The sequence below is a fragment of the Sminthopsis crassicaudata genome, chromosome 3, assembly GCF_048593235.1.
Source record: "Sminthopsis crassicaudata isolate SCR6 chromosome 3, ASM4859323v1, whole genome shotgun sequence".
Classification (NCBI taxonomy): domain Eukaryota; kingdom Metazoa; phylum Chordata; class Mammalia; order Dasyuromorphia; family Dasyuridae; genus Sminthopsis; species Sminthopsis crassicaudata.
This window is the reverse complement of record NC_133619.1, coordinates 254,538,342-254,682,520: the sequence shown is the minus strand read 5'-3', so window position 1 is coordinate 254,682,520 and position 144,179 is coordinate 254,538,342. Positions and strand designations below refer to the sequence as shown.

General features: G+C 34.7%; 2 protein-coding genes across 2 annotated transcripts in view; one reads left to right on the top strand and one right to left on the bottom strand.

Annotated features, from left to right (window-relative positions):
* The window catches only part of TMPRSS2 (transmembrane serine protease 2), a 98,107-nt gene extending 73,911 nt beyond the window's left edge, over nucleotides 1–24,196 (bottom strand). The window contains exons 1-2 of the mRNA XM_074300487.1: nucleotides 24,077–24,196; nucleotides 23,324–23,424 (exon numbers count right to left, since the gene is read on the bottom strand). The gene's annotated coding sequence lies outside the window, so the exon portion shown is untranslated. The remainder of the gene's footprint in view (nucleotides 1–23,323; nucleotides 23,425–24,076) is intronic.
* Nucleotides 24,197–73,141: 48,945 nt separating this feature from the next.
* RIPK4 (receptor interacting serine/threonine kinase 4) lies at nucleotides 73,142–138,026 on the top strand. The gene is made up of 8 exons (XM_074300484.1): nucleotides 73,142–73,437; nucleotides 89,505–89,796; nucleotides 114,071–114,219; nucleotides 115,571–115,620; nucleotides 118,820–118,978; nucleotides 126,597–126,700; nucleotides 131,370–131,634; nucleotides 135,286–138,026. Exons 1-8 carry the CDS (start codon nucleotides 73,256–73,258, stop codon nucleotides 136,467–136,469), a joined length of 2,385 nt encoding a protein of 794 aa, XP_074156585.1. The 5' UTR covers nucleotides 73,142–73,255; the 3' UTR covers nucleotides 136,470–138,026.
* The last annotated feature ends 6,153 nt before the right edge of the window (nucleotides 138,027–144,179 follow it).

Genomic DNA, 144,179 nt, shown 5'->3' with positions numbered 1-144,179 from the left:
TGCTGTCTCAGGTATAGCTGGCATTCATTAGCATCTCTATTGTACACAGTTCTGAGTCACAATTCCAGGGTGGAAAAGAGAGCAGGTAGTGAGTCAAAAGAATGCAGGACCCCTGATCACAGTTCTAAAACAAACAGGAATGCTACCACTGTGGCTGAGGTGGACAAGGGCCCTTCCTGGGTAAAAGACCACCATTAGGACCACATTTTTCCTAGGATCATACCATTTGGAAGATAAACTTGCAGAATCCCTTAAGTACTCCAAAAACAGCAGCATGGAAAAGCCTGAAGCTTAAAAGACAGTATCTCTCCAACCACAGGAGAGCAAAGTCCAATTTGAGTATAAAATGTGAAGTCAAATATCTTGGGAAAAGAAGAAGAAAACTATTTAAATTGTCTTGGAAACAGCTTCTGTGGTGTCAGAAAAGATCAAGACAAACTCATAAGACAACAACAACAACAACAACAACAACAACAACGACAACGACAAAAGCTGTCAAAAAAAGACTCAAAGAAAAATGCTAATTGGACATAAAATTGACAAAAAGTCCTGGAATAGGAAAAGAAAGAGATGAGAAGTAGAGGAAAAATTAAAAATGTTAATGGGATGAGGCCACCCTAAACTGTAAACAGCACATTAAAAAACCAGAATCCGCCACTATGTTGTTTACAACATACACACTTAAAACCAAACCAAACACACACACACACACACACACACACACACACACACACTTATACAGAGTTAATACAAAGGTCTGATGCAGAATCTACTAGGCTTTGGCTGTAGTTAAAAAAAATATCAAGGGTATGATCTCAGACAAAGTAAAAATAAGCCTAATTAAAGGATTCATTATGCTAAAATATAACATAGAAAATTCTGTAGTATCAAAAAAAATTTACAGCAAGTTTGTCTGATGAAGGTTTCATTTCTCAAATATTTACTAAATATAAAGCTGAGTCAATTTTTAAAAATATAAGCAATTCTCCAGTTGATGAGTAGTAAAAAGATATAAATGTGCAATTTTCAGAAGAAATTAAAGCTATATATTATATTAAATATATATTTAAATAAATATAATATCATATATTATATATGTATATATAATATATATAAAAAATGTTCTAGAGGCAGGGAAGTAGTTCAGTGGATAGGACACTAATTCTGGAGTCAGGAGGACCTAAGCTCAAATATAGTCTCAGACATTTATTAGTTGTGTGACCAAGTCACTTAGCCCCATTTGCCTCAAGAAAAAGAAAATGCTCTGAATAACTACTGATTTGAGAACTACTAATTAAAATAATTCAGAATTATTTTAAGATGCAAGGTAATCACCTTACATCTATCAGAAATGACAAATGCTAGAGAAAAATGAGGGGGGCAGGGAATAGGCTAATTGCAGGTGAAGTGATGAATTGATCCAACCATTATGAAAAACAATTTGGAACTTTGTTCAAAGGGTTATATAAACTGCACACGCCCTTTGTGCAATACCAATACTAGTTCTCTCCCCTAAAGAGTACAAAGAAAAAAGGAAAAGGCCTTATATGTACAAAAATATTTAAAACAGCTCCTTTTTGTTATGGCAAAGAACTGGAAATTAAAGGGAATCTCATCAACTGCAAAAGGGCTGAAGAAGCATATGATTGTGATGGAGTACTACTCTGTTATAAGAAATTATGCGGCAGGGGACAGGTTTCAAAAAACATTGCATGAGCTATATGAAATAATACAAAGTCACATTAGAACTGAGTGATCATTGTACAAAGTAACAGTAATGCAATGGTGATCAAGTCTGAAAATACAATAATTTCAGATATAAGACAACTCCAAAGTACTCATAATGAAAAAATGTTATTCATCTCCAGAAAGAGAACTAATAAATTCTGAGTGAAAAATTGGAATATACTTTTTAAATTTTTCTTGCCTTTTTTTTTTGCATAAAGCTAATATGGAAATGTCTTGTATGATTTCATTTACATAATTGATATATCGCTGTGGAAAGGGGTAAAATAGAGGTAAAGAGTTTGGAATTCAAAAATTTAAAAGACAGGGATGTAAAAAGATAATAAACTAAAATGTTAAAAAATATACATAACTGAGGAAATATGAATAAATAGAAAGCTGTATTTCTGTAAAAGCAAAGGGTCCTTTTCAAGTCCTTTAGGATTGAGAATCGTTTGTCCCAAGGATTTGAGATAAAAGTCTAATACAAAGATGGAGAGTCATATTCAGGCAGCAAGTAGGGGAAAGGTAGAGGGAAAATATAGTTCTCTGTAACTTATAGAGCTAAAGAAAGGCAGCTATATGTGAAGGAGCAGGTCACCTAAATTAGCCTAGCTTCAGTTTCTTTCTCTATGAAATGGGGGTAATAGTATTTACCATACAGGGTTATTACAAGACTTTAATGAGATATATACAAAATATGCTACACAACTCCAATCAATGTAAATTGTTATCATTTTAATGAACATGTGGGGTTCACTATGATAAAAATTCATGTACATAACCAATCAATCCAGCTTTAAAGCCATAAGAAATAAGCAATTAAGCATATAGGAGCCAGTCATTTTATTTACTATAGAACAAATTTATCTATGATAAAGACATTCTTTAAATTATATAGCTTTTAAAAAATTTTTTTAAATTATCTTGAAAAGCATGAAAAAATTATAGAAAATTTTATATATAAAGAACAGAGACTGGTATATGAAACTGTCTCATGTGCAGATTTTAAAAAACTATATATTAAATTGTGCATCAATTGATTATCAATAGGGTCCTGCTTCATCTTCTTCTGAAATTCTTTAGCTTTTTCAGTATTTTTGTTTAATATTTTATTAATATTTTTCATCATTTACTTCATTTCTTTCATCAGTATCTCTAATCATTGCCTGCCCTCCTCCCTCAAAAAAAAAAAATCATTTTCCTTTTCAAGAAAATAAAAAGTCATCCTTTGAAACAAACAAACATTTTAGACCTGACCTGTTATTTCACTGATATAGACACCTCCTGGCAATATAATTGTTGTTGTTGTTCATTCAGTCACTTTTAACTCTTTATCACTTAGTAGATCATAGCATGAGAATACTGTCCAGATTTTCTTGGCAAAGATACTGGAGTAGTTTCTTTCTCCAGTCAATTAAGGCAAAGAGAGAGAACCTGCTCAGGACCACACAGCTGTGTGTGTCACAGTTGTGAGGCTATGTTTCAACTGAGGACATTCTGACTCCAGGCCCAGCACTCTATATGTTGAGCCACCTGGTTGCTTCAATGAAATCATTATCTCAACTAAAAGCAGACCATCACTTACTCTGAAAATGATCATTTTGGAAAATTGTCTGAGATACTAAAATCAGAGTCCCAATAGCCTATGACCAGGGTCACGGAGCCTATGTATGACAGGCAAGCTCAAATCCACCTGACTTCACTTCTCTAGCTCAAGTAGATAACACCATGGCTCCCTTGGACAGATAAATATAATAAAGAGAAACAGTACATGCACTGGTTTCAGAATATATGTCTTTTTTTATAATATAGTCCACCAAATCCCCTTTTTTTTCTTTTTGAGGTAATTGGGGTCACACCATCAACTCTCTACCAAGAGCATGCTTCATTGTGAATCTTCTGGATTTATGACAGAGCCTCCTGACTCCAGTGTTGGTGCTCTATCCACTGGGCCATCTAGCTGTCCTAATCCATTAATTCTTTCCCAAAAGCATGCTTCATTGTTAATCTTCTGGATTTATGAGTGGTCACTATATAAATCAGAATTGTCTTTGAAAGTGGTTTTCCTTTACAATACTGTAATCATTACATAAATTTTTCTCCTGGTTCTACACATTTCATCTTATATCAGTTAATACAATTTTCCAATGTTTCTCTGATTCTACCTACTTTATCTTTTTTATGAAACAGTAAGTAGTATTCCATTACATCCATAACTTAGTTCTATCATTCCCCAAATACCCTAGCCCCAAATTCATTTTGTTTCTAGCTCATTTTTACATCAAAAAGAATTGTCCTTGTTTTAGTGTATATAGGTCCTGTAATTCTTTTATCTCAGATATATAACTATATAATATATAACTATTGCTGAGATAAAGAACATGCAATTTTAGTGGCATGTTCCAAAACATTTTCTCATTCCATTTCAATATCAAACCTAAAATAAAGAGATTACTGGCCTGAATCAGATCCACTCATCACAAATGGCTTAGTAAATTAATGGGGAGTCTGCATTTTAGCTTACAGCATGGCTGCAATGGAGGAAGAATGATGTAAATATAGAGGATGGGGGTCAAATATGAGATCATGGGATCCTATATCAAAGATTTTTTTTCCTATCAGTAGATAGTCTTTTTAATGGGAAAATGAGAAGATTATCACTGACACAGAGAAGGTTATCACTGACAGTTATCACTTCAACACTGAGTGTTGAAGGAGATAAAGAAAGGGCCAGGTCCAGCATTCCCTCACTGTTGTTGGCTATCCTAAAGAAGTTGGATTAATTCACATTGTAGCCAGAAGCACAATGGGGAATTCCAAGGAAAGAAGTAGTTTCTAAAGAAAATAAGCTTAGGGGTAACTAGTTGATATAATGGATAGAGCACCAGCCTTGAAGTCAGGAGAACCTGAGTTCAAATTTGACCTCAGACACTTAACACTTCCTGGCTGTGTGATCCTGGGCAAGTCACTTAACCCCATTGCCTCAGAAAAACAAAAAGAAAGAAAGGAAATGAGTTTGATAGGACTAGAACATGCAAACCTTCTCTATCCCATGCTATCACAAGATTGTCAAACACTGCCTAGAGATAAATTATATTTTGCATTCGGGGTATAATCGTACCTGTATGGCTTTAGGATTTGGCTATGTCACTCTTTGCAGACAACTGTATTAACTAATGAAATTTAACTGATATCAAGAATCAGGTAACATGAAAAAGTAGTATCTGTGAGAATAGATGCTTTAGAAATAAAAGGATGTTTTATTGGTATGCAGTTAGTTCAGTTTCAATACTAAGATAAAATGAAGTACAGAGATGTTGAACAGTTAAACAGAAGTTACTTAGATCTAATATAGAAAGGATACATTAAAGATAAAGTAGTATTTAATCCCTGAGAAAGTTAGTGGTCCTTAGTGGTCCTTGCCACTAAGACTTGGTAGGTAATAAAATAGCAATTTCCTGATTTGGTTCCCCTTACCCTGACAGCTTCCTCCCCACATAACTTCCTTCATTTCCAGTTACCCTGATGGCTGCTCTGTTAAAGCTGTCTCCCCTAGGAACCCTGACAAAGCTTCCCTATCTAGGGCCAATAAAAAGTGCAACACATTTGGGCTCTGTGCCTCTCAGACTTGGTGGATAAATCACTATGCCTTGATGACTGCATGATAAACTGACTGATCAAACATGTTTCCAAGATAGAGAAGGGAAGGACTAAGTGCCACATTACTCTTGTAGCATATTTTTGCTATGTTAGAGCAAAGTAAAATTCCTTTATTAAATATTCAGTGACTCATGGACAACGCTAAATCTGAAACCTGACTTAAGAGTTTGATAGCTTTAAAGCCAAGCCTACAAGGCCAAAGAAGCAAGCAACTAGTTCTCATTAATGTAATATCTCTTGTCAGGATCCAAAACTACCTCTTTTTTCTTAGACATCCTGTTTTCAGGATGCTTAAGTGCTAAGCTCCAGCAAGCAATCTATGCTGTTAGCTTGACCTAACAACAATCCTTTGCACTTTGGTGGTCTCCAAACTCAGGCAAGCACCAACAGACATGAATCCCTAATACTTTCTTTGTCTCCCTAGACAACCTTGCTTCATTGTTGCTTTTCCCTTATTGTTATAGTTTCACTACACTTTGATTCATTATCTAGCAACAAAGATATAACTCAAGATTCAGCCCCACTTTTCATGTCTCCCACTAGAGAAGGCCCTGACATGTGTCTAATTTCTTTCCCCCAATGAATAAAGACAGTTTTTTGCTTTTAACCTGGGTAAGTTCTGGTATTTTTGGAGTTAATAGTGGTTGCAAAACCTCTGTAACTCTTTAATCATTTGTTACTAGAACTGACCCGCCCTATTCAATGAAAATGTACTTCCTGTAGCTCTAAGGTTTCTCACCAAGTCTCTGTTTGGGTGAAATTTCAGGAAATAAAAATTTGATCTCATTGGCAGTTTTCCAGGATTAGTGGACTCTTAAAAGGTATGAGTTAATATTCAAAGTCTCCTCTTGCTATTTAGTCAATCTTCTTAATAGAAAAAAGTAACTAAAAGAAGCAAAGCCTAATACTGGGAAAGGAAGGTCAGAGGATGTTTGTTTGTTCAAATTCCACAACTGAGCCTCAGTTTCTTAGTCCATAACATAAGTGGGATAATATGGCCTCTGAGGTCCTTTCCATTTCTAAATTTATGAGGGAAGAAAAAAAAAAAACAGAAAGAAATTGATACTACAAATTGTCAAAAGAGGAGAAAACAGATTTCAAAATACAAAACACAATTTCCAGAATAATTGATCTTAATGCAAATACCCTCAAGACATGATAAATATGATCCCAGGAATTTTCTGGAATAAGAATGTGGAAAAAAACTCAACTGATATATTAAAAGCCTTATCTAAATTATACCCCAAATCTACAGAATAAGTAAAGCAAAAGAAAATCAAATCACTAAGGGAAAGCTGAACTCTGAATAATCAGAAATCCAATTAAGCTTCAATATTATTTAGAACTAATTTTGCATGTTCGTGGCTGGTTTCAGATCAGGACTATTGTTTTTATTTCTAGTATCTAGCACAGTGTCAGTTACAGAGCAGGTATTTAACAAATACTTGTTCAATTGAATTTGAATGAAGGACTTTTAGGTAGGCGTATCTGAATAACACTCAGTACCTTTCCAAATACCGGAAACCATAGAATATTCCCACAAATATGAATATAAGAGTATATAATCCCAAATAAAATTTAAAACTCCTAAGGCTAATTATATATCTTTTTTTTCCCATCTTAGGCTTAGTGCCATATATATGTATGTATAGTAGACATGTAGTCAGTGTTTGCTAAATTCTGTTAAATCCAAATGCAATATAAAACCCTCTAATCAGCTCAAGTTTGAAAGAGAGAGAAAGGGATGGAGGGAGGAAGGGAGGGACGGAGGGACGGAGGGAGGAAGGAAGGAAAGAAGGGAGGAAAGGAGGGAAAAGGGTAGAGGAAGAGGGGGAAAGAGAGGAAAGGAGAAGGAGAGATGAGGGAGGAAAAGAAGGAGGGAAGGAAGGAGGGGAAAAGATAGGGAGGGACAGCGGGAGGAAGGAATGGAGAGAGGAATGGAAGGAAGAAGGGAAGAGAAATATAAAATTTGGTTTACCAACATTTCATGTGAAAAGAACCTAGAGATATGATAGTCACATAACAACCATACCTAGAGCATTCTTTTCAATCATGAGCACATTTTTTGAAAAACAATAACATAAGCTTAAGAGTGCAATGAGGAAGAGGATCAACTACTTTATGGATAGACTTGAAGGAGAAAAGAAGAAAGGGTATGGAATGAAATGTGATAGGTGATATTTGAAACATGGTCCTTTGTGAAGATTTAAGATTTACCCTTCTTGGCTCCAGAAGATAGGCCAAAGGACAATACAACTTTCTACAAGACTTTCCCAGCCCCTCTTAATTCTAGTAGTTCTTTTTTTCTGATTATTTCCTATTGTACATAATTATTTACATATTTTTGAGTAGATAGGTGGCATAGTAGATAAAGCACCTGATTTGGAGTTAGGAAGACTCAAACTGAATTCAAATCCAGCCTCTAATGATTACTAGCTATGTGATCCTAGACAAGTCACTTAACCCTCTTTGCCTCAGTTTCCTCATCTGTAAAATGAGATGAAGAAAAATGTAAATTACTTTAGGATCTTTGCCAAGAAAACACCAAAAGGGTCAAAAAGAGTAGGACACAACTGAAACAAAAACAATAAAAATGTTTATGTTTTCCCCATTAGATTGTAAGCTCCTTGAGGGTACAAACTATCTTTTGCCTTTCCTTCTATTTCCATTGCTTAGCATAGTTAGTGCCTAATACATAGTACATTAATATTTCCATGATTCAAACACTGTTGGAAGAAGTTTGAGAGAGAGAGAGAGAGAGAGAGAGAGAGAGAGAGAGAGAGAGAGAGAGAGAGAGAGAGAGAGAGAATCTTTCTATGACCAGAAAATTGCATAAATTGCTTTTTTTAATCCCACATTATACAACATATGTAATTATACCTGAATCCATAAGATGATAAAATGAATTCTCTCATAACCACATCTCTATGACCTGCTGATTCTCTGTACCCAGCTTCAATCCCATTCACAAACTCAAAATTTACAATCCAGCTGAAGAGATTCCATAAGCCAGTGTTTCTGCCTGAAGTCTATCAATATTGAAAGAAATAACTAACACCAATTCTTCCTAGCTACTCAAAGGAAAAACAGGAGAAATGAATAAAGATCTTGGAGAAGGGTGGATATGCCCAGTGTGGCTCTCAGAGGTGTAAGTTATAATGGAACAAAGACTTAGTTCTGAAGAAAAGGAAACCAAGCCAAGGGGGCAATCATCTTCTTGTAATGCTAACTCTACATAAGCTGACCTATCAAATCCTATATCTTTCATATCTCCCCAAATAAGTAAGGTCTTATTAATAGTCCAGTCATATAAGGGGAATGAGATAGAAGAAAGGAAAGGATTTCTAAAGGCAAAAAAAAGTACTTTCAAAGGACACAAGGGGATAAAAATACACAGGGAACTAAAAAAAAATTTTTTTTAATATAGGAAACTTAAAAGAATCAGAAGGGAAAGTGGAACAACACAGTGAGTGGGAAAAGGGGAAGTTGAAACAGAAGGGAAAGTAGAACAACACAATGAGTGGGTAAAAGGGAAGTTGAAGCAGATGAAAATCACCTAGTTCTCACCTTCTTAAAGTGTGGGGGCTTAAAAAAACAAGTAATTCAAAGATATTTATGATTAATAGTATATTGGTATGTTCTGGAGAGCAATTTGAAATTATGTCCAAAGGGCTTTGAAACTGTGAATACCCTTTGATTCCCCCCCCCAAAAAAAACCCATTAATCTAAGTCTCTATCCCAAAGAGATCATAAAAAAGGATAAGAATCCACATATAGAAAAATATTTATTAACAGCTCTTTTTGTGGTAGCAAAGAATAGGAAATTGAGATGCCCATCAATTGGGGAATGGCTGAACAAGTTGTGGTATATGAATGTAATGGAATACTATTGTGCTATAAAAAATGATGAACAGGTAGATTTCAGAAAAATCTGGAAAGACTTAGATGGCATTGAATGTGTTATGATCAATTATGATAGATTTAGCTTTTCTCAACAATACAATGATCCAAAACAATTCCAAAACACTTGTGATGGAAAATGCTATCCATATCCAGAGAAATATGGAGTCTAAATGCAAATTGAAACATATCATTTTCACTTTTTTATAGTTTTTTGTTGTTTTCCTTTCTCAGTTATTTCCTGTTCTGATACTTCTTTCACAAAATGACTGATAGAGAAATATATGTGAGCGAATATAATAAAGATGACAATACTAAAGTAATCTATTTACTTAGTGCTATACCAATCAGACTGCCAAGAAACTATTTTAATGGCCTAGAAAAAATAACAACAAAATTCATCTGGAAGAACAAAAGGTCAAGAATTTCAAAAGAACTAAGATATATATGTAACATGATTGTACATGTATTAGGGAGGGGGAAGGAGATGAAGAGAGAGAAGAAAATTTAGAACTCAAAATCTTATAAAAATGAAAGGAAATTCTTTTTTTATTTTAATTCTGTTTAGTATTTTATTTTTCCTCAGTGATATGAAAAACAATTTTTAACATTCATTTTTCTGAATTTTTTTTTATTTATGTAGCTTTTTATTTACAAGATATATGCATGGGTAATTTTTTTCATCATTGACAATTGCCAAACCTTTTGTTCCAATTTTTCCCCCCCTCCCCACCCCCTCCCCCAGGTGGCAGGTAGACTAATATATGTTAAATATAACATTCATTTTTAAAACTGAGTTCCAGATTCTCTTTTCCTTGTCTTAACTCATTGTATTCTGAGAAAAGTTATGTCATTAACTGTCCAGGTTTCACAGTCATAAAACATTGAGGTCAACACAATGGTTCTGTAGACCATCAGTTTGGTAGTCACTCTAACATTAATTTCTCTTCTCCTACACTTTCCTTTGGAGCTTCCCAAACACTGACCTAGCTCTGGTAACGAGTGTGTGAATCTCCTTATCAATGTGGACATCCCTGGAAAGCATACTGTCAAAGTGAACTTATCTACAGTATGCAAAACTTCACCATTTATTGTAACTGATGGTTCCACATATAGATGGTGTAGTGCAAGATGAAGGAGGACCTGTATTTTCTTGGCCTATGTGGAACCATTAGTTAGGTCAAAATTAGCACAAGCAGCAGAAAATTGAACTTCATTACATCTCCGCTTCGTAGACTGTATTGAGTGCACAATCACCTACAAACAAAAAAATTATGCACTAATACTCCCTCTACTTTAGTTTTGGCTTGTAGCCTTTTCAAGTTGAAGAATTTACCATCATTGCAATAGGTGACTGATTCCATGTTTGTCGTCATTGAAGGAATTTGACAACATAACTGAAAACGTTATATTAAAAAGCATGGGATCAAGCACATTTGAATTGTCTTAAGAAGATTCTGAAGATCACCTGGCAGGATAAGATATCAGGCACCAAGGTTCTTTTTCGAACTACATTACCAAGCATTCCAATTCCATGGCAGAAAGCACAACTCAGTTGGGTTGGCCACATTGCTTGAATGCCAAATATATGCTTTCCCAAAAAATTATTTTATGAAGAACTCACACAGGGCAAGCAGTGGTCAGAAAAAGCAATATAAGGACACTCTCAAAGTATCACTCAAGAACTTTAGAATTGATTGCATGAACAAAGCAAAATTGAATTACTACAAAGGAAACACAAAATGTGCAAAACTGGAGAAGCTACTTTAGGTGTTCATATGGACTATTTTTGTCCAATTTGTGGGAAAGCATTCCAAGCTCATATTTGGTCTGATCAGCCACAGTCTGACACATTGTAATTCAATTCTAACAAAGTGATGTCATCTTGGTCCTTTTCAAAAATGAAGACAACAATCAATCAATATGTCATTCACAGTTGATAATCTTACAATACTGCCACTACTTTGTACATGGCACATTTTGCTTCACATAAGTTTATGAAAATATTCCCATGGTATTCTGAGAGCATCTTGCTGATCATTTCTTATAGCACAATAATATTCCATTATAATCACATACCACAATTTATTCAGCCAGTCCTCAAACGATGGGTATCCCTTCAATTTCCAATTCTTTACCCCAGAAAAGAATTGCTATAAATATTTTTGTACATATAAGTAAGTCCTTTTCTTTTTTATTTTTTTATCTCTTCAGGGACACAGACCTGGTAGTAGTATTTCTGGATCAAATGGTATGAATGATTTCAAAGCTATTTGGGCATAGTTCTAACTTACTCTACAAAATAGTTAGATCAGTTCACACTTCCACCAACAATGCATTAATGTCTCATTTTCCCCACATCCCTCTGATATGTCATTTAATAGATATGTGATTGTACTTCAGAATAGTTTTGATTTACATTTCTCCAATTAATAATGAATTAGAACATGTGAAAAGGAGTTTGCAGAAGTGAAGAATCATGGGCATGAAAATTTTCATATATCCTCAAACTCATTATTCTACCTATTAAAGATATTGAGCTTTCTTTTCTCCTTTTTTTTAATTTTTGCTTTCAAGACATAGCTCTTTGAACAGCAAAGAATAGAAGTCAAAACAAACTTGACCTAAATAAAAGATATAAATTTTTAAAAATTTTAATGAGACTTTCATTCAGAAAGAAACACAAGTCATTTAAAATTTCATAATCTAGTTTTCTCTATTATTGTTCAAATCTGGGCATAACTCATCCTTCAATATTGATTCAAGACAAATATCCTAATCTTTATGAGATGATAATAAAACAGTATATGAGAGTTTAAATAAGATATCTTTATTTGCTTGTTTTTTATATGAATTCTTTTAGGAGATAATAGCTCTTATTCAGGAAACTTAAGTACTTAATAAAATCAGCATTGAATGTTATAGAATATTATTGCTCTAAAAGAAATGAGCAGCAGGACGATTTCAGAAAGGTCTGGAGAGACTTACATGAATTTATGCTAAGTGAAGTGAGTAAAACCAGGGGAACATTGTACACAGCAACAAGATTATGTGATAACCAACTCTAATGGACATGACTCTTTTAAACAGTGAGATAATTCATGCCAAATCCAATAGATTTGTGATGGAGAGTCATCAAAAAGAAAGCTATCAAATGAAATAAATTATATTTCAGGAAGAGGTGTATAAAACAGTACAGAAGAGGGAAATAAGGAAGATTGATGAATATTGTTCAAACTTTCATCAGGTTTGGCTTAAAGAAGAAATAATTTACACAGCCAGTTGGTTATAGAAATCTATCTTACCCTATAGGAAGTAAGAGAAAAAAGGAAAAAATAAGGGTGGAGGGACTAATAGAAGGAAAGCAGTTTGAGAGAATTTGTAGCACAAAAACAGAAGTTGGTTGTGAGGAGGGACAGGGTAAAAGGAGGGGGGGGAGAGAGAGAGGTATTAACAAAAGAGAAAATAGGATGGCGAGAAATACACAGTAATAGCAACTATAAATATGAATGAGATGAATTATCCCATAAAACAGAAATCCATAGCAGAATAGATAAAAAACCAGAATCCTACAATATGTTCTTTACTGAAAACCCCACACATTTGAAGCAGAGAAACAGACAGAATAAAAACTGGAAAAATAATATATTATGCTTTGGGAAAAGTTAAAAAAAAAGAATCTCAGACAAAGCAAAAGCAAAAATAGATCTAATTAAAAGAGACAAGGAAAAAATACATCTTGCTAAAAGACAGCATAAAGAAATAATATCATACTAAACAAATATACACCAAATGATATAACATCCAAATTTCTAAAAAAAAAAAAATTAAATGAATTACAAGAAAAAATAGACAGTAAAAATATATTAGTAGGGGGATTTAATTCTCAGAACAGATATACTTAAACACAAAATAAACAAGAAAAAAGTTAAGGAAGTGAACAGAATTAAAAAAAAACATATAAAGAACTAAGTCAAATTTCTAAGAATACAAGTCATTCCTCAATTGATAAATGTAAAAGGATATGAACAGGCAATTTTCAGAAGAAGAAATCAAAGCTATCTATAGGCATAATGAAAAAATTCTCTACATCACTTTTGGTTCAGAGAAATACAAATTAAAACAACTCTGAGGGACCAACCTACACCTATCAGATTGGTCAATGATGGGAAGATAAAGGGATGTAAAAAAATTGGGGGGGGGGGAGGACAGCTAGATGCTGCAGTGTATAGAGCACCAGCCCTGAAGTTAGGAGGACTTGAGGTCAAATCTGACCTCAGACACTTAACACTTCCCAGCTGTGTGACACTGGGCAAGTCACTTAACAAAAACAAAAAAAAAAAATTTGAGACACTAATTCATTGTTGATGGAGTTGTGAACTAAATCAACCATTCAGGAAAGTAAATTGAAACTATACCCAAGTGGCAATGAAAATGTGTATATCCTTTGATCTAGCAATAGGTTGGTCTGTATCCCAAAGAGATCATAAAAGAGAGAAAAGGACCCACAAAAACATTTTTAACTCTTTGTGTGGTGGCAAAGAATTGGAAATTCATGGGATACTCATCAATTAGGGAACAGCTGAACAAGTTGTGATATGTGAATGTAATGAAATGCTATTGTGTTATAAGATGATAAGCAGGAAGATTTCAGAAAAATCTGGAAAGATTTACATGAATTGATGCATGATGCAAAGTGAAAGAAACAGGAGGATATTGTACACAGTAAAGCAATCTTGTACAACAATCAATTATGGATGATTTAATTATTCCTAGCAATACAACGATTCAAGACAATCCCAAAGATTCATTGTTATGGGCCAGAACTCTGAATTTGAAACAAAGGATTCTTACAAGGTACTAAATCGGTGGAATTGATAAGAGACAGTAGTCATCTAATGTACCATGGTTCAGTAGGATTGATTTAGTCCTACAAGAGATGTTATGGCCCAGAACTTGATACTAAGTGGAATTGAGACAATGGTTAAATCTAGTTTAGCACTGATTTAATCCTACAACAAATAATGGTTTCCTAGTGATGTAATGATTGGTGTATACTCAGTGTACAGCATATAAGCAAGAAACTCTCAGGGCCAAAAACGAACAAGTGCCAAAAAAGGACAAGCACACTAGAAGCTCTTAGAGGCTGAGACAGATTCATTCTATCGTCCACCTTTGTGGTGACTGCAGACTGAAGCACAAACCCTTGGTTTTGGAGAGATTCAGAGGGCAGAGAAGGAGGCAGGAGCTCAAGCTCTAGGAAACAAAGAGAGAGGTAGGCCTAAGAAAACTAGCTGAGCCTCAAGTGAAGGAATAGGACTTTGAAAGAGATAATAAAGAATTTGGACTTTAACCCCTGGCTATACCTGTGGTGATTACTGAACTGAAAGGAAGACTGGTCCCAGAGACCTTAAGGAAACCTCAACAGGGAACATTACATTTTACAGAGAACACTACAACTCATAAGGGAAAATGCTATTAACATTCAGAGAAAGAACTATGTAATCTGAATACAGATCACAGTATACTTTTTTCACCTTATTTTTTCAGGTTTTTTCTTCTTTTGATCTCTTTCATCTTCCACAACATAACTAATATGAAAATACATTTTACATGATTGTACATATATAACCTATATTAAATTGTTTACTATCTCAGGGAAGAAATAGGCTGGGGAGGGTGGAAGAAAATCTCCTACTTCATTCCTGTTTCATATGATGAAGTGACCTTATTCATATTCAAAGAACATGAATTGAAAAGACTACCCATGATCCATTCTGTTTAATATGGGCACCTTAGCATATACTTAATCTGGTATCAGAAGACCTAGGCCTCAGTCTTCACTACCCTTCCCTTCCTCCTCTCAACAATCTATATGGCCTTGGGCAACTTAATTCATTAACTTCTCAGAACCTGTTTCCTACCAACTCACCAAGTTGTTATGAAGGGCAAATAAAAGCCATAAAAATAAAAATTGTTTTAAAGAGATCCTGTCACTTCTTCTTTCCCACAAATTTAGTTTCTAGTAGAAACATTCTAATTTGTGTGTAGTTGTTAGGTGTCAGATGAAAAGGGAATGAAACAAGTACAAGGTCCAAGAACTTGGGGGATGGGGGGAAATACATTTTTATTTTCATGAACCAATAAATTTTTGCATTTCCTTCAATTATGAATGTAGGCAACAAACATTCTAAAGTCCATAAAGCTTCACTAGAAGATATACAAAAAGATTAAGAACTCCTCACATAATGAAAACCTTTTCTTCAGCTTATTTCTATTACACGTGTATCTAATCATCAAGAGCAACTTTAAATGTTATTAAAAACCAAGCCAATACTATTATTCTTTCCACTTAAATAAACTCTGTATTCTGTATTCCTAGTCATTTAAACCCTATCTTAATCTTGCCAAGTTTTAGCATTTTGTATATAATATTAGAACTAGAAGGAATCTCAAAAGAATCTAGAACAACTTCATGTTCTGAGTTGTTCGTTGATGTTATACATATCTTAGTGCCATTTCTTCACTTTTTTGGTTCAGGCAACTAATGTGCCCAACATGTAAGGAATACAAAAGTGCCTATTTAGTTCTTTTTTTTGGTGGCAAAGAACTGGAAATCCCCCTGTCAATTGGGGAATGGCTGAATAAGCACTGAGGTATGATTATAATGGAATGCTATTCTATGTGAGATGGCTAGCAGGATGCTCTCAGAAAAAAACCTGGAAAGATTTTTGTGAATTGATGCAAAGTGAAATCAACAGAACCAGCAGGATGTAGTAACAGAAATATTTTATGATAATGAGCTATAAATGACATCTATTTACAATACAGTGACCCAAGACAGTTCCAAAGAATTCAAAATAGAAAAATACTATCCAAATCCAGATAAGGAGGCGATAGATTTTGAATGCAGATTGAAGCATACTTTTGTTTCACTTTATTTTTCTTGGAGGGCTTTTTTTTAATTTGTTCTCTTTCACAACATGATTAATATGGAAATATATTTTGTATGATTTGTATAACCTATATCAAATTGCTTGCAGTCTCATGAAGGGGAGAAAAAAAGGAATCTAGCAAGAGAATTTTAAAGTCTTTTTTTCAAATAAATGTTAAAAATTGTCTTTACATAAAATTGATGGAAATATTATTTAAATTATCTGTTAAGTCACTCTTTGCAGATGACATGATGGTATACTTAGAGAACCCCAAAGATTCTGCTAAAAAGCTATTAGAAATAATTCAGAATTTTAGCAAAGTTGCAGGATACAAAATAAATCCACATAAATCCTCAGCCTTTTTATACATTACCAACACAATCCAACAGCAAGAGATACAAAGAGAAATTCCATTCAAAATAACTGTCGATAGTATAAAATATTTGGGAATATATCTACCAAAGGAGAGTCAGGAATTATATGAGCAAAATTACAAAACACTTGCCCCAAAAATAAAGTCAGATTTAAATAATTGGAAAGACATTCAGTGCTCTTGGATAGGCTGAGCGAATATAATTAAGATGACAATACTCCCCAAACTAATCTATTTATTTAGTGCTATACCAATCAGACTCCCAAGAAACTATTTTAATAACCTAGAAAAAATAACAACAGAATTCATATAGAACAACAAAAGGTGGAGAATTTCAAAGGAAGTAATAAAAAAAAAAATTAAATGAAGGTAGTCTAGCTGTACCTGATCTAGAACTATATTATAAAGCAACAGTCACCAAAACCATTCGGTATTAGCTAAGAAATAGACTAGTTGATCAGTGGAATAGGTTAGGTTCACAGGGCAAGATAGTGAATAAAAACTGCAATCTAGTGTTTGACAAACCCAAACATCCCAACTTTTGGGATAAGAATTCATTATTTGACAAAAACTGCTGGGAAAACTGGAAATTAGTATGGCAGAAACTAGGCATGGACCCACATTTAACACCACATACTAAGATAAGATAAAAATGGGTCCAAGATTTAGGCATAAAGAACGAATTCATAAATAAATTGGAGGAACATGGGATGGTTTACCTCTCAGACTTGTGGAGGAGGAAGGAGTTTGTGTCCAAGGGAGAACTAGAGACCATTATTGATCACAAAATAGAACATTTTGATTACACCAAATTAAAAACTTTCTGCACAAACAAAACTAATACAAACAAGATTAGAAGGGAAGTAACAAATTGGGAAAACATTTTTACAGTTAAAGGTTCTGATAAAGGCCTCATCTCCAAAATATACAGAGAATTTACTTTAATTTATAAGAAATTAAGCCATTCTCCAATGGATAAATGGTCAAAGGATATGAACAGACAATTTTCAGATGATGAAATTGAAACTATTTCCACTCGTATGAAAGAGTGTTCCAAATCACTACTGATCAGAGAAATGCAAATTAAGACAACTCTGAGATATCATTACACACCTGTCAGATTGGCTAAGATGACAGGAACAAATAATGATGAATGTTGAAGGGGATGTGGGAAAACTGAGACACTAATACATTGTTGGTGGAGTTGTGAAAGAATCCAACCATTCTGGAGAGCAATCTGGAATTATGCCCAAAAAGTTATCAAAATGTGCATACCCTTTGACTCAGCAGTGCTACTCCTGGACTTATATCCCAAGGAAATACTAAAGAAGGGAAAGGGACCTGTATGTGCCAAAATGTTTGTGGCAGCCCTTTTCATAGTGGCTAAAAACTGGAAAATAAATGGATGTCCATCAATTGGAGAATGGTTGGGTAAATTATGGTATATGAATGTTATGGAATATTATTGTTCTGTAAGAAATTACCAACAGGAGGAATACAGAGAGGCTTGGAGAGACTTACATCAACTGATACTAAGTGAAACGAGCAGAACCAGAAGATCATTATATACTTCAACAATGATACTGTATAAGGATGTATTCTGATGGAAATGGATATCTTCAATATAAAGAAGAGCTAATCCAATTCCAATTGATCAATGATGGACAGAATCAGCTACAGCCAGAAAAGGAACACTGGGAAATGAGTATAAACTGTGAGCATTGTTTAAAAAAAAAAAAATTATCTGTTAAGTCCTTGCTGATTATCATTACTAATAAAATTGGAGGTTGAGACTAAAAAAATAATTTTACTATCAAATAGACAAGGTGCAGAGGCCCTGGAATCAGGAGGACCTGAGTTCAAACCTCAGACATTTAACATTTACTAGCTGTGTGACCCAGGGAAAATCACTTGCCTCTCCAAAAAAAAAAAAAGGGGAAAAAAAAATACATAAGCTGCCCCAGCAATACCAGCAGCAAAAGAGACAGCAGAGTGGTCACTGAATTCCTTATACAAGTATTTGCAATTATGGGTGTGCCACAAGCAATATAAACAGACAATGGACCTACATATACTTTTTTTTTTTTTCCTGAGGCTGGAGTTAAGTGACTTGCCCAGGGTTACACAGCTAAGAAGTGTTAAGTGTTTGAGATCAGATTTGAACTCGGGTCCTCCACCTGCATATACTTCTAAACATTTTGCACTTTTGTGCACAGTATAAGATTTTACATACCACTGGCATACTTTTAATCCTCAAAGGCAGGCAATAGTAGAGAGAAAAAAACAGACATATTAAGACACTCCTCCAAAAACAAAAGAAAGGGGGAGCCACGGGGTAACCCTAGAGAACTTCTAAATTTAGTTCTCTATACCATTAATTTTTAAATTTTTGACAAAGATGCACTGGCTCCGGCAGACAGGTTTTATAACCCACAGGAAGGACAGTGTCCAGTGCGAGCAGCTCCACTGTCTTTAGATAATCACCAGGTGATGTGGACAGACCCAGAAAGTGGTGAATGGAAGGGACCAGATAGGTTAGCTGCCTGGGGGAGAGGGTTTGCTTGTATCTCCACAGATGGAGAAGGAATTAGAAGGGTGCCAACGAGCCATATTCGCCTTGTCCATCGGAGAGAGGTGGAGCAGACCCTTGAAACAAGGGAGAAGACCCAAGAAACATCGGGTGGTTCCATTTCTGAGTGTGCCCACCACTAAAAGAACCTGACAGTTATGGCGTTTGATTCATGGACATCAAAAATTGTAGGACTTGAAAACCCTCAGGAATCATTGGATTCTCTGAGACATGATAAGACTATTGTAGGACTTAAAAGTCTTCAGGAATTATTGGATTCTCTGAGACATCATAAAACTTGAAAGTCCTCAGGAATCATTGGATTCTCTGAGGCATCATAAGACTGTTGTAAGACTTCAAAACCTGTAAGGGAATCATTGGATTCCCTAACATGTGAAGCAATGGACAATAGATTGGTTTTGGACTATCTCTTGGTTGCTGAAGAAGGCATATGTGTGACTGATGTTTACATACCCTCCTTCTAGGACTTCTGGAAATCTCTTACAATACCATGTTGATTCATATTGTTTGTTATGTCACTACTTGCATGTACAATTCATGTTTGTTACACCTCATCGAGCCTGCACTGACTGTGGGGAGAGTTATCACTAATAGCCTGTGTGTTATTGCTATGTGCTTGTGTAATACCTCCCATGCTGATGGGTTTGTGCATACTTGTCTCTAATAAGACCCTTCAACCCAGAAACCCGCTAGCAATCTCCACTTCCCTTTATGGCTTTTCATTTCCCTTCCTCAGATGTCAGAGAGGGCATGATTATCTCCTTTTTAGTGCTTTCATCTCCCCTCCTGAGAAGTCATGATGGGAGTGATCACCTCCCTAAGAAGTCAGGGATGGCATGACCACCTGTATGCTAAAACAAAAGGAAGTGGGAGATATAAGGGCTAGAACTGAGTAAATGCACTTGGATAATGGAGCCCGTGAGACGAATTGCCAATTGGACAATTCTCTATTAACATGTTTGAAGGATGACCAACTATTCGGTGCTGGCTAGATCTGTGGGTATGGACAAAGGAGGGGAAGTGACATGAGTGGGTAGAGTAGGAGGAGGAAATTGAGGCAATCTCCAGGCAGTGGATAGAGAGGAAGGAGGTGTGGAGATTGCTAGATCTAATCCCCTGACCTTGACTGCAAAACACCAAGAATAAAGACTTTTGATTATCCTGACTCCAACTGATTCTGGGAAGACAAGGTTCCACAGTTACTGTATATTTACATAGAAGTGTTTACTATTTTCTCAACCTGAATTCAGCCAGGGTGGGGGAACTGAAGAGAAATAAGACTAAGAAAAAGAGACAGCTTTGGTACTTTCAATCAGTACTTCCCACATTTTTTCCAGCTAAATTGGGATTTCCTTCATTTAAAACACTCTAAAGCACTTTTAGCTAGGCAGCTAAATGGTCCAGCAGATAAAATGAAAAACCTGGTGTTAGAAAGATGTAACTGAGTTAAAATCCAACTTCAGACATTAGCTATATAATGCTAGGCAAGTCACTGAACCTGATTTTCCTCATCTGTAAAATGAGCTAGAGAAGGAAATGAAAACCACTACTGTATCTTTGCCAAGAAATCCTAATTAGAGTCATGAAGAGGTACATATGACTGAATAACAACAAATAATACAATTTCTTATCAATTAATAGACAGAGCTATTAATCAAACAAAGCATGATGTACCTGAATATACAATAAATGCCTATACACAATGATAAAGCAATAGAAGATGAAAATTAAATATGCCAAAAGCAAGAAAGTTAATGGAGGTTGACATGGTAAAAAGTATCCAAGCACTGCATGACTAGAAATTATTTTAATTATATTTAAATTGATTTATCATCCTACAATCACTTTGCATCTTTATTAGCAGAAGCAGGGAATCAAGAAAATTCTTGAGTTTCATATACAATTAAATCCATAAACCATAGATCAAAACATTACTTTAATTCAAACATTCAAAATGTTATGAAGTTGAAGGATCTAAATTCTAATGCACTTCCTCTGATGTTTACTATCCTTGTGATCTTAGGCAATTCAATCTCCTTAGCCTCAGTTCCCTTTTATATTAAATGAGGAAGGTTGGAGCAGATAGATTCTGTGGTCTCTTCCAATTCTACAGTCTTAATCTTCTATAGACAGTATTTACTTACTAAGCATAGAGTGCTTTTAAACATCTATTAGAAGCTCCCAACCTTTTGCCAATCCCATACACACACAGGTTAGTACTTTTATCAATACCCCTCCTTCTTAATTATTAATTTTAAATTGATTTTACTTATTTAAAAAGCAAACCTCATAAATTGCAATGGGAAGTGTCTTTGGAAAGGAAATATTAAAGAAAAATTCAGGGCAATTTTTAAAAGGAAAGAAGAAAAACTCAGGAAAATGTGTTCAGTCTCATACAGGGGTCTTACTTCTCAAATTTATAGAGAACTTTGTCAAAGTCATCAATTGATGAATGATCAAAGCATATGCATAGGCAATTTTTTTGATGAAGGAATCAAGACTATTGATAATTATTATGAAAAAAAAAGTTTTAATTCATTATTGAAGGGCAGCTAGGTGGATAGAGCACCATCCCTGAAGTCCGGAGAACCTGAGTTCAAGTCTGATCTCAGACACTTAACACTTCCTAGCTGTGTGACCCTGGGCCAATCACTTAACCCCAATTGCCTCAGGAAAAAAAAAATGAAGAAAAACAACCAATTCATGACAGTAAGGGTTCAAATTTTGGATAAAACATAACCTCCTGGTAGCCATAGGCAACTCTTTTAAGATTACAGGTTAAAGAAATTACAGCTCTGCACAGAGGAAAATTCCTTATATACAGGTCTCAATATCATTAAAATCACAGGTCCATATTAAATAAGTATATGAAAATGAGCCATTTCATAATTTTTGTTCAAAACAATTCACTTGGATCCTGTTAAACCTAAAAGTAGCCTATGGAGCTAAGTAGAAAGATCTGAATTCAAATATAACCTACAAGATTAACTAATTGTGATCTGAACAAGTCACAACTTCTGTCTCCCTCAAGCTCTTCAACTATAAAATGGGGAGCATAATATGCTGAACTCCCTGGGTTGTTAAGGATGAAATGATATAGTAGCATTTGTATATTCCTTAGCACACACTATCTAGCATATAGTAAATGATTAAATACTTGTTTCCTTAAATCCTTCATTTCTCTACTACTGATACTGTGAAACCATTGCAGGAACTTGGTTTTCTAGATCCCAGAGGTCTAGAAAATCAAGAAATAGTTCCAGGCAAAGTTACAAAGTGGGGGAGGGAGGGGGTCCTTTGTTTTGAGTAGAGGCAAAAGGGACAAAATGAATATACTCATGCATACACATACCCTGGCTTCCCAAAAGCTTTGTCTATATCCCAGTACAAAAGTTAATTACTGTTCTCCATGGAAACAAACACTACCAAAAGCACTTTACCAATAGAATTTGCAAAGTCCCTGACAGATTTATATAATTTCAAAACTTTGAAACTTAAAAAAATAATCTTTGGATGTAGTTTTTGAGTAAGGTGTCCTTATCATGTGTTCAATGATAGATCCAGTATTACTACATTTTTCTTGCGGAAAATCAAATTTAAGAGTCTGCAGTTCCTTTTCAAAGGAGGAAGGTTTACAATTCACAAATTCTGCAATACCAACAGTATTTTCCCCCATTAGAGAGACAACCTGACCCTCTTTTTTAGAGACTAAGTTTCAAAAGTTTAAAAAAAAAAATTCAGACAAAACACATATTGAAATAAACAGCATTCCTCTAAGCAGAGATTAGTTTATTGGCAGTCTATCCTTTTCTCTGATTTGATCAAGTAACTAAAAACCTCTAAAAGGTTCCCTCAGAATTTAAAATGAACCAAGAGGCTCAAACTGTTCTGTTAAACCAAGAGCATATTCTTTGAGTTATTTCCACCACCACCCCGCAATAATCTTCATACCTAATCCCAAAAGATATCCTACAAAGGACAATAGCATAGAATTAGAGAGCCCAAAGTGGTCCATTCAAACTCTTAAAAATCCCTCCCCCCCCCCCCCATTCTCAAAACCATGGCTCGGATAGCATCAAACAAGTTGCTAAATGCCCTATAAACTTTGTATCAAACTAAAATGCAGAAGTTACTCACGCAATATCCACGGCATCTTTGTCTACTGAGATTTTCCACAAAGAAACAACCAGCTCAGCCAGAAAATCTAGTTCTCACTCTCGATGCTAATCCAGGGGTAGCTAGGGGAAAAAAAGGAGTAAATGAACCCACCACAATCCACAACCACCAGGAAGTTTCTTTCTCTTGTAAATTGACTAAGCAGCAAAAGCCGAAGTCTTTCTAGAGCCAAAAGACATCACCCGAAGAGAAAGATTTTTATAGGGGCTTCCTCCACCTACCAATTTAACATTTAAAAAGGCAAGTTTCCTTTATCCCCACCTCCGAAGAATTGTAGGTGGTAGAAATTGTAGAATTGTAGAAAAGTTTCCCTTGAGGCGCGGAGAACCCGGAGGGCCAGAGCCTAAAGAGTTAGGACTAATTGGATAAGTTTAATTAGTAATTGCCGAGTTTGATCAGAAGCGATTCACCCGCACCTTCCCTTTCTCACCCATTTGTCCAAAATCCATAATTATTTCGGGTCTTTAAATAATTCCTATTTTCTTTCTATGTATACACAGAGATACGGGCTTGGGAAAGAAAATTGGGTTTGTTGTTCAAGAAACAGAAGCCCCAGATCCAGCTCCACTTGCCTCAAAGTAATAGCCTCCAACACAATCCCACAAGACATCCAAATAAACTGACAATCCAGCTCTCAGATTGTGCCCTCGATTCCCATTGCCAAGACAGATAGATTTCTCTTTATTTTTCATTTCTCCCCCAGGTATCACTTACCTGCTGTGAAGACCGAACTCTACGCCCGACTCCTCCCCAGCGAAGCACAGGTGAACTCACTCAGCTACCGCAGCTCCCAGAGCCCTCAGGCTACTTCCTCCTCCGCCTCCTCCCCAGCCTTTCTTCCTCCTTCCTAGGCTCGCAGCCCACTGGTTCTTTTACCTGGTAGGTGGCGCCCAGGCTATAGGAACCTTCATACACCCAGGTATGACCTGAGAAGATCCCTGGACTCGGGGACTAGACCTTGGGGCAGCTGTTTCACAACTCTTGCGACAGGCCAGTGAATTGCAAAGGAGCATAGGAAGAAGGGAGGTGGCAGAGCCCTTTCCCGAATGAAAGTCTAGTGAGTTTGTTGGGTTTCCCAACCTGAGAGTAGACATTGCTCCTGTGATAGATTTCCTTACCTGAGGGCCTAGGTCCCATAGGTGGACAAACAACAATACCTCAGGGCACACACAACTCCTCTCTCTGTGGTCAAAGAAAACCACTCACCACCTACGTCAGTTCCCCTAGCTGCATTTTTGGAAGTCCTGATGAGCAGACTGTTAATTTTGCCTTAATGATTTTAATGAGGGAAAGAAAAGGGGGAACCCCATTTGTCTGCGCATAGATAATTCCATGAGGCACAGTGTCCCCTGTAACATGAATTTACAGGCCCGGAAACCTAGATTGATAAATAAAAGGTTTATTGTAGGAATTTGGAAGTAAAGTTCAGTTAGAAAGACGCCAGGGCCAAAGGTGGCCGTTGGTGGGCAGGGACCCTTACATGGTTGGAAGGATAGCATGTGTTGGCTGGGAGGGCTCCTGCAATGAGGGCGTTCCAGCTTGTTTCTTTTATACCTAGAAGATGATGGGCGGTACCCAGTTCTGCCGGGCTTTTCAGTAAGCCCAGATCAGGTGAGGGCTGGGGGAAGCTGAGCTGAGAGAGGGGGGTTGGCCCCGGATATTCAAAGGGTGCCTTTGACCAGGATTTGTGAATCAAGGTCAGTCATGGGTTGGGCAATTAGGAATCTTAAAGGGACCCCAACCCTCATCAATTTGAACGAAGATTGTATGTCATATAGCCATTTTAGGTCCTAGTGCCTTCAAATTAGCTTAGATTCCAGACTTGTAAACCTTGTAGCCTACTTTACCTCCTTACTTTACAAAACAGAAAACAGGTATTGTAAATTTAACTGAAGTCATATAAGGTTTTCTTGTATAACTGAAAGAAGGCAGGAGCAGAGATGCCCTTCCTGGTGGATAATTACATTTACGATCAAAGATAGCATGCATGTTTTAGGGAAGAGAATGTCCAAGAATTCTTTTCTCTGGGCTATATGTAAGCTCTGATGATAGGGGATACCTCCTTATTGGCAGCTCATCTCAAGAAAAGCCCTGATTCAATAGATACTTGAAAGGAGAGTGAGTGACCTGCTTTAAAGTATTTCTTTTTTTCCAGAAGCAGATACTGTCAGTTCTTTGGTGTTCTATCTCTGTTGATCACTTCAATCTGTCCCAGCAATGTGCCTATGTCTTCCATGTAGCAGCAAGAGCAGGGAGATTCAACTAAATTGGATGAGCCTAAGCTTCTGACCACTTCTATTGCTGTGGGTTTTTTTTTTTTTTTTTTACCAAATCACTGATGCCCAAATCGAAATCCTGAAATGGATGTGTCTAGTCTTGGAGGCAAATTGCTGATTTCCAAAGGTTGGGAATCTAAAGTCCAAGAGTTAAGAACTGACTGGTATGTTTCTGAACCGGGAAAGACAAGATGATTAATCCAAGCCATGACCTGGCTTGCTGGAAAACATTTACTTTAAGGGAAACAGTGCAGTGCTGAATATACCTCTATTAATCAGTTCTATAACTACATGGCCTGATGTTTAACTTTCAGCTTCCTGGGAGAATAGAGCAATAGTTATGAATAAGTGATTATTTAGGGTTTATCGATTTGTCCTTGTACAAGCTTTTGTAAAGGAAAGAAATAGGTGTGCCAAACCAGATTTATTTTGTCCATTGAGTGCTTTTTTACTCTGTCCTTTGGGGAGACCCCAGACAGCATGAGTCGAGGTCCCTTAGAGGAGAAGAAAAGAGCATAACACTTTCTTTGCCCTCAACATCATGGCATCTATTTCCCTTAAAGAAAAAAATACTCTTTTAGATGGTTTCCCAGTATCTTAGAACAGCCACGAGTCAGTGAATTGAATTTTGTGGATTGTTTCTCAAGTACCTCTCATTTTCAAACAGTATGTATTCTTTTTGAATTTAACCAATTTTTTTGTTCTTCTGGTACATAGAAGTAACCAAAGTCAAATACATCAGGATCCATTCTGAATTTGAAAAATCTGACTTGATGTGATCTACTTCCCAATTCTTTTATTCTTTACTTGATACTAATTTAGGAAACCTTAGCTTCTAGGACTAAAGCTAAATTTTTAATATTAATACATCCAACATGTATATAGCCACCTAATATACAATTTTAGTAGAAGCTGGAGCTGTTTCTCTAATGTGAACCAAATGTGAACCTATGTAAGGACTCTGTGACTTCCATTCCCTTAGTCTCTTATCTTCCTGAGAAATATAATAAATAAATAAATAAGTAAATAAATAATGATTATATATTATTCTTATTGCTCATTTGATCCTCCAGGCTTTCTGACTTTGAATCTCCAGTGTGGCAATCTGGTTTCGCTTCCAGCATCCATACTTGAAAAAAAGTTTTTGGACCAGCAAAGGTAGATCTCTTCTTTGCAAATATACATTTAAATGCCACTTTTTCCACCCCTTTTTAATCTTATCTACTTTCTCTATTGTTAATTCACCTCTAGGTGTCTCTGTAATCTAGTATCTGTTTTGACTAGACAGTCACGTGGCTTTATTCTCCTCAGCTCCTCACGTAGAATTGATTGATATGTATTGTTTGTTATTCAATCACACCTAACTCTTTGTGACCAGATGGACCAAATCAAGCCAATGTTGACCATGGTGTTTTCTTGGCAAATACTGAAGTAGTTTTTCATTTCTTTCTCCACTGGATTAAGGCAATCAGAGATTAAGTGACTTGCTCAGAATTACATGTCTGAGGCCCAATTTTAACTTTGGTCTTCCTGATTCCAAGCCAAGCACTCTATTCACTGAACCACCAAGCTGTCTCAATTTGTATTGTCTAACTGATTGATGTAAGATTTTCTGTGGAATCTCTGCATCACCATATTGCATTTCTACATTTTATTGATATGCTTGTTATGTTGATGGGATATGAGCCTTAGCAAGAGAGGCAGAGCACTCGATTTCTTCTGAAAGAATTCACTCTATAATAAAGAATAGGAAAGTTTATTTCTGAATGTTACTAAGAAAGAGACTCCCTTAATGGACAAAAGCCCCTAATACAATCAGGAGATTTTGTAAAGAGGTTTTTTAAAGGTACTTAGTTTTATGGACAGATCCCAGAGCTTGGAACTATTGAAAAAATGGGGAATTTTGGAATTGAATAGGTATCTATTTAATTGTATAGAAAGCTTAATTAGTAGTGAGTCTTATCAATGGGGGTGGTCTCTCTGGATAACAGAGTGAGGCTGGTCATCCTGTTTGCCTGGGTGGGGTATGGAAGTTCAAGGTAGCTTTCTCCTTGAAAGAGTTTTCTTCAGGCTTCCCATTTCATGCCCCCCTCTAGCAATTACCCCAAATGCATTTGGGTAAAGGGGCAATGGTCTCTTCAGTAGCTTTTTTGAGCTGGGAAGGATCATAGAGAAGTCCCCAGTTCATTTGGGGGGTTCATGCCAGGAGGAGAAATAGGAGACCTGAAGACAGCAGCAGCAGTATCCAAGGGTGTATGTCCCCATCAGTTGTCCCAGTGTCTCCAGGCTGCAGGAGCAATTGGGAGTTGGAAGCCTAGAAGAAACAAATCTCACAAGCAGTCTGAAAATGCAAGGGCCAAAGATTGATGTGGGTTGTTCTCCCTTTAAGAAACTAATCCTTTCAGATTGATTTATTCCTTTCTGATTCCCAGCCCCTACTAGCTGATGCATTATCAATTCCAGAAGCTAGGACCTTTGATTCACAAATCCTGTCAAAAGCACCCCTTTGAATCCCAATAGGAGATCTGGGCCTGTCCCAACCCCCAATGGATCTGAGCCAACTTGGGACATCACCCACAAGCCCCTTTAGCTATAAAAGAGCCAAACTGGAGCTCTTTTTGCAGAGGTTCCTAACATGGCAGCCTTATTCCTGGCATGCCAAGGGTCTCTGCCCACTGGAATCCTATTTCTGGTGCCCTTTTATCTTTACCTTCATCTTTTACTAACTAGACTTTAACTTTACTTCCAAACCCCATAATAAACTTCCTTTATCAATCTAGGTTTTCGGATCTGTAAATTCCTTTACAGGGGACTTTGCACTGCCACTAGACCTCATTTAATTGTATCCTTGTGCCAAATCCAAAGGGGATTTGGATAAAGCAGGGGAGCTCTATTTGACTCCCTGTACCCTGAACCTGCCACTAGACCTCAATTAAACCTAATTTCATTCTAAACCTCATCAATATGAGTAAAAGAATAATTATTAGAAGTGGAGTTAGTATGGGGGCTAGGAGAGAGAGCCCCACCCAGAGGAAGATTGGGGAGGGGGTAAGGACTTTCTCAAGAATGTCCTTCATCCAGCCAGCTTTCTCTAAGATCTTCTCAGTGCTAAGCTTGACTTCCCTAGAATTATTAATATACATATAGCAACAGGTATTGACCAGAGCACAGACACCTCCACTAGAAGCTGGGAGATAATCTAAGGCCAGATGATTATCCAGAACCATATTGGCAAGAGAGTCCAGGGATTCTTGAATCTCCCAGAGAGAATGTGCAGTCTCATTTGCCAGCTGGTTAATAGTGACCATAATAGGGTGCAGGACCTGTAGTGTTTAAAAGGGGTTAAGCAGCCAGTGGAGAGAATCACAGGTGGGGGAGGGTCCCAATCAGAGATGGTTCTCCTAACAGGCCCCTTAGAAACATTGAGTTGGAATGGAGGACTTACTTTACAGAGAAAAGCATATCCCATAGCTGCACAGAGGGTAAGTGAGGTCAGGTTCTGGAGCAATCTCCTGGTTGCTTGTCCCCATGGATGATTGTAGTCACATAATATTCTATTATTTTATATATAATAATATTATAATATTCTATTAATTGGAATGTTAGTTTTTCAAGAGGTTGTAAAGGAGCTTCAAAGAAGGTGATGTAGAAGCATTGTGAGTGAGCTTGCCAGGGGAATGGGTTCCCTTCAGTTAACCTTTGGGGAGGTACATAATCATTAGTGCACCTGGCCTGTGACCCACCTATGCAGCTTGTGCAAGTTGCTGAAGTGAAATTGCGGCAGGCTTGAGAGGAGTCACACTCGCTTGCACCCACAGTATTGGTGGAACAGGTCAATATTCCCACATCAGGGATTTGAACATGGCCATTAGGGGCCATGGTGACAACCATGTGATGTGGTGATGTGTAGATATGAGCTCTTTCCCAGCCAGAAAGCAGGAGACAGTCCGGTCAGAGTAGTTCCCCTGGGGGTTGGCCAGTACAAAAAGGGTGGTGTCCACGGAAGAGATGGTAGCCTCTGGGAATTGGACCTTTGCAAAGAATGCATTAGGCTGCATCTGTGGGCCACTCTGGGAGTGGTGATGACATACCCAGCAATCCTGGACACCTCCAGTCCCCGAAGAGTTTCCTAGTCTGACCAGGAAGTTGTCACCCCACTGGCAAGGGCCCACAAAGTAAGACCAGGAAACCTGGAGAAAAAGTATCAGGAGTAGAGTCCGCATAATGAGGAAGGAAGAAGATTAGTGTGAGAGCCTTCTTTCTCCAGGGTTTTTCCAGGAGTCTTGTGGAAGAGAAACTTCAGGTCCTCTAAGGGCTCACAGGAATACACTGGGATATCTGAAGAAAAGGTAACAGAAGCAGCATTTTTAATTCTAGAAATATGAGTACAGCTGGAAGACCTTTCCACTTTAACTGCCTTTGGAGTGGTCAGAATGACCTTGTATGGGCCTTTTCACTTTACACCTAGGGGTCAATCCCCTGGGGCTTTCAAGTTTTTAAATACACCATGTCCCCAGGATTTACAGGGGAGTCAACCTGAGCATGAACATCTGTAGGTTTAGGGAAATGCTCTTTTACATATTCAGAAAGGGCCTTCTGAACTGCACCAAGCAAGCTATGTAGCAAACTGAGTGACCAGATTTTGTTCTGGGTCAACGAGAATATCAGTAGTTAGGAAAGGCCTTCCATACAAGAGTTCAAAAGGGCTTAGCTTGATGGTCTCCGAGGGGCAATTCTAACCCTAAAAACCGGGGTTTTTATCTAGTCCTCAGGAGTCTCTAAGCACAATTTAGGGAGAACTTGCTTGAGGGTGTGGTTCATTTTTTCCAACTTCCCTGAGGCCTGAGGATGCCAGGCAGAGTGGAGTGGTAAATGATTTTAAGGGCTTTGGCTATAGCTTGAGTTACCTGAGAAATAAAGGCTGGCTGGTTATCACTCTGTAAAGAATTGGGCAAGCCAAAAGGAGGCATGATTTCCTTCAGCAAGCACTTAGATACCTCATGAGTCTTTTCAGTCCTGGAAGGAAAGGCTTCTACCCAGTTAGTGAATGTGTCAACAAACACTTCTAGAAGCAGCTTAAAACTCCTACAGGGGGGCATATGCTTGAAATCTAGTTGTCAGTCCTCACCAGGGTATGGGCCTGTCCTCTGGACTGACTTCAGGAGAGGTGGGGGCTTAACAGCTCCCTCAGAATTCACCTGGGCACAGATTGAGCAGGCCTGACAGACTTGTCTGATTGTGTCTTCTAGCTTGTGACCAGTGAAAATGTGTTTTACCAAGGATTGGAGAGCATTTCTCTCCAGGTGTGTTGCCTGGTGCAGACCAGAGATCAGTTTCCACTGACTTGCCTCTGGGATTAAGAGGTGGTCTGAGGGAGTCTGAAACCAACTAGAGGGAGAAAGGCTGTACCCCATTCCACCGCAAGAGCTTTTTCCTGTGAACTATAGGAAGGGATAAAAGAATCAGGGAGCTGGGGAATTAAAGGTGCTACCAATGGAGAAAGGGCAGCAGCTGTAGCAGCTGAATCTGCCAGCCTATTTCCCTTAACCTGAAGTGAATCTCCCTTCTGGTGCCCTTTAGAAAATATGACCGAGACTTCTCTAGGTTCATGGACAGCTTGCAATAGATGCAGAATTTCTCCCGCATGTTTAATGGGAGAATTTTTTGCTGTCAACAGGTCCCTTTCTTTCCAAATGGCTCCATGAGCATGCAATATATGAAAAAGCATATTTGGAGTCAGTATAGATGTTGACCCTCATCCCCTTCCCCAATTCTAAAGCTCTAGTTAGGGCTCAGCCTTCTGAGCAGAAGTCCCGGGAGGTAATGGCTTAGCCTCCAGAGTGCTATGAAGAGACACCACTGAATAGCCTGCTTTTTCTCTCCCCATTCTCAAGAAGGCTAGATCCATCTGTGAACCACTCCTCTTCTGGGCTCTCAAAGGGGTGTCCTTTAAGTCAGATCTCCTGGAGTAGACAGAATGTATAGCTTCCTCGAAATTATGGACAATCTCTCCCAGCTTACAGATGTCAAGGAGAAGAGTAGCAGGATTTAAAGTATGATAGACTCGAAGATTTAGGTCAGGCATATCTAGCAAGAGAGCAAGTAAGCCTCCCACTCGAGAGCCACTGATGCCCTTTGGCTTCTAGAATGCTTTGGACTCTGTGGAGGGTTAGAACCTCTAATGCAGGGGTTCTCAAACTACAGCCCTCGGCCAGATGTGGCCGGCTAAGGATGTTTATGTGGTCAGCCGGGTTATGGCAAATGGGCTGAAGGGTGGAGACAGAGTGTGAGTTTTTGTTTTTACTTTAGTCCAGCCCTCCAATAGTCTGAGGGACAGTGAACTGGCCCCCTATTTTAAAAGTTTGAGGACCACTGCTCTAATGGCTGACCCAGGGTCAATTTGGAGTCTTCCTCAATTAAAAGAGCTGTGGCAGCCACTGCTCTGAGACAGGAAGGCCATCCTAGGGAAACTGAGTCCCGCTTCTTTGAAAAATAAGCCATAGGCCTGGGATCAGGTCCTAGAGGCTGGGTAAGGACTCCCAAAGCCTGCCCATGCCTCTCATCTACATCCAGAGTGAAAGGTTTCTGTAAGTCAAGGAGGGCAATGGGAGGGGCAGAGGTCAGTTTGGCTTTCAGGGTTTTAAAAGCATTGGCCTGCTCAGGTCCCCATTCAAGAGGAAAGTTGTTATAACCTTGAATAGAATCATGGAGGGATTTGGCAATAATCCCAAAACTGGGAATCCAGATCCTACAGAAGCCAGCCATTCCTAGAAAGATTCTCAGCTGTTTCTTAGAAGCAGAGTCTGGGAGGCTTAATCTAGCCTGTTTCCTCTCCTCAGAAAGGGAGAGGTGGGGAAGAGATTGTGGCCCAAATATTTGACAGATTGGCAAGCAATGTGGGCCTTTTGGTAGGGAGACCTTGTAACCTCTGGAGGCTAGAAAATTTAGGGCTCTGAGGCTGCTTTTAGAGACTCCTCTCTGGTGGAGCTGCAGAGCAAAATATCATCCACATATTGCATAAGGCTGCTGCTGGGCAGCTTAAGATCTCTCAAATCGTTAGCTAATGCTTGCCCAAACAGATCTGGACTATACTGAAAGCCTTGAGGTAGAACAATCCAGGTTTGCTGGGGGAGTTCTCCTGGCTTGGCCCATTCAAAAGCAAAGAGAAACTGGGAGTCTTTATGTAAAGGAATGCAGAAAAAGGCATCTTTAAAATCCTAGGTGGGAAACCATTGTGTATTTCCTGGAATCTGCATGAGGATCTTATATGAATTAGGCACTATGGGATGGATTTGGATGACTGCTTCATTAATCACCCTAAGATCCTGTACCATGTGGTATTCTCCATTCGCTTTCTTAACAAGAAGAATCAGAATATGGCAGGGAGATTGGTAGAGGATCAGGAGTTTAAATTTAAGAAACTTTTCAATCAAAGGTTGGAACCCAATCCTGCCTTCCTTCTTAATTGGATATTGGCATCTATGAGGAAATACACTAGGATCCGGCAGCTTAATGAGGGCTGGGAATGGCATGTGTTGCCCTTCCGGGAATGCCCTGGTCCCAAACAGAGGAGTCTATGTGCTCCGAGATTTCATAGGGAATGTGGGGGGGTGTCTTGAAAAGAGCACAAAAGGATCATTTGGAGGTTTGAGTAGAGAGAATTGGGCCCCAGCTTCACCACCAAATCTCACCCCAACAATGGAGTGGGACAGAAAGGAATAATTAAAAAAGAATGTGGAAACAATAAGTCCCCAAACCGGCGAGGCAGGGGGAGAGTTTCCAAGCAGCTCTGGAGGTTCCCCTCAATCCCCATTACCTGGGGGGGGAGGGGGGGAGGACTGGAGTGCTATAGCAGCACTGAAAAAGAAGTCTCCATGTCAAAAAGAAACGAGATAAGCTTACCTGCTATGTCCAAAGTGATCTTAGGCTTGATGGCTCTGATGGAGAAAGTGGGGACCTCACCAAACCCAGGCCCCATCACTCCTGATCCTGAGGAGACCAGGCTTGATGAGGCAACTCTATCCCTCTCTGGACAGTCCCTCCTCCTGTGCCCTTCCTTGTGGCATTCAGGGCAAGGGCTGGGGGGTTTTCCCTGAGAGCATGTTCGGGCCCAGTGACCCTGCCCTTTGCACCTAAAACACAAACCCCTGTGCTCTCTGGAAATAGCGGCAGCTAAAAGTTGGGCCTGCTCTTTGTTTCTCACTCTGGCCCTGCGATCCTCCTCCACTGCTGTTGCTTGTTCTCTATTATTGAACACACCAAAAGCAACTTCCAGTAATTGAGTCATGGGAGTCTGGGGTCCCAGAGCTAATTTCTGTAACTTCCATCTTATGTCCAGGGCAGGCTGGCTGATAAAATGCATGCCGAGGACAGTGGTCCCCTCTGGAGAAGTGGGGTCCAGATTAGTGTATTTCCTCAGAGCCTCTACCAGGCGGCCCTGAAAGAAGGCAGGATTCTCCTCAGCTGCTTGAGTAATCTCCCTCAGTTTGTTGTAATTAACCTGCTTTTTAACTCCCTTCTTCATGCCCTTGATGAGGCAGGTTAGTAGGTGATCTCTCCTCTCCCTGTCCCTGCTTCCCTCCTGGTAATTCCATGAGGGGTCTGAGATAAGCACGGCTATGGCCCCTGGTTAGTATCTAGCAGGGCAGGAGGCAGCCATGTCATCCCCAAACTTCTGGGCCAGGTCCTAGATCCTCCTTTTCTCCTCTATGGTACAAGAGGAGATAATGATATTAATATCTCCCCAGAAAAGATCATATTGGAGAGTAATAGCTTTAAACCCCTCAATATGCTTAGTGGGGTCCTCAGAGTATCTGCCCAGTTTCATCTTAATTTGGGAGAGATCTGACATGGAAAAGGGCACCTGTACTCTAAGCATCCCCCCTCCACTCCCCTGAGGGTCAGCAACTTCCCTCAAGGGGAAGAGTTTAGAAATACCCAAACCACGGTCTTTATTAGCAGCTGTGGCCGAAGCAGGCTCCTGTGGAGGAGAAAGAGGAGCTCCAGCTTTAGCACGACAAGGGCAAAGGCCTTGAGGCTGGCCAGCCTCAGAGGGAGGCTGGAGAGATTGGGTTGAGGAAAAAGGGAACCCACTTCGTGTATGAGAAGGACTAAGAAGTGGGAGTTGGGCAATCCTAGAACTCGACTCCGGAGGTAGGGGAGTCATATATCTAGGGACCCAAGGTCCTGTTTTTGATAAGGGGGCAGTTCTGGAGTGCAAGCATTCTGCTGAGAGCCGCAGGGCAGATGCTTCTCGCGCCCCTAAAGAAGTGGAAAAGAGGGGATCATCTAAAAGGTCAGTTTTTACCTCCAGTTTCTCTCCATTAAACTTGACAAGCAACATTCTGCAATTTAGTATTAATTTAGCATCTTGTGCTAGAGCCATGAAGGCCTGAATGTAAGGAACTTCAGTCATTTCCCTTGTCTCTTGCAAAATGAGTTCAATTCCTTAATAGTACTATAATTTATTAAGCCATGAATTAGCTATTTTTCCTGGTTTTCTAAGAGATATTTAGGCCAAAATATTGCAAAAATAAATGAGCTTTTTGGTCTTGAGATCTCCTAAGCCAAATTTGTCCCTGTTTTTAAAGAGACACCCTAAAAGTGAATCTTTAGGTATAGGGGAACTAAGCTGTCCCATTCTTGCCACAGGCCCCAAGCCCCAGCTTCCCCGATTCTATAGCTTTTTCTTTCTCTACAGGCATCCTTAAGAGAGAGACAATCAAATCACAGGAGTCTTCTGCCATGAACATCTCCATGCAAAAAACTCTGCCTGATTGTGGAGCCCCAGCAGGCCAAATTAATCTGGATTTTTGGCTGCCTAGAGCTATAGAAGGAGTCAGAGGAGGGGGCTTACCTATTTGTTGACAGGGCTCTGTTGGAAGTCCCTCTGTACAGGCCACCAAATGATGGGATATGAGCCTTGGCAAGAAAGGCAGAGCACTCAAGTTCTTGTGGGAAAAAAAATTCACTCTATGACAAAGAACAGGAAAGTTTATGTCTGAGACTCCCTTAGTGGACAAAAGCCCTAATACAATCAGGAGATTTTGTAAAGAGGTTTGTTGAAGGTACTTAGTTTTATGGGCAGATCCCAGACTATTGAAACAATGGGGGAATTTTGGAATTGAATAGGTATCTGTTTATTTATTTTTTTATTTAATTAATTTTTACAAAAATTTTATGCATAGGTAAGTTTCCAGCATTGACAATTGCAAAACCTTTTGTTTCAACTTTTTCCCTCCTTCCGCCATCTCTTCCCCCAGATGGCAGGTTGACCAATACATATTAAATATGTTAAAGTATAAGTTAAATACAATATATGTATACATGTCCAAACAGTTATTTTGCTGTACAAAAAGAATTGGACTTTGAAACAGTGTACAATTAGTCTGTGAAGGAAATGAAAAATGTAGGCAGATAAAAATAGAGGGATTGGGAATTCTATGTAGTGGTTCATAGTCAAGTCCCAGAGTTCTTTACCTGGGTGTAGCTGGTTCCATTCATTACTGCTCTATTGGAATTGATTTGCTTCATCTCCTTGTTGAAAATGGCCACATGCATCAGAATTGATCAGCATATATTATTGTTGTTGAAGTATACTATTTCCTGGTCCTGGCTCATTTCACTCAGCATCAGTTCATGTAAGTCTCTCCAGACCTTTCTGAAATCATCCTGTTGGTCATTTCTAACAGAACAATAATATTCCATAACATTCATATACCACAATGTATTCAGCCATTCTCCAATTGATGGGCATCCATTTAGTTTCCACTTTCTGGCCACTACAAAGAGGGCTGCCACAAGCATTCTTGCACATACAAGTCCCTTTCCCTTCTTTAAAATCTCTTTGGGATATAAGCCCAGGAGTAACACTGCTGGGTAAAAGGGTATACACAGTTTGATAACTCTTTGAGCATAGTTCCAAATTGCTCTCCAGAATGGCTGGATGTATTCACAATTCCACCAACAATGTATCAGTGTCCCTGTTTTCCCACAGCCCCTCCAACATTCATCGTTATTTGTTCCTGTCATCTTAGCCAATCTGACAGGTATGTAGTGGTATCTCAGAGTTGTCTTAATTTGCATTTTTCTAATTAATAATGACTTGGAACATCTTTTCATATGACTAGAAATAGTTTCAATTTCTTCATCTGAGAATTGTCTGTTCATATCCTTTGACGATTTATCAATTGGAGAATGTCTTGATTTCTTATAAATTAGAGTCAATTCTCTATATATTTTGGAAATGAGACCTTTATCAGAACCTTTGACTGCTAAAATGTTTTTCCAGTTTATTGTTTCCCTTCTAATCTTGTCTGAATTAGTTTTGTTTGTACAAAAACTTTTCAATTTGATATCAAATTTTTCTATTTTGTGATCAATAATGACCTCTAGTTCTTCTTTGGTCATAAATTCCTTCCTTTCCCACAGGTCTGAGAGGTAAACTATCCTATGTTCCTCTAATTTATTTATAATCTCATTCTTTATGCCTAGGTCATGAACCCATTTTGACCTGATCTTGGTGTGTGGTGTTATGTCTGGGTCAATGCCTAGTTTCTGCCATACTAATTTCCAATTTTCCCAGCAATTTTTGTCAAATAGTGAGTTCTTATCCCAAAAGCTGAGGTCTTTGGGTTTGTCAAACACTAAGTTATTGAAGTTATTGGGTGTTTTTTCCTTTGAACCTAACCTATTCCACTGATCAACTAGTCTATTTCTTAGCCAATACCAAATGGTTTTGGTAACTGCTGCTTTATAATATAATTTTAGATCTGGTACAGCTAGGCCACCTTCATTTGATTTTTTTTTTTTTTTTCATTAATTCCCTCGAAATTCTTGACCTTTTGTTTTTCTATATGAACTTTGTTGTTATTTTTTCTAGGTCATTAAAATAGTTTTTTGGGAGTCTGATTGGTATAGCAGTACAAAACACTTTCCACACAAATAAAGTCAGATCTGACCAATTGGAAAAATATTAAATACTCTTGGATTGGGCGAGCAAATATAATAAAGATGACAATACTACCTAAACTAATAGATATCTGTTTAACTCTATAGAAAGCTTAATTAGTAGTGAGTGTTATCAATGGGAGTGGTCTCTCAAGATAACAGAGTGAGGCTGATTATCCTGTTTGCCTAGAGTTCAAGGTAGCTTTCTCCTTGAAAGAGTTTTCTTCAGGCTTCCCATTTCAATGTCTTTGCATGCAAGTATTTGCACAAAACAAGCTTTTAATTTAAAAAGTATACTGTATCTATCCATCTGTCTGTCTATATGTCTATCTTTTGGCTTAGGGATCAGAGCCAAATCTCCCTTTCTTTTCTAACAGCGGTGCCTAAAAATGCAGTGAAATGTTTGGCAGATGGTTAATCTATTCTTGTGCTCTTTGGAGATATAGTTTTGAGATGTTCTCTTACTTGAAACTTTTAAATTTTTTTCTGACATAAGGACGTTTGCCTCATCTTTATATAAAAAAGGAAAGTGTCTTTTTTTGTTTTGTTTTGTTTTGTTTTGTTTTGTTTTGTTCTTAATCAAATCATGGTTCCAAATATCTCTGTGGGCACACCTTCTTTTCTCATAAAAGTTTCTATTTTTTTTAAAATCAGTTTCTCCTCCCTAGAGGATAACTTGAAGATTAATCAATGTTTGAAGCAGGATGATTTAGTGGATAGGACACTGGATTTAGACAGAGAAAAGACAAGAGTTCAAATTCTGCCTCAGATACTTACAAACTGTGTGACCATGAACAAATCATACTCTCTGAGTCTCGGTTTTCTGGTAAAAAGAGGGGTTGTATTTAGTGAATTCTAAGGACCTTTTTAGCTTTATAAATTTGTTTTTGGGAGTACATGTAGATTTGGAATCAGGAAGATCCAGGTTCAGATTTCACTTCAAATACTTATTAGCTGCATGAGCCTGGGCAAATCTCTGAACCCCTTTGAGCCTCAGCTTCCTCATCTGTAAAATAAAGTGGTTGGACTGCATGGTCTCTGAGGTCATCTCCAGCTCTAAATATATGATTCACAGAACACTGAGTTACCACAACTCCAAGATTTTAATAAACATTACTTGGCAACTCCTTAAACTTTTTAAATTTTCTTTTCAATATTTCATAATTTTGTTAAATTTATAATCTTCATTTCTTCCTAATATCATGAAACCTTTATATATATATTTACCTTATTGTTGTTTAGTCATTTGGGTTATGTCCAACTCTTTGTGACACAATTTGGAGTTTTAGCAAAAATACTGAAGTGGTTTGCAGTTTTCTTCCATTTTATACTACAATAATCTTCAACTAATTAAGCACCCATCTTTCTAGGACATTGCTTGATGATATGAAATGAAATTAGAAATATTAAAATAAGTTTGGAAAGGATTGTGGGAAGATGGGAGAGTAAGTCAGAAAATTCCAAGCTCTCCAGATTTCTCCCACAAACAAAACAAAATTGAACCTCAGAGCTAACATAGATGGGTGAAAAACAAATAAAACTTGGGCCAGGATAATAGAACAATCAGAGAAGCCCAAGAACCTCATTCCTCATTCCTCTATAACTGCAAGTGAGGAACCCTGGGACTACCTGGGTTCAGAGGTAGCCTCAACCTCAACCACAAGAACTTTCGCTTCCCAGACAGTGTGGGGAATTAGGGGTCTGAGTCCAGGAAAGTTAAGGAAACCTCTGCTGAAAAGGAATATCAGGCACAGGCACAGCTGTGCTGCTAAGATGGATCCTGGGCAAGAAGAAATCAGCACACACTTTGTGAGTGCAGAAGTAGTGGGGCATGGTAGCTGCTGGTGACAGGCACTTACAGTAGGGTAAAGTTCTTGGTTTGTGATTCCAAAACAAAGGGAAAACTAAAGGTAGACTGAAGCAAGAGGTACCATGCTCCCCACCCCAGGACTATAGGTGATTATATTAACAAGCTCTAATTTCATTTTATTTTCTGAGGCAATTGCGGGTAAGTAACTTGCCCAAGATCACACAGCTAGGAACTTTTAAGTGTCTAAAGCCAAATCTGAATTCAGTTCCTCCTGACTTTAGGACTGATGCTCTATCCACTGTGCCACTTAGATGCCCCAAACAAGCTCTTATTTAAAGGAGGAGGAGAGCAGGCAAAGGAGGAAAAAACTCAATGATAGAAAGAATAGGGAAGACCAAAATTCATCATCAGAGATATTGAAATTAAAAAAAAAAACTTTCTTATAGCAAAGAGTAACATTAAATGATTACTTTCACAAAAAAGTAGAACTGAAAAAAGAGAACAATCTAAGAAAAACAAAGTTATGAAAAGAAAGTCAATCAACTAGAAAAGGAGGTCCAGAGTATTAAAAAAAGACAAAAATTATTTGAAAATTAGAATTAGGCAAGAGGAATGAATCAAAATTATAAAAAGTCAAGAAATAATAAAACAAGATATAAAGGATAAAAAATAGGAGAGAATGTGAGAAATCTCATAAGAAAAATGACAGATTTGGAGAACAGATCAAGAAAACAAGAATAATTAGATTATCTGAAAGATATAACCAAAAAAAAAAGAACCTAATATAATAATGCAAGAAACAAACAAAAAAAAAAGTCCTGAAATAGTAAAATAAGAAGAGAAAGTAAAAATGGAAGAAATCCATCAATCTCCACCTTAAAGAGATTCTACAAGGAAAATTTACAAGAACATCATTGCTAAATTTCAATACCCCAACATCAAAGTGAAACTTTGACAAGCAGCAACAATAACAACAGCAACAATTTAAATATGCTGGAGCTGCAGTTAGAATCACACAAGACCTCTAAATGACTATAATAAAAGACAGCAGTATATATTGACAGCCAAAAGAACTAAGTTTGAGGCTTAAAATATTATATCCAGCAAAATTAAGTGTAATATAGACAGAAAAAAGGGACAGTCAATGAACTGTTAGTTTTTCAGCATTTTGTTTCATACAAACCTGAACTCAATAGAAAATTTGACATATAAGAGCCAACATTAAAGACTAAAGAACTGAGTATGATGTGATTCTACAAAGCAAAACTGTCTAGGAAAAGATTAAAAAGAACAAACAAACAGTAATTATGCTTTAAGAATAAGGTACAATAGCAAGAACTGACACAGAGGAATTACATGGGATAGTTCTGAAAATCTACTCACATCAGACATGGGTTTAAAGAGAGAACAATGCAGAGAGAGAGAGGAAAGTGAGAGACACAGAGAGAGACAGAGCGTCAAGCAGACAGAAGGAGAGAGGGAAGGAGGGAGGAAGCTTTCTTCAAAGATCTATCATATCAAACTTTTCTAGTATTCTATTTACCTTTTTGACTTTTCTTATTTTTTGTGGTTTGATTTATCTAATTCTGAGAGTGCAAGGTTGAGATCTCCCACTGTTATAGTTTTGCTGTCTATTTCTTCTTGCAGCTCTCTTAATTTCTCTTTTAAGAATTTAGATGCTGCACCACTTAGTGTGTATATGTTTAATATTGATACTGCTTAATTATCTATGCTACCCTTTAGCAAGTTATAATGCCCATCCTTATCTCTTTTAATTAGATCAATTTTTGCTTTTGCTGATCTCAGATGAGGATGGCTACCCCTGCCTTTTTGGCTTCACCTGAAGCAAAGTAGATTCTGCTCCAACCTTTTACCTTTATTCTGTATGTATCACCCTGTTGCAGGTGTGTTTCCTGTAAACAACATATTATAGGATTCTGGCTTTTAATCCAGTCTGCTAACTGCTTCCTCTTTATGGGGGAGTTTACCCCATTCACATTTATGGTTAAAATGACTAATTCTATATTGCTCGCCATCCTGTTAACCCCTGCTTATACTTTTCTCCTTTCCTTCTCTCTCACCCCCCTCCCCAGTATTAAACTTGTGAACACCACTTGCTTTTCACAGCCCTCCCTTTTTAGTATTCTTCCCCCATTTTAAAGTTCCTCCCCCTATTTTACCCCTTTTCCTCACAATTTCTGTATTCCCTTCTCCTTAGCTTACTACTTCCCTCTCACTTTTCAATGGAGTGGAATAAGTTTCACCATAAATCAAATATGTCTATTGATACATACTATGTTCATTCCCCTCCTTTCTTTCTCTCAGATATAATAGGTTACCTTTGCCTCTTCATGAGATGCTGTACCACCACTTTACCCTTTTTTATGATATAATTTCCTTTCCACCTCTAGTTTCTAGGACAAATTATACATGTGTTTTTTACATATCTTTATGGCAGAAACATAATTCTCAAGATTTCTTTTTACCCTTTTAGAAATCTCTTGAGTTCTGTATTTGAAGATCAAATTTTTTGTGTAGATCTGTTTTTTTCATCAGGAATAGATGGAATTCATTTATTTCATTAAATGTCCATCTTCTTCCCTGGAAAAAAGATGCTCATTTTTGCTGGGTAAGTTATTCTTGGCTGCATACCAAGTTCCTTAGCCTTTTGGAATATCATATTCCAGGCCCTTTGCTCCTTTAATGTGGATGCTGCTAGATCCTAGGTTATCCTTATTATGGCTCCTTCATATCTGAATTGATTTTTTCTAGCAGCTTCCAATATTTTTTCCTTTGTCTGGTAGTTCTTGAACTTGGCCACTATATTTCTTGGCATTTTGATTTTAGGGTCCCTTTCAGTAGGTGATCGATGAATTTTTTCAATGTCTATTTTACCCTCTGTTTCTAAAACATCTGGGCAGTTCTCTTTGATAATTTCTTGAAAAAGGCTTTTTTTTTTCCCTCATATTTTTCAGGGAGTCCAATTATTCTCAAATTGTCTCTCCTGTATCTGTTTTCCAGCCCTGTTGTCTTCCCAATAAGGTACTTGACATTCAAATGATCAAAGGATGTGAACAGGTAGTTTTCATTTGAAGAAATCAAAGTTATCTATAGTTATATGAAAACATTCTTTAAATCACTATTGATTAGAAAAATGCACATTAAAACAACCCAAAGGCATCACCTTACATTTAGAAGATTAGTTAAAATAACAGAAAAAGGAAATCAAAAATGTTGGAAAACATGTGGGAAAATTGGGACACTGATGCATTGTTGGTGAAGTTGTGAACTGGAGAGTAGTTTGGAACTATGCACAAAGGGCATTCAAACTTTGCATACCTTTTAAGCCAACAATACCATTAGTAGTCTGTATCCCAAAGAGATTATAAAAAAGGGGGGCAGCTAGGTGGTGCAGTAGATAAAGCACCAGCCGTGAAGTTAGAAGAACCTGAGTTCAAATCTGGTCTCAGACACGTCCTAGTTGCGTGACCCTGGGCAAGTCACTTAACCCCAATTGCCTCAGCAAAAAAATAAAATAAAACAAAACAACAAAAGAGATTATAAAAAAGGGGGAAAGGATCTATATGTACAAAAATGTTTATAGCAGGCTGTTTGTTTGCTGATGGCAAAGAATTGGAAATTCAGGGGATGTCCTTATATTGGGGAATGTTTGAACAAATTGTGGTATATGAATGTAATGGAATACTATTGTACTATAAGAAATGCTGAACAGGCAGATTTCTGAAAAACCTAAAATGATTTAACTAAACCAATGTTGAGCAAAGAGAAGAATCAGAATACTGTACATAGTAACAGAAACATTGTGCAATGATCAATTAAGATATACTTAGTTCTCCTTCGCAATGATCCAAGACAATTCCAAAAGACTCATAAAGAAAAATACTTTCCAAATCCAGAGAAAGAACTGATGGAGTCTGAATGAAGATTGATTATTTTCAATCTCTTCGGATTTTTTCATGTTTTTTTTTTTCCTTTTGATCAGCATCTTCTTTCACAGCATAATTAATATGGAAATATGTTTAATATGATTACATATGCATAACATATTAGATTACTTGCCATCTTGGGGAAGAATAAAGGGAAGGAGAGAAGGGAAAAATTCAGAATCTTATAAAAAATGAATATTGAAAGCTAACTTTACATGTAATAGGGAAAAAATACCATTTACATTTTTTTAAAAAAAATGTCCATTGTATCTATATACTTGTTTAAATTGTGTACCCACTTTTTTAATCTGAAAAGTCAAAGTATTAAACTAGATGAACTCTGAGATCCATTCCTACTCTCTTTATATGACTCTATGATCCTATGAATACTTATTTATATTTTTAAAATTTTTAAATGGGAGTAAATGTATGTTCTCTTAACATAAAAAATAGTTTCTTTATGCTATAGATTTATCCAATAAGATCAGAATTTTAAAATATCACTATTATTATTTATATCATTGTAGAAATACTACAACAGTAAAAAAAAAAAAAAGAAAAAGAAAAAGAAAAGAAAAATCATAATACTTTAATGTTGGCAAAACAATTTAATTATATTATGTTATTTTATCCTCACAATAATCCTGGGGGACAGGATTCTTTGCCCATGTCACAAATGAGAGATATGTATATATGTATGTATGTATGTATTATTCCCTCTTTAACCCATTCTCCATGTGAGTAGGATTTCAGACTTCTAGTCGTCTCTCCCCATTGAATTCCTCTGTATCTATTCTTGCTATCACACATCATTCTTATAGCATAATTATTGTTTTTGCCTTTTCCTATACTTTTTGTTTTTTTAGAGTCACAGCATATTCATCTCTACTCTGCTCTTTCTTTTAGACTACATTACTAATGACTACAATATTAATGACAAGAACTAAAAACTAAAAAAAAAAAAAATCCAAGAAAAACAAATGCCCTGACTTCAGAGCTGATTCTCTATTTACTGTGCCATCTAGCTGCCCCAGGAAAATTTTTTAAAATTAATTCTTGTATTATTGTGTCAAAGCTCTTTTGGGAGCCATAATTTCAGGTAGTCTGATTATTCTTATGTTTTCTTCTTGATCTGTTCTCCAGATCTGTTATTTTTCTTATGAGATCTCACATTTTCTTCAGTTTTTTCATTCTTTATATTTTTATTTTATTATTCCTTAGTCTCTAATAACTTCACTTCCTTCTCTTGCCAAATTCTAATTTTCAAAGAATTATTATCTTCCTTAAAACTATAGATTTCCTTTTCCAGTTGCTTGATTTTCTTTTCTTTGTTTTTCTTGGATTTTTTTTTTTTTTTTTTTTTTAGTTTTTAGTTCTTCCTAGATCTCTCATTTGATTTTTAAAGTCTGTTTTTTTTTTTTTGTTGTTGTTGTTGTTTGTTTGTTTTTGTTTTTGTTTTTTTGTAATTTTATAAATTCTTTTTGGGAGCAGGTAATCATTTAGTGTTACTCTTTGGGATAGAAGAGGCTTGTTTTTCTTTGGTGACCTCTGAAAATTGAACCTCTGGTCTTCCCTATTTCCCTAATAATTTTCTTTGGTTGGGTTAATTCTCCTTTGCCTGCTTGGGTTTTTTAAAATTAGAACTTGTTAGTGTAATCACTTCTAGTCCTTGGAGGGAGGGGGTGTCAGTGACTTCATTTCAGTATTCAGCTCTGACCTGGAACCCAAAACAAAAACAAAGAACTCCCCCTCCTGTAAGTGTCTGCAGTGGACAGCTACTCTTTCCCACTGCTTCTGTACTTATTAGGCATATGCTGTTCCTTCTCAATTAGAGTCTCTTCTCAGCAGCACAGCTGGGCTTGGCATTACTTATCAGCAGAGGTTCCCTCAACTTTCTTGTACTCTGTCCCTCAACTCCCCACAGTCTGGAAGATGAAAGTTCCTGTAGTTGAGGCTGAGATTACCTTTGAACTCAACTAGTCCCAGGGCTTCCTATTTGCAGTTTCAGAGAAGCCAACCTGTAGGTGTACAATTCACACCAATCAAATCTCTGCCTTAGGATCTTTCTTCTGGTCTTCTCTGACTGTTCCAGGAACTCAGACCACAGTTCTGCCTCAAGTTTTAGTTGTTTTTTACTGGTTTATGTCCTCCCTGAGATGCAATTTTGTTTTGTTTTTGAGAGAGATTTGGAATGCTCAGAATTTTCTAATCTACTCAGCCATCTTCCCTGAATAATCCTATTCTGATGTGGTAGTTTACTTAAAGAATCTTAGAGATTCAATTAAAAATTAGTTGAACTAATTAATAAGTTCTGTTAAATAGCATTACTCTTCCTATATATCATCATCAAAACCCAGTAAAAAGAAAAATTACTATAGAATGGATAAAATGTCTAGGAATCTTCTTATCAATATACATAAAGAAGTGATATGAGCACAACTACATACTTTTCATTATAGAAATAGACTATTATGAGAAATCAGCCAATTGGGTTTAGTATTTTGAGGATTCAGTGTGCTTAGTCTATTGCCAAGTTATAAATGGGCTGATTTTGATAGATGGTGGAATAAGTATTCTACATGAGCCTATTTCTAAGAATGTAGAATGGAGGAACCATCCCTCAACTTCAAAGTATGCACAGGTATTCTTTCATTGTTTCCTATTTACTATGTGATAGGTGGAAAAGTCTTTTATTTGGCTATTAACCTAGAACTAAGTATGTTTTTTTTTTAAAAAAACCTCCAGTGAAAGAACTTATTCTCCTTCCCTGGCACTTTACAAATTAGAAAGAGCTACTTTAAATACCTGGATGAGGAGAAGGGTAGTTGCCTAGAGTGACACCCCACCTTGGCAGCCATATGGACTTACTATATCTTCTGTTTCCCTGTTTTTCTTTCTTGGTCTTAGGGAGACTAATGAAGACAGAATGACCTCGAAAAATTGAAATAACCAAAGATTCAAAAATGTGAGTCCAATATAATTACTATAGCTGAGTCAAGTAAAGTACCAATCTAAAGAAACAATGTGCTGGATCAAGCCTAGCACTAAATCAAATTGAAAACCAAGACTGTGTCCTGAAAGGAAGAGTACCATGCTATTAAGAAGTGAACTTCACAGGAGTTGAAAGAGTGAATTGAGAGCATACTGTAACAAAAAAGAGATATTTAAATCATCAGTAAGGTATTAATTGTTGATAGCTGGACTGTTCCAATATTAAAAAAAAAAATTGTAGAAATCACTTTGTAGATTTATTCCAATAACTATCAAATGGCCTTGATATTTAAAAGGAATCAAAAAATAATTTAAAAAATTAAACTGAAAAAACAAAAAGGTCAAAAATCTTTAAAAAAAAAAAAATAATGGGAGCAAAGTAGGAATAAAAGAAGCTTACACTGAATTTCAATGGAACAGGTTAGATAACCTCCAATTAGATAATCAGTAGGGATTTTCTTTTTTGTACTTTATACAATTTATTTACCAAAAAGAAAGATAACAGGATAAGGTAATTAGCAAGTCTAGATAAAGTTCCTTAGTCCCATTCTAGAGATGACTTCTTTTTTTAAATTCCTTTTTATTATTATGAACTTGACATACACCAGTAAATACAAATAATTTTATATAAAGAACACAAAAAGAAGTTTCTATGTGAAACTATTACTATTATGTATAACTTGTTTTCTGCCCTTTGAGACCAAGCAAATCAAAATACTCTTTACTCCCATCCAGAGCTCTTCTAATGCTCGAGGAGAGCAAGTCCTCCATATTAATATAACATTTATTAAATACCTACTATATTCAAAGCACTGTACTATAAATCTTATTCCAAAATATTTATAAAATGCAAGAATGAAAAGAAGAGGTTTGATAAATGCTGGGGAGATAAAAATTATATGATCATATATTTACATGTATTTTTCATGTATATGATGCATTCATATAATTGAAATAAGAGGAAGAAAAGTTAATGCTTTGGAGTTTCCTTCTTCAGAGATTTCTATAAAATGAGGCCCCTTTTTTTCTGAAATTAATATGAGCATTTGTTTGTTTTCCTGAAATACTTTAGTTTACAATGAAGATTGAAATGAGCAGAACTAAGAGAACACTATATACAGTAATAACAATAATGTTTTAAGGATGACTGAGTGAATAAGTTATTTTATCTAATACCCAAATTGACTCTTAAGGACACATGAAGAAGATGCTATCAAGATCCAGAGAAAGAAGTGATAAATAGAACTGTGAGTAGAATGATATTACATATATATATATATATATATATATATATATATATATATATATATATATATATATATATATATATATATATATATGTGTGTGTGTGTGTGTGTGTGTGTGTGTGTGTGTGTGTACATACATATATATATATGTACATATATATGCCCATTTGTGTTTAATGGTAGCTATCTCAGGGGGGTTGAGGAAGAGAAAGAAGTAAAATAAGAAAAAGAGGAGGGAGAAATTTAATCCCTGATTTCTCTTGTGGTGATTATCTGACTGAGAAGAAAGCTGCTCCCAGAGATCCCAGAAAAAAAACCAAACCCAAGAACATTACACTATGGCGCCTGAAGGTGGGGTAGAAGATAAGAAGAATTACAAGAACCAGAGCTATTCATAAGAAGGATCCTTCCAGAGTTAAGGAAGAGCCCTGATAAAACTTTTAAAAATTTTTAAAAAGAGGATACGATGAAAGAAAGCTACTGAGAAATATTAGAACAAAGTCACATGAAAAATAGAAACAATTTATTACTGGTCTTCTGAAAAAAATCCCCAATGTTATCTGAATTCAGAGTTCACACAAGATTTAACAGTAATCACTATAAAGAAGAAAAACAATGGAATGATATATTCAAAAATTCAAAAGATAAAACAAAGGATATCTTATCAAGCAAAATCGAATGTAATCCTAGAAGGAAAAAAAGATTGATCTTTATGAAAATAGAGGACTTTTAAACATCACTGATAAAAATAAACAAACTAGTGATAAAAGGAAATTTTAACATGAAAATGTGGGAGTCAGAAAAAAATTAAAAAGTAAATATAAGCGACAAATCAGTAGGAATTTTATTTTCAGCTAAAACAGTGGTTAAGACCTCCACCACAGATAATGCTTAAAACACAAAGCACTTATTAATTGTGGATTAATAATACCAAAATGTAAAATCATAACCCATCACACACATTCTACTCATCAACTTTGTGAATGCTAAAAATTCACTTTTATCTCAGGCCTACAATGAGTAATTATTATTATGTCCAAATCTCCTGATCAGCCAGACAGAGCATGATTCAGGCTTTCTTAGCCTTTTCAGCAAAAGCATATTCTTGATGACAAAGCTGCTTAACATCTGAGTACTAGTGCTATTTTGGAAAATGCCATTCAGAAGGGACTTTATAAGGATGAACTGCTTACATTCTAATGGAAGATGGGGATGATAAAAGGTTCTTGCAGAATCCAAAAATCAAAAGGGATCAGAGAAGCAATTAAATGATACAGAAGACATAATTAGTTTTGTTATATTTTGATGGTTCTCTAAGAAGAAAGAAAAAAAGGATACACTGGGAGAAAATGGGATGAAGATTGAAAGAGCTCATATCGTTGAGTTTTGCTATGTAGAAGTATATACAATCATGAAAAGAAAGGAGGACCACATATCATTTGAGTTTCAGTTTCATCTAAACTGCTAAAAAGAGGACAAAACATGGAGCAACTAGATGGCTAAATGGATAAAACACTGGCCTTGGAGTCAGGAGAACCTGAGCTTTAGTCTAGCCTCAGACCCTTAATAATTATTAGTTGTGTGACCTTGGACAAGTTACTTAACCCCAATTGCCTCAACAACAACAACAAAAAGGCTAAAACACACAGGTGCACACCTACACAATAAAATCCAATAAGAAAACACAGAAATTTTACACACATACACACACACACACACACACACACTGTAGAGTATTAGAAATATTTGTGAATCTATCTCCCAAGATACACACAGGAACTATTTAAGTGTAACTATGAACTATTATTTACTAAATAGTGGTTATATCTAAATTATTAGAGAAATATTAATTGCTCATGAGTAGATAAATCAATACAATAAAAATGACACTGCTACATAAATTAATTAACTTATTCAATACCGTAATAATCAAACTACCAAGCAAGTACTTTAGAGGAGGATGGTAATCTCCATGCCATTATACCCCATAGTCTTTCCTCCTTCCATTTTTCCCTCTACCAATTCCCAGTATTTTTTTGTTTTCTTCCTTCATTATAATGAAAGCTGACATAGTTTAGTGTTCAATCTTTAGTGTTCAACACAGTGCCAAGAACATTGTGCATACTCAGTACATGCTATAGTTATACAATCCAAAATCATCACAAAAGATGGGATCTTTAAAATTAGAAGCAAAAAACTCCAAAATTATAGAACTAATAAACAGAACAAAAAACTTGTTCCTTGCAGGGGGGGGGAGGGTATGGGGGCACTAAAAATGCCAAAAACTTTGTTTTTTTAAAAGAGAGTACAAAAAAAAGAAATAAAAATTAAAATGGACAAGATTAAATCACAATAAATAATAAGTTCTTTAAAATTTTCAGAATTTATTAACATGTAGTTTTAATTTTTTTATTATTTTAATAGTTTTTATTTACTAGATATATGCATGGGTAATTTTACAACATTGACAATTGCCAAAACTTTTGTTCTAATTTTTCCCCTCCTTCCCCCTCCCCCAGATGGCAGGTTGACCATAAATTAAAAAATCGGACTTTGAAATAGTATACAATTAGCCTGTGAAGGAAATCCAAAATGCAGGCAGACAAAATTAGAGGGATTGAAACTTCTATGTAGTGGTTGGTTCATAGTCATCTCCTAGAGTTCTTTTGCTGGGTATAGCTAGTTCAGTTCATTACTGCTCTATTGGAACTGATTTGGTTCATCTCATTGTTGAAGAGAGCCACCTCCATCAGAATTGATCATCATATAGTATTGTTGTTGAAGTATACAGTGATCTCCTGGTCCTGCTCATTTCACTCACATCAGTTCATGTAAGTCTCTCCAGACCTTTCTGAAATCATCCTACTGGTCATTTCTTACAGAACAATAATATTCCATAATATTCATATACCACAATTTATTCAGCCATTCTCCAATTGATGGACATCCACGTAGTTTCCAGTTTCTGGCCACTACAAAGAGGGCTGCCATAAACATTCTTGCACATACAGGTCCCTTTCCCTTCTTTAAAATCTCTTTGGGATATAAGCCCAGGAGTAACACTGCTGGGTCAAAGGGTATGCACAGTTTGATAACTTTTTGAGCATAGTTCCAAATTGCTCTCCAGAATGGCTGGATGTATTCACAGTTCCACCAACAATGTATCAGTGTCCCTGTTTTCCCACATCCCCTCCAACATTCTGCATTATCTTTCCCTGTCATTTTAGCCAATCTGACAGGTGTGTAGTGGTATCTCAGAGTTGCCTTAATTTGCATTTCTCTGATTAATAATGACTTGGAGCATCTTTTCATATGACTAGAAATAGTTTCAATTTCTTCATCTGAGAATTGTCTGTTCATATCCTTTGACCATGGAGAATGTCTTGATTTCTTATAAATTAGAGTCAATTCTCTATATATTTTGGAAATGAGGCCTTTATCAGAACCTTTGACTGGTCAAATGTTTTCCCAGTTTATTGTTTCCCTTCTAATCTTCTCTGCATTAGTTTTGTTTGTACAAAAACTTTTTAATTTGATATAATCAAAGTTTTCTACTTTGTGATCAGTAATTATCTCTAGTTCGTCTTTGGACATAAATTCATTCGTCTTCCACAGGTCTGAGAGGTAAACTATCCTATGTTCCTCTAATTTATTTATAATTTCATTCTTTATTTCTGATCTTGGTGTACAGTGTTAAGTGTGGGTCAATGCCTAGTTTCTGCCATATTAATTTCCAATTTTCCCAGCAATTTTTGTCAAACATTGAGTTCTTATCCCAAAGGCTGGGGTCCTTGGGTTTGTCAAATACTAGGTTATTAGAGTTATTGATTATTTTGTCCTTTGGACCTAACCTATTCCACTGATCAACTAGTCTATTTCTTAGCCAGTACCAAATGGTTTTGGTAACCACTGCTTTATAATATGATTTTAGATATGGTACAGCTAGGCCACTTTCATTTTTTTTTTTCATTAATCCCTTGAAATTCTCGACCTTTTGTTTTTCCATATGAACTTTGTTGTTATTTTTTCTAGGTCATTAAAATAGCTTTTTGGGAGTCTGATTGGTATAGCGCTAAATAAATAGATTAGTTTAGGTAGTATTGTCATCTTTATTATATTTGCTCACCCTATCCAAGAGCATTTAATATTTTTCCAATTGGTTAGATCAGACTTAATTTGTGTGGAAAGTATTTTATAGTTTTGCTCATATGGTTTCTGATTTTCCCTTGCCAGATAGATTCCTGATCAATGTAATCTTTTTTTTTCTTCCTTTCTTTTTCTGAGGCTGGAGTTAAGTGACTTGCCCAGGGTCACACAGCTAGGAAGTGTTAAGTGTCTGAGACCAGATTTGAACTCCGTTCCTCCTGAATTCAAGACTGGTGCTCTATCCACTGCGCCACCTAGCTGCCCCTGATCAATGTAATCTTAATCGCAAAACTAAGGAAGGCAAAAGCAAAGGAAAAGAACAATAATTGACCAATTTCTTTAATGCATATTGATTTAAAAATTTTAAATAAAATCCTGGTTAAAAAAAAAAAAGACCTAAGGAATTCATCAAAAAAATTTTTCTCTCTGATCAAATTGAATTTATACCAACGATAGTTCAACATTTGGGAAATAGTTAACTATATTTTTAAAAAACAACATAAAACATGATTATAAAAATAGATACCCAAAAAACCTTTTATAATAAACAACACTTTTTAAAATTGAATAGCCTACAAAGTATTAGGAAAGAAGGATTTATTTTAATGTGACAAATATTATATATCTAAAACTAAAAGCTTGTAGTATTATATTCAGTGAAAAATGCTAGATGCTTTCCCAATAAACACAGGAATAAAGCAAAGGTAAACATGAAAACACAAGTTTGTTGAAGAAGAAATCTCAATAGAGATTTCTTTATAAGAAATATCAACAGAAATTGTGGGGAAGTCAATCTGATAAAGTTTTTTTTTAAATTATTATTATAGCTTTTTATTTACAAAATATATGCATGGGTAATTTTTTAAGCATTGACCCTTGCAAAACCTTGTGTTCCAACTTTTCTCCTCCTTCCCCCAAGATGACAGATAAACCAATACATGTTAAATATGTTAAAGGATATGTTAAAATACAATATATGCATACATATCCATACAGTTATTTTGTTGCAGAAGAAAAATCAGACTTAGAAATAAGGTAAAATTTACCTGAGAAGGAAACCAAAAATGCAAATGGACAAAAAACAGAGGGATTGGAAATGCTATGTTGTGGTTCACACTCCTTTCCCAGAGTTCTTTTGCTTAGTATAGCTGGTTCTCTTCAGTATTGAACAAATGGAATTGATTTGGTTCATCTCATTGTTGAAGAGAGCCACATCCATCAATCAGAATTGATCATCATATAATATTATTGTTGAAGTATATAATGATTTCCTGGTCCTGCTCATTTCACTCAGCATCAATTCATGTAAGTCTCTCCAGACCTTTCTGAAATCATCCTACTGGTCATTTCTTACAGAACAATAATATTCCATAATATTCATATGTCACCATTTATTCAGCCATTCTCCAATTGATGGGCATCCATTCAATTTTTAGCTTCTAGCCACTACAAGAAGGGCTGCCACAAACATTCTTGCACATACAGGTCCCTTTCCCTTCTTTAAAATCTCTTTGGGATATAAGCCCAGGAGTAACACTGCTGGGTAAAAGGGTATGCACAATTTGATAACTTTTTGAGCATAGTTCCAAATTGTTCTCCAGAATGGCTGGATGTATTCACAATTCCACCATCAATGTATCAGTGTCCCTGTTTTCCCACATCCCCTCCAACATTCTGCATTATCTTTTCCTGTCATACTAGCCAATCTGAGAGGTGTATAGTGGTATCTCAAAGTTGTCTTAATTAGCATTTCTCTGATTAATAATGACTTGGAGCATCTTTTCATATGGCTAGAAATAGTTTCAATTTCTTTATCTGAAAATTGTTCATATCCTTTCACCATTTATCAATTGAAGAATGTCTTGATTTCTTATAAATTAGAGTCAATTCTCTATATATTTTGGAAATGAGGCCTTTATCAGAACCTTTGACTGTAAAAATGTTTTCCCAGTTTATTGTTAGTCTGATAAAGGTTTGATCATATTTCATTATATAACACAACAATCTCAAAGTGGATATCTAGTGTGATTATAATAGACTATATCATTAAAAATAAGAAAATTAGATCAGACACTTTATAGGAGATGAATGCTTAAACTGAAAAGTGAGAGATCATCACACACACAAAAAGATCATTTTTGTTACATGAAATAAAAAACATTTGAAAAATAATTAATTCAATTAAAATTTAAAGGAAAGCATTTAATTGGGAAAAATCTTGGTATCAAATATCTCTAAAATAGTTTAATATTGATAAACAGTTCTTTAAAACATACAAATTGTTAAATAATATTTAGAAAGAAAAAAAAGAAAAGTACATCAAAACAACTCTCGGTTTTCATTCAGCAAACTGGCAAAAATTCAGAAAATGGGAACGATCCATGAGGGATGGAGTGCTAAAAGAGGAACACATGAATGTGATTTGATCCAACCATTTTAAGAAAATTCTTTGGAACAATCGAAAGAATGTAACTAAAATGCCTCTTCCATTCATCCCCAAATTCCCCTTTTAATCATGTGCTAAATGAGATAAATTAAAAAGAAAAAAAAAAGATACATTAAAATATTTATAATAGTTCTTTTTGTAGCAGCAAAGAACTAAAAATAAATAATTTACCCATCATTTGGAGAAAAGCCACAGAAGTGATATATAAATGAAATGGACTATTACTGCAAAGTAAGATGTAATGAAAATGTTGAATAAAGAGAAAAATGAAAAAAACTTAAATTCTCTAACAGTGAATACAAACAAGGAAAATTAGATACCAAAAAAAAAAAAAAAAAAAAGTTGCTCCCAAAGAAGAAATATTAGAAGAAATTTCTCTTCTCTCCACTCCTCTTCTTTACTGAGGTGAGAGTAACAATAAGTGCAGAACACTGCATATGATGCCAAAAATTTTGATGTGCTCATTATTTTTGCAGAACTATTTCACTTCCATTCTATGTTGCAAAGTATGACTCTTGAGGGAAGGAGGATGGAAATATTTTTTTTTAAATTTAAGTGACATAAAAACAAAAATATTCCACAAAATTAATTTTAAAAATATTTTTTCATTATTTAACCAAAATCATAAAATTGAACATTGAAAAGGACATTAGAACAAGCTCCAAAGTCAATCTAAAAAAAAAATTTCTTCATATGCATTTCAGGTTTTTAAACATGCCTGAATCTCAGGTCCTAATTGTCCACCAGACTACATCTCTCTGTCTTAAATTTTGTTTTTGATTCAGGTATTGACTCTGCTTTTTATCTGGTCACTTATTTCTGCCTCTACTCAATCACTTCCATAGCCAAGGGAAAAAATAAATGTATTATAAAACAGTGCTTAACAAAACTATCTGGTACTGGCTAAGAATTAAAAAAAAAAATGTGGATCTGTGTAACAGAGTAAATTGTTCTAGTAGCCTTGTGTTTGACAAATGTAAAGATTTAAAGATTTGGGGAAAAGAACACACTTGTTCTGAAAACTGTAAAACAGACTGACAGAAATTGAGTATTGAACATTGTTGGTGGAGTTGTGAATTGATTCAACCATTCTGGAGAGCAATGTAGACCTATGTCCAAAGGGCTATCAAACTGTGTATACTCTTTGATCAGCAGTGTCTCTACTGGGCCTGTATCCCAAAGCAATCATAAAGGAGAAAAAGAGACCCACGTGTGCAAAAATGTTTGTAGCAGCCTTTTTGTAGTGTCAAGAACCTGGAAACTGAGTGCATACCAATATGTTGGAGAATGGCTGAATAAGTCATGATATATACATGTTATGGAATATTATTGTTCTATAAGAAATGATTAGCAAGATGGTTTCAGAGAGACCTGTAGAGACTTAAGTGAAATGATGCTGAGTGAAATAAGTAGAACCAGGAGATCATTTTACATGGCAACAGCAAGATTATACAATGATCACTTCTGATGGATATGACTTCAACAAAGAGATGATTCAAACCAGTTTCAATGGTCTTGTGAGGAAGAGTGCCATCTGTACCCAGAGAGAGAACTATGGGGACTGAGTGTGGATCACAACATAATATTTCCACCCTTTTTGTTGTTGTTTGTTTGCATTGTGTTTTCTTTCTCATTTTTTTTCCCTTTTTGATCTGATTTTTCTTGTGCAACATGATAATTGTGGAAATGTGTGTAGAAGAATCACACATGTTTAATATGTATTGGATTACTTGTCATCTAGGAGAAGGGGTGAGAGGAAGGGAGGGAAAAATTTGGGGAACACAAGGATTTGGAAGGGTGAATGCTGAAAATTATTTATGCATATGTTTTTTGGGGAAAAAGCTTTATAAAAAAAGAAAGAAAGTGTTTCTATTTACCAAGATAAGGTCAAAATGCATACAATGATTTAAATGTAAAGGAGGTATCATAAGGAAATTAGAAGAACAATGAATATATAACCTATCAGATATATGAATAGAAGAATTTTATGAATAAATAAGAGGTAGAGAGCATTGTCAGATGTAAAATGAATTATTTTGATTACATCAAATTAAAAAGGTTTTATACAAATAAAACTATTTTAATCAAGAACAGAAGGAAAGCAGAAAATTGGGGGGAAATCTTTATAGTTTCTCAGATAAAACCCTCATATGTCAAATATATAGACAACTCTGTCAAATTTATAAGAATGCAAATCATTCCCCAAATGATAAATATTCAAAAAGTATGAATAAATAAATGCTCTAATATTAAATAAATTTTATATATTTAAATATATTTAATGTTTAAATAAATTTAAATTTTAAATAAAAAATGCTCTAAATCAGTATTTATTAGAAAAACATGAATTTGAGATATCATTTCTCACCTTTGAGATTGACTAAAATGAAAAAAGAGAAAAATTACAAAGGGAATGTGGAAAAATTGGGACAGTAATGCATTGTTGGAACTGTCTACCAATACAATCATTTTCACAAGCAATCTGGAATTATGGCCAAATAGTTACAAAATTGTGACCTAGCAGTACCACTATTAAGTCAGTTTCTTCAGGTGATCAGGGATAAAGGGGGAAAAACTATATATTCTAAAAAATTTATAGCAGCTCTCTCTTTGTGGCAACAAAGAATTGGAAATTGAGGGGATGCCCATCAATTAAGGGAGTAGCTAAAAAAATTGTGGTTTGTAATTGTAGTGGAATATTACTGTCCTGTAAGAAATTATGGGCTGATTGGTTTTAGAAAAACTTGTTAAGATTTGCATGAAATAATGAAGGATGAAATTAGCAGAACCAAGAGGATGTTGTATAGAGTAAAGGCAATGTTGTTTAAAGACCAAGTGTAAATGACCACGTTATGCTGAGAATTATAAATACTCAAATCAACTTACAAGAGACCTATGAAAGAATAGATTATCTACCTTTAAAGAAATAAATGAAAAATATGAGTGTGTGTAGTATGATTTTACATATAATTATATATTTGTGTCAGAGACCTTCCCTCTGGAGGATGAACAGGGAAGAAGGGATATAGTTCAGAACTTAAATGTAACCCCCCAAAATTAAATTTAAAATAGACAAACATTTATATGTTGTTTTAGTCACTATAGAAATTCAGACTACTGTAAAATTTGGACTTTATTTTTCAGTGGTGTTCTGTGGGTTGGTCCCAGATGGAGCTATTGCAGAGTGAAAGTGAGAATATTTCATGACTTGTAGATTAAAGCCCCTTGGAAGAGTGAATCAATAAACATTTATTAATTGTCTACTATTGTGCCAGGAATTCTGCTTAGTGGTAGGGAGAAAAAAAGAGGCAAAAGATAGCCCCTAATCTCAGAGAATTTACAAACTAATTGGGGAGAGAAACAAACAAATATATGCAAACAAGCTCTATACAGGACAAATAAGAAATAATTAATATAGGGAAGCTCTTAGAATTAAGAGGAATTGGGAAAACCTTTCTGTAAGAGATGGGATTTGAGTTTGTACTTTAAAGAATCCAGGAAAGGCAGTAAATTGAGATTAGGAGGAAGAGCATACTAAGTGTGGGGGTAGCCCTAGGAAATGCCTAACCTGAGAGGATTGTCTTATTCCTGAAACAGTGAGGTCAGTGTCATTGGCTTAAAGAATACATGATGAACAGTAAAATATAAGATGACTAGAAAGATAGAAAGGGACTAGTTTATGAAGGGTTTTGAACATCAGAGGATTTGATCCTGGAGGCAATAAGGAGCTGCTAAAATGTATTAAGTGGGATTATAATATAATGAGACCTATGCTTTTAAAAAATTACTCTGGTGGCTGAATTGTAGTTTAGTGGCTAATGGATTGTAGTTATCAATATCTCCATATTCAGATATCTTCCAGAGAATGAATCTTAATTCAAGTTCCTGAAGATCAAACCCTATTGTCTGTGTAGTGCCACTTTTCATAGTTTTTTTTTTAATCATCTATCTGATCTTTCCACCAGTCATCCAAAAAAATCCAAAACAAAACAAAACCCAAAGGCAAAAAAGTATTCATTTAATGCAACAAATTTCACATACAGTGGTGACACATTCAGTGCTAGAAATCACAAACTAGTAACTCTTATTTTACCTGTGGTTCAGTTCCCTAGGTATGATGTATCAGAAACTTCCTATGTGACTATCCCCCTAGCTTTGGAGTCATGTAGTCATGTGGCATAAGGGCCAGAATATCTACATTCATTTTGGGTTTCCTCATCAACATTGTTAGCTAATGCTGCTACTCATCTTAGTAGGAAACATCCAATTCATTGTATATTCACGATAAAAAAAAAAAAAAAAAAAAAAAAAAAAAAAAGCTACACCTATAGAGGGAGAATACATCTCTTTCTCTACTTGCAAATACAGCAGTTTTCTAGTCATTAGCCTCATCTTAAGGAACCTAAACCTTGCAAGGCAACATGAGCAAATGGCACACAGGAACTGGATCATTGTCTGCTTAAGTCAACATTGAGATAGACATGAATCATTTGACCAAATCATTAAAACCTTGGGTAAGAATGAAATCATTTAATAATTTAGCAATTGTTATAAAGTTGCTTAAAATTTTGTTGTATTAGCTACTTAACCCTTTAAAAGTCCTTTATTGTCATAGATTCATTATGTATAGTCAGCTGAAAAGTACTACTTTTCTAGTAAATGCTCACTTCTTGTGATACTATATTCTTGACAGATTTGGCAAAGCTGGCAATTATCAAATTAATACCTTCAGACTAGTTTCTTCTAAGTGATTTAACATTTTGCAACGTTTTTCCTAATTATTTTCTGACGTTATTCCAAAGATCAAAGTCATCAAGATATATCAACATTTGCATGTTTCCAGCTATTTTCTCCACAAGCATTGAAAAGACAGGTTCTCCCCACTTGTCTGAGAACATAGTGTCATACTGATAAAATTTAAGTAAACAGAGCTAGATTTCTTATTTTTCTCTACTACTAGAATCTAGTAAGACTGAGTTCCAATTAAAATGTTGACATGAAATGATGAGTTTTACTCTCCCATACCTATCCCAGCAAATATCTTAAAAGAACCCTACCTAGATAAAGTGATGATAAAGAAAATCAAAGAGAAACAAAAAGTTCTTCTGCCTAGACCTAACCTGCTCCCAGAAGAAGCCAGAAGAAAAGGGTAAGTAAAGTATTACATCAGGGAAACCAGTGCAAATATTGATAAATGGGATACTGAAAATTCTTTGATCAATATTTGTAAGGTGCCATGCACATTTGATAAATGTAAAATTTCTTTTCCATTTCCATTCAGTAATCAGAGATCTGTCATACAGAATTTTAAAAAATTCTATTATGTCATTAAATTCTTTCCAAATTCTTTTTCTTTTATTAGATTTGCCTATGTCTTAAAGGTATATATTGAAGTCCCCAACTATTATAATTTTGCTTTTTAGTTATCCCTGGAACTATATTAATTTTCCTTTTGATTTAAGTATTCCATTTAGTAGAAAACATATATATATATATATATATATATATATATATATATATATATATATATATATATATATATATATATATATATATATATACATATAGTGTATATGTGTGTGTGTATAAGTTATTGTTGTTATTTCGTTACATATGGTAATTTTAGGCATAATATAGTTTCCCTAGTCATTTTTAAAATTATATCTCTTTTTAATGGCACTTTCTCTAACATTATTGTTGCTTTCCCTGCTTTTAAAATTTGGCTAAAACATAATAAACTATAACTGTCCTTATTGGATAGTTTTCCCCAATTATAGATAAATAAATATTCTTAAATATCAGATCTTATTCATTGTAAAGGGCTAGAACTGAGCAAATGCACTTGGATAATGGAGCATGTGAGACTAATTGCCAATTGGATGGTTCTCTATTAACTTATTTGAAGGTTGACCCTCCCCAGCTGTTCAGTGCTGACTTGATTGGTGGGACAAAGAGGGGGAAGTGACTTGTGTGTGGGGAGAGTAGGAGGAGGAAATTGAAGCATTCAATATGGTGGTTGAGAGAGGAGGGTGGTATGGAGATTACTAGATCTAATCCCTTGACAGTGACCTCAAGAGACAAAGAATAAAGATTTTTGGTGATCCTGACTCCGGCTGATTTCTGGGAAGACAGAGTTCCAGCATTTGGTGTCCAATGTTGGGCCAGGCACCCTACCTTCACTGAAGTCCTCTGGTGACCAGGAGATTAGGTGGTTTGAGACCTAATGAAATTTGGCAAATGGATGTGACCCATTATAAATCTTTTGGTCGGCTATCTTTTATCCACCTCGGGGTAGACACCTTTTCAGGATTCACTTTTCCAGTGCCAACAGCAAAAGAGACAGCCTGAGTAGTCACTGAATTCCTTATCCAAGCAATTGCAATTATGGGTGTGCCACAAGAAATAAAAACAGATAATGGACCTGCATATACTTCTAAACATTTTGTGCACTTTTGTGCCCAATATAAGATTTTATACACCACTGGCATACCTTTTAATCCGCAAGGTCAGGCAATAGTAGAGAGAAGAAACAGAGACATTAAGACACTCCTCCTGATTAACTCCACAAAAACATCCAGTGGGGAGTCTCAACTGGAGCCTCAGCAGGAACCACAGAAACTTTTCACTTCTACATGCTGTCCTGGATGAGAAAGGAACCAGCATACTCACAAGTGCCAAAGCAGTGGGGTAGGGACACTGCTAGCTACAGACATTTGCAGGAGGGTGGAACTCTGGGTTTGGGGTTCCAAGTCAGAGGGGAGAGCTGAGGTGAACTAGATGCCGCATCCCCTCAACCTCACCATGATTGCAGGTGCTTACACTAATACCTCTTATTTTTTAAAAATATACTGGTAATAAATAGATTAGAGGAACAGAGGATAATCTACCTCTCAGACTTGTGGAGGAGGAAGGAATTTATGACCAGAGGAGAACTAGAGATCATTATTGATCACAAAATAGAAGATTTTGATTACATCAAACTAAAAAGTTTCTGTACAAATAATACTAATGCAAACAAGATTAGAAGGGAAGTAACAAATTGGGAAAATATTTTTAAAAACAAAGGTTCTGACAAAGGTCTCATTTCCAAAATATATAGAGAACTGACCATAATTTATAAGAAACCGAACCATTCTCCAATTGATAAATGGTCAAAGGATATGAACAGACAATTCTCAGAGGAAGAAATTGAAACTATATCCACTCACATGAAAGAGTGTTCCAAATCACTACTGATCAGAGAAATGCAAATTAAGACCACTCTGAGATACCACTACACACCTGTCAGATTGGCTAAGATGACAGGAACAAATAATGACAAATGTTGGAGGGGATGTGGGGAAACTGGGACACTAATACATTGCTGGTGGAGTTGTGAAAGAATCCAGCCATTCTGGAGAGCAATCTGGAATTATGCCCAAAAAGTTATCAAACTGTGCATACCCTTTGACCCAGCAGCGCTACTACTGGGATTATATCCCAAAGAAATACTAAAGAGCGGAAAGAGACATATATGTGCCAAAATGTTTGTGGCAGCTCTTTTTGTTGTAGCTAGAAACTGGAGGATGAATGGATGTCCATCAGTTGGAGAATGGTTGGGTAAATTGTGGTATATGAAGGTTATGGAATATTATTGCTCGGTAAGAAATGACCAGCAGGAGGAATATAGAGAGGCCTGGAGAGACTTAAATCAACTGATGCTGAGTGAAATGAGCAGAACCAGAAGATCACTGTACACTTCAACAACAATACTGTATGAGGATGTATTCTGATGGAAGTGGAAATCTTCAACATAAAGAAGAGCCAATTCACTTCCAGTTGATCAATGATGGACAGAGGTAGCTACACCCAGAGAAGAAACACAGGGAAGTGAATGTAAATTGTTAGCACTAATATCTGTCTGCCCAGGTTGCATGTACCTTCGGATTCTAATGTTTATTGTGCAACAAGAAAATGATATTCGCACACATGTATTGTACCTAGACTATATTGTAACACATGTAAAATGTATGGTATTGCCTGTCGTCGGGGGGAGGGAATAGAGGGAGGGGGGGTAAATTGGAAAAATGAATACAAGGGATAATATTATAAAATATATATATATATATATAATAAAAAAAAAAATGTACTGGCAAAGAAGAAAGAATCCAAACATAGAAACACACTTTGGGAATAGGGAAGACCAGTGTTCATCTTTAGAGGAGCACATTGAAGTTAAAAAAGCTTCTTCTACCCAAAGAGTGATGGCAAATGGCTCCTTGTCCAGAGAGAATTTATAGAAGAACTCAAAAAAAAAAAGAATTGAAAAATCAAATAAGAGGCATTGAGGAAAAACTAAAAAAAAAAAAAAAAAAAAAAAAAAAAAAAAAATCCAAGAAAAACAAGAGGATTATGGGGAAAAAAAGAAAAAGTTAACCAACTAGTAAAGGAGATACCAATTCTTAAGGATGAAAATAACTCTTTGAAAATTAGGGAAAGCCAGTGAAACCAAAAAATAACAAAACAGGATATAAAGAATGAAAAAATAAAACAGAATGTGAAATATAAGAAAAACAACAGATCTAGAGAACAGATCAAGAAGAGAAAATATAAGAATAATTGGACTACCTGAAAGATGTGACCCAAAAATGAATCTTGGCACAATAATGCAAGAAATAATCGAAGAAAATTGTCCTAGAGTGATAGAACATGAAAGGCAAGTAAAAATAGAAAAAATTCACTGATCACCATCTCAGAGAGCTTTTGTGGAAACCACATAGGAATATTATTGCCAAATTTCAAAACCTTCAGAACAAAGAAAATTTTGCAAGAAATAAGAAAAAAAGTTTCAAATAGATTAGAGCTACAATTAGAATCCTACTGGACTTATCAAAAGCCACAACAAAAGGCCACAGGTCCTAGACTCATATATACTAGCAATCAAAAGAAATAGGTCTGCGGCCAAAAATATCACATCCAGCAAAAATTATCTGTAATACTGAATGAAAAATATGGACATTTCATATGAAAAATGCTTTAAATCGCTATTGATCAGAGAATGAAAATTAATACAACTCTGAGGTACCATTATACACCTCTCAGATTGGCTAAGATGACAGAAAAAGATGATAAATGTTAAAGGGGAGGTGGAAAAACTGGGACACTAAGATATTGGTGGAGTTGTGAACTGACCCAACCATTCTGGAGAACAATTTGGAACTATGCTGAAAGAGCTATGAAACTATGCATACCCTATGATCCAGCAATCTCTCTACTGGGTCTGTATACCATAGAGATCTTAAAAAAGGGAAAAGGAACCACATGTTCAAGAATATTTGTAGCAGTCCTTTTTGTAGTGGCAAATAACTGGAAACTGAGAGGATGCCCATTACTTGTAGAATGGCTAAATAAGTTATGGTATATGAATGTTATGGAATATTATTGTTCTATAAAAAATGATCAGCAGGATGATTTCAAAAAGACATGGAGATATTTACATGAACTGATGCTAAGTGAAGAGAGTAAAACCAAGAGAACATTGCACACAGCAACAATAAATCATATGATAGGCATGCCTCTTTTCAATAATGAGGTGATTCAGGCCAATTCTCATAGACTTGTGATGGAGAAATTTGCATCCAGAAAAAAAGGACTATGGGGATTGAATGTGGAGCAAAATATAGGATTTTCACCTTGTTGTTTCCTTGCTTTTTTTTTTTTTCCTTTCTCAATTTTTTTCCTTTTTGATCTGATTTTTCTTATGTAGCATGATAAATATGGAAATATGCACAGAAGAATTGCAGATGTTTAACATATATTGGATTGCTTGCTGTCTAGGGGAGGAGATGAGGGAAAGGTAGGGAGAAAACTTTAAACACAGGGTTTTGCAGGGATGAATGTTGAAGACTATCTTTGCATGTATTTTGAAAATTAAACACTAGTATTAAGAAAAAAACCCTTCATCCAAAAAACCCCCACAAATATAAATCAAAACACATTTCCAGATTAATCATGTTGTTTGTTTGATTTTTTAACATTAGTGATATTTTTTTCCAATCAGAAAAAAAAATTTAAGTAAATTCTGAATTAATATTTTTGTCATAAATAGATGAATGGGATGGTCAGATTTAGGAGGGAACAAGTGATTATTTGATGATGCAAAATTGACCCAGTCAAAAAGGCTTTTTTCTAGTCTGAAGATGTCATCTGAAAGTAAAGAGACTTTTAAAAATTAGCAATAGGCATATATAAACTTCCCAGGGATGAGGGAAAGGGTGACCACAGGAATATCCTTAAATAAAATCTTGAGCTAATCTCTTTTATTTCCAGTAGACTGAATTTCTTTGAATATGAGAGCCAGGTTACTTGCCTGCTTTCCCAACTGCCTCAGGATGAAAGAAACCTGTTTCTGTCATGCACCAGGCTCCTGCTTTAGGATTAAGGAGGGAAATGTCATTCCACCATACCAGATTTTTTGCCTTGTCACTGGCCTTCCAAAAGAAGAGGAGAATCACTATTCCATCACATGTCCTACTTGATTTTTACCTCTCATTCATTAAGTTCTCTACTCCCCCCAACTATTTTTTCCCTCCTCTGAGCTTCCTAAAACATTGAAATGATCCCATTCTAAGACAAAATCACTAAAATTATTATATTGATAATCTATTTGAATTCATTCCACAATATTTTACAATCATCCCAGTAGTTCTGAACTCCTGTCATCATTCAAACATCTTTATTTATTCCCATTCTCCTCAACCCAACATTTCCTCTCCACAGTGTCCCACTATAAAACTATCCATTCTTTCCACTATGCTTTCTGGAATATGTACTCCATAGGAAATAAACGTGATTTTATCTTATATTTTCCTTTCCCACTCCTTTCATCTTCTGGCTCTCATTGTGACCTAATTTCCTTCTAATAACACAGACTCTCTATTCACCCATTTCACATTAATTGCAGTCTTATTCATTTCTCTTCTTCACTCTATCTCCTGAAGGAAAAGGAGTTAGATTATAACTTGATCCCCATTGCCATTTTTCCTATACCCTTTGTACTTCCTCTACTACTATTACTCAGTAACCTCTCCTATGAGGTTCTCTCAATCCAATCAAAATTCTTGTAAACACTATCTTTAGGACTTCTAGGATGCTTTCCTTTCTTCAATAAGTTCAGTGCTTGGCTTAAGTCTTTCTTTCTTACCTAACTCCTGTCTTCATGTTAGAGGACTTCAAAATACATATTTACACTCCTTCAAAAACTCTATACTATTTTCACCTTTTGTTGTTTGCTTTTTCTTTCTCATGGGTTTTTTCCCTTTTGTTTTGATTTTTCTTTCACAACATGACTAATATGGAAAAGATGATTGTTGCCTTGTGGAGAAGAAAGACAAGGAAATGAAGGAGAGAGAAAAATAATTTGGAATTCAAAATCTTGCAAAAATAAATGTTGAATACTATATGGAATTGGAAAAAAATAAAATTTTATTGAAAAAAAAAAACAATTTATTCATTCACATTATCTACTCCTCTAGTCTACTACAGCTACATAACAAGAACTCAAGATCTTATCATCACCCACAAAAGTACTTCTTCCACGTACATATCACAATCTATTGTAACTCTATCACTCCCTTTTTCCTGCAAACAAATCCTGCTTTTTATCTTCATCATGACCTCCAATCCCTTAACTCCTCATTATTCCCCAAATTATCATCTCTGCACTAAATTACATTCTCCTCCCTTCCTTATCATGTAGTCTTAGTCTATTTAGCTCAAATCTACACTGTCCTTTATTTTCAAATCCTTTCCTCCCATTTTCCAACTGCTGAGATAATCCTGCTAAGCTTTAACCTTGGATTACATCCATCCTTCAATGTTTTTGTTTCTACTCATATACTGCTGAATAAAGCTGGAGAATTCATAAAACTCTGATGACTAAATCTACTACAAACTTATATTACATAATTCCAAATTGATTCTCACCGTGGCAAGGCAATCCTTTTGTAGCTCAAAATATAATTCATTATCTCATTTATCACAGCTACTCTTCCAAAGCTTTTTGTCCCTTCTCAAACTTTTTAATTGTTCCCACCTCTTCTTACCTTCTCAGATGAGAACCTTGCCTGAAAAAACTGAGGCCATAATTCTAATAGACTTGGGATAAACAGTGACATAGACATACAAAGAGAGAATTACGGAGATTAAATGTGGATAAAATAGAGTATTTCCTCCCCCCCCCCTTTTTTTTTTCCTCGTTTGCTTGCTTTTTTTTTTTCCTTTCTCATGTTTTATTTTCTCCTTTTTATCTGATTTTTCTTGTACAGAATGATGAGTATGGAAATACATTTAGAAAAAATTCTATGTTTAACCTATATTGGATGGCTTACTGTCTGGGGAAAAGGGAGAAAAATTTGGAATACAAAATTTTGCAAAGGGAATGTTGAATACTATCTTTGTATGTATTTGGAAAAATAAAATACTATTAAAATTAAAAAAAAAAAAGAAAAATATTTGCCAGTTATAAAAGCAAAACAAGCAGATCAACAAGAACAAGAACAACACAAAACCAAAACAGGTCATTAGCTGAAATCTTCCTCTCATTAAGATGTGTTCTATTGGTTTCATAATCTAGATATAAAGAATGATATTATAAACAAATTAGAAGAACATAGTATAATTTACCTCTCAGATCTATGAAGAAGAAAGGAATTTGTTACCAAAGAAGAGCTAGAGATCATTATTGATCACAAAATAGATAATTTTGATTATATTAAGTTAAAAAGGTTGTATATAAACTAAACTAATGCAGACAAGATTAGAAGGAAAGCAATAAACTGGGAAAACATTTTTACATTCAAAGGTTCTGATAAAGGCCTTCTTTTCTAAAATATATAGAGAATTGTCTCAAATTTACAAGAAATCAAGCCATTCTCCAATTGATAAATTCTCAAAGGATATGAACAGACAATTTTCAGATGAAGAAATTGAAACTATTTCTAGACATATGAAAAGATGCTCCAAATCGCTATTGATCAGAGAAATGCAAATTGAGACAACTCTGAAATACCACTACACACCTAAAATGACAGGAAAAGATAATGAGGAATGCTGGAGGGGATGTGGGAAAACCAGGACACTGATACATTGTTGGTGGAACTGAGAATGGATCCAACTATTCTGGAGAACAATTTGCAACTGTGCTCAAAAAGTTATCAAATTGTGCATACCCTTTGACATAGCAGTGTTTCTACAGGGCTTATATCCCAAAGAGATCTTAAAGGAGGGAAAGGGATCCACATGTGCAAAAAATGTTTGTGGCAACCCTTTTTGTAGTGGCAAGAAAGTGGAAACTGAATGGATGCCCATCAAGTGGAGAATGGCTGAATAAGTTATGGTATATGAATGTTATGGAATATTTTTGTTCTGTAAGAAACGGCCAGCAGAATGATTTCAGAGAGGCCTGAAGAGACTTACTTGAACTGATGCTAAGTGAAATGAGCAGAACCAGGAAATCATTATACACAGCAACAACAAGATTATATGATGATCAATTCTGATAGACATGACTCTCTTCCACAATGAGATGATTCAAATCCGTTCCAATTGTTCAGTGACGAAGAGAATCATCTATACGCAGAGAGAGGACTGTGGGAACTGAGTGTGGACCACAACATAGCATTTTCACTCTTTCTGTTGTTGTTTGCTTGCATTTTGTTTTCTTTTTCATTTTTTTCCCTTAATTTTCTTGTGCAGCAAGATAACTGTATAAATATGTATACATATATTGGATTTAACATATATTTTAAGATATTTAACATATACTGGATTGCCTGCCATCTAGGGGAGAGGGTAGGGGGAAGGAGAGGGAAAATTGGAACAGAAGGTGTTGCAAAGGTCACTATTGAAAAATTACCCATACATATGTTTTGTAAATAAAAAGCTTTTTAGGGGCAGCTAGGTGGCACAGTGGATAGAGCACCAGCCTTGAATTCAGGAGGACCCTAGTTCAAATCTGGTCTCAGACACTTAACACTTCCTAACTGTGTGACCTTGGGCAAGTCACTTAACCCCAGCCTGAGGGGGGGGAGTGTTTTTTTTTTAATGTGTTTTGTTAAGCCTTTCTAGATGTTCAAAGGATTCTATTGCATTCTTCTGCAACAGATTTCCCAAAATATCATCATCACTTTTTAACTTCAATCTCTCCTAATATATTGTTTCCTTTCTCCCTCTGAACATTCCCAGGTTTTTTACACTTTCAAAAAACAAACAAAAACTTTTCACTTTCTCCATCTATCCCTACTAACTATCATCCTGTATCTCTTCTTCCTTGTATTTAAATTGCTGAAGGAGGTCATCTATAATGGGTGGCCTAAATTTTCTTTACTCTCACTCCACTTGAATCTCATAATCTGGCTTCCAACCTGGTCATTCAAACAAAATTATTCTCTCTAAAGTTACTAATAATCCCTTAATTATCAAATCTAATGGCCTTTAATCTGTTGATCATCTTCTTTATACCCCCTTCTAATTTCTTTGACAATACTTTATCCCAGCTCTTCTCCTGTCTGAGTGAATCACTCCTTCTGTTTGCTTTGCTGGATTTTTATCCAGGCCTACTAAAGATGGATATCCCACAATAGATTCAATTATCATTTTGATGATGATAATTATCATTGTGATCATGGCTCTGAAGTCTATTTATCCAGTCCTAATCTCCAGGCTTGCATCCCTTATACTATTACATACCTCAAATTGAATGTTCTATAAATATCTTAAACTCAAAATGTCCACAACTGAATTCATTATGTTTTTCTCCAAATCTCCCTTCTTTATAACTCCCCTATTATTGTTAAGAGCCTCATCATCTTCCAAGTCACTCAGGCTCCCAACCTAAATGTTATCTTCAACTCCTCACTTTTTTACCATGTATAATCAATCATCGAGTCAGATTGATTCATAATATATCAAAATACCTTCTCTTCTCTGAACTTATACTATCTGGTGCAGGCCCTCAATTCCTCATGCCGGGACTATTGCAAATAATCTTCTGGTTGGTCTCCCTGCCTTAAGTTTCCATACTCTGCTATTAATATATCTTCCTAAAGTACAGATCTGAGCATGTCTCCATTCTCCCCTTCCTCAATAAACTCTACTGCCTATCTATCATCTCCAAGATTAAATATAAGCTCCTCTATTTAGGATTCAAAATGCTTCAAAATCTGTCCCCACCTTCTAGTCTTCTTCTATATTATTCCCTTCTCTATCTACTCCCAACTTTGCCATACAATTGAACTGGCTTCCTTTCTGTTCCCTTAGCACCATACTCCATTGATTCTGGTGATTTTTAACAACTGTCCTCCCCACTCCCCCATGCCAAGAATTTTCTGCCTCTTCATCTCTAACTTCCTTTAAAGTTCCAGATAAAATCTCATCTTACATAAGTTTTTCTTGATTTCCCTTAATGTTTTAATTACCTCTACTGATTATTTCTGATTTATCTTATTTCTTGCTTGTATATGGTTGCTTTCATGTCCCCTATTTGACCATGATCTGGAGAGCAGTAACTGTTATTTGCCTTTCTTTGTATCCTCAGTACTTAGTACAGTGGCTGGTGCTGAGTGGGAGATTAATAAATGTTTATTTACTACCTGTCTGAAACAACACTTTGCCACCTTGCCAATCCAACATAAAAGAAGGGATAAGAGACAAATGTGAGGAAAGTATGGTGGCCAATGGAAAGGTTCTACCTAAAACTAAGGCCTATGAGAAAAGATCTGGGAGATTTAATCCCAATCCTTTTGACTAGCATGATAAAGACCTCATTTAAATATTGCCTTTCTCACCAATATCAGCACATACACATATTGTATATAATGCAAAAATATTTGTTGTTGTTTAGTCACTTTTCAATTGTGTCCAACTCTTCTTCATTAATCCATTTGGGAGTTTCTTGGCAGAGATACTGAATTGATTTGCTATTTCCTTCAGAGGAGAATCTGAGGAAAATAAAGTTAAGTTATTTCCCCAGGAAAAAGTGTCTGAGGTCAGATTTGAACTCTTCCCAACTTCAGACTCAGAACTTTGTGTACTACATCATCTAGTTGGCCCAATGTAAAAACACACAGGATATAAATGTAGTTACCATTCCCAATAGCATGAAGTCTTGAAATATTTAAATTGACTTGTTTTTTAAAGGTAGAATGATCTATTGAAAAGAAAACTTAAATTTTTAATAAGAAGTAAGGTGGGGAAGAAAGTCATTTAAAATCTTGATGTTTGTTTGGTTTTTGCTGGGACAATTAGGGTTAAGTGACTTGCCCAGGGTCACACAGCTAGGAAGTATTAAGTGTCTGAAATCAAATTTGAACTCAGGTCCTCCTGACTTCAGGGCTGGTGCTCTAACAACTGCACCAAGTAGCTGCCCTCATAAAATCTTCGTGTTTTAGTTTCTCCATCTAAAAAATTCTATCTACTTCATTTCCTGAGGGGTGGGGGGAAGGGCACATATACACCTCTGCCTCACTTCATGTAAGTCAGTTAGTCAAATAGCAATTATTTAACATTTTCTAGGTATAAGCATAAGGTTAAGAGCTGAAAATAAAATATAATTAGAAAAAAAAAAAAGACAGTTCTTGCCCTCAAAAAGCTTACTTGATAAGGGAAGAAGACAAGACATTAAAGGAAGCTAAAAAAAAAAAATAGATAAAGAAATACCACAGTGGGAATTATGGTAGAGAAATTCCTGGCCAGAGAGGGAGAGAAAAAGACACAAACAGAAATAGAGACTGAGATAAAGAGTCAAGGACTGGAGTGAAATTTTTGGATGAAGAGCTAGGGTGTGGAAAAGGAAATGTGGAATATAGCCTAGAAAGAAATGAGACATGGCTGACCTGGACAACTTCCTTAAATGGAGATTCTCTCAAATTTTTCATATTTATAATATTTTAGCATAATAATATTGTATCATATTTACAAGCCATAATTTATCCAATTTATCCAACAATTGTCAATACTGGACTATAAAGATAGTTTCATGTCTTTGCAATTAAAAATAACAGCTATCATTTCTGCACAATTAAGTCTATTTCTATGATAGGGATGGGGAAATTGTCATCAATGAAATAACTGACCCTGTGATGTATGAATGGTTTTGGAACTTCTACTGCCTATTTGCCACATTGCTTTCCAAACTCTACCACCATCCCACCAACAATTAGAATTGATTATTTTTATTTTCACACACACACACACACACACACACACACACACAAAGCCTTCTCATTAGGGGATGTTTTGACATTCCACTGACTCTAAAGTAGCATCTTAAAATTGTTTTCATTTCACTAATTATTTGGAAATTTAAGTATCTATACTTGTAGTTATTAAGTTTTAGTTTATTTCATTTTTTAATGTCCACTACCACCTGCCATGTGTGAGCAGATAATTTCTAAAAAGTACCTCACTCCAAAATACCTGCCCAGTTCCACATTCATAGTTCAGGGAAGACCCAAGCTGACAAGTAACTCTGTAGATGCTCAAGTTCCTACTTCCTCAACAACTACAGACAGGAAAGAATGTAGTTGCTGAGAAGAAAAGAAACTTCTTACAACTCAAGTTCATTGTCAAAAGGCTCAACATTCATGGAAATGAGACCAAGAAAAATATATTACCAGACACTTCATTGCTTCACGCTAAGGTCTCATATTTGAAACTTATGTGTGTTGTCTCTCCTTATTAGAATAGAAGATATTGAGAGGGACTGTCCTGTTTTCTAATTATAATCCCAGTGTTCAGGACAGTATTTTGTTCATAGTAGTCACTAAACAAATGTTTTATTTAATTAGGTGAGAATCAATTAATTTTGCCCCCCCCATAATTGAAACAAGTGCATTCTTACTTTTTCTTGTAGTTTTAAATGACATTCAAAAAATCTGCTGACTACTCCAGTTTATTATTTTTTTATTAATTTTTATAATTATAACATTTTCTTTGACAGTACATATGCATAGGTAATTTTTTTTTTTTTACAACATAATTCCTTATCCCTTCTGTTCTGAATTTTTCCCCTCCTTCCCTCCACCCCCTCCCCTAGATGGCAGGCATTCCCATACATATTAAATATCTTATAGTATATCCTAGGTTGCTCCAGTTTATTATTTCTGTGATGTGACATTGCCTTTGCAGTTTTTTCCACGTGGTTTTTTTCTTTGTGTTCTTGTCTATTTTTCTATAGATATGTCTATTATATCGAATTCTGGGAAATATTACCCACTAATTCTAATTTGACAAAGAACACTCCAAGTTGATAGAATTACTGCCTAGTTTATGAGATCATCAAAATTCCAAAACTGATTACTTGAATTGATTTCATAATGTAACATTCATCTGCTAATTTTAGAAAGCAGAATATTTTCAATCCAGGAATTTTTTTCCCCAAAGGGCAAAAAAATGTTCTCCTGTTTCTCCTTTCATTAAAGAAAACATTTTTCATTAAGTGAAGAATTAAAGAATGCAGTGCTGTTTTTTTTTTTGTTTTTGTTTTTGTTTTTTGTCCTTGTGCTAAATATGACTTCTTATATGCAAGGCACTTAATATATGTTGAATCAAATTGAATTACATGGAGGGAATTATTTGAATCTTGTTGTTAGCAGAACCTCACTCTACATTTGTCACTTTCAATTTCAAGGTTTCAGTTTAAATCTGATATACAAATATAAAGTTCAAGAGTGCCTGTTTTAAGATAGCAAATACAGTAAAATAAAGAGAGGTTTCTATTTAGGCCATTTACTATGAATTTACCATTTCATTTGGGATTGAAAGGGAGCAATAAATGCTCTACTCTTTCCAAACAGGGTCTTGAAAAAACAAGGAAACTTTTCAGTGTTTCCTGGTTGAATCGTAATGTGTCCTTCAAGTTACAGACACCAGACTCCAGCAATTGGAGCCCAGGAAATGATGTCATAGCTTGGTTAATGAATACACCTGAGTCACCTGGGCTGGGAAAGACTCAGCCTTCCGTACTCTGGGAGAAAGCACCCAGGAAGTTTGGGAAGTAAAGGAAAGTTGAGAAACCAGATTTGGAGAATTTTGTTCGTAAAAGATGGAAAAAGAGAACAATTCCCCTTGGGAAATGGGGTTGCTGAGAACATTTGACTCCAGTGAATTCATTAGCTGGGAGAAGATCGGTTCAGGGGGATTTGGACAAGTTTACAAAGTACGACACATTAACTGGAAAACATGGCTAGCAATCAAATGTTCTCCAAGTCTTCATGTAGATGAGAAGTAAGTAATTTTGTGACTTGTTTTTCTGAAAACCGTTTTTAGTGTGATATTTGTACTTGAAATCTGCAAAAATGAATGGTCGGTGCTTTGCTACCAGGAAGGAATTTTTTTAAACCAGAAATTGCTTTTAAACTTAAACAGTGTAAATAGATTGTTTTCAAAGTTTAGGATAATTTTGGGGGTTTTAGGGATTTGGGGGGCATTTGTTTTAGATTAAAAGTAATTTCTGAACTCTTTCAGTAGCAATAATTGTATTTTCTGACTTTCTGTAAGTGGTTAGGAATCAGTTTTTGCTAATTTAGACTATCTGAAATGTGCTTCTTGGTACAATTTTTTTTTTGCTCATACTAGAAAAAAATTTTTAAAAGACTGTAATTTAATATACCTTTTGTGGTTCTACACATGTAAAAGTGGTTAATTTAGATTTCGTTATCTCTCAGTTTTATAGTTTAAGACTTTTTGATTACTTTCGTTTAGATTTTTTTCACATTGCTCTATGAATTTTCAGATTGGTAAAGTGCAAATTTACACTCATACATAATGCCCAACCCATGTGAAGCACTTTAAAAAAAAAAAAGCAGTCAGATATAAAATGATTATCTGAAGCATGTTAGAACATGATCTCAGAAGGCAAGTTCTGGCTAGGATAAAACAGCACAATGACTTAGTGTGTTTTGGAATGGGAGATTTAAAACTCTTTTTCTTATTTACTCTTTATGTTTTGTGATTTGCATGTTAGCTTTTGGATATCCTGAAAAGTCAGTTTACATAATCCTTTGGGTTATTACTATAATATGGTATCTACAATCCTTTTTGCTACTTTTAAATTTACTTTTTAAAATATCAATTGGTATAAGAAAATTACCCATGTGGGCAGCTATAGGCTTGATAAAAGTTAAATAGGCCTTACTTTTAAAACCAGACATTTTAATGTTTGCCATGACTCTTGACTGTCTTGAAGGATTGGGAGAAAAGGGGAGATTTGTTGTGGAGAATGCAGTAGGATAGATTGTTCCTTATGCTGTTTTTGTTTTTGTTTATAGATGGAACAATATCTAATCAAAATTCTAGTGTTCCTACCTTTCTCAGTAACATGTAGTTATAAAAATACTTCAAACTGACTTGACTTTTAAAAGTAAAGTGGTCTACTGAAATAGAAAATAATGTTAGTTGGGATCTTTGATGAGGGAGGCTACAAAGAAAAAAGGGTGATAAAGATCTTTGCATCTCAATTTCTACATCTAAAATAGATAACACCTTCATTCAGTCTACTTCTAGACACATTAAGAATTGAAGAAACATTTGAGTTTTGAACCACCACTCATCAAGTCTAATATATGAACTAAGGGTTAGGGGACTCAGTTAAAAGTAGCTTTACCTAAAGCTCAGTGGTAGCTTATTTTAATGCATGAATTTTGCAGGGCAAATGTTTAAAATTTGTACATCACAGAATCCCTCTAAAATGTTCATTCATAATTAGAGAAATTCTCTATCTGACCTGCTGGGGTTTTTTAGCCAAAAATCTTGAAAATAGGATATCTTAAAATATGGATACAAATCTGACAAAAGCTTATTAATTAAGCAAAAAAGAAATAAAAGTTTCTCATTCTTAGCTCAAGCAAAATAAAAGTCAAGATCTTTACAAAATTTGAAATCTCCTGTATAAACTGGTTCCCCTTCTAATCTGCATTGCAATTTCTACCAGTCTTATTTATTCACTCAGCCAGTATTTATTACATACCTATTTTGGGAAGCACTGTGCAAAATGCAATGGAGGATACAGGGATTAATCACATCATTTATGAAATGACATGTTTACAACCCCCAAATCCAAGGAAGTTCTAGATATAGTTCTCTTGCTACTCATTTCAATTATTTGATTCACAACAAAAGAGATATTTAAAAGCATTTTCTTGAGTAAGCCTGTTTTAGATTTCTAAAGTGGGGTATATTTTTAAATAAATTTTAGATGTAACTGATATGTTGATTTGTTTTGTGAGACAATATATATTTGTCATAAGGGCATGCTTCTGGGGAAAGGGGTAGATTACTGGATAGTGATAGCTAGTAAAGAATAAATGTTTAAGAAACATTTATTAAGTACTTACTATGTGATAAACACAGTCCTGTCCGGGTTTAGCTAGGGTGGGAAATAATCTGAGGTTAAGAGATTTTCAGAGTTAACTTCTTGTAAATGATGACTTTCTAGAGTTCACACAGTCCAGTAAAGTAGCACCATGGGAAACAATGAAGTAAATTCCTTGAGCACCCTCCTTAAATGATGGAGAATCTGCAAAGTCCTCTCCAATCTTTTTATTTTCACCCTCTTCTTCTATGTCTGAAGACCAGATAAGCTATGTTCTCATCCCATACCTGGGGTTCTCTGAAATCTTTATGGGGATTGGGGAGGGAGTTGTGTGTTTAGACTCTGCAAATGTTCCAGTCTACACCTGAGTAGTTTCTTCAATTGTAAAAGGTGTTCTTCTGCATCCCAGTAAGATTTAGCTAACAGTCAAATTAGTTTTTCACTTCAATAGACATATTCACTTCAAAAGACATAATCACAAATATATAAACTTATTCCCTTAGTCCTTAGGAGGCATGCAAAGGAAGATAAAGGTGTAGAAAGGAATTAGCTCAATTCCTATATGGAACAGTCCCAATGGCAAGTCCAAAACTCCATCAGATTCAAAAACCAATCTTCCAAGCCAGGCTGGAATCATCCTAAATGCTCCACCATCCTACCTGCAATCCTAGTATAAGGTTATTGCCATGACTTGAACTTCTGGATCTAGTGGGGATTGCTGCTGGGTACCTGAAACTGAGAAGGATAGAGAAAAAGTATTTAACAAGTTCACAGTTTCTAATAGAAGCCTCTTTGCATATTGTATACTGTTTATGTTTAACTTCAGAAAAATATTAATTTAAATTTAGAATTAATTGAATTTAAAATTCTAATATCAATTATTTTTGGGTAGTGGAAGGCATATCTTTATGGCAAAATTTGACCTTGATTAGTGTTAGAAAATAAAACTTTTAGAGTACTTAATCTATCTAGTTTATTACATTTCCTGGGTGACCTACCAAAAGGAACTTCCTTCCCAGTATAAGGCAAGTCACTTCAGATCTTCCGAGCATGCTCAGAAAAAAATGTTTTGTCCTTTAGCTAGAAGTCATTCCAGCCCTTCCCAGTTGGGCAGGTAATGACTTGTACTTGGTAGCCGTGCAGTTTTAGAGGTCAAAAGTGTCCCTAAACAGGAAACACTTCACCTGCAGTTTTATGAAGAGCAAAAAAAGGAGGGGCAGAATGGAGTTGTGTCCTGTGTTTTAAGAACATAGAGAATCTATGGTAAAGAGAAAGGTTGAGCTTTTTTTCTTTGCTTCTTTTTTTTTTTTTTCTTAATCAAATATTTACAAGTGATTTGTTACATTAATCTAGTTTATTTTGGTTCCTAAGGATATTAGTTCATTTTACATAAATAAAGTAAAATGGCTATCTCTCAAACTTGAACTTCAAAATAGTTGTTGTAAATACAGAGTTTGTAGTCTACCATGGAGTCAGGATGGAGTGGTTTCCAAGTCTTGTCATCAGCATATACTAGCTGCATGACCCTGGGCAAGGCCCTTAAATTAATGCTTTGTGCAATTCTCTTAATACTATAAATTACAGAGAAAGTTTAGACTTGCACTACTATAGCTTAGTTTCATTACTTAGGAATGAAATTACAAGTTCAATACCAATCCCTAAAGTGCCTGTTAGCTTTATAGGTTAATCTTGACACTGTTTGCAAGTAGTTGGTGAAATTTACAACCACAAATACCTATTAGTATTGTGTGTCCATCTACCTGTGCCTAAGATGCTTTCTTTGGTGTGGAGATAGAATTTCCCTGAGCTTCTTGGCCAGAATCAAGATCCACAACTATACATCTAAGGCAGTTGGAGAGTTTGGTTGGATTTTTACAAAGTTGAGATTTACTTTCATCTGCCCAAGGCCACTATAACACCATCACATTTGTTGTGATCATATTTGTTTTTCTTAATGAATAGCTATTCTGAAAATGGTTCACTTTTGCCCATGGCTGCTTATCCCTAAAGTGGCAAGCATGTGAACCGGGCCTCCTATAGCTGTTAAACTGGCTCCTACTCCCCTGCTTCCCACTCTTTCCCAACATTGACTCTGGCTTAGTCACCACCTCCATCTCTGTGATAAGGCTTTGACCTGTTACCTCAGGGTATGTCATAATTAATGGAATAGGTCCTCTTGTTGGTGAGGTCTCCTGTGAGGTGTCCCAGGGATGTGTACTTGAACCTATGCTATTTAACATTTAAAAAAAAAAAAAAAGGACTTGGATAAAGGAATGGATTGTATGTTTAACCAATTTATTGATGTGGCAAACCAGAGAGGTATAGATAATGCACAAGAAAATAGAATAAGTATCCACAAAGAAGAAAGGGCCTGGGGGATGAAAGGTTATGATTGCTGCTTCAGTTATTTGAAATGCTTCTATGTGAAAAAGGGATTGAATTTACTCCATGTATAAGAAGGCAGAGAGTGAAATCCATGTGTTTCTTGGTTAAATTCTGAGTATTTGCACTAACAGGAAACTTCTACAGTAGGAAGAAAAAAATATGTACATTAGTTACATCTTCACCAAAAGGTTTAATATAATAAATCTGGCTAGTAAGAACAAGCCTGAGTAAACTGTGAGTTGTAACTACAGTGTAGTCAAGTGAACAGAGCCATTACTTGGACCTTTTTAAAATAGCTGCCATGGGAACATTTCTGAGGTTCTTTGAAAAGCTTGGGAAAAATAATTGGATTGGGGGTGGAACAAAAGTCTAGGTGAAAGGAATTATCTCTGTGTGTGTGTGTGTGTGTGTGTGTTTCCTAAAGGTAATTCCCAGGGTTTTTTGTTTTTTTGTTTTTTTTGTTTTTTTTCTGAATAGCTCTTTGTTTTACCCTGTTTTTTTTTTTTTTTTTTTCTCTTCCAGTTTTACCATTATAATACAATGCCCCCAGGACTCTGTTCTTTCCTCTAACCTAAAACAAAAGCTAGATGAAGTTTTTCTAGGAGCAAAATCTTCTTGCCTTTTTTTTTTTTTTAAACTTTCCTAGACATATATTTCTTTGAGGACTATAACAGGAATAAGAACACTTTTTATTACTTCCATTAACTTATATTTTGTTGGATAAATTGTTTTATGTCATTGGGACTCAATTTATTCATCTGTAAAATGAGGTATTTGAACTAGATACTTAGGGTACTCTCATTTAGCCCAAGAATACTATCATTCCTTATATCATATTTTTTTTTGCTCATAACTTTTTAACATTTTCACATTGAACATAAATCCCACATGAAATTTACCATTAAAGTTATTCTATTGTAGAAGTTATTCATCTGCTTCAGTCACTGCCTCAGATTAGTAGCCCCTGTAGGATTTCTCTGGGTCACCAGTCTTACTTCAAAGATAGAATATGAAATATAAGCTTTCTTGCTTTGAATGAGACACAATAAACCTCCAATTGTGAAGTATCTTCAGGTAGATTTGGTGTTCAGTCATATTCATCTCTTCTTGACCCTAGTTGAGATTTTCTTAGCAGAAATATTAGAGTGGTTTACCATAGAAGAGGAATTGAGGAAAAACAGGGTTAAGTGACTTGCCTAGGGTCACACAGCTAATAAGTGTCTGAGGCCAGATTCATTCTATCTACTCTGGCACCTAGCTGCTCAAGTAGGTTGGTAGTTTTTAATGAAAACAGTTAACCTTAATGCTTTTCTTTTCTCCATTAATATCTTATTTACTGTATAAAGATCAATTTAAAAATAAATTTTATTATTTTTTATTTTATATCAAATAAATTTCTCGATAGCCTTCTTTCTTCAAATAGCAACATTTTATTTTAAAATTTAAATAAAAGAGGAAAATAAATTTCATTAAAAATAACCAACATAGGGGCAATTAGGTGGCGCAGTAGATAGAGCACCAGCCCTGAAGTCAGGAGGACCTGAGTTCAAATTTGATCTCAGACACTTAACAATCCTAGCTGTGTGGCCTTGGGCAAGTCACTTAACTCAAATTGCCTCCGAAACAAATAAATAAATAAAATAACCCATATATTAAAGAAGTATATGTAGTGTTATACAGTAAATGTAGTGTATTCCTCTGCAAGAAAGACTAGGGAGGTGCCTTCCTATGAGCCAACATTAGTCATCATAATTTCATGGGATTCTTGTCTTCCTTTCCCCTTTATATTGTTTCATTTACAATACTGTTTACTGTTTTCCCAATTCTGCTTATTTCACATGCATTTATATAATTCTCCCCATGCTTCTTTCTGTTTATCATATTTATAATTTCTTGTAGCACAATAATGTTCAGTTAAATCTCATGTATCACAATTTATTTAACCATTCCCCATTTCTTGGGTGTACACTTTATTTTCTGTTCTTTTTTTTTTTTCCTTCTATAAAAGTTAATATTATAAATATGTTGCTGGTTAGAAAGCTTTTCTTTTTGAATTTGAACTTTTTCAGGTAGTAGTCTCTAGATCACAAATTATGGCTATTTTAGTCACTTTTGGGGGGCATAATTCCAAGTTGTTCAGAACAATTGAACCACTTCAGCTCTATCAACAATAAAATAAAATTGATTTTTAAAAAAATAATATTTTCATGGAAAAAATTTTTTTTCTCTCATCAATGGGGGGGGGGGGGGAGAATCCTTATAACAAAAATGCTGTCAAGCAAACAAGTTTCCACACTATCCATGTCAAATATCTATCTATCTATCTTATTCTGTACCCTGAATCGAGCTTTCTCTTCCTAGAGGATGGGTAGTACAATTATTTTATCATCTATCTTCTGGGGATCATAGTTGATCATTACTGTGATCAGATTAAGACTTTCAGAGTTCTTTGGGGTTTTTTTGGAGTTTTTTTGTTTTTTACAGTATCATGGTCTAAATATTTGGTAGTGTTCTGCTCACTCATTTCTTTCTTTTTTAATTGTAGCTTCCTATTTTCAAAATATATACATGAATAATTTTTGACATTTACTCCTACAAAAATCTGAGTTCTAATTTTTTTCCCTTTCTTCTTCCCAACTCCTCCCTGAGTCAATATAATTTCATTCATGTTTTCCTCAGTTTTTCTGAAATTTTTTTTGTCATTACTTTTAGTACAGTAGTATTCCATTGCATTTATCTGCCATATTTTGATAAACTATTTCAAAATTGATGGTCACCTCTTTGGTTTTCAATTCTTTGATAAGAAGAGTTGTTATAAATACTATGTACATAATAAAGGAATCTCCTCTCTCTTTATTTCTTTGAGGTATAAACAATTTTTGTTGCTAGTTAGGCAAAGGGTATGCACAGTTCAGTAATTTTTCTGGCATTTTTCCAAAGTGTCTATTTTCCCACAACTCCTTAAGCAATTTGTCATTCTCATTCCCTCCCTCCCTCCCTTCCTCCCTCCCTCCCTCCCTCCCTCCCTTCCTTCCTTCCTTCCTTCCTTCCTTCCTTCCTTCCTTCCTTCCTTCCTTCCTTCCACTTTTCCAGTAATTTTGTTGTAATTGTCATTTCTCCAATTATTAGTGATTTGGAGTATTTTTTATCTTGATAACTTGAATTTCTTTTTCCCTATAAAACTGCCTGTTCATACATATCCTTTGACCATGTTTTCAATTGAGAAATGAATTTTGTCCTTTTAGATTTGAATTTGTTCTTTATATACCTAAGAAATCATACACAGCAAAATGTGCTGGAAGTTGTTTTTTCTTTCAGTTACTTATTTCTCTTCTAATATTAGCTGCATCAATTTTATTTATGCATAACTTTAATAATATCCAATTAAGATTGTTCACTTTATCTTCTGTGATCCTTTTTTTCCCTTAAGCAATTATAAATTCATACCCTATCCATGTATCCAAAAAGTAGTTTACTTTTTGTTCCTCTAATTTGCTTATGCTATCAATCTTTATCTCTAAATTATGTATCCATTCAGACCATATCTTGGTAATAGGGTATGAAATGTTGGCCTATACCTATTTCTACCAGACTTTTTTTTTTACTATATTATCTTAATATCTCATTAAAACCATAAATAAAACTGACATTTCTTTTCATAATGGGTGCTGACACTTGTGCCTGTTCACTCACCAAAACAAATAAAAGCAAAACTATTGTATGTTTAAAATGGGAGAAATATTTTTTATTTTAAAATGAATCACATGTCCAATTCCCAGACTTACTTCAGTCTACATGAAGTCAGTGAATAGATTTTTTAAAAACAATTGGCACATTTTCAAAATATAGCTTGAAACAATTATAAGTAAACCTATATTCTATAACATTTTACATGCACCCTAATAAGGAGTATGCTAGTAAGAAAATTTTGATACTGTGGCATACAAATTTGATAACCTATTTTATTTTGCATTTTGCTTATCAGAGACTAAAATTCAGAATAGCAATTCAGACAGCAATTTCTATTTGCAACTTTAAAAAAAGAACAAACAAAAAGTCTTCTACTTCCAAAGTCTGCATAATTGCTTCTGCCAAAATGTGCATGTTACCTCTAATTTAATGTAATTTTGTGCTATTTGAGAAAAGAACTAGCAATTTGTTTTGTAGACCTGTCAAAGAAAAGGCTAGAAAATGTCTTCAACTGGCATGAATGCCATTGGAGTACATTTAAGCTCTATGAAACCTTTTCCTCATTTCAATTCTCTACATCCTAGAAACAATGTCCTTCCCTTCCCCAACTTTTCTTTAATGACTGTATATTTAGCATTCTCTGTTTTGTATTGTGTCCATGTCTCATCTTTCTGAACAGAGCTTGAGGGCAGGGACTGTGCCTTAATCATTTTAGTATTTCCTGTGCACAGCTTTCTACTTCAAATGCCCTTTAAAACATTTCTTAAATTGAGCAAGATGGGGATTTTTAAAAAATCTTATTTTCAAATAAAATTCTACTTTATAAAAAGGGTCAAGGTGGCATTTACTTCCAAAAAATTTCTATTATTCGGGGGGGGGGGAGGGTTTGCCACACAGAATTTATTTATGTAGTTTTTAGGTGCTCTTAAAATTGCTTTCTTTATCAATTTCCTAAAACAGTTCTAGACTAGCTAAGTACTTTTAAAATAAATATTTAATGAATCAAACTAAATGCTTTTTAAATTACCATCATTACTTTTGAATACAAAAACTAACAATTCAGATAAAGTTTTTGGAAGGGGAGAAGATAGGTATACTGAATGTGTTTTGGCTCTATAGAAAACTAATGATCCATAAAATGTAAATTTGTTGTGCGTTTACCTAACAGTACTGAATATGTACTATAAAAGGCATAGTGAGCCAAAACATAGACTTTGTTGGAAAGAAAATTTGATATCAGTAAAGGCTGTATTCATTTTTTAACATTATTCTCATCAGTTATTGCTGGCTTCAAAAGAGATTAAGATTTTTTGGTAAAACTTTAAAATGCTGTGTATTATTTCTATAATTTATTAGAAAGTTGTATTTTGCTTATTACCTAGGCCTGTGCTTTTTCATAGAAGTTTTTAAATTGTGACCACTTAAGAACAATCAAATGAAAATTATGGTTGGAAGGAAGATAGTCTACTTTTTATAGATAAAAGAAACTGATACTCAGTGACATTTAGTGCCTTGTCTATAATGGGTTACTGAAAATGATGGATTACTTATAATATGTAAAGTACACTAGGAAGTTCTTTTATTAATACTATTTAATATAAAAATTATAACATTCAGAAGTTTTTAAAACATGACAATGAAGAAAAATTTTCTTTAGGTCATTCAATTAGTACAGGAGTTCAGAACAGAGACTCTTACATGTGTGTGTATATATATACATAAATATATATGTATACACACATGCACATAGATAATTATTTCAGTAAAAATGCTTTCCTTTATAACTCTACTTTTTTATTTTGTGCATTTAACCTCATGTATCTGCTGGTACATAATAGATACTTTATTCACTAATTGTTCAACAATTGGTAAATACAGATAGATGAACATTACTGGTTTTAGTCACCATCAACAAGTAAAAAAAAAAAAAGTTTATTTGAAGTAGTGCAGAGGTCTGAAATTTGCTACTAAGTTGGAGTGGGTATTAAGTTTTTGTGCCACTACTTGTTATGAATGAATATTAACCCCCAGTAGAATTCTGGACCTTGGAAGAAAACATACTTAATCTATGTTACCTTGTCCGAATCATCTAGTGAGTCTAGTTGTAGTTTACATTGTGATTTATATGCCTTTGCACATAATATTTTATAAATGTTAACATGAAGAGAATAACTATTTTAAGACATTTAAGGCAGCTTTATATTTGTTGGATAAAGCATGTTTTATATCTTGGGAGATTAATTTAGGTAATCTATTCATCAAGATGACTTATGAGAAAGGATTCTTTAGCTTTTGGTTCCAGACCCAAACTGAGTCACCACTTTTAAATGTGAATTGTCATAATGAAAAGGGCACTGGACTTGGAATCAGAGAACTAGATTTCTATCCCTGTTCCGATACTTACTAATTGTGAGACCTTGGGTACCTCAGTCAAACGACATGATAAATTAGTTAACTGAATTACATTGTCTTCATTTTTATAAAATGAGGAAAATACCTGGCCTTCTTCCCAAGATTTATTCTAATAAGAAATGGTATGAAAGAACTTTGTACTATCAGTGACAATCTATGAACACAAACCAAGCCAGTAGAATGCTTATATACTATGGATAATATATTATTCATTTAAAAATGAGATTAAATTTCAGAAGATGCAGATATCATCTGTAATCATGGATCCTAATTGATTAGTAGTTGTTTTTCTTTGAAATCCATTCTGCACTTTTCTCTTAATTAAATAGAAGTCATTGTCATATTCCACATTATATTTAATTTGAACCAGAAATAACATTGACACCATAGGATATGGCAGTGACTTCTGTTTAATTATATGAAAAGAATGAATATTAAAGTAATTTTAATGTTTCTTACTGTCACAAGGGGGCAGGGGGGCAAGAAGGAGAAAATCAATTTTGATTAACCTAGGGTTTGGAGACTTTGAAAGGATTATTACTTTAATTATGTGAAATTAGATCAATAGATATTTGTTCATGTGTCACTAATTCACTATTACTCATAGTTCCATTGTCATTTGTAAACTGACACAGGATCATTATCTATTGGGACACAGTGATAGATTGCAAATACATTTTATGGATCTGTTTATGTCCAAATTTTAAGTGACATTCTCTCCCGATCATCTTTTTGCTGTCTGATTGTTTACTGGATAATTATCAGTTTCTTCATTGATCAAAGCTTTTACTCTCTCTTCTCTAATATATCTTCTTGTACTTCTAGTTTTTTTTTAAATTCTGAACTTAACACTAAATAAAATTAGCATTTTGAAATATATTATAGAACCAAAAAAGGATTGTAATGAAACTGAATGTCAGCTGTATAGAGTTTGCTTTTCTTTTTAACTATATGGAGTTGTCCCTTTTAAAGGGCGCCAGACACCCATGAATGTGAAAAACCACAAATAACTCTAAGCCCTGCCCTCAAATCTTTATTTTTAGTAATTCTGAACATACTTATTTACACACACACACTCAAGTAAAACAGCACACTGTACCCATAAAAAGTTTCTAGTCAAGAGAGAAAGATTAATATTTCCAACACTATGCAGAATCTTTGCAGCTGGTTTCCTTCCACAGAAAGTACTTTGGAGAAAATCGTGTGATTGAATCTGGATGGTTCAGAATTAAAGAGAAGGCATTCCCAAAGAGACAGCATATTCCAGGGAGTACTTTAGTTCACTAAACTTTTAGCAAAATAAAAATGTTTATAATAAATTTATGTACAGGGGATAAAATTATAAAATAGATTAATAATATACAATGTTTATACACTTATAACTTTTTTGTTGTGTCATTTTCCAGTCATGACCAAGTCTTTGTGACCCCATTTGGGGTTTACTTGGCAAAGATAAGAAATGGTTTGCCATTTCTTTCTCCAGTTCATTTTTCTTTCTTTCTTTTTTTTTTTTTTAATAAAGCTTTTGATTTTTCAAAACATATGCATAGATAATTCTGCAACATTAGCCCTTGCAAAACCTTGTGTTCTGGTTTTCTCCCCTTCTCCCATCCCCTCCCACAGATGGCAAGTAGTATATATGTTATATATATATATATATATATATATATATATATATATATATATATATTATAAATGTTAAACATCGTAGAAATATATGTTAAATCCAATATATGCATATGTATTTATACAATTATCTTGCTGAACAAGAAAAATCAAATCAAACCAGAAAAGAAAATTGAAGAAAATAAAATGCAAGCAACCAAAAAAAAAAAAAAAAAGAGTGAGAATGCTACACTGGTGAACCACAGTTCTCTCTCTGGGTGTAAATGGCTCATTTGATCACAAGACTATTGGAACTGGTCTGAATCATCTTATTGTTGAAGAGAGCCATGTACATCAGAATTTATCATTGTATAATATTGCTGTAGCCTTGTACAATGATCTGGTTCTGCTCATTTCACTTACTATCAGTTCATGCAAGTCACTAACGCAAATCATCCTGCTTATCATTTCTTATAGAACAACAATATTCCATAGCATTCATATGCCATAACTTATTCAGCCATTCTCCATCCAGTTCATTTTACAAATGAAGAACTGATGTAAAAAAGGGTTAAGTAGGGACAGCTAGGTGGTAACAGTGGATAGAGCACCAGCCCTGAAGTCAGGAGGACCTGAGTTCAAATCTTCTCACAGATACTTAACACCTCCTAGCTGTGTGACCCTAGGCAAGTCACTTAACCCCAATTGCCTGAGCAAAAAAAAAAAAAAAAAGGGGGGGGTTTAAGTGACTTGCCTAGGGTCACACAGCTAGGAGGCGTTAAGTATCTGAGAGCAGATTTGAATATTTGAAGATGAATTTTTCTGATTTCAGGACTTAGTGCTCTATCCCCTGGACTATTAACTGTCCTTTTGATAACTTAATTTTTTTTCTGTATGTAAGTGCTTGTCATCTGTGATTTTCCACAATACTTCACAAATCTCCAAAAAAAATTCCCATTTAACTATTAATAGCCAACATGGGAATAACCAAAATTATATGTGTGAAGCCTGCAAATGTTGAAGGATGATTATAATAAATTCAATGTTATTTTCAAAGACGAACTACTTATCTCTTATTCTTTTGGGGCCTTCCTTCTCCACAATTTTTTTTTAGGGAGGGAGAGAAAGCTATTCCTTCAGCTCTTCTCTCTGCCTACTTCCTGCTACCATTAGTGGGAAATGAGGAAAGGCAATGGAGGAAATTTATAATATGCATAGCCATGCAAAGCAAATTCCTGCATTGACCGAATTGAAATGTTTATTTAGCATCTTGAGCCGTCACCTGCATAGTCTCTGGCCAGAGGTCAGTAGTCTAGTCATTTATTAAATGCCAGATACTAGACTGAACATAGAATTTTTTTAAAAAGCAGTCCCAGCTCTCAAGGAGCATACACTCAAGTAGGGAAAGATAACACACAAAAGGAAGTTGAAAAATAAGTGAGATGGGCGTTGGAGGGATGATTGTAGCCTCGTGGGAAATAGAGAAGTCTGAGATGCTGTCCTGTCCCCCTCCTTAAACAGAGAAATTTAAAGCTCCATTCTCCAATCTGAGGGGCATAGAGTTTGATGAAAATTGAGTAGCAAGACTGATTGTATCTTTATTGATGAGATTTTCCATGATGAGTACCATGCTTTATCATCACTCCTGTGGAATCATTGCTCATTAAATTGATTGCTCATTAAATTAATCAGAGATCTTAAGTCATTCAGTTGTCTTTACAATGATGTTTTTATTGCATAGAATATTCTAATTGTTCTTCTCATTCCACTCTGCATCAATTGATACAAATCTTCTCAAATGTTCTTTTCATTATTTCTTACTGTGGCATATTTCATCACATTCATATTTGTTCAATTTCCTAACAGGGACACCCTCTTTTAGTTTCCAATTTTTTTGCCTTTATATCAAGAACTACTATAAATATAGATCTTTTCTACTTTGTTACTTTATAACAAACTATGGAGATTAATATTTAAAGTTCCTCACAGTCTAGCTCTCTACTTTTCAGAATTTATAATACTTTCTCTATAACCATTTATATCTCAACCTCTACTTGCTATTTTACTCAAATTAACCTTAGATGCAGATGTGGTCTCTTGCCAATGTCTCTGTATGCCCCCCTTATTCTCTACAACTCCTCTCTTCTCTAACAAATTTCCCAACTATCGTTATCACTCTCTTCAATCTCTCCCCATCCAGAGATCCTTTCCTTTATTCCTACAAACATACTGTGTCCTATCCTTAGAAAACAAATACAAAAAACCCTCATTTGAGATCTTACCATCCCCACTAATTCTTGTCCTATATTTCTTCTCTTCATGGATAAACTCCTTGATTTATTTGATAGTTTATTTTTCCTCCATTACATGTAAAACAATTTTTGACATTTGTTTTTAAAACTTTTGAGTTCCAGATTCTCTCCCTTCCTCCCTCCCCGTCTCCCTAGCCCCATTGATAAGGCACATATGAAGTTGATAAATTTGAAAAAGCTCAGAATCTCCAGACTTCTTCTAAAGTCTTGTCAATCTGACTTCATAAATTATCATTCAACCATATCAAACAACCATCTGCCAAATTATTAGACATCTGGTAATTTAGTTCTCTTTAAATTTTCATTACTACTCTCACCTGGTTTTCCTTTTGTCATTCAATATCATTCCTTTCTTTGCTAGTTCATGGAAGTCCATACTGGATTTCCTCTTTTCACACTATAATTCTCACTTGATGATTTTTTCTGTTCCTGTGGTACATCAGCCAAAAAGCATTTGTTAAGCATTTACTATGTGCCAAGCACTGAGCTAAACATCTAGAAGGCAAATACAAAGCAGAAAGAAAGCCCATGCCCTTAAGGAGCTTCCTTTCTAATTGGGGAAGATAACATAAAAAGATACAAAAGAGGGTAGGGAGAGGACTTAGGTACCCAAGGTAATGGGGATAGAAGTTAGAAAGATAATTGCAGAGGAATAAGACATGACTTCTACTGGTGCTACTCTTAAATGGAAGTTCTGGGAGATGTTGTTCAAGGTCAGTTTGTGACTTCTAAGGCTAGAGTGAGACATAAGGATGAAGAACTGGAATGTGGTAAAGGAAGTTCATGGGTTTAATTATCATATCTAGGTAGATTATTCCTATGTGAACTCTATGTGAATCTTTCCAATCTTTTTATACTTTATTTTCATCTAGATGTTCTATGATCCAGTCATACTGACCTATTGCAATTCTTCATACTCCTACATTCCATCTCTATGCTTTTGCAATTGTCAGTCTTCCATGTCTGGAAGTTCTACTTCTTCACCTCCACCTGTTTCCCTGATTTCCTTCAAGATTCAGCTTAAATCCACATCCTAGAATCTCCAGGTGTTAATGTCTTTCCCTTTCAAATTACCTTTCTGATTATCTTTCATCTTCTCTCTCTCTCCCTCCCTCCCTCCCTCCCTGTCCTTCTCTCCCTTTCCCTCTTTCTCTCCCTCTCTTTCTCTCCCTCTCTCTCTCCCTCTTTCCCTCTCCAGAATTTTGCACAACACCTGGCATATGGTAAGCCCTTGACACATACTTCATGACAGGACTGATTTGCTATTTCTCAAATTTGTTGTGTCTACTCTACATATCCTTGTATCATAGTCTCTCTTCCAATATGTGGAAAGTATTCCCTCTTATTTTTGCTTCTTAGAATCCTTCAATCATTTTCAAAGTTATCTCAAATTATTTTGTATTTACTTACACAAGCACATTTATATTCCCAATGCCAAATAAACTCCTCGAATGGCAGGGGCTTATTTTTTTGGTTGGAGATTTTCAGTATCTACTGCAGTGTTTTTGTATTATGCAGTAAGCTCATAAAATGCTTATTCAGTGTAATTCAATTGAGATTCCAAATTTCTTTTTCAGAGAGCGTATGGAACTTTTGGAAGAAGCCAAGAAGATGGAAATGGCCAAGTTTCGCTACATTTTGCCTGTTTATGGCATTTGCAGAGAACCTGTTGGATTGGTCATGGAATACATGGAAACTGGATCACTAGAGAAATTACTGGCCTCGGAACCTTTACCATGGGAACTCCGTTTTCGGATCATCCATGAGACAGCAGTAGGCATGAATTTCCTGCACTGCATGTCTCCACCACTCCTTCATTTGGATCTCAAACCTGCAAACATATTATTGGATGCACATTACCATGTCAAGGTTTGATCTATTACTATGTTTAATTTGGCAACTCCATTGTTAGCTTGGATAAAGCTGTTCTGTTTAAGTGCTATAAGAAGCATGGTTTAATAAACTTCTATAGGGTTCTACTGGGGAAAAAGATATAAATTTTTGGAAAAAACTAAAATCTTTGTACTCTAAGCAGCTTGGTGGATAGAGGGCTGGAAAACCTGAATTCATTCACATACTTAATAGCTCTGTGACCTTGGACAAGTCACTTAAGCCCAATTTGCTGCAGTTTCCTCATCTTAAAATTGGAGATAAAAGCCCCTTCTTCTGAGGGTTGTTGTCAAGATCAAATGAGATATAATTATAAAGTACTTAGTATAGTACCTGGCACATCATAAGCAATGTATACATGGTAGTTTATTATTATTGTTGTTGTGGGTTTCAATTATGAATTACTGATCATGATACATGATCATCATGCATCAATGAGTTACTGGGGAGAATCTCTAGGTTTAATAAGGATACCCCAACTGAAGTAGCAAGAACAAGGTATAAGGATGTGGTTTGGGAAAGGACATTATTCCACACTTTATGGTAAATCTTGCATATCTTGCACAAGTATTGCCTCAAAGTACTGTTGGCTTAATAGTTTGAGGTCAGTGTTTCTCAGGTATGCAAATTTGCCTCTACACTCCCAATCATCATTGCTTTCATTTCTTTCAAAACAAAACAAAACAAACAGAGCATCTAAGTCACACAGTGGATAGAGCACCAGTCCTAAAATCAGGAGGATCTGAGTTCAAATTTGGCCTCAGACACTTAATACTTCCTAGCTGTATGACCTTGGGCAAGTCACTTAACCCCAATTGCCTCAGCCAAAAAAAAAAAAAAAAAGATTAAAAAACTCTTTATTAGACCCTCCCATTCCCTCAAAGTATCATTCTTTATTTCATTTCCCTTTATTAGTCAAACTTTTTAAAAAGCTGGTTACTCTCCTTTTATTCTACACTCACTCAACTCATTGACCCATTACAACATGGTTTTATCTCAAAGTTACCAATAATCTATTCAATTGATATGGGCTTTTTCTAGACCTTAACTTTCTTGACTACTCTGTAACATTTGACTCTTCAGTGTTTTGTACTGAATGCTTTCTCCTCTCTGAATCTTTTTGATCTTTCTCTTTGTTCTACTACCCACTTAATTTTAGTCTTCTTTGTTGATTCATCTTCTATATCAAGGCTTGTTAAACTTTTTCCACTCATGACCCCTTTTTGCCAGAGAAATTTTTGTGTAAATTTGAGTATATAAGTATACAAATCAAACATTTACTGATAAAAAAAATCATAATTTTGTGACCCTCACTTTCAATTTTGTGATCACATATAGTTTAAGAAGCTTTAGTCTATATATGCTGTCATGTTCCCACTGTGGATAGAAACCTAAATTTGGGTATTTCCCAAAGTTCTTTCTTCGTTTTTCTTCTTTTTTCTTGTTATATTTTTTTCTCAATAGCTTCATCAGCATCATGAATTTCACAGAATCGTAGAATTTTGAGTCAGAAAGGACCTCAGCAGACAACTAATCCAGCCCAAATAGAATCCAACCCAGTAGAAAAATATCTGATAATTTAGCCAAATCTCTACTGGAAGAACTCTAAAGTGTGTGTGTGTGTGTGTGTGTGTGTGTGTGTGTGTGTGTGTGTGTGTGTGTGTGTGTATGTATGTAGAAGAAGGGGTAGGGCATGGATCTACTCCCTGGAAGAAGCACTTTTTTCTTGCTTTCAAGTTAATATTGCAACTTTGCCCCATTGTTCTTGGTTTTACCCTTAGGGGCCAAAAAGATAAGGGATATGCCCTTCTCCATCTGCCAGTTTTTAAAATACTTGAATACAACCTTCTTGTCTCTCCTGAGTAATCTCTAAGTTAAATTTTTTCAGTTCCTTGGAATCTATCCTTTCACTATCCTGATTTCATTCTTATGGATTCTGTCCAGCTTATCAATAACCTTGTATTTTGGCACTAAGGACTAAACACAGTATTCCAGTTAATTTTTGAGGAGGGCAGAGTACAATAAGATTATAACCTCCCTATTTCTGGAAGCCATGTTTCTCTTAATCCAGTCCAGGATTGCATTAGCTTTTTTGGCTGCCACTTCATCCTATTGATTCATTGGGCTTTCAACCTACTATTTACAACTAGGAGTACAATTCCTGGTACAGAATAGGACCTCACTAAAGCATTGTTGACTGATTATGCATCCAACCTCAAATTTCTATTTTGTGTGATTTCCTTAGACTGGTCTCTTGTTTACTGGGGACCTTTCCTGTCTGCAAAGAACAGAGATGTCATGCCTTTCCACTCCTTCTACTTATCTTCTGACCTGGCCTACTTGTAGAGATAAGGGAGGAATATTATTCTCAGATTCCTCTCCTGGTCATCTTCCCTCAAGTTGCCAAACACTACAGCATTTTTCTCTCAAATTCATTCTGCAACAATTAACAAATTTCTATTTAGGTGTAGCCTCTCCTTTCCAGTGAATCTGAATCCACAATGGCCATTATACAAAATCTCTTTCACTATTCTCCCTCATTACCCTCAACCCAATTTCTCCAGTGTATGGTTTTAAACTGTCCACCCTTTCTACTATGCTCTCTAGAATGTGTTCCATAGGTAACAAATTTAATCTTAAATCTTTGCCTTTCCCATTTATTTCATCTTATGACTTTCACCGATACCTGAATTCTTCCTGCCACTTTCTATTGTTGATTTTACATCTCTTCATTCTCCCTGGTCAAGGTGGGAAATTGGAATACTCCTTATTTCCCAGTGCCATTTCCAGGATTTCTCTCTACCATCATCATTAAGTAATCTCTCCTCCTTTGAGGTTCATTCAGATTATATCAACAACTATTTAAAATTTTGATAATTGTGGTCTATCTCCCTCCATCATACTCCCTTTCCTTCCTCAATGAGTGCTTGGTTCATAATCTTTTTCTCCTCTTCAATTTCTCTCCTAGTATTAGGGGATAAATAGATAGATAGACAGACAGACAGGTAGATTACTCCCTCAAACATCCTAACATCTGAATTCCCCAAATTACTCATTCCCATTACATATTTTTCTACTGCACCATAGCTACAATAATGAATTGGTCATACTCTTAATCATGCCATCACCCACATATACTCCATTTCTATGTTTATGAACTCTGAATTACCCTTATATTGGCATTCCACTTCTCCCTCTATCTTACAACCTCAAAGCCTATTCTCTGCCCTCACTTCAGTCTCTGATCCTTTCATCCTCACTTCTTTCCAAGGACAACAACTTTTTACTGGCTACACTCTCCTCTCTTATCTTGATACCAGAGTGAACTTACTCAACTTTGCATTGTTCTCTTCTCTTGATTTCCTCTTTTCATTATAGTTTCATTGATCTCTTCCTGTTTTTCCTTTTATGTCTCATCTCCTTCAACACAGTGGTTTGTACAACTCTTTTTAAGTTTTTCTTTATTTCATCCTCAACTGAGAACCCCCAATCATCTCATATTTCCCAGATACTTTCCCCAATGTCTTTTTCTTTACTCTTGAATGTCATGAAGAAGTTGTCCTTCCCTTTGCCAAAGTAAACCCTTCTATTTGCAGATGTAGTCTCATTCCCTCTCTTTATCAGCAGATTATTTCTTTATTACCCCATCTTTCTCATTTCACTTTCTCCTTATTTACTATAATTATTCCCTTATTACTTACAAACTTGCCCCAAATCTTTCCCATCCTAAAAAAAACTTCATTTATTATCATCCATCTTATATTTCTTCTCTCTTTTTTTGTGGCTGGACATTTTGAGAAGGCCATCTACAATTGATACCTATTTTTTTCTTTCCTCTCATTCTCTTCTTAATTTTCACAGTTTGGCTTCTAACTTTATCATTCGACCAAAACTGTTCTGTTCAAGTTACCAATGATCTTTTAATTGCTAAATATAATGACCTTTTCTTAGTCCTCATCCTCTTTGACTTCTTTTGGCTTTTGGAAGTATCATTCTTCTCTCCTTGATACTCTATTTTAAGTTTTCATGACACTCCTGCTTTTCTTCTTTCTACCTGTCTGACCACTTCTCAGTCTCTTTTGTTGGATCTTCATCCAGGTCAGATTCCATACAAATAACTATCCCACAGGGATTTGTCATGGGCCCTCTTTCTTCCTTTATGCTACATCATTTGATGATCTAATTCATCAGTTATCCTCAAAACAATGTCTCTATGCTGATGATTCTCAAATATGCTTATCCAACTTCTATCCTCTCTGCTGATTTCCAGTTTTATCTCCAATGGGATGTCATATAGATACCTTAAAACTCAGATGTTTAAAATAGAAATGATAAGTTTTTCTCCCAAACTCTTCCTCTTCCCAATTTTCCTATACTGAGGAATAACTAAGTTCTTAACCTTAAGTATCATCCTCTATTCTTTACTTTTACTCCCTCCATCCCATCCCATTCCACCCCATCCCAATGTGTTGCCAAGGCCTGTCAATTTTACCTTCATGACATCTGATGAAGATTCTCAGTACCTGATACCTGGACTATTGCAATAACTTACTGATTAGTCTTCTTGCCACAAGTCTCTGTTCACTCCAGCCCATCCTTCACTCATCTGCCAAAGTGATCTTTCTAAAGTGCCAGTCTGACCATGTCATGCTACATAAACTTGCAGTGACTCTCATCACCTTCAGGATCAAATATAAAATCTTCAGTTTGGTATCAAAGACCTTATTAACCTGTCCCACTGCATCTTCCAATCTCCTTATACCTCACATCTCCTTCTTATGCTCAGATTGAGTGACAATGACTTTCTTGCTTTTCCTCCGAAAGCAAGATATTCCATCCCCTTTTCTCTAGTGCTCCTCTGTACTCAGACTTCTTATCCTCTTCATTTCCATTTCCTGTCTTCTTTTGGCTTCCTTCAAGTATTAGCTAAAATCCCATATTATGGGTAATCTTTTTTCACCTAACTCCTTAATTCTTGATTATCTCCAATTTATTCTGTATGTAGCTTGAACATAGTTGTTTATATGGTTCCCATATTAGACTATGTGTAGCTTGAGCACCTTTCTTTGTCTACCCAGGTATTAACACTGGCACATAGTAGATGCTTAATAAATTTGTATTGACTGACTTACTTATCATGTAGTACTCCACTTCTTTTCAATTTTGTTTTTATGAGAAAATTACTCCCATTTCATTAATTAAATTGCTTCCTCCAAGTCTCACTGATAGTACAAAATTGTATGTAATTCTTTGGGGTAAGATGATGGATGATAATATTGAAAGACAGTATGGCCTTGGGTTCAGGAAGACTTGGGATCAAGTTCTGCTTCTGAGGCCTATTGGCTCTATGTCTGAGCAAGTCATTTAATCTTTCAGTGATCCAGAAATGATAAATTTTGCAGAAAGTTTAATTTTGCAGTGGTTAAGTAAGCTTCCTTGAGTTAGTATACCTAATTCTATAAATATTAATAGGCTTGCTTTCAGTGTTATATTTTATCTTCTTTGACATAATTGCCTGAATGCAACTTTTTCCATTCCACACGAATGACCAAAATATTACTTATTCAAAGTTTTGGCTACTTTGTGGTGATTTCTAATTATTAGGTGAAGATTTCTACAAGAATTGCAAAATGAGATAATTTATCTTAAATAAAGAGAATAAATTCTTCATAGGAATCATCTTTATAAAACATTTGACAGGAAACAATGAGAGATTGGTTTTTCTTCAGGGTTGGTAAAGTTTCACTATGTACAACCCTCACCTTTTCTGAAGGCAATATTCATATTTTAAACCTCAAGTTAGAATAGACAGTTTTTCATTTGACAATACAACACCCATTCTTATAAAAACACTAGAAAGCATAGGAATAAATAAGGTTTTCCTTAAAATGAAAAATAGTTTCTATCTAAAACCATCAGAAAGCATCACATGTAATGGGGATAAACCATAAGCTCAGTAGTGAAAGAAGGTTGCCATCATTACTATTCAATATTGTTTTAGAAATGTTAGCAATAAAAAAAAAAAGAAAAAATAGGAGTCAGAGTAGGTAATGAGGAAACAAAATTATCACTCTTTCCATATGTATAATGGTATATTTAGAGAATCAACTAAAAAACTACTAGAAACAGTTAGCAACTTTAGCAAAGTTACGAGGTATAAAGTAAGCCCACATAAATCACTGGCATTTCTGTTACCAACAGCAGCAAGAGATAGAAAGAAAAATTCCATTCAAAATAACCATAGATAATATAAAATATTTGGGAGTCTATGTGCTAAGACAATTACAAAACACTTTTACACAAATAAAGTTAGATCTAAACAACTGGAAGAGTATCAAGTGCTCATGGGTAAGCTGAGCTAATATAATAAAGAATAGGTAGCTTGTATGCCTCCCTGATTGGCTAGGTACAGGAGGATTTCATAACAAGCCTTAAGCAAAAAAATGAAACAACAAAAATATTCTCCTTTTATTTTTGCAAATAACTAACATAGTGGTATAAGGCAGAGGTGTCCCCTGACCAGGACAAACAAAGTTAAAATGTAATTGGAAAATGATTGAATAAATGAAAATACAGCAAAACATAAATAACATTACTTTTTAAAACTAAGTCAATATACTGTAAATGGGAATTCTTATGAATTAGTAGTTTTGCTTCAATCCAGTTTTAAGGATGTGTAGTGTGGGAGTTTTCAGCCTTTTTCTTCAGTTCATAGTTGAGGGAAAATAATTTGTAAATCTTAAGTCATCGTTACTATGAGCTATTATTTCTCCATGTAATTAATTTTGGTTCTTTTCAAATAAAATAAAATTGTCATTGTAAATGCAATGCCTTATAATGCCTTAAATATACTTTTAGTTTTTACAGTTGTATGTTAATTTCCTTATGCTTATCCGTAAAATGAGCTGGAGAAGATAGTAGCAAACCATTCTGATGTCTTTGCCAAGAAAATTCCAAATGGGATCAGAAAAAATCAGACATGACTAATTGACTAAATAACAAATCCAACAGATGTTTTCTATTGTTGAAAAACATTTGTGAAAGTCTACTTGTTCTCTATTGGTGTCTTCTTAAAGGATGTTATTACTTCTTATCTAAATTATTCTCAGAAAAAAATTTTGTAAATATAGACGTGAAGGCACATTAGTCAATGAGCATTAATGTTTTCTCAGTCATCTTTTTAAAATTTGCATCAATAAGTTATCAGATTTTTTTCTCCATAGTTTTTGTATCTCTACTCTCTTAATGGCCTCATAAGTATATCATATCCAGCATGGATCTCTTCTACTTATACTTGATCCAGTTTGATTTCTCTTCCTATCATTGTTCATTTTAATGCCATTTCTATTTATTATATAAGTACTTTAATGATAGCAAGGTTAGGGTCTGTGATGGTTCCATTGTCCTTATTGGAGAAACAGGATTGTCTTAAAAATATTTTCATAAATCTTTTCCATTTTTCTTCTTTCATTCTTTTGGGTTTTTTTTTTCCATTTTTATCCTTTAATTCCTTTGAAATATTGTGATTAATTGGATATCTTGAATGCTTTCTTTTGACTAGTTTTATGCTTCCCTATTTTTCTTTGCTTTATGAGATGCCCTCATAAAACCCAAGATTGTCCATTGAATAAGGATAAAACCTTATTCAAAAGATTGTACAGATGAATTTTTCTTTTAACTTTGACAAATATTTCTCTCCATTTGGCAAATAAATCACATATGTTGACTGAAGTGCTTTCTATTTCTTTTGGTCTCTTTTTAGCCGACTCATTTAACACCTGGATGAAATTATTCTAGTTAGTATTGATAGCTTTTCTCTTGCCAATGTCCAGTTTTTATATTCAATTGCTTTTAAAATTATTCAATGTTAATTCTTTTTAATTGCTTTCTCATTTCCTTATTGTCAATTCTAATTTTATCCCTGAGCCAATGTCTCTGATGACTTTAGGAAGTTATTTCAGTAATAATTCCCACAGACATAAGTCTTTCTGTTTGTTAAAATTTATTTTTCATTCTTTTTATTGTTGTTCAGTATTTCACATGTCCAGTAGTGTTTTGTTTTGGGTTTATTTTTTTTTTTTTTTTTGGAGAAAGTGTTCATGATATAATCTCCTATATAATGTATAAGTTTTTGGCCTCTCATTTTTCTTTAATCATATTTTTCTATATATTTCTTCCTATTTTCATCTTTACCTACCTTTGCATTGAATTTGCTGAGAACATATGTTGATTTAATTTGATTTTGGAGGGCTTTATAAGATTTTTCCTAGAACTTCGCTACCATTTCATTCTAAAGCAACTGATGCTGATGCATAAGTAGCAATTATCTTCATGATCTTTTTTATAAGTACTTATAGTCATCCTTCAATATATGATGACTAAATGCCCAATACATTTTTTGATAGATTTGGGGCATACAATAAAATCTCAAACTACCCATATGTCTGCATCTTTCTTCTGATTTCATTCATATCAATAATATCACAATTAATAGGATTTAGTTCTTCCAGCTGTGTTTTCATTCTCATCATTATATGAAAGCCAAACACTGAATGCCATCAAATTAAAAATTCTTACTAGTCTCAAATCTGACTCTTCGCAATCTTTTCCCCCTTTCCACATTGCTCTGCCACTTCCCTGCAAAGGCAGAACACAGGACTTAAAGCCATTAATTTAAAAACTTTTATCTTTCATTGCTCATCATGGCAAAATAATTTTACCTCCATGTAGCTAAGCTATTGGTGATGTGTCTCTACATGATTAGCTAGACTGCTCTTGGGAAAAAAAAAGCAGTAAAAGGATTCTCTCAGTAGAATCATTCTTGGAAACCTTTCCAACATTGAAGTGTCAGCTGGACCACCAATGTTGGTATGAATAGTCTTTGATGCATGGCCAAGATTACCTTCACACCATGATAAGACATCAGGAATAGGATTTTTGCAACGACATTTGAAACATTTGTGTTTAAAAGTTCAAAGATGTTCTACTAAGTCTTGGAGGGTATATAAAACTGAACTTATTGAAAGTAAGTCTTGTAGGACAAGGCTTTTTAAACTTTTTCCACTCACAACCCTTATTCTCCCAATAAATTTTTATGTAACCCCAGGTATATAGGTATATAAAATAGGTATACAAATCAAACATTTACTGATTATAAATCATGACTTTGTAGTTTAAGAAGCTTTAATCTAGGAGATTAGGCCTGTATATTAATACCTAAAATTAATCAGGCTATTTGTGATAAAAGAAAAATGCAATCAAAGCTATCTAAGACAGGGGAGGAGAGAGAGGAGAGAGGGAGAGAAAGGGAGAAAAAGGGAGAAATGAAAGGGAAGGAAAAAAAAGGGAGAGAGGGAAGGAGGAAGGGAAGAGGGGGGAGAGGGAGTACTTGTGAATTTGGATCATTAGTAGAAGAGAGAAACACCTATTCAGAATCTTGTTTTCTATTCTGACTATCTGAGAGAACCTTGATTTGTCCCCAAAGGGTAAAGTAGCATTTGAACTGGCTAGATATGCTCAACAATAAAGAAGGCCAAAAGACATTTTTAGATACATTAATGTTTTATATGCTGTTTATATTTAGTCACTGGGTAATATTTTGTTTTGAATAAGCTACAATATTTCTATTTTGAAACTTGTTTTTAATTGGATAGATGGAAGTATAAAACTGTTATTTGCTGCTCTAATCATTTTCGCCTTCTAGCTATTTTGAAGCATTACAGGGCTAATTTAGAAGCTTTAACTCTGGAAAGACCAGCTCTCCAAGTAAAGAAAGTAATGTTTTGTCAGCAAGAGTTGAACAATTAACTCTGGAGACCCAGAAATGAATTATTGGCTAGTTTTTAGATCTTGTCAAACTGGCTTTTACCAGATGTTCACAAACCAATAATAAATATCCAAAACTGTATGCTTGTCTGTCTTACTGACATTTCCCAAATTTTATGGTAAAAGAATTCTTCTATTAATGGACCAGTTAGTTATAGCTTTTTTTGTAATATATTTGATGGTGTCCATGGCCAATTAGCAATAGCCTCACTATAAGAGCAAGTCTAAGGGCTGGATTAAAAAGTAATCATATGCCCAAGTTCCATTTCCATCATTCAGTAAGTGTGTTTGAGATGGAGCCTATCCATTAATTAAAAAGCTTAGTAAAAAAAAAAAAAAAACACAAAAAAAAAATCCTACTGACGATCCCCAAACCCTTGAGGCAGAATATAAAGGATATAGTTTTCATCTATATCCTCACTCCCTTTGGTGTTAATAAGTTGTAAGAATCTCCTACATTGGCATTTCTGGTTGACTTCAAAGGATCTAATTTAAATTTTAAAAATCTGGGAAACCTTATTCTATGGTTTATTTTTAAGAATTAGCAGTGCCAGCTTCAGAGACTGGATATTTGCCAAACTTTCAAAACTATGCATTGTTTTGAGTAAAAGAAGCCAGCAGAAAGTGAAGCTGATATATAGCAATATGTAAGTATAGTAATAATGTTTTATTTTTTATAAAGTGCTTTTGTCATGTTTACACTATGAGGTAAGTAGGAAGTGATTGACAACTTACGGATGAGGGACACACCAGGGAGAAATAATGCTGGTGTGCTGTCCATCAACACATGTTTATTAAATGCCTATTAGTGCCAAGCATTGTGCTAAGAGCTAGGGATGGTTCTTTGAAAGCAAGGATGGTCTTGCCTTCTCCTCCTTATATATATATATGTGTGTGTGTGTGTGTGTGTGTGTGTATACATGTGTATATGTGTATATATATATATATATATATATATATATATATATATATATATATATATATATTATATCTTCAGTACTTAGTCTAGTCTCACACCTAATAGGCACTTAATAAATATTTTTTGATTAAAAAAAGAAAGGAAAATCTCTTCTCTCAAGAAACTCAGAATCTACTGGAAAAGGTAACATGCAAACAACAATTTGCAAACAATACATAGAAAAGATAAATAAGCAGATAATTTCAGAGAAAAAATACTAAGAATTATGGAAGGAAGTAGGAAAGGTTTCTTGAGAAATTGAGGTGTTACCTATAGTTGAAGGAAGCTTAGGAAGAAGAAATGAAGAAGAGAGTTTCAGTAAATAGCTGGATGTGGGAAGATTGCCTTTATGAGGGTGATAGCAGTGACCCAGTATATAAGAGAAAATAACAATAGAAGAAAAGCTAATTAGATGTGAAGAAGTGAGAGAGAGTAAGGAGTCAAGGATGACATCTGAATTGGGATCTAGATGATTGAGAGGATTGTGGTACCATTCACAATACCAAGGAAATTAGGAAGAGACAGAGATTTTAGGGAAAAGACAATGAATTCAGTTTGGAAGAACTAATAGTAATCAGCAAAGAAATGATCATTGAAATTATGGAAACTGATGAGAACATCAAGTAAAATCATATAGAAGGAGATGAGAATAAAGACCTGGACAAGATACATAGTATAACCTGTAGAGTAAGTAGATATTACATAGGTGTCCAGTACTGGACATAGAGAAAGAACTCTCAGATAAGTAGAAAGATGAATGGTTTTTTTTTGGGGGGGGTGTTTTATTTTATTTTATTTTATTTTTATTCATTTTTCCAAATTATCCCCTCCCTCCCTCCACTCCCTCCCCCCGATGGCAGGTAATCCCATACATTTTACATGTGTTACTATATAACCTAGATACAATATATGTGTGTAAATACCATTTTCTTGTTGCACATTAATTATTAGCTTCCGAAGGTATAAGTAACCTGGGTAGATAGACAGTAGTGCTAACAATTTACATTCGCTTCCCAGTGTTCCTTCTCTGAGTATAGTTATTTCTGTCCATCATTGATCAACTGGAAGTGAGTTGGATCTTCTTTATGTTGAAGATTTCCACTTCCATCAGAATACATCCTCATACAGTATTGTTGTTGAAGTGTATAGTGATCTTCTGGTTCTGCTCATTTCACTCAGCAACAGTTGATTTAAGTCTCTCCAAGCCTCTCTGCATTCCTCCTGCTGGTCATTTCTTACAGAGCAATAATATTCCGTAACCTTCATATACCACAATTTACCCAACCATTCTCCAATGGATGGACATCCATTCAACTTCCAGTTTCTAGCTACAACAAAAAGAGCTGCCACAAACATTTTGGCACATACAGGTCCTTTTCCACTCTTTAGTATTTCTTTGGGATATAATCCCAATAACAGCAATGCTGGGTCAAAGGGTATGCACAGTTTGACAACTTTTTGGGCATAGTTCCAAATTGCTCTCCAGAATGGCTGGATTCTTAGAAAGATGAATGTTACAAAAACCCATACAGAAGAGATTAGTCAAGAGAAGGGAATGATGACAATGTAAAAGCTTCAGTTATAGCCAGAAGGAAGAGGCTGAAAAAAAAGTCATTAGATTTGACAACTGAGATCTTTGGTTACTTTGGAAAAAGCAATTTCATTTGAATAATGATTCAGGAGTCAAATTATAGAGTAAGAAGAGGGTGAGAGGAAAGGAAGTGAAGACATCAATGTAGACAGATCTTTCTCAAGGAATTTAGCCACAAACAGGAAAGTTAGGATACCAGCTAGTGGGGTTGAATGAATCTGATGAGGGTTTCTTTTTTTGTTTGTTTTAGGGCAGTGGAGACATGGACATGTTTGTAGGCAATAGGCAAATATTTAGTGAGATATTGAAGTTTAATTAGCAAACAAGGGTCATAGAGGAAGAATGCTTACTAGAAAAGACAGGATAGAATGAGATTGTGTATGTAGAGAGGTTAACTTTGGTAAGAAAAAAAGACCATCTCTTCCATTATAGGAAAGGGGTAGAGGTTAGATGGGGAATTCATCTTAGTGATGTGAGATAAGGAAATAGGGAGAAGAAAGAAATACTGGCAAATACCTCAATTTGTTCAGTGAAATTGGAAGCAAAGTTCTCAACTGAAAGGGTAGGGGAGAGGAAGTCATGAAAAGTTTGAGAAGGGGCTAAGACATTGAGAAAAACTGCTGTGGTGTGTGGGATAGTGAATTGATTGGAGAGATGCAAAAGCATTGCCTTGCTAGGATGAGGACCCAATTGAAATTATACCACATAAACTTGTAGTGGACCTAGTCATTAGAGTTGTTGTGATTTATTCCAACTTAATTTGATAGTACATGAGCAGAAACAAAAGCAAAGAAGGATGGGAGTAATTTCAGGCTGATGTCTGATAGGGAAAGATATTTGATAGGAAAAAGGAGTTAGGGGTCTCCGTAGAGAACAATATAGAGTTGGACTAATTCAGTGAATCAGCCAATCAACAATAAGTATATATTGTGTTTACTATGTGTAAGACATTGTGCTGCTTTGGGATACAAAGAAAAAGAAAAGGTTTATGGAGGAGACAATATACAAACAAGCTGTATACAAGATAAATAGAAAATAATCAACAGAGGAAAGGGATTCAAATTATGTCTGATTTGAAAAGGCCTCCTTTAAATGGTAAGATTTTAAGTGAAATTTTATATGAGAAGCCAAGGAAGCCAGAAAACATGAAAAGGGAAAGCATTCCAGCTTATAATGGACAACTAGAGAAAATGCCCAGAGTCAAGAAACAGAGTTCTTGTTTGAGGAATTGCACAGTTGTGTCTGTCTCCAAGATCATGCAAAAGCATGCAAATAGTACTAAAGGTAGTAGATTATGGGAGGAATCCCAAAATTGGGATTTAATAGAGCAAAATCTCTGATAGGATAAAAGATTAAAGGAAAAGAGGATAATATAAGGCATAATTCATTTGGTGATCTCTTCAGTTCCCATAGTTTCAATTATTATTTATGCCAATTATTATTAGTTCTTCAAAATTAAATTCATTGTCTTTTCCTTAAATAATAGAGCAAATAGTCAAGATGAGGGGAAAATGGAAGTATAGGTGGTATAGGTATACTGGTCTGGAAAAGAACTGAGGGACCAAAGGATTGGAAGCTAAGGTGAGAAACAGGGATTGAAGTTGCAAGGCAGAGAAAAAAGGGGAATGACAATACATTATGATCAAATAAAGGTATTTCAGAGCTCATGAAAGATGAGGTCAGAGCCATACTGCATGAAATTCATTTTTAAATTCAATTTTATATTATATTCTGTTTTGAAATCTCTCCTATTAAGAAGGCAAGAAAAAGAAAACATTCTTCAATCTGAATCCATCGACTTTTTATCAGAAGTAGATACAGTATTGATCATAAGATCTATAGAATTGTGGTTGGTAATTGAATTGATCAGAGTCCTTAAGTCTTTCAAAGTTAATTACTTTTACAATATTGTTATTACTGTATAAATTGTTCTCCTGGTTCTACTCACTTCATTTTGTATTCCCAGGTTTTTCTGAAACCATCTCTATCATCATTTATCATCCATTACTCAATTGATGAGCCTCAGTTTAGTTCTTTGTCACTACAAAAAGAGACGTTTATAATTATTTTTGTACATATGCATTCTTTTCTTGTCTTTGCTGTCTTTGGGGAATAGACCAAGTAGTGATATTGTTGGATCAAAAGATATGTACCTTGATAGCTTTAGGACTATAGTTATGCTTTCCAAAATAGCTAGACCAATTCATAGCTCCACCATATTGCATTGATATGTGTTTTCCCATAATCCTACCAGCATTTTTTATTTTCCCTTTTTGGGGTCAACTTTGCCAACTAATGGATATGAGTACCTCAAGGTTATTTAAATTTTTAGTTCTCTAATTATTAAGGATTTTAAGTATTTTTGAATAGTTATTGATAGCTTGAACTTTTTCCTATGAAAAATGCCTATTTACATTTTTTGGCTATCAATTGGAGAAGGGCTCTTCATATAAATTTGACTCAGTTATTTACATATGTTAGAAATTAAACCTTTATCAGAGAAACTTAATGTAAAGTCACCATCCCCACAATTTACCACTTTTCTTCTAGTCTTAGCTGCAACCTCTTGCTTGTTTGATCACAAACTCTTTATCCATAGACCTGGCAGATAATTTCTTTCATTCTCTTCTAATTTGCTGATGATGTTACCTTTTATGCCTAAATCATGTATTCATTTGAGGACTGTTTTAGTGTACAATGTGGGATGTTGGGTATATATATCTTAATTTCTGCCACACTATGTTTCACTTTTATCAACTGTTTTTATAGTTTAAATAGTGAGTTCTTGTAGCATTAGTTGGGATCTTTAGCTTTATTAAATACCAGACTAATGTGATCATATGCTTCTGTGTATTCTATATATATTCTCCTCTCTATTTTTTTCATAGTACCAACTTGTGAGAATTGCAGTGTTGTACTATATTTGAGATCTCATTCCTCCCCCCCCCCCCCCGTTAATTCCCTTGATATGGTTGACCATTTATTCTTCCAGATGAATTTCGTTATTATTTTTTTCCAATTCTAAAGTTCTTTGTTAGTTTGATATGGCACTGAACTAGTTAATTTTGCTAATATCATAATTTCATTATTTTAGAATGGCTTACCCATAAGCAAGTAATATTTCTCCAACCATTTAAATCTATTTATGTAAGAGTGTTTTATAATTATGTTCATATAGTTCAGTGTATAGACTCCCAAGTATTTTATGCTAGCTTTCATTATTTCATGTTTTTTTTTTATTGTTGTTGTTGTTTTTTTCCTGAGGCAATTGATGTTAAGTGACTTGCCCAGGACCACACAGCTTGGAAGTATTAAAGTGTCTGAGATCAGAATTGAACTCAGTCTTCCTGATTTCAGGGCTGGTGCTCTATCCATTTTTATCTCATTTTTTGGTAATACATAGAAATAGAGTATAGGTGGTTTGTTTTATATCCTACAACTTTGCTAATTTTGTTAACTGTTTCAATTAGCTTTTTAGCTAAGATTTTCTCAGTAAGCCATGATAATCTGCAAAAGTGAAAATTTGGGGGGGGGGTTGATGAGGGTTTATACTTTTAATTTCTTTTTCTTGTTGTTATAGCTAGCATTTCTTCTACAATGTGAATAACATTGGTGATAATATATTACTTCTGATCTTTGTATTAATATTCATTTGTAATATTGATCTATAGCTTTCCTTTTTTTATTCTCTATTCTGACCTTCTGGTTTAGGTATTTAGGACACATTTGTGTTCTAAAAGAAATTTGATGAGACCCATTCTTTTCATCTTCTTCACCTCCGTAGAGTTAATGTAATACTGGAAGTAATTGTTCTTTAATTGTTTGTTATAACTGACTGATAAATTGATCTTTTCCTGTGGTTTTTGCTTTGGGAAATAGTTAAAGCTTTTCCAACTTCTTTTTCTAAGACAAGTATTCTATTTCTTGTTCTGTCAAGCTGAGTAAAGTTGTATTGTGAACAGCTTCAATACTGTTATTGTTTGTTTTTTTCAAAGCTCCTAGTATTATTTATTAATTTCTGGTTTGTTTTTTTTTTTTTTGTTCTTATTAACCTAATTGGATTTTTTTGCATTTCTATTTTGGCATTAAATTAGGAATTCTCATTGTTAGGCTTTTTAAAATTGCTTACCCAATTTATTAAATTGCTTTTTTCTTTTATTGATGAAAGCATTTACAAACTTAGATATTCCCTTAAATACTACTTTGTTTCTCTTCCCAAAATATGCAGTCTCATTTTTCTCACTACTCTCAATGAAATTCTTAATGGTTTCATGATTTTTTTTCTTTTACCTGTGTTCTTTAGGATTAAGTTATTTTACAATTAAGTTTGTATTTTTGCACGAAATCCCTTTATTGAATGGGATTTTTTATTTTATTATAGTCAGCAAAAATGTTTTGAATATTTTTGCTTTTCTGGGTTTGTGAAGTTTCTATACCCTAATACTTGGCCATTTTTTGTAATTATGTCATGCATAGCTGAAAAAGTATGCATATTCCTTTGTATTCCAATTCATTGTCCTCCAGAGGTTTATCTAACTTTTCTAAAATTTAATCAAGTTCTTCATTTCCTTTTTGCTAATGATTTTATTACATTTGTTTTGGTCTGAGAAGGGTAAATTGAAGTACTCCACATTTTATTGTTTATTTCTCCCAATAACTTATTAAACATTTCCTTTAACAAAGAAGATGCTATGGCATATGTTGCATGTATGTTTAATATTAGTTATAATTCATTGTCTATGATAACATTTTTGGTCAATTTGTGCTGTTGTTTTGTGTGAGATCATGATTACTAATTAGCTACCCTTAACCTTTTGTATTTCTGAAGAAGGATAAATTTGCATCAGCTCACTTATTTTGACTCTGTGGTAATTTCCCCTCCCCCCATTTCCTATTCACAGCATGTTTTTTGCATTTTGGTTTCTAATCCACTCTGCTGTGGATTATATAAATTTGTAGGAATAAATCCCCTGCTCTGGCCATAACACTTCCTTCAACCATATTTAACAGCACATAAATAGAAGCAAGGAAGACAGATAGAAGTAAAGTTGCGTTTTGTCAAAGCATGAGAGTTAAAAGGATAGGAAAAAGTAATAAAATCCTGAGGGACTATATGTATCATCTCCTTATTTAAAAATGTAAACAGTTTAACCTTGTTCAGTCCCTTTTAATTGCATGTTCATATTTATCTTTTTATGTTTCTCTTAACTCCTATTTTTGCCAAATATTCTATTCCTATAAGGTCTTTATATTAGGACTATTTGGAAGTCCCTTATTTCATTAAATGTCCATTTTTGCTCTATAGCTTTATACTCAAATTTACTAGGTAAGTAATTCTTGATTGCAAGCCTACACCTGTTGCCTTCTGGAATATCTTATTCCCAATTCTCTGGTTTTTTTTATTATATGACTACTAAATCTTGGGTGACTGTGGTTTCTCCATACTTGAATTCTTTTTTCCTGGGCTCTTAAAATATTTTCTATTTAATTAGGAGCTCTGGATTTTGACTTATGATAATTCCTTTGAGTATTTATTTGGGGGTTGCTTTTAGAGGATGACTGATAGATTTTCTCAATTTCTATTTTGCCCTATTATTTTAAGAGGACATCTGAGTAGTTTTCTTTTTTGATTTCTTTAATATGATGACTATGTTCTTTTTTTGGTCATGGCTTTCACGAAGTATAGTGATTCTTAAATTTCATCTCATTGACCAACTTTTGAAGTCAGTTATTTTTGCTGTGACATACTTCACAGTTTCTTTAATTTTTTAAAAGTCTTTTGACTTCATTTTAATATTTATTGATGGCTTACTGAACCATTAGGAACAGCTATTAGATCACTGGGTCTGAAGTCAGAAAACCTGAGTTCAAATCTGGTTGTGTGGCCCTAGACACTTAAGCCTATTTCAGTCTCCTCATCTATAAAATGAGCTGGAAAAGGAAAAGGCAAACTACTTTAGTATCTCTGTCAAAAAAAAAACCTCAATGGGATCGTGAAGAGTCAGACACAGCTGAAAAATAACTGAAGTGACCAAAAAATCATTTTACTGAATTAGAAAAAATAATAACAAAATTCATTTGAAGAACAAAAAGTCAATATCAAAGGATTTAATTTTTAAAAATGTAAAGGAAAGAGGTCTATCAGTACCAGATCTTAAACCACATTATAAGACAGTAATTATCAAAACTATCTGGTACTGGCTAAGAAATAGAAGGCATATTCCTGGCTAAACCTCATTTCCAGTGTTCACAGACCTGTCTCCCTCAGTTAGAAAAAAATCATTGATTGTTATTTTATCTTGATTTCCTGATCAGAATTTAGGCTGGTATGTTTTCTATACCTTTGTGGAAGAAATTTGGTGAAAGAGCTAAGATATATTTCTACCTCCTATTCTTTCATTTTGAATTCTGTTCCATTGTGCAGGGAAAAGGAGTTAGAAACATTGATTATAAAATGTTTTCTCAAGGATAGGGATAAAATGGAGGAAAGATAGAGCATGATAGCTAGAAAGAATAAATGGATCATAGCTATTGGAGAACAGATGAATCAAATGAGGGTGATTCAAGGATAAGAAGCATTATTTTAGGCAGTAGGGAGACAATCAGTAAATAAGGAGAAAGTTAAGTGAGACAATGAGGATGATGGGTAGGGCAATCAGATGAAAAAGAATGAACTGAATGAGTTCACTTGTGCATTGGCCAATGGTTAGCACTGGCAGGGAAAATGACCATCTCTTCAGAGGAAACAGATGTAGGAGAAGTTAGTAGAGAATGGAATCTGAGTCCTGTGAGTTTAGGAGTGGAGAGAAAAGGAAGCACTTAGTAAGTAACCTTATTTTTTTTTCAGCAAATTATGAGGCATTACCTCTATTGGTAAAGGGAAAGAGAACAATGGAAAGTTTGAAAAGGAAGGGAAAGGTTTGGAAAAGCTCCTGTGGCAAGTGGAATAATGAATCAATTAGTCAGGTGCAAAAGAATACTATTGTAACAGTGAGGACTCATTTGAGATGATATAACATAAATGGGTTCAATTGCTCAGTCATGTCCAATTCTTCATGATCAACTGTCCATAGGGTTTTCCTGACAAAGATCTTGGAGTTATTTGCCTTTTCCTTTTCCAAGTTTATGTAGGCCATGGTCCCATAGTAAGTGTCTGAGGTTGTGCTGATCTTTTTAACTCCAGGCCCACTGCTCTATCCAATGAGCCACCTAGCTGCTCCAAATGGGTAGTAGATCCAGTTAATATAGTTTTTTTCTGGTTTTTCTCCAATTTAATTCAGCAGCAATAGTAGTAAAGAAAATGGAAGTTGGAAGTAGTCAAAGGGTAGGAACACATGGGTAATGATTAGATTCAGTATAAGGCCATTTTTCTCTGTAGTTGTGGTGGGATGGAAGGAAGAATAAGGTTGTAGCAAATGAATAAACTGAGAAACTGGGAGATTAGAATATTTTAAGGATTGTCATTATATATGTTGAAGTTCCCCAATATAAAAGCAGAAGTTGGAAAAAGACTGAGCCAAATACTGAACTTGTTGGAGAAAGGAAAAACATTAGATAATAGCTACAGCATTTTAATTGCGTAAACAAGGTTCATTTCAACTCCCACAATGTGGAGGAGTGGTTGAAGTATGAGTGAAAGTACAATCTAGTTTGGAGAGAGTGGCCAGGGAGGGTATTTCATCAGAAGGGATCCAGATTTCAGTGAGTGTAATAAGTTGGAAGAAACAGGAAAGGAGAAGATTTAAGATGAAAACAAATTTCTTATCTATTCAGTAGGAATTCTATAGAGCATAATAAAAGGGGTAGCTTTTGGGTAAGACATTGACAGGATTGGTTTGAAGAGAACAGGAATAAGAGAGTGACCCTTAAGTCACTGTAGAATTGTAAGAACAATCAGTGAATTAATCAATAAACAGTTATTAGGCACCTTCTATATGCCAGGTGCTGTGCTAAGTGCTAAGGATTGAAAGAAAGGAAAAAGATGATCCAGCTTTCAAGAAATCTCAATCAAATGGGAAAGACAACATCCAAGCAAACATGTTCAAACAAGCTATATATATAGGACAAATTCAAAATATTCATTATAAAGAAGGCACTAGAATTAAGGGGTTAAATGAAAATGCTTCCTGTAACAGGTGGAATTTTAGCTGAGACTTTATAGGAAGGCAAGAGGTAAAAATGAGGAGGATAAGAAGTCTAGGCAGAGGAGAGCGTTAGTGAAAAGACCTAGAATGGGGAGATGGAGTGTCTTATTGTAACAAGACTAGAAAGGAGGTTAGTATTACTAGATCTGAGCACAAAAGGGAGGTGTAAAGCAAAAGGAGATTGAAAAGATGCAGGGGGAAAATTATTAAAGTTCCTGAATGCCAAACAGAAAATGTTATATTTGATCCTGAAGGTGATAGTCACTAAAAGTTTATGTAGGATGACATGGTCAGATTTGCATTTTAGGAAGATCACTTTGGCAGCTAAGTGGAGGATAGATTGGAGTGAACAGAGATTTGTGGCAAGAAGACCAGTCAATAAGCTGTTGTATGAAGTATTGAGATTTTCACCAGAGTAATGGCAATATTAGAGGGGAAAAGGGAGAATATATGAGAGATGTCACAAAAATAAAATTGGTGAGCTTTGGCAAAACATTTGATGAGCAGGGGGCATAGACTAGGGGGAAGTAAAAGAAAATGAGTAGTAAAGAATGACAGCCTATTTAAACTAGGAAGATTGTGGTACCTTTGACAGGAATAAGGATAGTAAAAGAGGGAGGGTTGGAGAAAAAAGCTAATAAGTTCAGTTTGGAATATGAGTCTAGTTGGGCTTATCTATGGGAAATTCATATGGGACATTCAAGAAGTCTAATAGACAGTTGGTAATGTGAGACCGGAAGATAATAGAAAAGCTGGGCCAGGATAAGCAGATATTACTATATAGATGTGTGAAATTTATGGAAACTGATGAAATCACCAGTTGAAATTACATAAAGGACAGAGTCCTGGGAGATACTTACCTGTAGTGGGCCTGACCTAGATGAAGATCTAGCAAAGACAATAAAAAGAAAATAGGAAGAGAACCAGGAGAGATCAGCATCACAAAAATGTGGTATGTAGAAAGATACAAGTAAGAAAAGAGTGTTCAATAGTATTAAAGGTCAAGAACAGTGACTGAGAAAAAGCCATGATTTGACAATTGATATAGGTCAGAACCCAGACTGCAAAGATGTAAGGTGGAGACATATTGTAGACAGCCTTCCAAAAGGGAGAAGAGATATGATAGTGGGAATGGCTAACTTAAGTGAGAATGGTTTGACAATATTTGTCAATATAACCAATAGCAGAGTTTGCAGATAAATGATAGTAGGAACGCTAGGTGTATTCTGTTAGAAGAAGGAAGGGATTGGGTTCATTTTTGCATGTAGAATGGTTAGGTTTGGTAAGAAGAGCCATCTCTTCATATGAGACAAGAGTGAAGGAAGGCATCTGAGAGGTATTCATTGAGGAGGAGATGAAAAGAGGAAGCTTTGGGTGAATGATATCAATTTTATCTATGAATTATGAAGCAAGGTACTTAACTGAGGAATTTGGGGATGAAGGAAGCATGTGAGATTTGAGAATGGATGAAAAGGTTTGGAAAAGCTCTTGAGTGGGATAATTAGGGAATTGTCAAAGAATTGCCTTGCCATAGTGAAGGCCCATTTTGAGATTACATAACATAAATGTGTACCCAGTCAGCACAGTTACTATGATTTTCTCTGATTCAGTTCAGCAGCACATGAGTAGAATAATCCAAAGGCTTGGAAAGGCAAAGTCTTTCACTGGCTAGGGTGGCAGAGGACCAGGGTAGAGGGCAGAATTAAACTCAGTCACCAAGGGGTCAAGATGGAGAAAGGATATAAGGGAGTTAGGCCTGGAAAGATTGGTGGTTGAAGTTAGGACAAAGAGAGGTAGAGGGAGAAGTCAAGTGACTATAGATTTTGATAAGATAAAGGAATGTCAGAAGTCAAAATCATAAAGATGAAACATTTCTGAGTGATGGCAAGATCAAAAGTGTGATCATTTTTGTGTATAGCTATGGTTTGGTAAAAGTGTAAATAATGGTGAAAGCAAGCTGAAACATTCAGAGTTTAGGGTGCTTGAGGATGTATTATATTTAAGTGATCTAGTATTAGGGTTGGAGTTGAGAAGAGGAGAAAGACTGTGAGCCAGATTACTGAACTCTCAGGAAAGGAGAGTTGGTATATAACAGTAAACAGAATTTTGATTGTATGTCAAATATGAATTTAATTCACTTCAAAAAAGAAGGTCAATGAATGGTGGGGGTAGAGGGAAATCTGGTAAATGGTAATAGAGAACAAGTATTCCAAATCTCTAGCCTGTACAGTGAGCTAAAGGGAATGATTGAAAGGCCACGAGGGTTTGAAAGGAAGACTGTGTCATGAGAGAGACAGAAGATGAAATTAAGAAAAAAAAAAATAGGAAGATGAAAGCAAATTTGATACCTAGAGAGCATGAGGGGTAGAGAACAGATTTTTACAGTAAGCTATATGTACAAATAGCAAGTTAGTATGTGTCAAAGAGGGTCTTGAACTAAGATCTTCATCATTCTGGGGCTAGACTTCTATTTGGAGCCACTAGAATCTTGAGATCCTTATCAAAATTTTATTTTGGAGAGACTTTCCTGTCATAGATGAAGAGAGACTGAGTTAAAGAGAAAAAGGTAAGAAAACAAACTTATTTCCTGAGAAAACTACATTTATTTTGAATCTTGCAAAGAAACATAAAACATTAAAAAAAAAAACTTTGATATTGTGAGAAAGTTGACTGATTGAACTATATTCTAGAAATGAGAAGTCAAGAGTAACAAGGATGGTTAGAGATGATTCTAGTTATGAGCTTACTGCTGAAACATTTTGTCTTTGGTTTATTGTTTAGCCAGTAGCACTGATGCTTCTTTATTTACTGAACTGGGACAGGAATAGTAGTGTGCTCAGAGCTATTTGTTTAATGGAGAATTCCAGTGCTAGTAAACAATAAGAAAATATTTAAACATATGTCCTCAGGATGATGGGAATAAATATGGTAACAAGTAGCTGGCTTAGAAGTGAGCACCTTACCTAAGCTACATGTAAGCGCCTAAATATACATAATGTATATATCTATAACAATCTTAATTTGTGTTTATATCTATCAAGTTCTGTTTGACCTTTCTATACAGCATATAGCCCATGGTAGATGGGGAGAGCTCTTAAGACAAATTATATTGATTTACAGGACTATATGAAGCAAATATAGTTTGGGTTTCTGGTGTCTTTTAAAAAGGCAATTGAAAACATGCTTTCACACAAAAAGCTTGTTTCTACTTGTTTGTTCACTTAAGTAGGCCATGTTGCATAACCAGATTTACAGTATTTTATGCTGTCAGTTTCTCATGCCATCCCTTTAATTTGGGGGGATGGGGTGGGAAAGTTACTGTACTTTTATTGTTCATTTTCTATCCTGTCAAGCAAAATGGCAGAAATGTAGCTTCACAGAAAAAAAAAGTAACTTTGCCATACCTTTTTAGGTATTTTTGCATTTTACTATGGGGAAAATGGGTGGGTTTTGAATTGGAATAAATTAAACCTTTAAATAGAGAGGAAACCTTTTCAAAAATGAAAACAAAAAAAACCAAAAACATTTAGGTAATAATTATTTTACAGAAAATCAAAAGTAAAAGATGCTTCCAATTTAAACTTTTTAGAAGTCTTTTTGCATTCAAACATTATGAAGATATTCCATAATTTGTGTTTAACATAATAAAAGTGTTCTCACTCATTACTTTGTTATTCAAACAAGTTCTACTTGGAATTTGATTAATTAATTTTTAAAAATCTTTTTACTTTTCAGATTTCAGATTTTGGATTAGCTAAATGTCATGGCCTGTCTCATTCCCAGGATCTCAGTATTGATGGACTTTTTGGTACAATTGCTTATTTACCTCCAGAACGTATAAAAGAGAAGAGCAGATTCTTTGATATCAAACATGATGTATACAGGTAAAGATTTCATTTGCAGGGGCAATTTGATTGTTTGGAACAACTGGTTGAGAAATTCTCAAGGAATTTAGCAAGTTTCCATGGGATAAATACCTGGAAGAACTTCTAAACAAAAAATATGGTCCTTTACTCATAACTAAATGATTTGCTTCATCATTCTCACTAAGTCAAGTTGTTAAAGGGACTTTTTAAAGATTGTGGCTGGATTGGAAGGCTATAGAAGATTTTTCTTTTTCTTTTTCTTTTTTTTTTTTTTTCCCATTTTAAATGTTACTTAGCTGCAGGCGAAAAATATTTAACAGTTTGGGAAAGTGCCAATGACAGTCACTTATATTACTAAGCTGATAAGTTATGACATTTTTTTGAAGGTCTGGCATTTTTGCAAACTACAGGTTTTATTTGTTGAATGTTTGTGGAAATTCGATGCTTTAAATATTTGTGCATATGTCTGTATACAGCTTTCCAGGATGTGTTCCTTCTTTTTAATATTATATGAAGAACTCTTATAATTAATATCTTGTACAAATACTTTAAGTAAATAGATGTGGAAATATATATGTATTAATTCAGTGACATTTATGGCTGCTATCTGTCCTTTTTCCTTTCTCAAAGTCTGATGGTCTTAATTAGCCTGTACTTTTTAGCAAAGGGAAGATGAAAAGAGAAACCTAAATACTTCATTGATTGATCTTTAGCAAAGAATCAATTGGCTTTCAGTTTTTACTTTTCCATCAATCATTATAGAAACTTTTTAAAGAACTATTGATTCTTAGAACTTAGTTGGCTGGTTTGAAATTATCACTGTGTGTATATGTATATGTGTGTGTGTGTGTGTGTGTGTGTGTGTTCATGGCTATGCTTTTTAGTGGTACCTCTGTTGATGAATTAGACTTCTGAAACTAATTATAGCTTACAGAATTTGGGGGAGAAAAGATTTTCCCTATTTCAAAATTTTGTGGTTTAAGATTTTGAGATTACAAATTTCAATTTCCTGTATTCTGAGTATTTTCAGAATCTTCTCAAGTTTCAATAAAATAATTTTGACAATTAAAGTGATGGGCCTTATTTTTGTATTTGCTGTCAACTCAATCCAAAAATTTTTGGCCCTTTTTAATGAACATTTGATGAACTTTTGATTTAAATGGCTTGTATCATATTTTTAAAAGTTAATTGTGAATTAACTGCATTTTAACTTTAATTAAAATTATTATAGATAAAGCTCCCTTTTTTCAGATTCTAGATTTATTCTTTCAGAGCATGTTTTACCTATATGACATAGTTACTGGGCATAGTTCATAAGAATTAAACTAATGAGGCAGGCAGCTCACAAACATAATTTTCTTTTTTTCAGTTTTGCCATTGTTATCTGGGGAGTCCTTACACAGAAAAAACCCTTTGCAGGCAAGTGAAGTTTTCTCTTTTTATATTTGAGTTTGGTATATTATGTGCTTGGAAATTTTAAAGTTATTTTCTAAATTAGTATGCTTTCTTCATAATGCTTTTGTTTAAATAAAGAAAACAATTCTTCTTCCTAGAAGGAATTATTATTCATCCTTTTAATATATATTTTTCCAACTCTTCTTGTTTAGACTACAATTAATGTAGTCATATAGTTTGAGATGGCAAATTGCCAATTCTATGTCTTGTGTAGATGATAGCTGAAGTTCCAGATATATGAATGTAAATGTCAAGAATAAAAGGCCCTTGTGTGGGATTGCTATGAAGATACCATAGCAGAACGCTGAGGTGTTATCAGGCAATCCAGAATTAGAAAACTTGATGTTTTTGTGTTCTCTATCAGTGAAAGTTAGAAGGTATCTCAAATGTGGAAACTTAGAAATTTATTAAAAATAAAATAGTAAAAATATTTTTTAAAAGTTGGAATTATATAAAATTCTGTATGAAGCTGAATGAAGTATTACTAAAAGAATACTGCCACTGATTTTTAACTGAGCAAATAATCCACAATTTGTAATGTAGATCATTGGATCATGTAAATCCACATCATCCACAATGATGCATTTTAATGTACTTTTTTGAAAGAAGGGTTCAGCTTAGGCTTTAAAGTAATATACTACCATATCAAAGTCTGCTTCTTTTTATTAATTATAATTCCAGTCACAAAGACATCAAGACTGAAATCACATTAAGGATACCCTTTCACTAATATGAAATTTGTCTCTTCTAGTACTTACCATTCCCTCCCTATAAACTTACATGTAAATTATAGAATTTTATCTGCCAGTTTCATTTAATAATTAAGGGCTCAGATAGAGAGGGGGAAAGTAACTTCCTAATGTTCACACATAGAAAATAGCAGACAGAAATTCATGTACAGGTGTTCTGATTCCAAATTCAGTGCTTCTTTATACCATAACATTTGAAAGAGATAATTAGCAGCATTCAGAATCCCATAGCATCCAATGGAATAATAATATTTAAAGGGTGTCTCTGGCTTCTTTTCATCCTTAGATCACTACTTAAAACTTACTTCTCTTGCTGATTTGATAAAGAAGAAAGAGATGTTATTCTAGGATTTTCTTCATTTGTGTACCTTGTCACTGATTGGCATTGATCAGTGACTATGTAATAGTGAAATCTATCTAGATCAGGATTTCTTAAGATGAAATATATGGGTAGATTTCAAGGGGTCCTAGACCTTGGATGGATCAAAAATTAGTACTTTATGTTCATTAGACTGAAACTTAACATTTCTTTCAATTATAAATGTAGACAACAAATGTTCTGAGAAGGGGAGTCATGGGCTTCACCAGACTACCAAAGGGGTCTATGACACAAAAAACAATTCCTGAACAAGATCAATGTTGATTAACTGCTCAGGTTACTAGAATCATAGAAAGGAAGGAAAGGAAATATCTTCCTAAATTTTTATATGCGCCATTGTCCTATTAATTGAAAAAATATAAAATTCTTAAATGTAATTCTTTTTAAAAATCTTTCCATTATAAACTCTAACCTGGCATTTAAGGTTCTCCAGTCTGTATCCAACTGCTTCTCTAGACTTATTCTGCATTATTTCCTTCAAAAAAAAAAGTTTTATAGATTTTTTTTCCATTATCATTGTTACTTCTCACTTCCTACTCCCTTCCATCATAAAGCTCTCCCTTATAAGAATAGTCAAGCAAAATATAGACATGTCAGAAAACGTATGCCTTATTCCAAACTTTCATTTCATTGTCTCTTCTGAAGTCAAAATTGATCATTTCATGGATCATAATTCTGTCCTGAGCATGTTAAATTTGAGACAGCCAGTTTGTTCTGAGTAGAGATGATACTTGAGCCCACCAGAGCTAATGAGAGAAAAGGAGTCTGGAACAATCCTTGAGAGACTTGCAAGTGAAGGGAATGACATGTATGAAGATTTACTATGCAAGACAGGGAACCCAGAGAACACCAAAAAAACCCAAAGAAGAAAAAGTATCCAAAAGAAGAAGGTGGTCAATGCTGTAAAGTGCTGTCAAAAAAGATGGAAATTGAGTCAGCAACTAAGAAATTGTTGGAGAGACCACTTCATTTGAATTATGAACATAAAAACCAGATTATGGAAAGTTTAGTAAAGTGTAGGAGAAGTGGAGATATTGAATATAAATGTCTGTTAAAAAGTAGTTTAATAAGGAAAGTCAAGATATAAAATAATAACAGTTATAGTAAGATCTAGTAAGAGAATTTTTTTTAAAGGATGGTGAAGACCTGATCATGTTTGTAGATATTAGGGAATGAACCAGTTGATGAGGAAAGATTACAAAGTAGGGCTAATGAGTGTGTGGCAAGCTGAAGAGCCACCTCATTATCAAAGATTATAATGAAAGAAGAGAATTTGTTGAGTTGAATTGCATATAATTTCACCTCCATTAAAATCATTTTTCTCTACTTCATTGTGGTGTGGACATAAACTTGGGTTTTTTTTTAAAGCTATGTTCTGACAGGTGCTATCAAGAAGGTAAAGGCTTCAAGTATTGTTCTAGTAACCAGTTGTGATTATCACTGAAGAACAAATGTAGGTAAATTCACAATGAGTCATCATCAAAAGTTTGACCACTGGTTTTTTGTCACAACTTACAAAGTCTATTTTTGGATGATTAAATAAATAATTCATTAAAGGTTTTGTAACAGGCATTTTGCTAAGTGCTGGGGATAAAAAAGGGAGGGGGGGGCAAAATAAAACAAAAGTCCCTGCTTTCAAGGAGTCCACAATTTAATGGAGGAGACAAATAACCAAGTGGCAAACAAGACATATACAGGATAAGCTAGAGATAATATGAGAGGGAAGGCAGTAAGATTAAGAACTGAAAAAGGCTTCTTAAAAAAAGGGTAAGTGAGGATCTGCATAGTGGAAGAATAAGAGAACCTTGTGAAAACCATGACATCAAAAAAAAGGGGGGGAGGGGAGAGCTTAAAACAAAGATATATGCAACACTATGGAAAATTTTATTTCCATGACAGTTCTGTTAACAACTCAGTAATCTAAACTTAGTAGCTCTCTGTGCTTTTTCCCATCGTTATCTTTTTACCCTAGAGATAAAATATTCTCCTTTCATTTAATTAGATTTGTTCCAACTTGTTTGCCTTTACTTTTCAGATGAGAAAAACATTCTGCATATTATGGTAAAAGTAGTAAAAGGCCATCGCCTGGAGCTACCCCCGATTTCCAAATCTAGACCTCGTGCCTGTAATAACTTGATTAGACTTATGCAGAAATGCTGGCAGGATGATCCCCAAAGTCGGCCAAGTTTCCAAGGTAATGTGCTACATGGTAATATAGCTTTTGTTCATATCAATATAAGATGTCCTAGCATTCACTTCTCGTCAAAACATTGTTTAATTGCTCCAATTGAACTTAAGGTGATAAAATTCAGAGTACAGATTAGGTTCATAAGGTCCTGATCTGTTCCCTTATTTTACAGATGAGAAACCACAGTGTGTTTGAATTGGTCATGTAAACTACAGAATGCAAATAGTCAATTAGTACTTACTAAGCATTTATTTATGTGCCATGTACTTTGCTAACTGCTAAGAATACAAGTTGAAAGACAGTCCTTGTCCTCAAGAAACTTTATATATATATATATATATATATATATGGCTTTGGTAAATGAAAAATTAATTTATGATAATGCTTATGTGCTAAGATCTATGCTAAGCACTAAGGGTACAATACAAAAGTGTAATCACTGCTCTATGGACTAGACTAGAACTTAATTTCTTTTTAAAAATTTTGTTTTATTGTTTTTACCCCAATTACATGAAAGTTGTACATGTGTAGTCATGCAAAACATATTTCTATATTATCTTGTGAAAGAAAACACAAAACAAGAAAAAAAGAGTTTTAAAAATATGCTTCAACCTGGATTCAGACCAGACAGCTCTTTCTCTGGAAATGGATAGTATTTTTCATCATAAATCCTTTAGAATTGTCTCAGATCTCTTATTGCTGAGAATAGTTAAGCTATTCATAGTTAATGATCCTGTTCATCCTCAAAAGTGTTTTATTTCTAACACATCTCCCAATCTGTCCTCTCTTCTATCAATCCCCACCTCCACTTCTCTTATCTTCTTCTCCTTCTACTTTCCTGTTGAGTAAAATAGATTACCCAGCTGAGTGTATATGTTTTTTTTCTTCTTTGAACCAGTTCTGATGAGAGTTAAGGTTCAAGTTCTCCTGCTCACCTCTCCCATGTTCCCTCCTCAAAAGTGTTTTATTTCTAACACATCTCCCAATCTGTCCTCTCTTCTATCAATCCCCACCTCCACTTCTCTTATCTTCTTCTCCTTCTACTTTCCTGTTGAGTAAAATAGATTACCCAGCTGAGTGTATATGTTTTTTTCTTCTTTGAATCAGTTCTGATGAGAGTTAAGGTTCAAGTTCTCCTGCTCACCTCTCCCATGTTCCCCTCCACTGTAAAAGCTCTTTCATGCTTCTTTTATGTGAGATAATTTATTCTACCTCTCCCTGTTCCCTTCTGCCATTGCCCCCTGTGCCTTTAGTTCACTTTCTCACCTCTTAATTTTATTTTTTAGAGATCATCAGATCTTAATCAAGTCACACCCATACCCTCTGTGTAGTACTCATCTAAGTGCTCTAACAATAAAAAAAGTTCTTAGAAGTTACAAGTGTCATCTTCCCATATATGTACATATATAATATTAAATCTTATTGAATTCCTTATAATTCCTCTTTCCTGTTTACCATTTCATGCTTCCTTTGGGTCTTATTTTTGAAAATAATTTTTTTTTGTTTGGCTCTGTTCTTTTCATTGTCCTCTATTTCATTGAATTTCCATTCTTCCTCCCCCCCCCAAAAAAAAAGATTATACTCAATTTTGTTGGATAGGTGATTCCTCCTTCATATACCTTCTAGAACAGCGCATGTTAAGCCCTCCAATCCTTTAATATACAAACTGCTAAATTTTGTTATCCTGATTATGGACTCCATGATATTTGACTTGTTTCTTTCTTGCTGCTTACAATATTTTCTTCTTGACCTGAGATCTCTGGAATTTGGTTATAATATTCCTGAGAATTTTCATATTGGGATCTCTATAAGGAGATTTTTTTTTCTAAATTTCTATTTTACCTTCTAGTATTCTAAACTAGACAGTATTCAAGACAGTTTTCCTTGGTCATTTTTTAAGACATGATGTCTAGACTCTTTTTTTTTTTTTTTTTTTTTTGATTATAGGATTTCAGGTAGTTCAAAAATTCTTAAATTATCTTTCTTGGATCAGTTGTTTTTCCAATGAGATAGTTCAGATTTTCTTCTATTTAATATTCTTTTGGTTTTGTTACTTTTTGATAGTTCATGAGTCACTCATTAGCTTCCACATGTCCAATTCTACTTTTAAAGAATTATTTTTGTCATTGAGCTTTTGAACCTTCTTTTTCATTTGGCCAATTCCACATTTTAAGGAGTTCTTTTCTTCAATGATTTTTTTGGTATCTTTTTCCCCTTTTGGACTATTCTATTTTTTTAAGGTATGTTTAGGGAAAACAAGTATCCCAGGATGAGGGCTACTGAGCTCTTTTGGGGGTTCTTTTCAATGTTGACTCAACTCTCACCTGTGGCTTCAAGAAACTGCTCAGCACCATATTCCAATAAGCCATTTCAGCAGTTGTACATAATCAAATTAAGGGTAACTGAGGGGTCTCAAATCCTTTGACAAGTTAGAAGGGTATATTTTCCTAGCACATAAAGATTTCCCCTAGTGGAATGAGCAGATGAGAATAATTTGTTCTAAAGGTTATGGAGGTGGCTGAAGCAGGTATTGGAGAGCTGTTAGAGCTTTATATCAATGAGATAAAGGTCATCCATGGCATCCTGGACTATTAATAGTCATGTAGATTTTTATCCTGCCACTAGATGAAGATGGCTCTGGAAGAGAGAATAGAATCAACAATTTCATGAAACTCTTCCTCATTTAAATCCAATTTATATCTGAGTTAGAAGACATAACCCATACCATTTTTCCATTTTTACCTAGATCAAAGTCCTGTAACTATATGAGCAAAACTACAAAACATTTTCACAAAAATAGTCAGAGCTAAACAATTGGAAAAATATCAAATGCTCTTAGATAAATTGAGCAAATATAATAAAGATGATAATACTACCTAAACTAATCAATTTATTTAGTTCTATACCAATCATGCCCAAGAAACTATTTTAGTGACCTAGAAAAAATAACAAAATTCATCTGGAAGAACAAAAAGTCAAGAATTTCAAGGAAACTCTGGGGAAAAAAAATCAAATGGAGGCCTAGCTGTACCAGATCTAAAACTATATTATAAAGCAGCAATCATCAAAACTATTTGGTACTGACTAAGAAATAGATTAGTTGATCAGTGGAATAGGTTAGGTTCACAGGACAAACTAGTCAATAACTATAGCAATGTAGTGTTTGAAAAACCCAAAGACCCCAGCTTTTAGGATAAGAATTCACTATTTGACAAAAACTACTGGGAAAATTGGAAACTAGTATGGCAGAAACTAGGCCTTGACCCACACTTAACACATATACCAAGATAATCAAAATGCATTCATGATCTAGGCATAAAGAATGAGATTATAAATAAATTAGAAGAACATGGTATAGTTGACCTCTCAGACCTGTGGAGGAGGAAAGAATTTGTGACCAAAGAAGAACTAGAGATCATTATTGCTCACAAAATAGATAATTTTGATTACATTAAATTAAAAAGTTAAATAAAACTAATGCATACAAGATTAAAAGGAAAGCAATAAATTTTACATTCAAAGGTTCTGATAAAGGCCTCATTTCCAAAATATATAGAGAATTGACTCAAATTTATAAGAAATCAAGCCATTTTCCAATTGATAAATGGTCAAAGAATATGAACAGACAATTTTCAGATGAAGAAATTGAAACTATTTCTAGCTATATGAAAAGGTGCTCCAAATCACTGTTGATCAGAGAAATGCAAATTAAGACAACTCTGAGATGTCACTACACAACTGTCAGGTTGGCTAAGATGATAGGAAAAGATAATGATGAATGTTGGAGGGGATGTGGAAAAACTGGAACACTGATGAATGGTGGAATTGTGAACGGATCCAACTATTCTGGAGAGCAATTTGAAACTATGCTCAAAAAGTTATCAAACTGCATATCCTTTGACCAAGCAATGTTACTATTGGGCTTATATCCCAAAGGGATCTTAAAGGAGGGAAAGGGACCCATATGTGCAAAAATGTTTGTGGTAGTCCTTTTTGTAGTGGCAAGAAACTGGAAACTGAATGGATGCCCATCAATTGGAGAATGGCTGAATAAATTATGGTATATGAATGTTATGGAATATTATTATTCTATAAGAAATGACCAACAGGATGATTTCAGAGAGGCCTGGAGAGACTTACATGAACTGATGCTAAATAAAACAAGCAGAACCAGATCATTGTACATGGCAACAAGACTATATGTGGATCAATTCTGATGGACATGGCTGTCTTCAACAATGAATTAATTCAGACTAGTTCCAATTGTTCAGTAAAGAAGAGAGCCATTTACACCCAGGGAAAGGATTGTGGGAACTGTGTGTGAACCACAATGTAGCATTTTCACTCTTTCTGTTGTTGTTTGCTTGCATTTTTGTTTTCCTTCTCAGTTTTTTTTTTTTTTTAATCTTTTTAGATTCGATTTTTCTTATGCAGCAAGATAACTGTATGGATATGTGTACATATATTGGATTTAACATATATTTTAATATGTATTAGAATACCTGCCAGCTAAAGGAGATAGGGTGAAGGGAAGCAGGAGAAAATTTGGGACAGAAGGTTTTGCAAGGGTTAGTGTTGAAAATTACCCATGTAGGGGGCAGCTAGGTGGCGCAGTGGATAGAGCACCAGCCTTGAATTCAGGAGGACTCAAGTTCAAATCTGGTCTCAGACACTTAACACTTCCTGGCTGTGTGACCCTGGGCAAGTCACTGAACCCCAGCCTCAGAAAAAAGAAAAAAAAAAGATGCAAATATTTTATAAATAAAAAGCTATGGTAATTTTTTTTTTTTAAAGATCAAAGTCCTGTGACAATAGGCCAGTGAAAAATAGTAGATGTGGATACACTCTGAGTTGCAGCCACAACCCTGAACACGCATGACCAAAGGAAGGAAACAGCAATGGGATTTAGCAGCCCCCTAGATGTCTGAGCAGCTTTTTTGAAAAACCACACTACTCACCTCCTGACATAAAGAAAGGGCTAGAAAAAGTTCCCTAAAAATTGTTTGCTTCACACAACCCTGACTTGTTTACTGCAACAGTTAGGGATTCCCACTCTGTATGTTAAAATGCAAAATAATAATTTACAAAAACTTGTACAAAGGTGATTTCTCTCATCATGGAATGTGCCCACCCTTATGGATAACATGATATCCTGTAGACCTGAAAGATGAATAGCTCTTGTTATGTAAGTATTCAGTAAATATCGTATCCAAATAGCAATCCTGAATGAAATAAAGCAAATGAAGGTCAGCTTACAGAAGTGAAGATGGATACATGTTTTTTTCTGGAGAGGCTGCAGTGGTGGGGAGTACCATGAAGGTGGCATGAATTTCACAATCAAAACTAATCTAAGTTAACAAGCTTGTATGCCTCCCAAACCGAGGCATACAATGGCAAACTCATGACAATGTCATTTCCTCTTGGAAGCAAGCTTCATGCCATCATCAGTACCTTTTGCTTCTACCACAACATACTCTGATGAGGTCAAAGAAAATTTTTATGAAAATCTTACCATCAGTGTGCAGAAGAGGACAAGTTTATAATTCTGGATTGCATTATTATAAGAATAGGCTCAGACTTACAGGTACCATGCATGGCAGGGAGTTATTGGGAGGAAGAGAGTCAGAAACAGCAGCAACAGTGATCACCTTCTATCTAAGATGTATGCATTTCATTACCTTCTCATCATCAACACTGACTTCCATTTACCTAAATGCAATAAAATTGCAAGGAAGCATCCTGATAGTAAACACTGGCATTTTAATAAACTATATCATTATAAGAAGACAAGACATTCAGGATCTGAGAGTGACAAAGGCAATGTCAGCTATTTTGTACAGAGTGCTGGACCAGTTATAGATTTATCCTCTCCAAGCTAAACATTCTCATTCAACAAAAGCTGACTCCAGGAAAGGAGAACTACGAAAAGAATTAAATGTCAACAGATTAGAGCAATTCTCTGAGCAGGAATAGTTTGTTTCTAATTTAGGCTGAATAAATACACATTTGGCAACAGTGTAGCAGAAAAGAAGTGGAAATTCAAAAGCGCTAAACAAAAAACAAGAACTACATAGGGTTACCAACAGGATAGTACTTCTTCTCTAAGAAAGCAGGGTTTAACTCCATCAAAAGAAAAATTCAAATATAATCTAGAGAGACAGTATTCTTGGCTCAGTAAGAAGGCAGGTGAAATTGTTTTATGCTGATAGTAACAATCCAAAGTGCTTTTATGATGTTCTGAAGGTTTATGGGCCAGAACCTGTGGTGCGTCTCAGCTATTTTGTGCTGGAAAAGACACTGATTAGTAATGAGGATACGATCCAAAACTTATATAGTGTTCTCAACAGACTGTTCTCAATTAATGCTGAAGTCACTGACCTTATGATTTAGGTGAAAGTCAATCTCTTTCTCTCTCTCTAGCTGAACTTACCCCCAAAAAACAAAACAAAACAAAAAAAAAATAGCCAAGAGGTTTGAATGTTCTTTTTGTGTGGCAAAGCTGATTCTAAATCAACTGAGATTTATAAGGCAAGGAAATTTACAACTCATACAAAAGTTGACTGAAGTTTTCTGAGCATTTGGCAAAATAGTGTTATCCCTCAGGAATTCAAGGATGCTACCATTGTTCATCTCTGTAATATAAAGGACATAGATTGTCCTGTGACAATCACAATGATGTGAGGAGAGGTATCTCTCAGTCATTCTAGTAAGATTCTTGCCAAAATTCTCCTAAAGTGGTTGATCCTTCACCTGGAAGAAGGTCATGTACCTGAGAATCAATGTGGCTTCAGAAAGGGCCAAAGAACATTTGGTATGTTATTTGATGCCCAGTAACTTCAGAAGAAATCCCAGTAGTATAACAGGTCTGTATTCAACATTCATTGATCTGACTAAGGCCTTTGATACTGTCTATCGTGAGGGTTCTTTACGATTATGGCAAAATTTACATGCCCAAAATTCATCAGTATTGTATGTATATCATTTTCATGCTTGCCTGTAGCAGAATCTTCCAAGTTCATCTTGCTCTGATCAGCCACAGTAGCACACAATGTAGCTTGATCCCAATGTAATAAAGTCATTTTGGTCCCCTTCAAGAAGAAAGGACAAGAAACAACTAATCAATTTCTTCAGTATCTTTACAACAAATCTATGAGATTGGGCTGTTATTATTTCTATTTTGTAGTTTAGGAAATTATGGTTAAATTACTTGCCTACAGTCACTCAGCTAATTAAGTGTTTGAGGCCAGATTTCAACTCAGGTCTTCTGACTCCAGTCCCAGCATCCCAACACTCTATGCATTATACTTAGGTGTCTCTACAACTATATGATTAAAAACTCAGATTCATATGATCAACAGAGGATATATTCACAAATCCCTTATATGATTATATGTATATTCTTCATTGCTAAATATAGCTTAAATGAGGTTTGGTTTTTTTTTTAGCATATCTATGCTGTGTGAAGAACTTTTAATAGTTGACATTCACCATTATATCATTCATTACCTGGCTAAGTAGAAAACTTCATGTTATTGTTATTTTAAATATTTAATATTATTCTTAAGTACAGAAAATTCAGATTGAATATTAACTTGAAGGAATAATGTGTTCTCTTCTTTCAAAGAAATTACTGCTGAAACTGAAGACTTGTGTGAAAAACCTGATGATGAAATAAAAGAAACAGTCCAAGATTTGGATATGAAAAATCCCCAGGAGCTAAAAACTGAGGTTAGTACTTTTTCTTGAGAATGAATTCTTTAGAATTGGCTTTACAATCCTGAATTCTCCCTACCCTTCTAGCAGTTTCACTTTTGTTTAAAGCTTCTCAGGAATAAAGTTTGTTGGTTGTTTGGATTTGTTTGAGGTTTTTCTTTGTTTTTGTTTTTTGTTTTTGCAAAGTGTTGATAAATGTCTACGTTCTTGTTTCACATGGTTAGTGCAGAAATATGTTTTACATGACTTCATATATATAATGGGGTGATATATTTCCTGCCTTCTCAGTGGGTGGGATAGGCGCTGGAGAAAGAGAATTTAAAACTGAAAATTGTAACATTTTCTTTTAAAGTTCTTGTTATCCTGAAAAAGCATGCTACTATGGAAAGATCACCTTAGCTTTAAAGTCAGAGGTTCTGTATTTTAATTTTTGTCTCTGACTTATATGAAGTTGAACAAATCAGTTAACCTCTAGGTTTGAATATTTGGAAGTGTTCAAGCCATCTCTCCAGGATCATGTCTTTACTTTCTTCCTCTGTAAAATTAGGCAAATGGACTACATGGCCTCTTAAGTATCATTATAATTATAAATTTATAATTGTATTCATATTTACTGATGTTCTCCATTTTAAGAAATGAAATAATAAAGTCCTTCATCCAGGTCCCTGAGCCAAGGGTGGCAACTCTATATGAATTTTTTACTTCTCTGAGTTTGCCATTGTTCCTCTCCCTTGCCCTGAGAGTAGATATTAATGATGTGAGTGCTTGGCCAATGTCAAATTGCAGAATTTTGACACTTTAAAGCACATAGACCCAACCTTATCTAATGAACTTTGATAATTTGGTCAAAGTCCACATGATTTGGTTTTTATATCTATATTATTATTAATATGTATTTTGTCATTATTCCAGATATGATAGAGGATATATTATTTATTCATAAATCATTGAATAAACATTTATATTCGATGATTATTATGTGCATTGTTCTACACACACAGTTAAATAACTTTAAGGTCAAAAAAGTGGAATGTACTCCCTAAATAAGATTGATAAGAAGATTATCTGATATTAGGCAAATCATTCCAAGTCCCTTGAATATAGGGGAAGGGATAATAAGATAATAGAAAATAATAATAGCAAGAGGTATCTCTTTTGCTTCTCAAGATGTCCTCAAGGAGATTTTATGAATGTAGAAATTGAATGTTAGAACTAGATTTGAATCTAGGTATTCTTACTATATGCATGGCTTTTTCCAGTATAACATGGTTAGTGACAACAGTACACACAGGAAAATAACCTAGTAACACTTAGGAGGTGAAGGCAGTCTTGTCAGATTATCCCTATATCTTTGCACTGAAAGGATTGTAGTCCACTTACATACTTAGCTATTTTTTTTTCATCTATTTAAAGGCCTTTTTACCCTAGATTGGTGCCTTTGTTAAGGGCTTTAGCATCTTTTGAGGAAGATAGGCCTTTCTGAATTTAGCTTGACTACAAAAGAAACACAGTTTATCCTTCCATTAGGATTTGTAAGGCATTTCTAGCTTTGATGGTACTTCAGGGGTTTGTGTTCTAATAGCATAAGTTTCAAGAAAGTAAATTAACCTCCAAGCCACAGTGCTTTGAATATAATATGTACTGTGCAAGATCCCTCAACTAGAGAGACAAAATAATCAGTCAATTCCTTCAATTAGTCTTTCAATTCTATATATATATGTAAAATGAAAATAATACAAATGTATATATTTGTATACAATTATACAAATGTATACAAAATAAGTAACAGATTATTTTGGAAAGAAGATGACAGCTTGATAAAGTGAGGGAAGATTCAGGAAAAGTGTTATGTGAAAGGATTATAAAATGCAAACGTGAGCAGGAGAATGCATTCCAAGCATTGCTGTACAAAGACAAGGTCAAAGATAAAATGTCTGGCAAGGAAATATGTGAGCAAGGGTACCCATTTGGCTGAATGAGGAAGGAGGAATAATATATGATAAGGCCAAAGAGATATTGGTTCAGACCAGGTATGAAGGGCCTTAAATACTAGAGAAGTTTATATTTTAGCTTAGAGGCAACAGGGAACCTCTACAATTTAATGAATAGAGGAGTAAGATGGTCAAACCTATGTTTAAGGATATCATTTTGGCAACTATGGAAAAGATGGCCTAGAATGGAAAGAAATTTGAGAAAGGGAGACCTACAGGAAGTTATTGCAAAAGAATGAAAGTTTATGAGGAACTGAACTAGTGGGTAGTCATGAGAAGAAATTGTATGTAAAAGATAGATAGAAGCATCAAGTTTTAACAACTAATTATGTTAGGTGTAATTAAAGAAATTGATGTGCTTGTAAACCTGGGTAAATGGAAGTGTGGTAATACCCTAGATACCTAGGTTTAAATTGGAAAGGATTTTAGAGACCCTCAAATTCAACTTTTTCATTTTACAGATAGAAGTCATACAACTAATAAGTATATATGCCTCATTTGAACTTAGGTGTTCCTAACTTCAAGCCCAGTTTTCTATTCATTGTCAGTTTTAACTTGTTGAGTTTAAGACATCTGTGGAACTTCCAGTCTGAAATGTGGATAGTTGGTGATTAAAGCCTAAAGATTAAGAAAGAGTGTTAATATATAGATTTAGGAGTCATCAGCAAAGATAGTAACTAAACTCATGAAAGCTGATAAAATTACCCATTGAGAAATATGTAGATAGAATAAGATTCAAGACAGGATGTACCTTGGGGTACACCCACAGTTTAGAGGACATAAGATGGATGAAAACAGGAAAGTGGCTAACAAATCAACAATAATTAATCATCAGGCAGTGTATTAGGACTGGTGATATAAAAACAAAAGTAGACATGCCTTCAAGATGGGGGCAGCTAGGTGGTGCAGTGGATAGAGCACCAGCCCTGAAGTCAGGAGGACCTGAGTTCAAATGTGATCTCAGACATTTAGCACTTCCTAGTTGTATGACCCTGGGCAAGTCACTTAACCCCAATTGCCTCCACACCAAAAAAAAAAAAAAAAAAAAAAAAAAAAAATAGAAAGAAAAAAAGAAAAGAAAAAGAAATGTCTTCAAGAAGTTTTTATTTTATTAGGACAAACAAGAATTAAATACAGAATATTTAAAAGGTATTCTTCAGGTATAGGAGACAGTCAGTGGAAAGACAAAGAATCAAGAAATTAAGCACCTTATGTGAGAAATGGGAAAAAGGCCAATTTGGCTGGATGATAGATGCAAGAAGGGAAATAATGTACAAAATTGGAAAGCTAATGTTACATGTTCAAGAAAATTGAGGAATGAGAAAAGGCTATTTGGAACTTGGCTCTTTTCAACAATGAGGTGATTCAAGGAAATTCCAATAGACTTGTGATAGGAAGAGCCAGAAAAAGAACTATGGAGACTGAATGTAGATTAAAGTATAATATTTTCTCCTTTTTTGTTGTTGTTCTCCTTTTTTTCCTTTCTCTTTTTTTTTCCCCTTTTGATCTGATTTTTCTTGTACAGCATGATCAATGTAGAATTACCTTTACAAGAATTGCGCATGTATAACCAACCTACATTGAATTACTTGCTGTCTAGGGGAGGGGAGAGGGAAGAGTGAGAAAAAATTTGGAACATGAGGTTTTGCAAAGGTGAATGTTGAAAACTATCTTTGTATATATTTAAAAAAACAAAAAGCTATTTAAAAAGAAAAGGTTACCAGATTTGGCAAATAGATCATTGGTAACTATAGAGACCATTTCAATTGAGTGATGAGTTAAGAAATCAAATTGAAAAGGATAAGAAGAGAATAAATGCAGGCAAGTGTAGACAGAGTTGTTTTTGTTTTTAGGAATTAGTTTGAGAAAAGAAGGAAAATTGCAGGATAATAACGTAAGGAGAAAGTTGGGCATATTTGCAGTTCCAAAGTCTCTATAATCTGGCCATATGGAAAAACTGGTATGGAATGCCAGGGCTGACAAACAGCCCGAGGCGGAGGTGAGTCAAGTAGTGAAGCCACACAAAAATCTAGTCTGACTTCCTGACTCCTCCTGCAACTTGATCCCAGGCATTATCCTGAACCTACACTTGAGTGGTGATTGTAAACCCCAACTTTGTGACTTTGAACAAACTACCTTTCTGAACCCCAGTTTCATCTATCAAATGGAGTGAAATTGGATGATTCCTAATGTCCTTTCCAGTTCCCAGTTCATTATCTGATGAGGTAGCCAGAACAATTATAGTTTTGATAACAGTGCTAAATACATTTTCAGAAATTTTCACTAGCCTATGCTTCCTCACAATTTAGTTTCTTTTTACTAATTAAAAAAATGCTGGATGATTTTTGGTTTTTCTCTTACCTCTATCCATCCTGGAGCTGAACCCCTTTTCAACAGTGATGACTAAAAAAAATCTTTTGATGACAAAAAAAAAATCTTTCTTTCTTTATTTCAGCCCCTTATTCTGTGGATTTAGTGAAAAAATAATAATTTTAATAAATCATGGTGATAATCTAAGCTCCTTAGAAGTGAATTAAAGCATTTTTCCTTTCCTCCTATCATAGCCTGATCTTTGTTTTTCCTTATTCTTCTAGTAAGATTCCTTATGGTTTTGCATATTTATATGAAGAGGACTAAAGCAAACAGGTGGGAAAATTGACCTATTTATTTTTTCTGCCTCCTTTTTTAAATAGGCAATGTCTATCCCAGATCAATTTAAGGGTGCATCTACACCAACATTTGATAAAGACTACAGTCTTTCAGAGTTGCTGTCTCAGTTGGATTCTGGAATTTCTCAGACTATAAAACACTCAGAAGAGCTGAGTCGTAGCTCCTCTGAATCTAAACTTGCATCTTCTAGTAGTGGCAAAAGACTTTCTGGTATATCTTCAGTGGATTCAGCTTTTTCTTCTAGAGGATCCCTATCTCTCTCTTTTGAACGAGAGAATTCAACAAGTGGTAAGTTGACACACATTATTTGGGAGACTGAAACATGAATGTTAGAGGACAATTATAGGACCCAGAATACTGAGTAGTCTGTGAACAACTACACAGTGTAACGTTTAATAATTAGATATTCAATAATAAAAAGTATGCAGTTATTTCTTTCACCTTTCCTCCAATCAATCTAATTTATTTTTTAATTTTTTTATGTGTTTTCTTACTTCCTATTTTCTTCACTATCCTCACCCTATTCCTTTTTCTCTGCATTCCTCTGCTTTGCTTCTGCCCTCGTCTTATTCATATCCCTCATAAATCTATTTTATTTCTACTTCATGCTTTGCTCTCTTATTAAACCAAACCCACTCCAAGAATCTCTCTTATCCTCTTCCCCCATCCTTTTTGCTTTTTAGAATCACATCATACTCAGCTATTCCTTTCTTTCAAACTAGCTAATTACTAATAACAATGTTAGACATACAGTTTATATTTCCATGTATATTTCCTCAGCAATTTCCATGTATAAAACATAAAGAATTTGTCCTTATTGAGTCCCTTGTAATTAGTCTTTGATGTCTGATATTTCTCTTGGATCTTTTATGTCAAATTTTTATTAAGAACAGGTCTTTCTGCAACAAAATCCTGAAAGAAATTTTTGTTCAGAATTATGCTTAATTTTTCTAGGCATAATATTTTCATCCACAACACCAGTTCTTTTTGCAATATGTCGTATTCTAAGACTTGTGGTCTTTTAGGATAGCTGCTCCTAGTTCTTGTATAATTCTACTTGTGGCTCAACCATAATCATGTTGTTGGGTTTGTTTGTTTTGTTTTGTTTTTTGCTCATAAGATTTTCTCTTTAACCTGGGAGATTTGGCTGTGATATTCAAGTAAATTTTTCTTATTGAATCTCTTTCAGGTGGTGGTGATTGATAGTTTTTTACTTTTTTGTTGTTTATTTTTTTTCTACTTCTACATTTTCCTTTTCTAACACTTAAGGACATTTCTTTAATTATTTCTTCCATTATTGTATCATGATTTTTTTTTTATCATAGCTTTCAGATAGTCAGATTACTATTCTGTTTACTCTTCTTAATCTATACTCCAGATCAGTTCTTGTTGTTATTCTTGTTTTATGATATTCACATTCTTTTTTATCTTTACATTCTTTATTTTTTGGTCTCATAGCTTCACTGGTTTCCTTTTGCCCATCCACAAGCACTTGATAATTTTCCAGTTGCTTAAATCTGATTTTATTTGTGTGGAAAGTGTTTTGTAGTTTTGCTTATATAGTTCCTGACTTTCCCTTGGCAGATAAATTCCCAAATATTTTATATTATCAAGAGTTATTTTAAATGGAATTTCTCTTTGCATCTCTTGCTGTTGGATTTTGTTAGAGATGTATAAGAATGCCGATGATTTATGTGGATTTATTTTGTATCCTGCAACTTTACTAAAGTTGTGGATTATTTCTAATACCTTTTTAGTTGATTCTCTGGGGTTCTCTAAGTATACCATCATATCATTTGCAAAGAGTTATAATTTGGTTTCCTCATTACCTACTCTAATTCCTTTCATCTATCTAATTTATAATGGTGTCTTATATAGTCAACAAATATTTGAAAAATATCCTCCTTGATGATTCTGTGATTTAATATTTGAATGTAATTATACCTGCTTGAGTTAAGGGTCCTTGAAAGAGGTACAGGATTTCAACAGGTGAAGATCGAGCAGCAGAGAAATGTGCAGAGAATCCTGAAAATCCACAAGCCAATAGCACAAAGGCAGACAAGTTTAATTGGAGTGTTGGCATAGGAGAGTGGAAAAGTAAAGCATTTTAGAAGATTTGTATATGAAAGTGATATAAATAATAAATAATAAATGCTTAATAATAGTCTCATGAGTGTATTATATACTAGGTTAAGTACTTAGGGAAATACAAAGACAAATTATGGTCTTTATCCTCAATAGGCTTATAATCTAATATGATAAGCTATGTACATAAATAAGTGATACAAAATTATAAAGTCATAGATCATATGAAAAATAATTTCTATTGGAAAGACAAGTAGAGATTGAGCTTTGAGGGATAGGAGTAGATGTTAAAAGGCTGATTTTAGAGGCACAAAGTATTACAGGTTTAGAGAACACTACAAACGAAGGAATAGAAGTGGGAACCTGTGACACCAGATACATTTTGGGGACATTGAGTTTATATAGATCATAGAGTACAAGAGAAAGAATAATGATTCCATTGAGAGGTTAAATTAAAAGCTAAACCTGCTTTTACTTGCTCCTTCTTTCCTGAAGTTTTCCAAAGTTCTTCCCATTGGAAATGATTTTGCTTTCATCTATCTTTGACTTTGCAAGTTTTATTACATTATCTAACTTGTATCATGTAGATCTACATATAATTCTTAACATACTAAATTATGTTCTTGGTGAGGAACATTATTTTTCAGAAGAATAAAATCAATTGTGTGTGTGCAGAAGGGAAGTAAATAGGATTTTCCTACTGAGGGATGGGAATCTTATTTTCATGAGTTCAAGAAAATTAAGTTAAATAATACGTTCAATATTGAATATAAATGTTAAATTGTGATGCTGGTTAATTTTTCTTACTGAAATGGAAAAACTATTATTTGGAAAGAAAGGGCCAGAAAGACAGACAAACATTTTATAGTCATCTATTATTTTGTATCCTTGCAAAGGAGAAAGTTCCCCTCTTCAGGGTTAGGCTTTTAATATTGAGGTTTTACCATAGAACTTTCTAGCTTTAGGAATGATCTGCCCAGAGCCTCTACTGCAGAATTAAGCTTTTAAATGTTAAAATTTATTGCTTGTGACTCGTCTTTTTTTGGATCCTTTGTCTTTAACACGTCTGGAAAAGCTTGCTTTAAAAAGTACTTTTATTGACGTGGAAGATTGAATATCAATTTAAATGAGATTTTTCTCCTACAAAAAGTCATCAGTTTTCCCTGTCCCTTATCCTGGCTCTTACATAGTCCCTTATCATATTTTACTTTATGTTACAGTTCTTCATAATTATTTCATATCTCTCCCTAAGGGCAGAGAAATGCACTGCTGTAGTGCTGGACTTGGAATGAGACTTCGGTTAAAATCTTCAGACATCTATTAGCTATCTGACTCTGAATAAGTCACTAAACTTCTTAGCTTTAGTTTTCTCATCAGCAAAATGGGTGTCATAATACCTCCCCCACAGAATTTTGAGGTGCAAATGATATAATAGATGTATCAAACTTTAAAGCGATATATAAATGCTAGCTATTAGCATCAAAAGATCGGGATTCAAATCCTCTATCACTTACTAGTTATAATGGTCCTGAATAAGACACCCATTTCTCTAAACCTATTTATACATCTGTAAATAAATTGGAGGTTAAAAAAAAAATACCACCTACCTGAAAAGGGATTTGTGAAAAACATATTTCTAAACCATAAATAGCCATGTAAAAGTGGGATAACTAAACTTTACATAAAATAACAGAATAATTTACTATTTCAGGTGAGAGCATTTAAGTGCCTTTTGTCTTTGAAACCTTTAATATGATAAAAGATTGAGTGTAGTAAAATATGATATATCTTACAAATAGATCCCAGCCAAAAACAAAAAAACCCAACATAAAAACTTTCCCTTTCTTTCCCCAGATATTAGTACAACCGATATTCAGAAGAGAAAGCTTGCAGAAGCAATCATGTCTGGTGATACTGGGAAGTTGATGAAGATCCTACAACCCCAGGATGTGGATCTGGTCCTGGATGGGAACTCCAGCCTCCTTCATCTGGCAGTGGAAGCGGGCCAGGAGGAATGTGTCAAGTGGCTCCTTCTGAATAATGCCAACCCTAATCTCACCAACAGAAGGGGCTCCACCCCTCTTCATGTGGCCATAGAAAAGAGAGTCAAGAATGTTATTGAACTCATTCTGGCCAGGAAAATAAACGTCAATGCCAAAGATGAGGATCAGTGGACAGCTCTGCACTTCGCTGCTCAAAATGGGGATGAATCCAGCCTCAGGCTTCTGCTAGATAAGAACGCTTCCTTTAATGAGGTGGATTTTGAAGGGAGGACTCCTATGCACATTGCCTGTCAGCACGGGCAAGAGAACATTGTGCGCATCCTTCTGAGGAGGGGTGTGGATGTGACTCTCCAAGGAAAGGATGATTGGATGCCTCTGCACTACGCTGCATGGCAAGGCCACCTACCCATCGTGAAGCTCCTCGCCAAACAGCCAGGGGTGAGTGTGAACGCGCAGACCCTGGACGGGAGGACCCCGCTGCACCTTGCAGCTCAGAGGGGCCATTACCGAGTAGCACGGATTCTCATTGACCTGCAGTCAGATGTCAACATCCGGAATCTGCTCTTGCAGACTCCCCTCCACATTGCTGCGGAAACGGGGCACACGAGCACTTCAAGACTGCTTCTCCACCGGGGAGCTGAGAAGGAAGCCATGACGGCAGAAGGCTATACTGCCCTCCATCTGGCTTCCCAAAATGGACACCTTGCCACTGCTAAGTTGTTGATGGAAGAAAAAGCTGATATATTCGTTGGGGGGCCCCTCAACCAGACGGCCCTCCACCTTGCTGCTGCCAACGGGCATTCTGAGGTGGTAGAGGAACTCCTTACTCCAGAAAACATAAATCTGTTTGATGAAGAAGGGCATACTGCCCTGCACTTGGCAGCTCGGGGCAGGCACGCGAAAACTGTGGAGGTCTTGCTAAAGCATGGGGCCCATATCAATTTTCAAGGCCTCAAGTTTCAGGCCAACCAACAATTGGTGGAACAACGCGGGGATGGTCCAATTGCCACATTGTTACGTCGAAGTAAGACTTAGACTGTCCCTGAATCTTTATTTTGTCTCAATCTAGGGTGAAGAAAGCCCTTATTTAGGGTTCTTGCCACATTCTTTTGTTAGTAGAACAAGAGAATGTTAAATAGCTATCCAGCTATAAACAACTTGTCTCAGGAATTCAGGTATCCTTAGCCAAGGATGGATATAAGAAAATGAAAAAAGCAATCAGCATTGTTGTCATCATTTTTTTTTTCATTTGAAACTATTCTTTGGGCGTGTGATCTGTCACCATGGAGAAGTTAGTGGAGTTTTACTGAAATAATGTTAATAGGTGTGTCTTTTGGCTCCTTATGTTTAAATTGATCAGTGTGCTATGTGTGAGAGACTATGTATCCAAAAGATCGGACTTTCAGTTTCTACCATGGTGTGTTTATGAAACATTGGTAACAAAGTTGCATGCAGCTTTAAGATGTTTATTCTGAAAAGATGAGTTCTCACAGAGTATGGGCATGGGATAAGGGAGGAATGACAATTGATGCGATATCAAACTATATAATTTTAAGACAAAATCTCGGATAGGTTGGAATAAGTCTCTCCGAGCCTTCGGTTTGTTAAAAGTTCTGGCATACCAGTTTTCTAGCAAACTTTCTGAGTATGAGTTACAGAAAAAGTACTGATCTGAGGAAGCTTCCTTACCGAGAATTCCTTACTAATGAAATTAAGAGGTCAAGTACCTGTGTTTATTCCATATTGTAAATAGTGGTTGATATTTTGTAAAGATTTGTCAGTTTCAATAAGCATGTAATGATATGTTTTACATTGTTTTTAACATAATGAAAGAAAAAAACTGAAAATTTATATTTTATAAAAGTAGAGGATAATCAGTGAACTCCTTACTATATTGAGTCAATAGTGTAATGACTTGAAACAAGAAAAATCAGAATTTACAGTCAAATGAGCTGCTCTTCAAAGTTAGTCCCTCGAGGCAAGGCTCCATACAGTCCACAAATACTTAATCCAGTGATAGTGACATAACATAAAACATTTGAAAAATTATTGCTTTCTTTACTTAATTTTTTAAAAATGAAAACAGTATTATCTGCTTTTGAACATCCATTTCTCCCACCTTATTTACTCCAAATGATTATTGGTTAAAGTGAGTGATATTTTGTAAGACTTTTAATCTGCTCCAGAAGACTGTTTCAAAGTGAAGTTCTCAAAATTGCAGCGTCCTAGGAATAATGTAATCTTTCATGAAGTGACTCTTTCATGAAATAATTCTTATTTGGATATATTTTTGATATTTGTTTAAAAGGCAGTCTAATTTTTAAAAATCAGCCTCATTAGAGAAATTCTGTTTTAGTAAGACAAACAAGGTTATTACAGGACTTGCCTCAGTGTGTATTCATCCTGCTTAGAATGAACTGGTGTGCAATGTATTAATAAATGTTAATATACTATGTATACTTTTACTGGCTGTATACATATTTTCTATGATAGGAAATATCTCAACTGTTTAGAACTGGCTATGTTTTAATATGCCCCCTTCCTTTTTGTTTTTTTAAAGCTCAAATAACAATAAAGTTTAGAACTGCTTTATTTTGATGTTCTGTTGATTGCTTTGAATTTTTAACTTTTTACTTTAAAAAACTCAAATGATGTTTATTTTTCTTTTAAACTAGTGCTTAAACACAGCTGCTTGATCAATTTTGTCTTTGTCCTTTTTATATGATTCAGGAATGGAAGAGTTCTTACAAATTAAAATTGAGACCCAAGAAAGGTTACTTACATAAGGATAATTTATACAAGGTCAAATATGTAATAGGTAGATGTATTTAGAATTCAAATCCAAGTTACTCTTGACTGCAAATTTGTAGTTTTTCCATTATGCCACACTCTTTCACTGCAAGTGAATTGGATAAGTAGGGAATTGAAAAGGTAGAAGGAAATCTAAATCCTCTATAGTGGAAATACCTTCTCAATCTCCTGCTTAAATCTCTTCCAAACATGAAGTTCAAGAAGTATGACTAAGGACATCTGAATCAGAATCACTGAGCAACAAGGCTCACAGAACTCCGTAATTGGAAGGGACCTCAGCAGACATCTGAGCTAACTTGTAAGAAAAAAAGGTGCTTGAACACCTCCAGAGCACAAAAATCCAACACCTCTTTATATAGCCTATTCTGCTTTTAGAGAGATCTAATAATTATATATATATTTTTCCTGACATCAAGTCCAAATTTGCCTTCTAACCATTATTTTGACCACTGGAGCCAAAAAGAGCAAAACTAATGTGTTTACTACGTTATAGTCATTCAAATACTTAAAGACAATTATAATATTTCCCCCCACATTCTCAAGTCTCCCATTATTCACACTAAATATACGTAGGTATTTCAGCTGACCCACACATAATATGAATTCAATTGAAGTCTTTTACCATTCAGATTGTCCTCCTCTGGACCCTTCTCAGCTTATCAACATCTTTCTAAAACTGCCATGCCAAACTGAATACAAGTCTAACAAAGGCAAAATAGCATAGCAATATTATCTTTCTAGTTCTAGAAATTTTGCCTTGCCCAAGATCACATTAGTTTTGTTGGCTGCTACATGATACTGCTAAATTATGGACCTACAATCCATTACAAGCTCCAAATAATTCTTAGAACTGATATCTAATAATACTTCCCCAATCTTATACTTGTGAAGTTGAGTATAACCAAGTGCAAGATTTTACATTAGTTCCTACTGAAACCTACTTTATTAGTCTCAATTCAGTGTTCATGCTCTCCTCATTTATAAAAGAAGTTTCCGGTCTTATGTAATTCCTTAGTACTCAAACTGATTTCTGGATGCTTTTGGATGCTTTATGGTTAAATTAATTAATCTCCAATTAATTTTAATCTTCTACTGAATATAATTTTTTTCCTATTTTTTTAATTAATAATTTTTTATTATATATATATATTTTATAATATTATCCCTTGTATTCATTTTTCCAAATTATCCCCCCCTCCCTTTGTTCCCTCCCCCCGATGACAGGCAATCCCATACATTTTACATGTGTTACAATATAGTCTAGATACAATACATGTGTGTGAATATCATTTTCTTGTTGCACAATAAACATTAGAATCCGAAGGTACATGCAACCTGGGCAGACAGATATTAGTGCTAACAATTTACATTCACTTCCCAGTGTTTCTTCTCTGGGTGTAGCTACCTCTGTCCATCATTGATCAACTGGAAGTGAGTTGGTTTTTCTTTATGTTGAAGATTTCCACTTCCATCAGAATACATCCTCATACAGTATTGTTGTTGAAGTGTACAGTGATCTTCTGGTTCTGCTCATTTCACTCAGCATCAGTTGATTTAAGTCTCTCCAGGCCTCTCTGTATTCCTCCTACTGGTCATTTCTTACAGAGCAATAATATTCCATAACCTTCATATACCATAATTTACCCAACCATTCTCCAACTGATGGATATACTGAATATAATTTTGCTTCATGATAGTAAATATATCTAATATTTTTGCTTTTCTGCATTTTTGTGAGGTTTTTATAGTCTAAGGTCAATTTTTGTAAAGGTGCCAGATACCGATCAACATTGACAATACACGTATCAAATCAAACTTTTAAAATTCTATTCAGGTTTTTCTTTTTTATTATTTAATATTTAGCATGTGCATTAATTATAACTGGGAAGAAGGTTTTTCATTTTTATGTAATCAAAGTTATCTATTTTATCTTTTGCAATTCTCTTTCTCTATTTTGGTTAAGAATGTATCTCCTAAGTTATCTGTGAGATGTACACAATCTGCTTTTCTTATAATTTTTAAAAAATAGTCTAATCATTAATTTTAGGGTCACATAATCTTTTATAATAGAATATGGAATAAGGTATAATTGGTTAGTTTAATATTTTATTTTATTTTATTTTTTTTGCCAATCTGCTTCCCAGATTTCCTAACAATTTTTATTTAAAAAATAGAAAAAAAGGAGTTTTTTTCCCCCAAAAGTTAACTTACATTTTCCACTTTATCAAATACTGGATTATCAAATCCCATTGTTTCTGACTCTCTTTTTTCTAGTGTATTCCATTTGAACTTTTTATTTTTTAATCAATACTAGATTTTAATTTTTCTTTACTCATTTTGGACTTAAAAAGATTTTTAAAAAGAGAACATTTTCGTGTATACAGCAAAATATAAAGAGAATTTACATTTCAGACTGTCTACTTTTTAAAAACACTATATAGTAAATACTACACATTGCTTTCAAAGCTATTCGGCTTTTCTGTTCTGTTTTCTTTCGCTTCTTGATGGGCACTTTTTTTTTTCTTCCCACCTTAGAGAAGGCTATAATTAAACAAAAATACATAGATACATATATATGTATATAAGTCTATTATGTAAAAAACATACTATATATATTTCTATTCATAGGTTCTTTCTCTGAAAGTAGATAGGATCTTCCTTCATAGGTTGTTTATAGTTGGTTTGAATATGAAATTCAAAATGAATTAATCATTTAAAGTTTTTACCAAGACAAAATTTCTGTTACTTTTTACAATGTTCATTTGGTACTACTCATTTCACATTTCATTATTTCATGGAAGTCTTTATATGTTTTTCTTTTATTTTCAATAGTATTTTATTTCTCAAAATATATGTAAAGGTAGTTTTTAATATTCATTTTTATAAGGTTTGGGGTTCAAGTTTCTTTCTCCCTTGTTTTCCCTCTCCCCAAGACAACAATCTGATATAGGTTATACATTTAAATGTTTTTTCTAAACTCAACCAGTTCACCATTCATTTCTTTTAACCCAGTAGTAATTTATTACAATCATATATCACAATTTGTTCAGTCATTTTCCTATTAAAGGGCATCTGTCATTTTAGTTTAAGCTTACAGGTTTAAAAAGTTGTTTTAAAGTTTGCATTTCTTTACTCAATAAGGATTTAGAGCATTTTTTTTCATGTGAAAATAATTTTGATTTTTTTTTTTTCATCAAAAAACTACCTGTTCGGAAGTGGATATCTTCAACATCAAGAAGAGCTAATCCAATTCCAATTGATCAGTGAGGGACAGAATCAGCTACACCCAGAGAAGAACACTGGGAAATGAGTGTAAACTGTTAGCATTTTTAGTTTTTCTCCCCAGGTTGTTTTTAACCTTCTGAATCCAATTCTTCCTTTGCAACAACAACAACATAATTCGATTCTGCACATATATATATATATATATATATATATATATATATATATATATATATATATATATATATATATATATATTGTACCTAGGATATACTATAACATATTTAATATGTATGGGAATGCCTGCCATCTAGGGGAGAGGGTGGATGGAAGGAGGGGAAAATTCAGAACAGAAGGGAGTACAAGGAATAATGTTGTAAATTACCTATACATATGTACTGTCAAAAAAATGTTATAATTATAAAATTAGTAAAAAAAAAAATTCAAAAAAAAAAAAACTACCTGTTCGTATTCTGACCATTTATCATTTGGGGAATCACTGTCATTCTTATAAATTTTTGAGAACTTGATTTGAGAAACTATAATTTTTTTTTAATTTTATGCTTTCCTTCTAAGCTTTTTTTAAATGTCTTAAATTAAGTTAATCTATCAAAATTGAACATATTGCATCTCTTATTACTATCTCTTATACATAAATTGTACTCCTATCCATAAGTCTAATTGGAGATATATTCCATGTTCTAATTTTCTTGTGATATCTTCCATTATGTTCCTGATCATGTATCCATTTTAACTTTATCTTGGAATATGTTTTTTTTTTAAATTTTATAGTTTTTATTTACCAGATATATGCATGGGTAATTTTACAACATTGACAATTGCCAAACCCCTTGTTCCAACTTTTCCCCTCATCCCCCCCCCAGATGGAAGGTTGACCAATACATGTTAAATATGTTAAAGTATAAATTAAATACAATATATGTATACATGTCCAAACAGTTGTTTTGCTGTACAAAAAGAATCGGACTTTGAAATAGTGTACAATTAGCCTGTGAAGGAAATCCAAAATGCAGGCGGACAAAAATAGAGGGATTGGGAATTCTATGGAGTGATTCATAGTCATCTCCCAGAGTTCTTTTGCTGGGTGTAGCTGGTTCAGTTCATTACTGCTCTATTGGAACTGATTTGGTTCATGTCATTGTTGAAAATGGCCACATCCTTTAGAATTGATCATCATATAGTATTGTTGTTGAAGTATACAATGATCTCCTATTCTTATTATTTAACTCAGCATCAGTTCATGTAAGTGATCTATGCTCAATTTCTGCCTCATTGTTTTTAAGCTTTCCCAATAATTTTTACCAAATAATTCTTATCCTACAAACACAAATCTGTATTTGTCAAACACAGGGTTACTATTATCATTTACTATTGTGTATCACACATCTACTCTTTCACTTATGTACCTTTCTATTTCTTAGCCATTACCGGATTATTTTAGTTACTTACTGCCTTATAGTTTGAGGTCTACTACTACTAAACTTCTTTCTTTATATTTTTTCCATCAGTTTAAATGCTTTACCTTTTGTCCTTTAAAATGAATTTTATTTTTGAACTCAGTAAAATAATTTTTTGGTAATTTAGTTGGGATGGCATTGAATAATTAGGTAAAATTGTCATTTTTATTATGTTGGCTTTGCTTACCCATGAAGTTAATATTTCACTAATTATTTAAATCTGACTTTATTTGTATAATGAATATTTCATAATTAGGTTCATGTAGTTCCCAGGTCCATTGTAGCAGGGATACTTTCAGGCATTTTATAACGTCTACAGATATTTTAAATGGCATATTTCTTACTGTTTCTTCTTTCAGTATTTTGTTGGTAATATATGGAAATGATAATTTATGTGGGTGTGTTTTGTTTCCTATTATTTTATCAAAATTATTGCTTCAACTAACATTTTAATTGAATCTTTAGAATTTTCCAAATATATCATCTGCAAAAAGAGATAGTTTTATTATCTCATTTCCCATTCTGATTCCTTCAATTTCTTTTTCCTCTCCTATTGTTATTACTAGCATTTTTACAACACTGAATAATATTGCTGACACTATTTCCTTATCCCCTAATTAAGCTTTAATTTTGAGATGATTACCCCCCTGCTTTTTTTTCATGTTGGCTAAAGCATAATAAATTCTGCTTCCTTCCCTCTTCCTCCTTTATTTTAACTCTAAATATTTTTAATTGTTTCTTATTAACATTATTGAGCTTTGATTGTTTTTTTTTTATTTTATATATATATATATATATTTTATAATATTATCCCTTGTATTCATTTTTCCAAATTACCTCCCCTCCCTCTATTCCCTCCCCCCGACGACAGGCAATACCATACATTTTACATGTGTTACAATATAATCTAGGTACAATACATGTGTGCGAATATCATTTTCTTGTTGCACAATAAACATTAGAATCCGAAGGTACATGCAACCTGGGCAGACAGATATTAGTGCTAACAATTTTCATTCCCCTCCCAGTGTTTCTTCTCTGGGTGTAGCTACCTCTGTCCATCATTGATCAACTGGAAGTGAGTTGGATCTTCTTTATGTTGAAGATTTCCACTTCCATCAGAATACATCCTCATACAGTATTGTTGTTGAAGTGTACAGTGATCTTCTGGTTCTGCTCATTTCACTCAGCATCAGTTGATTTAAGTCTCTCCAGGCCTCTCTATATTCCTCCT

What these genes read in the sequence shown, in the direction of transcription:
- RIPK4 (XM_074300484.1), top strand. Translation starts at nt 73,256, where the DNA reads ATGGAAAAAGAGAACAATTCCCCTTGGGAAATGGGGTTGCTGAGAACA. An exon ending in ATCAAACATGATGTATACAG is followed by an intron (nt 114,220 to 115,570) that starts GTAAAGATTTCA and finishes TCTTTTTTTCAG; the next exon opens with TTTTGCCATTGTTATCTGGG. An exon ending in ACAGAAAAAACCCTTTGCAG is followed by an intron (nt 115,621 to 118,819) that starts GCAAGTGAAGTT and finishes TTTACTTTTCAG; the next exon opens with ATGAGAAAAACATTCTGCAT.